Below are 143,258 nucleotides of genomic sequence, written 5' to 3'. Positions count from 1 at the left end.
GGGGTGTGTCCATCTATAAATGGGTGAGAATGGGGTGCGTCCATCGATAAATGGGTGAGAATGGGGTGTGTCCATCTATAAATGGGTGAGAATGGGGAGTGCCCATCTATAAATGGGTGAGAATGGGGAGTGTCCATCTATAAATGGGTGAGAATGGGGTGTGTCCATCTATAATTGGGTGAGAATGGGGTGTGTCCATCTATAAGTGGGTGAGAATGGGGAGTGTCCATCTATAAATGGGTGCGAATGGGGTGTGTCCATCTATAAATGGGTGAGAATGGGGTGTGTCCATCTATAAATGGGTGGGAATGGGGAGTGTCCATCTATAAATGGGTGAGAATGGGGTGTGTCCATCTATAAATGGGTGAGAATGGGTTGTGTCCATCTATAAATGGGTGAGAATGGGGAGTGTCCATCTGTAAATGGGTGAGAATGGGGAGTGTCCATCTATAAATGGGTGAGAATGGGGAGTGTCCATCTATAAATGGTGAGAATGGGGTGTGTCCATCTATAAATGGTGAGAATGGGGTGTGTCCATCTATAAATGGTGAGAATTGTGTGTGTCCATCTATAAATGGGTGAGAATGGGTAGTGTCCATCTATAAATGGCGAGAATGGGGTGTGTCCATCTATAAATGGGTGAGAATGGGGAGTGTCCATCTATAAATGGGTGAGAATGGGGTGTGTCCATCTATAAATGGGTGAGAATGGAGTGTGTCCATCTATAAATGGGTGAGAATGGGGTGTGTCCATCTATAAATGGTGAGAGTCGGGTGTGTCCATCTATAAATGGTGAGAATGAGTTGTGTCCATCTATAAATGGGTGAGAATGGGGTGTGTCCATCTATAAATGGTGAGAATCGGGTGTGTCCATCTATAAATGGGTGAGAATGGGGAGAGTCCATCTATAAATGGGTGAGAATGGGGTGTGCCCATCTATAAATGGGTGAGAATGGGGAGAGTCCATCTATAAATGGTTGAGAATGGGATGTGTCCATCTATAAATGGGTGAGAATGGGGAATGTCCATCCATAAATGGGTGAGAATGGGGTGTGTCCATTTTTAAATGGGTGAGAATGGGGAGTGTCCATCTATAAATGGGTGTGAATGGGGAGAGTCCATCTATAATTGGGTGAGAATGGGGTGTGTCCATCCGTAAATGGGTGAGAATGGAGTGTGTCCATCTATAAATAGGTGAGACTGGGGTGTGTCCACCTATAAATGGTGAGAATGGGGTGTGTCCATCTATAAATGGGTGAGAATGGGGTGTGTCCATCTATAAATGGGTGAGAATGGGGTGTGTCCATCTATAAATGGGTGAGAATGGGGAGTGTTTTTCTATAAATGGGTGAGAATGGGGTGTGTCCATCTATAAATGGGTGAGAATGGGGAGTGTCCATCTATAAATGGTGAGAATGGGGTGTGTCCATCTATAAATGGGTTAGAATGGGGTGTGTCCATCTGTAAATGGTTGAGAATGGGGTGTGTCCATCTATAAATTGGTGAGAATGGGGTGTGTCCATCTATAAATGGGTGAGAATGGGGAGTGTCCATCTATACATGGGTGAGAATGGAGTGTGTCCATCTATAAATGGGTGAGAATGGTGGGTGTCCATCTATAAATGGGTGAGAATGGGGTGTGTCCATCTATAAATGGGTGAGAATGGGGAGTGTCCATCTATAAATGGGTGAGAATGGGGAGTGTCCATCTATAAATGGGTGAGAATGGGGAGTGTCCATCTATAAATGGGTGAGAATGGGGAGTGTCCATCTATAAATGGGTGAGAATGGGGAGAGTCCATCTATAAATGGGTGAGAATGGTGTGTGCCCATCTATAAATGGGTGAGAATGGGGAGAGTCCATCTATAAATGGTTGAGAATGGGATGTGTCCATCTATAAATGGGTGAGAATGGGGAGTGTCCATCCATAAATGGGTGCGAATGGGGTGTGTCCATTTTTAAATGGGTGAGAATGGGGAGTGTCCATCTATAAATGGGTGTGAATGGGGTGAGTCCATCTATAATTGGGTGAGAATGGGGTGTGTCCATCTATAAATGGGTGAGAATGGGGTGTGTCCATCTATAAATGGGTGAGAATGGGGTGTGTCCATCTATAAATGGGTGAGAATGGGGAGTGCCATCTATAATTGGGTGAGAATGGGGTGTGTCCATCTATAAGTGGGTGAGAATGGGGAGTGTCCATCTATAAATGGGTGAGAATGGGGTGTGTCCATCTATAAATGGGTGAGAATGGGGTGTGTCCATCTATAAATGGGTGAGAATGGGGAGTGTCCATCTATAAATGGGTGAGAATGGGGTGTGTCCAGCTATAAATGGGTGAGAATGGGTTGTGTCCATCTATAAATGGGTGAGAATGGGGAGTGTCCATCTGTAAATGGGTGAGAATGGGGAGTGTCCATCTATAAATGGGTGAGAATGGGGAGTGTCCATCTATAAATGGTGAGAATTGGGTGTGTCCATCTATAAATGGTGAGAATGGGGTGTGTCCATCTATAAATGGTGAGAATTGGGTGTGTCCATCTATAAATGGGTGAGAATGGGTAGTGTCCATCTATAAATGGCGAGAATGGGGTGTGTCCATCTATAAATGGGTGAGAATGGGGAGTGTCCATCTATAAATGGGTGAGAATGGGGTGTGTCCATCTATAAATGGGTGAGAATGGGGTGTGTCCATCTATAAATGGGTGAGAATGGGGTGTGTCCATCTTTAAATGGTGAGAGTCGGGTGTGTCCATCTATAAATGGTGAGAATGAGTTGGGTCCATCTATAAATGGGTGAGAATGGGGTGTGTCCATCTATAAATGGTGAGAATCGGGTGTGTCCATCTATAAATGGGTGAGAATGGGTTGTGTCCATCTATAAATGGGTGAGAATGGGGAGAGTCCATCTATAAATGGGTGAGAATGGGGTGTGCCCATCTATAAATGGGTGAGAATGGGGAGCGTCCATCTATAAATGGTTGAGAATGGGATGTGTCCATCTATAAATGGGTGAGAATGGGGAGTGTCCATCTGTAAATGGGTGAGTATGGGGAGTTTCCATCTATAAATGGGTGAGAATGGGGTGTGTCCATCTATAAATGGGTGAGAATGGTTTGTGTCCATCTAGAAATGGGTGAGAATGGGTTGTGTCCATCTATAAATGGTGAGAATGGGGTGTGTCCATCTATAAATGGGTGAGAATGGGGTGTGTCCATCTATAAATGGGTGAGAATGGGGTGTGTCCATCTATAAATGGGTAAGAATGGGGAGTGTTTTTCTATAAATGGGTGAGAATGGGGTGTGTCCATCTATAAATGGGTGAGAATGGGGAGTGTCCATCTATAAATGGTGAGAATGGGGTGCGTCCATCTATAAATGGGTGAGAATGGGGTGTGTCCATCTATAAATGGGTTAGAATGGGGTGTGTCCATCTGTAAATGGGAGAGAATGGGGTGTGTCCATCTATAAATGGGTGAGAATGGGGTGTGTCCATCTATAAATGGGTGAGAATGGGGTGTGTCCATCTATAAATGGTGAGAATAGGGTGTGTCCATCTATAAATGGGTGAGAATGGGTTGTGTCCATCTATAAATGGGTGAGAATGGTTTGTGTCCATCTATAAATGGGTGAGAATGGATTGTGTCCATCTATAAATGGGTGAGAATGGGGTGTGTCCATCTATAAATGGTCAGAATAGGGTGTGTCCATCGATAAATGTGTGAGAATGGGGTGTGTCCATCTATAAATGGTGAGAATGGGGTGTGTCCATGTATAAATGGTGAGAATGGGGTATGTCCATCTATAAATGGGTGAGAATGGGGTGTATCCATCTATAAATGGGTGAGAATGGGGAGTGTCCATCTGTAAATGGGTGAGAATGGGAAGTGTCCATCTATAAATGGGTGAGAATGGAGAGTGTTCATCTATAAATGGGTGAGAATGGAGAGTGTCCATCTATAAATGGGTGATAATGGGGAGTGTCCATCTATAAATGGGTGAGAATGGGGTGTGTCCATCTATAAATGGGTGAGAATGGGGTGTGTCCATCTATAAATGGGTGAGAATGGGGTGTGTCCATCCATAAATGGGTGAGAATGGGGAGTGCCCATCTATAAATGGTGAGAATGGGGTGTGTCCATCTATAAATGGGTGAGAATGGGGAGTGTCCATCTATAAATGGTGAGAATGGGGTGTGTCCATCTATAAATGGGTGAGAATGGGATGTGTCCATCTATAAATGGGTGAGAATGGTGTGTGTCCATCTATAAATGGGTGAGAATGAGGAGTGCCCATCTATAAATGGTGAAAATGGGGAGTGTCCATCTATAAATGGGTGAGAATGTGGAGTGTCCATCTATAAATGGGTGAGAATGGGGTGTGTCCATCTATAATTGGGTGAGAATGGGGTGTGTCCATCTATAAATGGGTGAGAATGGGGTGTGTCCATCTATAAATGGGTGAGAATGGGGTGTGTCCATCTATAAATGGGTGAGAATGGGGAGTGCCCATCTATAAATGGGTGAGAATGGGAAGTGTCCATCTATAAATGGGTGAGAATGGGGTGTGTCCATCTATAATTGGGTGAGAATGGGGTGTGTCCATCTATAAGTGGGTGAGAATGGGGAATGTCCATCTATAAATGGGTGAGAATGGGGTGTGTCCATCTATAAATGGGTGAGAATGGGGTGTGTCCATCTATAAATGGGTGAGAATGGGGTGTGTCCATCTATAAATGGGTGAGAATGGGGAGTGCCCATCTATAAATGGGTGAGAATGGGGAGTGTCCATCTATAAATGGGTGAGAATGGGGTGTGTCCATCTATAATTGGGTGAGAATGGGGTGTGTCCATCTATAAGTGGGTGAGAATGGGGAGTGTCCATCTATAAATGGGTGAGAATGGGGTGTGTCCATCTATAAATGGGTGAGAATGGGGTGTGTCCATCTATAAATGGGTGGGAATGGGGAGTGTCCATCTATAAATGGGTGAGAATGGGGTGTGTCCATCTATAAATGGGTGAGAATGGGTTGTGTCCATCTATAAATGGGTGAGAATGGGGAGTGTCCATCTGTAAATGGGTGAGAATGGGGAGTGTCCATCTATAAATGGGTGAGAATGGGGAGTGTCCATCTATAAATGGCGAGAATGGGGTGTGTCCATCTATAAATGGGTGAGAATGGGGAGTGTCCATCTATAAATGGGTGAGAATGGGGTGTGTCCATCTATAAATGGGTGAGAATGGAGTGTGTCAATCTATAAATGGGTGAGAATGGGGTGTGTCCATCTATAAATTGTGAGAGTCGGGTGTGTCCATCTATAAATGGTGAGAATGAGTTGTGTCCATCTATAAATGGGTGAGAATGGGGTGTGTCCATCTATAAATGGTGAGAATCGGGTGTGTCCATCTATAAATGGGTGAGAATGGGGAGAGTCCATCTATAAATGGGTGAGAATGGGGTGTGCCCATCTATAAATGGGTGAGAATGGGGAGAGTCCATCTATAAATGGTTGAGAATGGGATGTGTCCATCTATAAATGGGTGAGAATGGGGAATGTCCATCCATAAATGGGTGAGAATGGGGTGTGTCCATTTTTAAATGGGTGAGAATGGGGAGTGTCCATCTATAAATGGGTGTGAATGGGGAGAGTCCATCTATAATTGGGTGAGAATGGGGTGTGTCCATCCGTAAATGGGTGAGAATGGAGTGTGTCCATCTATAAATAGGTGAGACTGGGGTGTGTCCACCTATTAATGGTGAGAATGGGGTGTGTCCATCTATAAATGGGTGAGAATGGGGTGTGTCCATCTATAAATGGGTGAGAATGGGGTGTGTCCATCTATAAATGGGTGAGAATGGGGAGTGTTTTTCTATAAATGGGTGAGAATGGGGTGTGTCCATCTATAAATGGGTGAGAATGGGGAGTGTCCATCTATAAATGGTGAGAATGGGGTGTGTCCATCTATAAATGGGTGAGAATGGGGTGTGTCCATCTATAAATGGGTTAGAATGGGGTGTGTCCATCTGTAAATGGTTGAGAATGGGGTGTGTCCATCTATAAATGGGTGAGAATGGGGTGTGTCCATCTATAAATGGGTGAGAATGGGGAGTGCCCATCTATAAATGGGTGAGAATGGGGAGTGTCCATCTATAAATGGGTGAGAATGGGGTGTGTCCATCTATAATTGGGTGAGAATGGGGTGTGTCCATCTATAAGTGGGTGAGAATGGGGAGTGTCCATCTATAAATGGGTGAGAATGGGGTGTGTCCATCTATAAATGGGTGAGAATGGGGTGTGTCCATCTATAAATGGGTGAGAATGGGGTGTGTCCATCTATAAATGGGTGAGAATGGGGAGTGCCCATCTATAAATGGGTGAGAATGGGGAGTGTCCATCTATAAATGGGTGAGAATGGGGTGTGTATATAAATGGGAGGCCAGTAACTGGTGAGTTTAAAAGCTCACCTTTCGCGGGCTTTTTCTTTCACAGCTGGTGCAGACGGGAGAGCAGGAGGCCAGTAACTCTTATATAGGTGGAGCTGTTGCTAAACCCGAAACACTACAATGTAGTGTCTCCCACCCTTCCACCTCCTCTAACCTTTTAGGGGTTAGGGGAAGTTGAAAAGGTAGGTTCAATTTATTTTATTTCAGGAGCCTAACCTAGGTGGAGAAGGTTCCAGGACAGGAGGCGGCAGTGAAAATACAACACCAGAAAACAGGTAGGTGACTGGTTGGTGAGTACTTTCACAAACTTATTCTAAGTAGAATTCAATAGTTAAGCTAAATCGTAGTAAATAAAAGGGTATTGTAAGGGTTAAGTCATGGAAGGGCAGCTCGGATCCGTGTCATGCTTCTCCTGTGCCATGTGGGAAATCAGGGACACTGTCCCTGACAACTATGTGTGCAGGAAGTGTGTCCAGCTGCAGCTCCTAGCAGACCGCATGGCGGCGCTGGAGCTGCGAATGGACTCACTCTGGAGCATACGCGATGCTGAGGATGTTGTGGATAGCACATTCAGTGAGTTGGTCACACCGCAGGTAAAGGCTAGCTCAGACAGTAAATGGGTGACCAAAAGGCAGGGTAAAGGCAGGAAGGTAGTGCAGGAGTCACCTGCGGTCATCTCCCTCCAAAACAGGTTTACCGTTTTGGGTACTGTTGGGGGAGATGACTTATCAGGGGAAGGCACCAGCAGCCAGGTTCAGGGCACCATGACTGGCTCTGCTGCACAGAAGGGTGGGAAAAAAGAGGGATAGGGCTATAGTGATAGGGGATTCAATTGTAAGGGGGATAGATAGGAGTTTCTGTGGCCAAGACCGAGACTCCAAGATGGTATGTTGCCTCCCTGGTGCAAGGGTCAAGGATGTCTCGGAGCGGGTGCAGAGCATTCTGAAGGGGGAGGGGGATCAGCCAGTTGTCGTGGTACATGTAGGTACCAACGATGTAGGTAAAAAGAGGGAGGAGGTCCTACAAGCTGAATTTAGGGAGTTAGGAGCTAAATTGAAAAGTAGGACCTCAAAGATAGTAATCTCTGGATTGCTACCAGTGCCACGAGCTAATAAGTTTAGAGAGAGTAAGATAGATAAGCTAAATACGTGGCTTGAGCAGTGGTGCAAGGGAGAGGGATTTAAATTCTTGAGGCATTGGAACCAGTTCTTGGGGAGGAGTGACCTGTACCAAGGGGACGGTCTACACCTGAACTGTGAGGGAGCCGATGTCCTCGGGGTAATATTTTCTAGGGTGGTTCGGGAGGATTTAAACTAATTTGGCAGGGGGATGGGAACCTAGATAGTGGAAAAGAGGGAAGTCATATGAAGTCAGAAATAGATGGTAGAAAGGTGAGAAGCAATAAGCAAAGGAGAGAAACACAAAGGGCCAAACTAATTCATAATGAGAGTGTGAAAAAAGCAAGCCTGAAGGCTTTGTATCTTAATGCTAGAAGCATTAGGAACAAGGTGGATGAATTAGTTGTGGAAATAGAGGTAAACAAGTATGATTTGATTGGGATTACAGAAACGTGGCTGCAGGGTGGGCAAGGCTGGGAACTTAACATCCAGGGATATACAATATTTAGGAAGGATCGGCAAAAAGGTAGGGGAGGTGGGGTAGCATTGCTGGTAAAGGAGGGGATTAATGCAATGGAAAGGAAGGATATTAACTCGGATGAAACGGAATCTGTATGGGTAGAAATGAGAAATAGCAAGGGGAGGAAAACGTTAGTGGGTGTGATATATAGGCCTCCAAATAGTAATATGGAGGTGAGGGAAGGCATAAAAAGGGAAATTAGAGAAGCGTGCGATAAGAGCACAGCTGTCATCATGGGTGACTTTAATTTACATATTGATTGGACTACCCAAATTAGTAAAAATTCTGAGGAGGAGGAATTCCTGGAATGTTTTCGGGACGGTTATCTGGACCAATATGTCGAGGAGCCGACTCGAGATCAGGCCATTTTAGACTGGGTATTGTGCAATGAGAAGGGACTTATCAACAATCTTCTTGTACGAGGCCCCTTGGGTCAGAGCGATCATAATATGATCGAGCTCTCAGTCGAGATGGAGAGTGAGGAAATTGAATCAGAGACTAAGGTCCAGAACTTAAATAAAGGGAATTACGAGGGTATGAGACGGGAATTGGGTAAGATTGATTGGGTGGTGTTTCTGGGGGGATTGACAGTGGATAGACAATGGCAAGCATTCAAAGATAGAATGGAAGAATTCCAGAACATGTTTATACCGGTTTGGCATAAAAATAAACCTAAAAAGGTGGCTCAACCGTGGATAACGAGGGAAATTAGGGACAGCATAAAATCAAAAAAAAGGGCATATCAACTGGCAAAAAAAAGCACCAGACCGGAAGATTGGGGGCAGTACAGGATACAGCAAAAGAGGACAAAGGGATTAATCAGGAAGGGGAAAATAGAATACGAAAGTAAACTTGCAGCAAACATAAAGACAGACTGCAAAAGCTTTTATCGGTATATCAGGAGGAAAAGACTGGTAAAATCCCAAGTCGGTCCCTTGCAGTCCGATTCGGGAGAATATATAATGGAGAATAAGGAAATGGCAGACCAATTAAACTCATACTTTGGTTCTGTATTCACAAAGGAGGACACAAATAACCTCCCAGGAATATCGGCAAACATAGGGACTAATGAGAGGGAGGAGCTGACAGAAATTAGTATCTCTAGGGATATGGTGTTGGGTAAGTTGAGGGGACTGAAGGCCGACAAATCCCCGGGGCCTGATAAACTACATCCTAGGGTACTTAAGGAGGTGGCCCTGGAGATAGCAGATGCTCTAAGGATCATCTTCCGGAACTCCATTGACTCGGGAACAGTACCCGTGGATTGGAGGGTAGCTAATGTTACCCCAATATTTAAAAAGGGGGGTAGAGAGAAAGCAGGGAATTATAGACCAGTAAGCCTTACATCGGTTGTGGGCAAAATGCTAGAGTCCATTATTAAGGATAAAATAGCGGAGCACTTGACAAATGGGGAAAGGATCGGACAGAGTCAACATGGATTTACAAAGGGTAAATCGTGTTTGACTAATCTGCTGGAATTTTTTGAGGAAGTAACTGGTAAAATAGATGGGGGAGAGCCAGTGGATGTGGTGTACCTTGACTTCCAGAAAGCCTTCGATAAGGTTCCACACAAAAGATTATCATGCAAAATTAAGGCTCATGGGATTGGGGGCAAAGTATTAACGTGGATAGAGAACTGGCTGGCGGATAGAAAACAGAGAGTTGGAATAAACGGCTCGTTTTCGGAGTGGCAGGCAGTGACCAGCGGGGTGCCGCAAGGATCTGTCCTGGGACCCCAGCTGTTCACAATATATATAAATGATCTGGATCAGGGAATTGGATGCAATATTTCCAAATTCGCTGATGACACTAAACTAGGAGGAGGGGTGGGCTCTGATGAGGATGTCAGGAGGCTACAGTGCGATTTGGACAGGTTGGGGGAATGGGCGGATACGTGGCAGATGCACTATAATGTGGATAAATGCGAGGTTATCCACTTTGGGGGTAAAAACAGGAGGGTAGATTATTATATAAATGGCAATAGATTGGGAGATGGGGAAGTGCAGAGGGACCTGGGTGTTCTTGTGCACCAGTCACTGAAGGAGAGCATGCAGGTGCAACAGGCGATTAAGAAGGCAAATGGTATGTTGGCCTTCATATCAAGGGGGTTCGAGTATAGGAATAGGGATACCTTACTACAGCTGTAGAAGGTGCTGGTGAGACCGCATCTGGAGTATTGTGTACAGTTTTGGTCGCCCCATCTGCGGAAGGATGTTCTTGCCATGGAAAGAGTGCAGCGGCGATTCACCAGGCTGATACCTGGAATGGCGGGAATGACCTACGAGGAGAGATTGAATAGTTTGGGCTTGTACTCACTGGAGTTTAGAAGATTGAGAGGGGATCTCATCGAAACATATAAAATTATGGCAGGCCTGGACAGGCTGAATTCAGAGAGAATGTTTCCAATAGCAGGGGAGCACAGAACCAGGGGCCACAGTCTAAAAATAGCGGGCAAATCATTTAAAACAGAGATGAGGAAGAATTTCTTCACTCAAAGAGTGGTGAGCCTGTGGAATTCCCTGCCACAGAGGGCTGTGAAGGCTAATTCAATAAATATTTTCAAGAGAGAATTGGATATATTTCTGAAGGCTAAGGGGATTAAGGGTTACGGAGAAAAGGCGGGGACGGGGTACTGAACTGGTAAGATCAGCTAAGATCTCAGATGAAGATCAGCCATGATCTCATTGAATGGCGGAGCAGGCTCGAAGGGCCGAATGGCCTACTCCTGTTCCTATCTCTATGTTTCTATGTTTCTAAATGGGTGAGAATGGGTAGTGTCCATCTATAAATGGCGAGAATGGGGTGTGTCCATCTATAAATGGGTGAGAATGGGGAGTGTCCATCTATAAATGGGTGAGAATGGGGTGTGTCCATCTATAAATGGGTGAGAATGGGGTGTGTCCATCTATAAATGGGTGGGAATGTGGTGTGTCCATCTGTAAATGGTGAGAATAGGTTGTGTCCATCTATAAATGGGTGAGAATGGGGAGTGTCCATCTATAAATGGGTGAGAATTGGGTGTGTCCATCTATAAATGGTGAGAATGGTGTGTGTCCATCTATAAATGGTGAGAATGAGGTGTGTCCATCTATAAATTGGTGAGAATGGGGAGTGTCCATCTATAAATGGGTGAGAATGGGGTGTGCCCATCTATAAATGGGTGAGAATGGGGAGAGTCCATCTATAAATGGGTGAGAATGGGATGTGTCCATCTATAAATGGGTGAGAATGGGGTGTGTCCATCCATAAATGGGTGAGAATGGGGTGTGTCCATTTTTAATTGGGTGAGAATGGGGAGTGTCCATCTATAAATGGGTGAGAATGGGGAAAGTCCATCTATAAATGGGTGAGAATGTGGTGTGTCCATCTATAAATGGGTGTGAATGGGGAGAGTCCATCTATAAATGGGTGAGAATGGGATGTGTCCATCTATAAATGGGTGAGAATGGGGTGTGTCCATCCATAAATGGGTGAGAATGGGGAGTGTCCATCTATAAATGGGTGAGAATGGGTTGTGTCCATCTATAAATGGGTGATAATGGGGAAAGTCCATCTATAAATGCGTGAGAATGTGGTGTGTCCATCTATAAATGGTGAGAATGGGGTGTGTCCATCTATAAATGGTGAGAATGGGGTGTGTCCATCTATAAATGGTGAGAATGGGGTGTGTCCATCTATAATTGGGTGAGAATGGGGTGTGTCCATCTATAAATGGGGGAGAATGGGGTGTGTCCATCTATAATTGGGTGAGAATGGGGTGTGTCCATCTATAAATGGGTGAGAATGGGGAGTGTCCATCTGTAAATGGGTGAGTATGGGGAGTGTCCTTCTATAAATGGGTGAGAATGGGGTGTGTCCATCTATAAATGGGTGAGAATGGTTTGTGTCCATCTATAAATGGGTGAGAATGGGTTGTGTCCATCTATAAATGGGTGAGAATGGTTTGTGTCCATCTATAAATGGGTGAGAATGGGTTGTGTCCATCTATAAATGGGTGAGAATGGGGTGTGTCCATCTATAAATGGTGAGAATAGGATGTGTCCATCGATAAATGTGTGAGAATGGGGTGTGTCCATCTATAAATGGTGAGAATGGGGTGTGTCCATCTATAAATGGTGAGAATGGGGTATGTCCATCTATAAATGGGTGAGAATGGGGTGTATCCATCTATAAATGGGTGAGAATGGGGAGTGTCCATCTGTAAATGGGTGAGAATGGGGAGTGTCCATCTATAAATGGGTGAGAATGGAGAGTGTCCATCTATAAATGTGTGAGAATGGAGAGTGTCCATCTATAAATGGGTGATAATGGGGAGTGTCCATCTATAAATGGGTGAGAATGGGGTGTGTCCATCTATAAATGGGTGAGAATGGGGTGTGTCCATCTATAAATGGGTGAGAATGGGGTGTGTCCATCTATAAATGGGTGAGAATGGGGAGTGCCCATCTATAAATGGTGAGAATGGGGTGTGTCCATCTATAAATGGGTGAGAATGGGGAGTGTCCATCTATAAATGGTGAGAATGGGGTGTGTCCATCTATAAATGGGTGAGAATGGGATGTGTCCATCTATAAATGGGTGAGAATGGGGTGTGTCCATCTATAAATGGGTGAGAATGGGGAGTGCCCATCTATAAATGGTGAGAATGGGGAGTGTCCATCTATAAATGGGTGAGAATGTGGTGTGTCCATCTATAAATGGGTGAGAATGGGGTGTGCCCATCTATAATTGGGCGAGAATGGTGTGTGTCCATCTATAAATGGGTGAGAATGGCGTGTGTCCATCTATAAATGGGTGAGAATGGGGTGTGTCCATCTATAAATGGGTGAGAATGGGGAGTGTCCATCTGCAAATGGGTGAGAATGGGGTGTGTCCATCTATAAATGGGTGAGAATGGGGAGTGTCCATCTATAAATGGGTGAGAATGGGGAGTGTCCATCTATAAATGGTGAGAATTGGGTGTGTCCATCTATAAATGGTGAGAATGGGGTGTGTCCATCTATAAATGGTGAGAATGGGGTGTGTCCATCTATAAATGGTGAGAATTGGGTGTGTCCATCTATAAATGGTGATAATGGGGTGTGTCCATCTATAAATGGGTGAGAATGGGGAGTGTCCATCTATAAATGGGTGAGAATGGGGTGTGTCCATCTATAAATGGGTGAGAATGGGGTGTGTCCATCTATAAATGGGTGAGAATGGGGTGTGTCCATCTATAAATGGGTGAGAAAGGGGAGTGTCCATCTATAAATGGGTGAGAATGGGGAGTGTCCATCTATAAATGGGTGAGAATGGGGAGTGTCCATCTATAAATGGGTGAGAATGGGGAGTGTCCATCTATAAATGGGTGAGAATGGGGTGTGTCCATCTATAAATGGGTGAGAATGGGGAGTGCCCATCTATAAATGGGGAGAATGGGGTGTGTCCATCTATAAATGGGTGGGAATGGGGAGTGTCCATCTATAAATGGTGAGAATGGGGTGTGTCCATCTATAAATGGGTGAGAATGGGGTGTGTCCATCTATAAATGGGTGAGAATGGGGTGTGTCCATCTATAAATGGGTGAGAATGGGGAGTGCCCATCTATAAATGGTGAGAATGGGGTGTGTCCATCTATAAATGGGTGAGAATGGGGAGTGTCCATCTATAAATGGTGAGAATGGGGTGTGTCCATCTATAAATGGGTGAGAATGGGGTGTGTCCATCTATAAATGGGTGAGAATGGGGTGTGTCCATCTATAAATGGGTGAGAATGGGGAGTGCCCATCTATAAATGGCGAGAATGGGGAGTGTCCATCTATAAATGGGTGAGAATGGGGAGTGCCCATCTATAAATGGGTGAGAATGGGGTGTGTCCATCTATAATTGGGTGAGAATGGGGTGTGTCCATCTATAAATGGGTGAGAATGGGGTGTGTCCATCTATAAATGGGTGAGAATGGGGTGTGTCCATCTATAAATGGGTGAGAATGGGGAGTGTCCATCTGCAAATGGGTGAGAATGGGGTGTGTCCATCTATAAATGAGTGAGAATGGGGAGTGTCCATCTATAAATGGTGAGAATTGGGTGTGTCCATCTATAAATGGTGAGAATGGGGTGTGTCCATCTATAAATGGTGAGAATGGGGTGTGTCCATCTATAAATGGTGAGCATTGGGTGTGTCCATCTATAAATGGCGAGAATGGGGTGTGTCCATCTATAAATGGGTGAGAATGGGGAGTGTCCATCTATAAATGGGTGAGAATGGGGTGTGTCCATCTATAAATGGGTGAGAATGGGGTGTGTCCATCTATAAATGGGTGAGAATGGGGTGTGTCCATCTATAAATGGGTGAGAATGAGGAGTGTCCATCTATAAATGGGTGAGAATGGGGAGTGTCCATCTATAAATGGGTGAGAATGTGGAGTGTCCATCTATAAATGGGTGAGAATGGGGTGTGTCCATGTATAAATGGGTGAGAATGGGGTGTGTCCATCTATAAATGGGTGAGAATGGGGTGTGTCCATCTATAAATGGGTGAGAATGGGGAGTGCCCATCTATAAACGGTGAGAATGGGGTGTGTCCATCTATAAATGGGTGAGAATGGGGAGTGTCCATCTATAAATGGTGAGAATGGGGTGTGTCCATCTATAAATGGGTGAGAATGGGATGTGTCCATCTATAAATGGGTGAGAATGGGGTGTGTCCATCTATAAATGGGTGAGAATGGGGAGTGCCCATCTATAAATGGTGAGAATGGGGAGTGTCCATCTATAAATGGGTGAGAATGTGGTGTGTCCATCTATAAATGGGTGAGAATGGGGTGTGCCCATCTATAATTGGGTGAGAATGGGGTGTGTCCATCTATAAATGGGTGAGAATGGCGTGTGTCCATCTATAAATGGGTGAGAATGGGGTGTGTCCATCTATAAATGGGTGAGAATGGGGAGTGTCCATCTGCAAATGGGTGAGAATGGGGTGTGTCCATCTATAAATGGGTGAGAATGGGGAGTGTCCATCTATAAATGGGTGAGAATGGGGAGTGTCCATCTATAAATGGTGAGAATTGGGTGTGTCCATCTATAAATGGTGAGAATGGGGTGTGTCCATCTATAAATGGTGAGAATGGGGTGTGTCCATCTATAAATGGCGAGAATGGGGTGTGTCCATCTATAAATGGGTGAGAATGGGGAGTGTCCATCTATAAATGGGTGAGAATGGGGTGTGTCCATCTATAAATGGGTGAGAATGGGGTGTGTCCATCTATAAATGGGTGAGAATGGGGTGTGTCCATCTATAAATGGGTGAGAAAGGGGAGTGTCCATCTATAAATGGGTGAGAATGGGGAGTGTCCATCTATAAATGGGTGAGAATGGGGAGTGTCCATCTATAAATGGGTGAGAATGGGGAGTGTCCATCTATAAATGGGTGAGAATGGGGTGTGTCCATCTATAAATGGGTGAGAATGGGGAGTGCCCATCTATAAATGGGGAGAATGGGGTGTGTCCATCTATAAATGGGTGGGAATGGGGAGTGTCCATCTATAAATGTGAGAATCCAAAAAAGAGCCACCAAATTTTGGAATCACCTACAAATGAGCAATCCCCAATGCTATCACTACGACGCCCTGAAATGCCAAGAGCTGACCATAAAGAAGAATACCCTCAGTCAACTAGTCCTGGGACTCAGTGAAGTAACTACTAACAATACTAACAATAACCAGCCCCAGGACAGTGACAGGGTAACACAAAGAATTCGACCCAACACAATCGTCGCTAAGCAAAAGGAAAAATATCTGACATATTGGGCAGAAACAACAAAAACCCAAAGCAAACTCAATTGCTACTTGGCCCTAAACAGACAATACAACATAGCTGATTACCTGACCATGGTAAAGGATAACAAACTGAGAAGAACCTTGACAAGGTACAGACTTAGCGAACATAGCCTAGCGATCGAAAAAGGCAGACACAGGCAGACCAGGCTGCCAAGAGAGGACAGGATATGCTCTCACTGCAGTCAGGGAGTGGTGGAGACAGAGATGCACTTCCTCACAGCTTGTGGAAAATATCAGGGCATCAGGGAGAATTTCTACCAAAAATTCTCACAAATATGCCCTGATTTCAGAAATCTGAATGACAACCAAAAACTCCCATTCCTACTGGGAGAGGAGAGAAACTGTATAACACTGGCGGCACACTATGTTACAGCTTGCCATGAACAGAGGGACAACCAGTAAACTAAGAAAAGAATATATATAAACAATGCGAATGTATATTTATACACTCAGGGATATACCTGTTTATACACTGTATGAATAGAACTGTGTTTATGTGCTAAACCATAAATGTATTTTGATGCTTTGGCAACATAAGATGTAACTTATCATGCCAATAAAGCGATTTGAATTGTGAATTGTGAATTGAGAATTGGGTGTGTCCATCTATAAATGGCGAGAATGGGGTGTGTCCATCTATAAATGGGTGAGAATGGGGAGTGTCCATCTATAAATGGGTGAGAATGGGGTGTGTCCATCTATAAATGGGTGAGAATGGGGTGTGTCCATCTATAAATGGGTGAGAATGGGGAGTGTCCATCTATAAATGGGTGAGAATGGGGAGTGTCCATCTATAAATGGGTGAGAATGTGGAGTGTCCATCTATAAATGGGTGAGAATGGGGAGTGTCCATCTATAAATGGGTGAGAATGGGGTGTGTCCATCTATAAATGGGTGAGAATGGGGTGTGTCCATCTATAAATGGGTGAGAATGGGGTGTGTCCATCTATAAATGGGTGAGAATGGGGAGTGCCCATCTATAAATGGTGAGAATGGGGTGTGTCCATCTATAAATGGGTGAGAATGGGGAGTGTCCATCTGTAAATGGTGAGAATGGGGTGTGTCCATCTATAAATGGGTGAGAATGTGGTGTGTCCATCTATAAATGGGTGAGAATGGGGTGTGTCCATCTATAAATGGGTGAGAATGGGGAGTGCCCATCTATAAATGGTGAGAATGGGGAGTGTCCATCTATAAATGGGTGAGAATGGGGAGTGTCCATCTATAAATGGGTGAGAATGGGGTGTGTCCATCTATAATTGGGTGAGAATGGGGTGTGTCCATCTATAAATGGGTGAGAATGGGGTGTGTCCATCTATAAATGGGTGAGAATGGGATGTGTCCATCTATAAATGGCTGAGAATGGGGAGTGTCTATCTGTAAATGGGTGAGAATGGGGTGTGTCCATCTATAAATGGGTGAGAATGGGGAGTGTCCATCTATAAATGGGTGAGAATGGGGAGTGTCCATCTATAAATGGTGAGAATTGGGTGTGTCCATCTATAAATGGTGAGAATGGGGTGTGTCCATCTATAAATGGTGAGAATGGGGTGTGTCCATCTATAAATGGTGAGAATTGGGTGTGTCCATCTATAAATGGCGAGAATGGGGTGTGTCCATCTATAAATGGGTGAGAATGGGGAGTGTCCATCTATAAATGGGTGAGAATGGGGTGTGTCCATCTATAAATGGGTGAGAATTGGGTGTGTCCATCTATAAATGGGTGAGAATGGGGTGTGTCCATCTATAAATGGGTGAGAATGGGGAGTGTCCATCTATAAATGGGTGAGAATGGGGAGTGTCCATCTATAAATGGGTGAGAATGGGGAGTGTCCATCTATAAATGGTGAGAATTGGGTGTGTCCATCTATAAATGGTGAGAATGGTGTGTGTCCATCTATAAATGGTGAGAATGGGGTGTGTCCATCTATAAATGGTGAGAATTGGGTGTGTCCATCTATAAATGTCGAGAATGGGGTGTGTCCACCTATAAATGTGTGAGAATGGGGAGTGTCCATCGATAAATGGGTGAGAATGGGGTGTGTCCATCTATAAATGGTGATAATGGTGTGTGTCCATCTATAAATGGGTGAGAATGGGGAGTGTCCATCTATAAATGGGTGAGAATGGGGTGTGTCCATCTATAAATGGGTGAGAATGGGGTGCGTCCATCTATAAATGGTGAGAATGGGGTGTGTCCATCTATAAATGGGTGAGAATGGGGAGTGTCCATCTATAAATGGGTGAGAATGGGGAGTGTCCATCTATAAATGGTGAGAATGGGGAGTGTCCATCTATAAATGGGTGAGAATGGGGAGTGTCCAGCTATAAATGGTGAGAATGGGGTGTGTCCATCTATAAATGGGTGAGAATGGGGAGTGTCCATCTATAAATGGGTGAGAATGGGGTGTGTCCATCTATAAATGGGTGAGAATGGGGAGTGTCCATCTATAAATGGGTGAGAATTGGGTATGTCCATCTATAAATGGTGAGAATGGGGTGTGTCCATCTATAAATGGTGAGAATGGGGTGTGTCCATCTATAAATGGTGAGAATGAGGTGTGTCCATCTATAAATGGTGGGAATGGGGAGTGTCCATCTATAAATAGTGAGAATGGGGAGTGTCCATCTATAAATGGGTGAGAATGGGGAGTGTCCATCTATAAATGGTGAGAATGGGGAGTGTCCATCTATAAATGGTGAGAATGGGGTGTGTCCATCAATAAATGGGTGAGAATGGGGTGTGTCCATCTATAAATAGTGAGAATGGGGTGTGTCCATCTATAAATGGGTGAGAATGGGGTGTGTCCATCTATAAATAGTGAGAATGGGATGTGTCCATCTATAAATAGTGAGAATGGGGTGTGTCCATCTATAAATGGGTGAGAATGGGGAGTGTCCATCTATAAATGGGTGAGAATGGGGACTGTCCATCTATAAATGGTGAGAATCGGGTGTGTCCATCTATAAATGGTGAGAATGGGGTGTGTCCATCTATAAATGGGTGAGAATGGGGAGTGTCCATCTATAAATGGGTGAGAATGCGGTGTGTCCATCTATAAATGGGTGAGAATGGAGTGTGTCCATCTATAAATGGGTGAGAATGGGGTGCGTCCATCTATAAATGGGTGAGAATGGGGTGTGTCCATCTATAAATGGGTGAGAATGGGGTGTGTCCATCTATAAATGGGTGAGAATGGGGAGTGTCCATCTATAAATAGTGGGAATGGTATGTGTCCATGTAGAAATGTCCAAGAAAAATTTGGGGCGATACAGCGAGAAAGATAATGTGAGAGATGCACAGCAAGAGAGAAACATTGAGAGCCAAACAGTGATTGAGAAACTGTGAATGAGAACCAGTGTGATAGAAACTGAGAGAGATACTGAGAGAGAAACTGAGAGAGAAATTGTGAAAGAGAGATGGAAATAATGAGATAACGTAGAGCAAGCCCGAACAGGAAATAAAGTGCTAAATGGAGAGAGAATACTTAAATATATCTGTGAGTGACAGCAAAGGAAAAAGACAATTGAAAGAGAGGGAAACGCAGAGAGAGAATAAAACAGACAATGGATCCTCAAGCTGAGGGGATCACTCGTTAAATCTTTTATCCGTCCATTTCTTGGGTCCTGTCGAGGCCATGATTTGAAGCTGTGCATTAATTCTCTGAATAAATTAAGTGGCGTGCAAAATATAATCGTGGGGTGAAATCGATGCCTTCCTTAATTGTTGTAAGACATTGGATTCACCGTTACTTACACGGGCTGACGCTCACCACACCCACTGAAACAGTTGGGGGCAATTTTATTGGGTGGGACACTGGTTTTGCACCCTGCTCCCCACCCAATATCGCTCTCTGTTAACTTCGACGGATATAAATTCAGGCGGGATGTAAAATTAGCATCGCACCTGATCCCCTTGGTTAAAATTCCTCATGGTGCTTGGGGCTCAGCTACTTGCAATCTAGTTTAATGACTTAGTTGAAGGGGCCTAGTGTACTCTTCTTTGTGGGGTGATTAAACATACAGGGAGAAAAATTCAGTATCGCCCTGTTTGGGGCGCGATTATCGGCTGGGCGCAACGTTTAACGCCTGGTGCTAATTATCGCCTCTGACTTCAAACTTGGCGTTTATCGCCCCTGGAGGTGATTGGAGCGCTAAATCAGGTGCTTCACACCTGTCTTAAGGCACAAAGGCCGAGGAGCGAGGCGCTACCTCCCAGTGCTGGTGAAGCTCATGTGATGCCAGTCAGCAATGGAACACAGGCACACTGGCGCCAGCCAATTCTTAAAGGGGAGGGTCGATCTTGCTCTCCATTCACATCCTGCTCATTGCAGTCTTGAATCTCGGCCTGGAGAGACCTGTATATCAAATCTGCTGGAAAGACAATGGAGAGACCCAGGGAAAGAGCTTAGAGTGCAGCCCCCACAGTCTCTTCTAAATCGATATAAGGAAGGGCAAATCAAAATGAACCTGCTCGGTACCAAAAACTCCTTCACACAGCGTTGATTCTCTCTAGAAGTCTCTCTCTCTCTCTCTCTCAGAATGCGTGGTGCAAAAATGTTACCAACAAAAAAAGGCAGGAAGCGGTCGCCTTTAAATAGCACTCCCCCAGTCCCTTCCTGACTGCAAAACGCTCCCCTCAACCTGTCGTTGCTAGCAGTAGGCGGTAAGGCAATGGGGCGCCACTCAATATCCGGTCTGGGGTGCTACCGGGGCATTGCACGCTCGACTGATGTCACGATCTGCCGGCGCAGGAGATTGTGGCGGTAGTGTTTAGCGCCGCCGCAAAATGTCTAGTTAATTTTGTGAGCGCCGCAAACATCGCCGCGCCTGGGCGCTAGTTGCTTTGCGCTCCATTTGTGCCCTCTTAAGGCGCTAACAGGTGGCGCAAACCAACTGAACTTTTCCCCCATAGACTTTAACTAAAATAACTTGAAATAAATCTTAACAAATTAAAATTGTGTTGGCTGGAGTGATGATGCACTCCAGTCCCCGTGGCACCCACCGGTCGCGGAAGGCCTCAAGCCTGCCGGTGGACACCGCGTGCTCCATCTCCAGTGCCACCCGGGCGCGAACATGGCCGCGGAAGAGAGGCAGGCAGTTGGGCCGAACGACCCCCTCGACCGCCCGCTGCCTGGGCCAGTTAATGGCCTTTTTGGCCAGGCCCAGGAGCAGTCCTACGAGGAGGTCTTCCGATCTGCCCGATCCCCTCCGCACCGGGTGACCAAAGATCAGGTGTAGGACTGAAGTGCAGCTAAAAATCGAGGAGCAGCCCCCTTCAAATAATGAAAGAGGGCCTGCAACCTCTCACATTCCATATAAATGTGGAACACGGACTCCTCCAGGCCACAGAAAAGGCAGGCGGCCTGGGAGTCCATGAACCGACTTAAAACCATATTGCACGGGACTGCTCCGTGCAATACCCTCCAGGCCAAGTTCCCAATAGAAAAAGGGAGGACTCCCATGTAGAGAGACCTCCATTGGGGACCTCCGCCTCCGCCGGATGGCAAGATGGCACCAAGGTGTGTCTGGACGGCAGACGAAGATGGCAAAGTGGAGAGAAACATAGAAACATAGAAACATAGAAACATAGAAACATAGAGATAGGAACAGGAGTAGGCCATTCGGCCCTTCGAGCCTGCTCCGCCATTCAATGAGATCATGGCTGATCTTCGTCTGAGATCTTAGCTGATCTTACCAGTTCAGTACCCCGTCCCCGCCTTTTCTCCGTAACCCTTAATCCCCTTAGCCTTCAGAAATATATCCAATTCTCTCTTGAAAATATTTATTGAATTAGCCTTCACAGCCCTCTGTGGCAGGGAATTCCACAGGCTCACCACTCTTTGAGTGAAGAAATTCTTCCTCATCTCTGTTTTAAATGATTTGCCCGCTATTTTTAGACTGTGGCCCCTGGTTCTGTGCTCCCCTGCCATTGGAAACATTCTCTCTGAATTCAGCCTGTCCAGGCCTGCCATAATTTTATATGTTTCGATGAGATCCCCTCTCAATCTTCTAAACTCCAGTGAGTACAAGCCCAAACTATTTAATCTCTCTTCGTAGGTCATTCCCGCCATTCCAGGTATCAGCCTGGTGAATCGCCGTTGCACTCTTTCCATGGCAAGAACATCCTTCCGCAGATGGGGCGACCAAAACTGTACACAATACTCCAGATGCGGTCTCACCAGTACCTTGTACAGCTGTAGTAAGGTATCCCTATTCCTATACTCGAACCCCCTTGATATGAAGGCCAACATACCATTTGCCTTCTTAATCGCCTGTTGCACCTGCATGCTCTCCTTCAGTGACTGGTGCACAAGAACACCCAGGTCCCTCTGCACTTCCCCATCTCCCAATCTATTGCCATTTAGATAATAATCTACCCTCCTGTTTTTACCCCCAAAGTGGATAACCTCGCATTTATCCACATTATAGTGCATCTGCCACGTATCCGCCCATTCCCCCAACCTGTCCAAATCGCACTGTAGCCTCCTGACATCCTCATCAGAGCCCACCCCTCCTCCTAGTTTAGTGTCGTCAGCGAATTTGGAAATATTGCATCCAATTCCCTGATCCAGATCATTTATATATATTGTGAACAGCTGGGGTCCCAGGACAGATCCTTGCGGCACCCCGCTGGTCACTGCCTGCCACTCCGAAAACGAGCCGTTTATTCCAACTCTCTGTTTTCTATCCGCCAGCCAGTTCTCTATCCACGTTAATACTTTGCCCCCAATCCCATGAGCCTTAATTTTGCATGATAATCTTTTGTGTGGAACCTTATCGAAGGCTTTCTGGAAGTCAAGGTACACCACATCCACTGGCTCTCCTCCATCTATTTTACCAGTTACTTCCTCAAAAAATTCCAGCAGATTAGTCAAACACGATTTACCCTTTGTAAATCCATGTTGACTCTGTCCGATCCTTTCCCCATTTGTCAAGTGCTCCGCTATTTTATCCTTAATAATGGACTCTAGCATTTTGCCCACAACCGATGTAAGGCTTACTGGTCTATAATTCCCTGCTTTCTCTCTACCCCCCTTTTTAAATATTGGGGTAACATTAGCTACCCTCCAATCCACGGGTACTGTTCCCGAGTCAATGGAGTTCCGGAAGATGATCCTTAGAGCATCTGCTATCTCCAGGGCCACCTCCTTAAGTACCCTAGGATGTAGTTTATCAGGCCCCGGGGATTTGTCGGCCTTCAGTCCCCTCAACTTACCCAACACCATATCCCTAGAGATACTAATTTCTGTCAGCTCCTCCCTCTCATTAGTCCCTATGTTTGCCGATATTCCTGGGAGGTTATTTGTGTCCTCCTTTGTGAATACAGAACCAAAGTATGAGTTTAATTGGTCTGCCATTTCCTTATTCTCCATTATATATTCTCCCGAATCGGACTGCAAGGGACCGACTTGGGATTTTACCAGTCTTTTCCTCCTGATATACCGATAAAAGCTTTTGCAGTCTGTCTTTATGTTTGCTGCAAGTTTACTTTCGTATTCTATTTTCCCCTTCCTGATTAATCCCTTTGTCCTCTTTTGCTGTATCCTGTACTGCCCCCAATCTTCCGGTCTGGTGCTTTTTTTTGCCAGTTGATATGCCCTTTTTTTTGATTTTATGCTGTCCCTAATTTCCCTCGTTATCCACGGTTGAGCCACCTTTTTAGGTTTATTTTTATGCCAAACCGGTATAAACATGTTCTGGAGTTCTTCCATTCTATCTTTGAATGCTTGCCATTGTCTATCCACTGTCAATCCCCCCAGAAACACCACCCAATCAATCTTACCCAATTCCCGTCTCATACCCTCGTAATTCCCTTTATTTAAGTTCTGGACCTTAGTCTCTGATTCAATTTCCTCACTCTCCATCTCGACTGAGAGCTCGATCATATTATGATCGCTCTGACCCAAGGGGCCTCGTACAAGAAGATTGTTGATAAGTCCCTTCTCATTGCACAATACCCAGTCTAAAATGGCCTGATCTCGAGTCGGCTCCTCGACATATTGGTCCAGATAACCGTCCCGAAAACATTCCAGGAATTCCTCCTCCTCAGAATTTTTACTAATTTGGGTAGTCCAATCAATATGTAAATTAAAGTCACCCATGATGACAGCTGTGCTCTTATCGCACGCTTCTCTAATTTCCCTTTTTATGCCTTCCCTCACCTCCATATTACTATTTGGAGGCCTATATATCACACCCACTAACGTTTTCCTCCCCTTGCTATTTCTCATTTCTACCCATACAGATTCCGTTTCATCCGAGTTAATATCCTTCCTTTCCATTGCATTAATCCCCTCCTTTACCAGCAATGCTACCCCACCTCCCCTACCTTTTTGCCGATCCTTCCTAAATATTGTATATCCCTGGATGTTAAGTTCCCAGCCTTGCCCACCCTGCAGCCACGTTTCTGTAATCCCAATCAAATCATACTTGTTTACCTCTATTTCCACAACTAATTCATCCACCTTGTTCCTAATGCTTCTAGCATTAAGATACAAAGCCTTCAGGCTTGCTTTTTTCACACTCTCATTATGAATTAGTTTGGCCCTTTGTGTTTCTCTCCTTTGCTTATTGCTTCTCACCTTTCTACCATTTATTTCTGACTTCATATGACTTCCCTCTTTTCCACTATCTAGGTTCCCATCCCCCTGCCAAATTAGTTTAAATCCTCCCGAACCGCCCTAGAAAATATTACCCCGAGGACATCGGCTCCCTCACAGTTCAGGTGTAGACCGTCCCCTTGGTACAGGTCACTCCTCCCCAAGAACTGGTTCCAATGCCTCAAGAATTTAAATCCCTCTCCCTTGCACCACTGCTCAAGCCACGTATTTAGCTTATCTATCTTACTCTCTCTAAACTTATTAGCTCGTGGCACTGGTAGCAATCCAGAGATTACTACCTTTGAGGTCCTACTTTTCAATTTAGCTCCTAACTCCCTAAATTCAACTTGTAGGACCTCCTCCCTCTTTTTACCTACATCGTTGGTACCTACATGTACCACGACAACTGGCTGATCCCCCTCCCCCTTCAGAATGCTCTGCACCCGCTCCGAGACATCCTTGACCCTTGCACCATGGAGGCAACATACCATCTTGGAGTCTCGGTCTCGGCCACAGAAACTCCTATCTATCCCCCTTACAATTGAATCCCCTATCACTATAGCCCTATCCCTCTTTTTCCCGCCCTTCTGTGCAGCAGAGCCAGTCATGGTGCCCTGAACCTGGCTGCTGGTGCCTTCCCCTGATAAGTCATCTCCCCCAACAGTACCCAAAACGGTAAACCTGTTTTGGAGGGAGATGAACGCAGGTGACTCCTGCACTACCTTCCTGCCTTTACCCTGCCTTTTGGTCACCCATTTACTGTCTGAGCTAGCCTTTACCTGCGGTGTGACCAACTCACTGAATGTGCTATCCACAACATCCTCAGCATCGCGTATGCTCCAGAGTGAGTCCATTCGCAGCTCCAGCGCCGCCATGCGGTCTGCTAGGAGCTGCAGCTGGACACACTTCCTGCACACATAGTTGTCAGGGACAGTGTCCCTGATTTCCCACATGGCACAGGAGAAGCATGACACGGGTCCGAGCTGCCCTTCCATGACTTAACCCTTACAATACCCTTTTATTTACTACGATTTAGCTTAATTATTGAATTCTACTTAGAATAAGTTTGTGAAAGTACTCACCAACCAGTCACCTACCTGTTTTCTGGTGTTGTATTTTCACTGCCGCCTCCTGTCCTGGAACCTTCTCCACCTAGGTTAGGCTCCTGAAATAAAATAAATTGAACCTACCTTTTCAACTTCCCCTAACCCCTAAAAGGTTAGAGGAGGTGGAAGGGTGGGAGACACTACACTGTAGTGTTTCGGGTTTAGCAACAGCTCCACCTATATAAGAATTACTGGCCTCCTGCTCTCCCGACTGCACCAGCTGTGAAAGAAAAAGCCCGCGAAAGGTGAGCTTTTAAACTCACCAGTTACTGGCCTCCTGCTCTCCCGACTGCCCCAGCTGTGGTCTCGGGCCTCGCCTCTCTCCGGTTTTTATACCAGCTCTGAATCACTGCTCCCGACTGGTCTCGGGCCTCGCCTCTCTCCGGTTTTTATACCGGCTCTGAATCACTGCTCCCGACTGGTCTCGGGCCTCGCTGGTCGCCGGGTTTTCTCCCGAGCTCCTCCTCGCTGCTCCCGCTGGTCCCGACTGGTCTCGGGCCTCGCCTCTCTCCGGTTTTTATACCGGCTCTGAATCACTGCTCCCGACTGGTCTCGGGCCTCGCCTCTCTCCGGTTTTTATACCGGCTCTGAATCACTGCTCCCGACTGGTCTCGGGCCTCGCTGGTCGCCGGGTTTTCTCCCGAGCTCCTCCTCGCTGCTCCCGCTGGTCCCGACTGGTCTCGGGCCTCGCCTCTCTCCGGTTTTTATACCGGCTCTGAATCACTGCTCCCGACTGGTCTCGGGCCTCGCCTCTCTCCGGTTTTTATACCGGCTCTGAATCACTGCTCCCGACTGGTCTCGGGCCTCGCTGGTCGCCGGGTTTTCTCCCGAGCTCCTCCTCGCTGCTCCCGCTGGTCCCGACTGGTCTCGGGCCTCGCCTCTCTCCGGTTTTTATACCGGCTCTGAATCACTGCTCCCGACTGGTCTCGGGCCTCGCCTCTCTCCGGTTTTTATACCGGCTCTGAATCACTGCTCCCGACTGGTCTCGGGCCTCGCTGTTCGCCGGGTTTTCTCCCGAGCTCCTCCTCGCTGCTCCCGCTGGTCCCGACTGGTCTCGGGCCTCGCCTCTCTCCGGTTTTTATACCGGCTCTGAATCACTGCTCCCGACTGGTGCAGGAGCAGCCCGTATAGGAAACCCCTCCGTGCAAAATGAAAAGGCACAGGGGGCATTTCCCTGAGATGGCTGAAGTTGTGAGGCGCCAGTTCCTGAGAGGGGTTTCGGGGCCGGGCGCCAATGAGGAATTCCATCCGAATGGGGGTCAGTCCAGACGGGATCGCCCCATGTGCTTGAGCCTCCTCGATACACCTAGTGGAGTCAGGGCCCAGTGCCACTTTCAGCGACTCGATGGCAGTGCCATGTAATGTAGCCAAGTTTTCTTATGATACAAAGCTAGGTGGGAAAATAAGCTGTGAGGAGAACACACAGATCCTGCAAAGGGATACATACAGGTTAAGTGAGTGGGCAACAAGGTGGCAGATGGAAAATACTGTAGGGAAATGTGAGGTTATTCACTTTGGTAGAAAAAATAGAAAAACAGAATACATTTTAAATGGTGAGAAACTACTAAATGTTGGTGTTCTGAAAGATTTTGGTGTCCTCATAAAAGAAACACAGAAAGTCAGCATGCAGGTACAGCAAGCAATGAGTGAGGCAAATGGCATGATGGCCTTTATTGCAAGGGGATTGGAGTACAAGAGTAAGGAAGTCTTACTACAATTGTACAGGGCCTTGGTGAGACCACACCTGGAGTACTGTGCACAGTTCTGGTCTCCTTATCTAAGGAAGGATATACGTGCCTTAGAGGCGGTGCAACAAAGGTTCACTAGATTGATTCCTGGGATGAGAGGGTTGTCCTATCCGGAGAGATTGAGGAGTTTGGGACTATAGTCTCTGGAGTTTAGAAGAACGAGAGGTGATCTCATTGAAACATATAAGATTCTGAGGGGGGTTGACAGGGTAGATGCTGAGAGGTTGTTTCCCCTGGCTGGAGAGTCTCGAACTAGGGGGCAGAGTCTCAAGATAAGGGGTCAGTCATTTAAGACTGAGATGAGGAGGAATTTTTTCACTCAGAGGGTTGTGAATCTTTGGAATTCTCTACCTGAAAGGACTGTGGATGATGTGTCCTTGAGTATATTCAAGGCTGAGATAGATAGATTTTTGGACTCTAGGGGAATCAAGGGACATGGGGATCGGCGGGAAAGTGGAGTTGATGTAAAAGATCAGCCATGATCTTATTGAATGGCGGAGCAGGCTCGTGGGGCCGTATGGCCGACTCCTGCTCCTGTTTCTTAAGCTCTTAAATCATTAAAAATGACTTATAACTGAACGGCTGAAATGGCTGTTAATTTCACGATCGACCGTTCAGTGCAGTCAGGCGACAGTCGCTGCACTCGAGTCTTTTAACCTGAACATCGCTTTTAAGACGGCGCATGAATGCAGTCTGAAGATGTTGAGGTTTTGCCCGTTTAATATCAGCAGCACTGGACAGAAGAAGTGGGCATGGCGAGCTAAGAGTTACATGGAGAGTGGGGCAGTCCAGATCTCCGAGGCGTTGTTTCCATTCCGCCGAAACCCGAAACCCCGGAAGGTTGAACACTTCCCTTTTCCTATTACATCACACGGTTATTCCAGGGCAACATGGTATATAAGAGTAGCCCTGTCGCTGGCAGAGACACAGACAACTCAGAGAGACGGTGGATAAGACAGACGGCTGGTCCCAACAAAGCTCCGACTGACACCTGAGACCATGAGTAGTGAGCAGAAGATGCTGGACATTGAGAATGGAGGAGTGGTTCTGGTCAGACAGTCAGACTCGAAGAGGAGCTGTTTCTGGCCGGTTCTCTGTGCGATGGCTATTCTGGGCTTGCTGGCTGTGTCTTCCTACCTCTTACTCTGTCAACTTGGAGTTCTACCTTCAAACCAGGTGCGTAGCTGTATTCAGAGCTTGGTATTATTCAGCTTTAGCCGAGCGAGTTAATTAACAGCAGTCGGTGCTCTGACAAACTCTTTATCCGCTGTCAACCCAGAGTCTGAGAATCAGCCCGAGTCTGGGCTGCCTCAGTGTCTCTGTAATGCACATAAGCTGCCTGTAGATCCGGGTTGGACCTTCTACAGATGGCCGGCCGTGTTGTGTTACGTGGACATTTGGGGTGAATTTCACATTTTAATCTCTTTCTTGTTTTCTGCAGGAAGTATCACTGAACTCAGAACCTGCCCGATCACAAGACTGGGGGAGCGATTCAGCTGTAACAACAGTTCCTGTTCACAGTGGTGAGTGCTCTCTCTCTCTCTCTCTATCAATCTATCTGTCTTTCAATCTCTATCAAACTATCACAAATACAATAGTAAAATACGGCGGATGCTGGAAACCTGAAACAACAACTACAGAAAATGCTGGAAACTCTCAGCAGGTCAGACAGCATCTGTGGAGAGAGAAACCGAGTTAACGTTTCAGCTCGAGTTCTGACGAAGGGTCATCGACCTGAAACGTTAACTCTGTTTCTCTCTCCACGGACCTACTGAGTGTTTCCAGTATTTTCTGTTGTTGTGTCTATCAAACAATCCCTCTCTCTTTGTCTTCCAATCTCTCACTATCAATCTCGCTCTCTCTCTCTCTCTCTCTCTCTGTCTCTCCCTCTATCAATCTTTATCTCTCTTCCTTTCTCTGTCTCTATCTCTTCCCCTCTCTATCGCTTTCTTACTCTAGCTCTCTCCATGTCTCTCTCTTTGTCTTTCTCTCATTCTCTCCCTCTCTCCCTCTCCATCTCTCTCATTCTCTCACTCTCTCCATCTCTCTCTATCCATCCATCTATCTATCTATCTATCTATCTCCCTCTCCCTGCATCTCTCTCTCGTTGTTAGTCAGTTTTTGTTCCATATGCACCACAATAGCGACTGAGTTCCCGACTTTTCTTTCCCAGGTCTGTCTGCTCTCATGAAAAAGGTGGGAAACGACCCGAGGGGGAAAATCGCAGCTCACCTGACAGGTACGAGACTATTATCTATGTTAACGCTTGTGCACCTTGTGTGGAATTGTCCACAGTGAGTGGGAAGAGGCAGGAGCATATTTTGAGAGATGTGCTTTTAAAAAAAGGAATTAGTTGGACACTGATGAAGTCTGGCTTTCTTGGTTCCTAAGAGGTTTGAGCCAATCAGGATAACAGGACATTGGTAACGAATATTTTGATTGGCTCCAATTTTTCTAGAACCAATCAGGATTGCAGTAAAATATTTTTTGATTTGGTTTTGAAAAAAATGTAAGCCATTTAGATAAGTGATTATTGGTGAAGTGTCTTTTATTGATTGCTAGGAGGTTTGAGCCAATCAGAGTAAGGGTATGGTGGCAAGGTGTTTTTTGAGGAAAGTGGAATAAATAGGAACCTGTGAAATTGACAGGCACAAAAAGACCAGCTGGTCCATCAAGCCTGCTCCACACCTCATGACTGGAGCATCATAACTGAACACTTCCTACCCTCCCCCGCAGCCATGTAATCTCCTGGGAGAGGCAAAAAACCCAGAGGAAAATAGCCAGGGCCAAAAAGGGAAGAAATACTCTGGGAAATTCCTCCCTCTCCTCTCCTCCCCCTCTCCCCTCAGGTGATCAAAACTAGTCCAGGCGATCACACGGACCACGTGTTAGCTGTAGAACCACTTACCTTCTATATGATGCGATCTTGGCCCCAGTCACAAACCAGTCCAGCACCCTCTTGAAGGCTACAGAGAGTCCGTACCCACCACACCACCTGGCAATGTATTCCAGAACTCACTACACTCTGGGAAATGGTTACTGATGAAGAGTTTTAGGTTGAGTACTCTTGATTTTGAGTATAAAATCGGTACCCATCTCACCATGTCGCTCTGGGATAGACTGAGGGCTAACACCTCCACACAGGAAGGGAGGGAATAATCATTTCCTAAGCAATTACTTCTGAACCTTGGGAGCAGGCCTTCAACCCAATTTCATCTCAACCCCCACCCACCCTCCTCCGCCTTTCAGGTTTATTCAGCAATTTAGATGCAAGGGGTGAGTAATCCAGTGGGACCAGATGGGAGGAGAAAATGGGTCCATGTGAGAAAGTAAACAGATTGTTAAGCGGAAAATAAAACTGGAGACAAGAAGGGAAGTGTGTTATCTGAAGCAATGTTAAAACTCAAACTTATTCCATCCTTATGATGTTCCCTCTCTCTCTCCCCTCAGCTTCTTCAACCCACAAAGGAAGGAAGGTGATTTGGCAGCATGATTCGGACTCAACCTTTGCCGAGGGTGTGGAGTTCAGGAACAACAGTTTCATCATCAAGACCCCTGGTCAGTACTTTGTCTACACCCAGGTGGTCTTCTACAGTGAAGGATGCCGGGACAAGAGCATCGTTCTGAGCCACGAACTTACCAAGCTCCCGCTTGACTATCCGGAGGAAGCCTTGCTACTGAAAGCCACCAAGTCGGCCTGCCACTACGGCCAACACGGAGACCCCTGGTACAAGACCTCCTACCAGGGAGCTGTATTTGAGTTTGATGCGGGAGATCAGATCTTCTCCAGGGTTAGTCAGAAGGCAGTGAAATATGTAGACTCCGCCCAAGGAAAGAGCTTCTTTGGAATATTTGCGTTGTGAGGAGCCCCAGTTTCTTCGAATGAATGGTGAGCAATGATGACTGATCGGGATCTTCAAATTGAAATACAATGGAAACTGTTCAGGGCACATTGTCCTATCCGGCACTAATTGGACAAAGACACTAATCTCTCTGCCATTTTATTTAAAGAATTGTAGAGACACAAAATATCAAATATGTTGAGGATGGAGGATTGGGTAGTGCGGTGGGTTCTCACACTGCCCTTTCACCTCTACCACACCAGGTTCATGCCCAGCACAGACCGTTGCTGATCAGAGGGATTCTGTGCATCTCCTCATTCACTCTCTGCTCCTTTTAAGTCAGTATTGAGAGCAACTGGTGCAGTTTGAATTACCCTGCGTCTCTCTTGGGCTTCGTTGACAGTTGTTCTTGGACCCAACAGGCTGGAGGGGCTGAATGGTCTACTCCTGTCGCTATGATGTTCCTGTTCTCTGACACACCTTTAACACTGGGAACAGGTGTAGGTGACTCAGGCTACACTGCTGTGTGGGATTCTTCATGTTAAAGGAGATGAATTGTGTTGTAAATGTGTAAAGGGGCAGTTGTACGATAGTCGTGGTCTAAATAAGCTGATTTTCCCATTTAAGGCAACACTATCAGCAACTGGTCCTTTAATTTAATTCATATTTAATTATATTTAATATTTATTTTTATTGATGTTATTTAAGCTGGTACTCCTCAGGGAGAGAGTAATTAGACAAACCCAAAAGTTAACAAGTGGGGAATCAGTTCTGATATTCAGACTGGTTAACCCGTGTGATCAGTTATTGGTCCTTGAAGAGTATGGGCTCTGCCTTGCCATCTATGTCTGTTCCAATATGTCTCTAGTATCTCCTTGGACCTTCAGTGATGACGTTGGTGGAAAGTTCCTGAGTTTTCTGTTTGGCGATGATGTTCAGCCAAGCTCCCAGCAGTAGGGCTTTCCACCCCTACAACCCGATTGGTCATCTTTTCACAGGATACTACTTTTCTAGAGCGTGATGGGTCGACACTTAACCAATTAAAAAGAAGAAAGGATATTCTACAAGCACTGCGAAAATCGCCCCCCAAAACTATATGGCAGTGAATAATTTGAAGAAAGTGTTACTGGTTTATTTCCGCTTTGAGAGTGGAATATGTGCTGCTCTTGTCTAAGAATCCTTGTTGGGATTGGTTCCTGAGAGGTTGCTATGGAGAGGTTACATTCTGATAGTGCCTTGCAATCTCCAAATCTCCAGTCACCGCTCTCCAGTCAGGATACAGACAGTGATCCCAGAGAGAAAATCTCATTGGTTCTATGCACCAAGGGACTTTCTATCTAGAATGTTTGACTGTTGAATTCTATCTAGAATGTTTGACTGTTGAATATTAATTGTGGCAGATTGGTAAAAATATTTGATTTATGTAAAAATATGACATCTGTTTTAAAGATGTCTTCAAGGCATAAATACTGTCAAGTTTAGGATGTTTCAGATGGATTTAAGTTATTATTTAAATATATTTATTAATTGTATTTATATTATTTATTTATAATTTGCTGCTGGATGGGAATTAATAAAATATTTTAATGACATGAAATGCTTCTTACTGATTATTGCACATTAGTTTCCATTCAGTGCTTTACATGGGAAATTATTCCAGATGAGGGAGGGAATTTTATGAGCTAACAGTCTGCAATTCAGACAGAGGATCAGTAGATTGGGAATCTGCGAGAGGATCATTAGATTGCGAATCTGAGAGAGGATCAGTAGATTGGGAATCTGCGAGAGGAATCAGTAGATTGGGAATCTGAGAGAGGAATCAGTAGATTGGGAATCTGCGAGAGGAATCAGTAGATTGGGAATCTGCGAGAGGATCAGTAGATTGGGAATCTGCGAGAGGAATCAGTAGATTGGGAATCTGCGAGAGGAATCAGTAGATTGGGAATCTGAGAGAGGAATCAGTAGATTGGGAATCTGCGAGAGGATCAGTAGATTGGGAATCTGCGAGAGGATCAGTAGATTGGGAATCTGAGAGAGGATCAGTAGATTGGGAATCTGCGAGAGGATCAGTAGATTGGGAATCTGCGAGAGGATCAGTAGATTGGGAATCTGCGAGAGGATCAGTAGATTGGGAATCAGAGAGAGGGTCAGTAGATTGGGAATCTGAGAGAGGAATCATTAGATTGGGAATCTGAGAGAGGAATCATTAGATTGGGAATCTGAGAGAGGAATCAGTAGATTGGGAATCTGAGAGAGGAATCAATAGGTTTGGAATCTGAGAGAGGGTCAGTAGATTGGGAATCTGCGAGAGGATCAGTAGATTGGGAATCTGAGAGAGGGTCAGTAGATTGGGAATCTGAGAGAGGAACCAATAGATTTGGAATCTGAGAGAGGGTCAGTAGATTGGGAATCTGTGAGAGGATCAGTAGATTGGGAATCTGTGAGAGGATCAGTAGATTGGGAATCTGAGAGAGGAATCAGTAGATTGGGAATCTGAGAGAGGAATCAGTAGATTGGGAATCTGAGAGAGGAATCAGTAGATTGGGAATCTGAGAGAGGGTCAGCAGATTGGGAATCTGAGACAGGGTCAGTAGATTTGGAATCTGAGAGAGGGTCAGTATATTGGGAATCTGAGAGAGGGTCAGTAGATTGGGAATCTGAGAGAGGGTCAGTAGATTGGGAATCTGTGAGAGGATCAGTAGATTGGGAATCTGAGAGAGGAATCAGTCGATTGGGAATCTGAGAGAGGGTCAGCAGATTTGGAATCTGAGAGAGGGTCAGTAGATTGGGAATCTGAGAGAGGGTCAGTAGATTGGGAATCTGAGAGAGGGTCAGTAGATTGGGAATCTGCGAGAGGATCAGTAGATTGGGAATCTGAGAGAGGAATCAATAGATTGGGAATCTGAGAGAGGGTCAGTAGATTGGGAATCTGAGAGAGGATCAGTAGATTGGGAATCTGAGAGAGGAATCAATAGATTGGGAATCTGAGAGAGGGTCAGCAGATTGGGAATCTGAGAGAGGAATCAGTAGATTGGGAATCTGAGAGAGGGTCAGCAGATTGGGAATCTGAGAGAGGGTCAGCAGATTTGGAATCTGAGAGAGGGTCAGTAGATTGGGAATCTGAGAGAGGAATCAATAGATTGGGAATCTGAGAGAGGGTCAGTAGATTGGGAATCTGAGAGAGGAATCAATAGATTGGGAATCTGAGAGAGGGTCAGCAGGTTGGGAATCTGAGAGAGGATCATTAGATTAGGAATCTGAGAGAGGGATCATTTGCTGGGAATTTTAGAGTGGTTCAGCCAATATTTATCCTTCAACCAACATCACTAAATAAACAGAATAGGCCAACATTTGCGATCAGTGGCTTCCTGCGGGCGGACGCCTCCAACCTGCAAAAATTCTACAAATGTATCTGGTGGCCCGGGAGATATGGAAACTTGCCATCCTTGGCCTCTCCGGGTCCGTGCAGGCAGAGGTCTACGTATCCCAATGGCGCAGGTGGTTCGTAAGCGCCCCTGGGATCATGTGGACCGGCCCAACCAATAAAAGGAGGGAATCCCCCCTTCATACGTATGTACGGAACTCCAATAAGTATGAATGGGGATCACTTAAAAAATACACCAACTCATGAAATGTTTTTTTAATTACGTAATTAAAATTAATTAAAATGCCATTTAATTAAATATTTTAAACAAAAATTAGATTTTTTGGAAATGTTTTTTAAATTGTTTTACGGGCTAAAAAATAAACTTATCTTATGGAAGAGTATTTTTAATTCATAAATGAGTGATAACATTTTATTTTTCTATTTTTTCCAACTCTTACCATGCGTTAGAATTTGACAGCCATTCAGCAGGCAGAAGTTGTGTAAATAGCGGAGCTCTCCACCCACGGCGGCCCATCTCCCGGGGATATGGAGGCTCTGCCAAGAGAATTCTTGACAGATCGCAAGTGCCGGGTTTTCACGCTAGCGCTTCGCTTGCCTAAACCCGGAAATTGCGTGGCCCCTACAGGCGCGGGCGCACGTCGTACGCACCCGTAGGGGCTGCAAAATACGGCTCATGATCTGATAATTTATCATATTGCTGCTTGTGAGAACTTGCTGTGTCCAATTTGTCTGTTTCCCTACATTACTACAACAGTAACAAGAGTTCAAAAGTATTTCATTGGCTGTGAACACTTTCTGACGTCCTGAGGGCATGGAAGGTGCTATATAAATGCAAGTTCTTTCTTTTCATCTGATTTGCATAGCACAATGTCACAGGTTGCTGTTGTAGTGTGTTGTATATGTACAGGAGCTGACTCGGAGATATAACAAGCTGAGTGGTACTTGGATTGAGTTAATGGTTCCCTGTTACTTGATGCGTAGTTTTTACAGGAGCTGATATTCATGAGTGGCTAGGTGGAGTGCTCCAATTTTAATTGAGAATTAAGATCTCCTCCCTTCAATCTCTGCACTGTACTCCGGACCCTCCATTCATCCCTACCTGGACCCTTTCTTCCAAATTCCTCCCTCCAATCCCTCCTCACCACACCCTCCCGACAATCCCTCCTCACCACACCCACCCTACAATCCCTCCTCACCACACCCTCCCCACAATCCCTCCTCACCACACCCTCCCCACAATCCCTCCTCACCACACCTCCCTACAATCCCTCCTCACCACACCTCCCTACAATCCCTCCTCACCACACCCTCCCTACAATCCCTCCTCACCACACCTCCCTCCAATCCCTCCTCACCACACCCTCCCTCCAATCCCTCCTCACCACACCCTCCCTACAATACCTTCTCACCACACCCTCCCTACAATCCCTCCTCACCACACCCTCCCTCCAATCCCTCCTCACCACACCCTCCCTCCAATCCCTCCTCACCACACCCTCCCTACAAACCCTCCTCACCACACCCTCCCTCCAATCCCTCCTCACCACACCCTCCCTCCAATCCCTCCTCACCACACCCTCCCTACAATCTCTCCTCACCACACCCTCCCGACAATCCCTCCTCACCACACCCTCCCTCCAATCCCTCCTCACCACACCCTCCCTCCAATCCCTCCTCACCACACCCTCCCTCCAATCACTCCTCACCACACCCTCCCTCCAATCCCTCCTCACCACACCCTCCCTACAATCCCTCCTCACCACAACTCCCTACAATACCTTCTCACCACACCCTCCCTACAATCCCTCCTCACCACACCCTCCCTACAATCCCTCCTCACCACACCTCCCTCCAATCCCTCCTCACCACACCCTCCCTACAATCCCTCCTCACCACACCCTCCCTACAATCCCTCCTCACCACACCCTCCCTACAATCCCTCCTCACCACACCTCCCTACAATCCCTCCTCACCACACCCTCCCTACAATCTCTCCTCACCACACCTCCCTCCAATCCCTCCTCACCACACCTCCCTCCAATCCCTCCTCACCACACCCTCCCTCCAATCCCTCCTCACCACACCCTCCCTACAATCCCTCCTCACCACACCCTCCCTACAATCCCTCCTCACCACACCTCCCTCCAATCCCTCCTCACCACACCCTCCCTACAATCCCTCCTCACCACACCTCCCTACAATCCCTCCTCACCACACCCTCCCAACAATCACTCCTCACCACACCCTCCCTACAATCCCTCCTCACCACACCCTCCCTACAATCACTCCTCACCACACCCTCCCTACAATCTCTCCTCACCACACCCTCCCTACAATCTCTCCTCACCAGACCTTCCCTCCAATCCCTCCTCACCACACCTCCCTACAATCCCTCCTCACCACACCCTCCCTACAATCCCTCCTCACCACACCCTCCCTACAATCCCTCCTCACCACACCCTCCCGATAATCCCTCCTCACCAGACCTTCCCTCCAATCCCTCCTCACCACACCCTCCCTACAATCCCTCCTCACCACACCTCCCTACAATCTCTCCTCACCACACCTCCCTACAATCTCTCCTCACCACACCTCCCTACAATCCCTCCTCACCACACCCTCCCTACAATCCCTGCTCACCACACCCTCCCTACAATCCCTCCTCACCACACCCTCCCTACAATCCCTCCTCACCACACCTCCCTACAATCCCTCCTCACCACACCCTCCCTACAATCCCTCCTCACCACACCTCCCTACAATCCCTCCTCACCACACCCTCCCTACAATCCCTCCTCACCACACCTCTCTACAATCCCTCCTCACCACACCTCCCTACAATCCCTCCTCACCACACCCTCCCTACAATCCCTCCTCACCACACCCTCCCTACAATCCCTCCTCACCACACCCTCCCTACAATCCCTCCTCACCACAACTCCCTACAATACCTCCTCACCACACCCTCCCTACAATCCCTCCTCACCACACCCTCCCTACAATCCCTCCTCACCACACCCTCCCTACAATCCCTCCTCACCACACCCTCCCTACAATCCCTCCTCACCACACCCTCCCTACAATCCCTCCTCACCACACCCTCCCTACAATCCCTCCTCACCACACCCTCCCTAAAATCCCTCCTCACCACACCCTCCCTACAATCCCTCCTCACCACACCCTCCCTACAATCCCTCCTCACCACACCCTCCCTACAATCCCTCCTCACCACACCCTCCCTACAATCCCTCCTCACCACAACTCCCTACAATCCCTCCTCACCACACCCTCCCTACAATCCCTCCTCACCACAACTCCCTACAATCCCTCCTCGCCACACCCTCCCTACAATCCCTCCTCACCACAACTCCCTACAATCCCTCCTCACCACACCCTCCCTAAAATCCCTCCTCACCACACCCTCCCTACAATCCCTCCTCACCACACCCTCCCTCCAATCCCTCCTCACCACACCCTCCCTACAATCCCTCCTCAGCACACCCTCCCTACAATCCCTCCTCACCACACCCTCCCTACAATCCCTCCTCACCACACCCTCCCTACAATCCCTCCTCGCCACACCCTCCCTACAATCCCTCCTCACCACACCCTCCCTACAATCCCTCCTCACCACAACTCCCTACAATCCCTCCTCACCACACCCTCCCTACAATCCCTCCTCAGCACACCCTCCCTACAATCCCTCCTCACCACACCCTCCCTACAATCCCTCCTCACCACACCCTCCCTACAATCCCTCCTCACCACACCCTCCCTACAATCCCTCCTCACCACACCCTCCCTACAATCCCTCCTCACCACACCTCCCTACAATCCCTCCTCACCACACCCTCCCTACAATCCCTCCTCACCACACCCTCCCTACAATCCCTCCTCACCACACCTCCCTACAATCCCTCCTCACCACACCCTCCCTACAATCCCTCCTCACCACACCCTCCCTACAATCCCTCCTCACCACACCCTCCCTACAATCCCTCCTCACCACACCCTCCCTACAATCCCTCCTCACCACACCCTCCCTACAATCCCTCCTCACCACACCCTCCCTACAATCCCTCCTCGCCACACCCTCCCTTCAATCCCTCCTCACCACACCCTCCCTACAATCCCTCCTCACCACACCTCCCTACAATCCCTTCTCACCACACCCTCCCTCCAATCCCTCCTCGCCACACCCTCCCTACAATCCCTCCTCACCACACCCTCCCTACAATCTCTCCTCACCAGACCTTCCCTCCAATCCCTCCTCACCACACCCTCCCTAAAATCCCTCCTCACCACACCCTCCCTACAATCCCTCCTCACCTCACCCTCCCTACAATCCCTCCTCACCACACCCTCCCTACAATCCCTCCTCACCACACCCTCCCTACAATCCCTCCTCACCACACCCTCCCTACAATCCCTCCTCAGCACACTCTCCCTACAATCCCTCCTCACCACACCCTCCCTACAATCCCTCCTCACCACAACTCCCTACAATCCCTCCTCACCACACCCTCCCTACAATCCCTCCTCACCACACCCTCCCTACAATCCCTCCTCACCGCACCCTCCCTACAATCCTTCCTCACCACACCCTCCCTACAATCCCTCCTCGCCACACCCTCCCTTCAATCCCTCCTCACCACACCCTCCCTAAAATCCCTCCTCACCACACCCTCCCTACAATCCCTCCTCACCACACCCTCCCTCCAATCCCTCCTCACCACACCCTCCCTACAATCCCTCCTCACCACACCCTCCCTCCAATCCCTCCTCACCACACCCTCCCTACAATCCCTCCTCACCACACCCTCCCTACAATCCCTCCTCACCACACCTCCCTACAATCCCTGCTCACCACACCCTCCCTACCATCCCTCCTCACCACACCCTCCCTACAATCCCTCCTCACCACACCCTCCCTACAATCCCTCCTCACCACACCCTCCCTCCAATCCCTACTCACCACACCCTCCCTACAATCCCTCCTCACCACACCCTCCCTACAACCCCTCCACACCAAACCCTCCCTACAATGCCTCCTCACCACACCCTCCGTAGAATCCCTCCTTGCCACACCCTCCGTACAATCCCTCCTCACCACACCCTCCCTACAATCCCTCCTCACCACACCCTCCCTACAATCCCTCCTCACCACACACTCCCTCCAATCCCTACTCACCACACCCTCCCTACAATCCCTCCTCACCACACCCTCCCTACAATCCCTCCACACCAAACCCTCCCTACAATCCCTCCTCACCACACCCTCCGTACAATCCCTCCTCGCCACACCCTCCGTACAATCCCTCCTCACCACACCCTCCCTACAATCCCTCCTCACCACACCCTCCCTACAATCCCTCCTCACCACACCCTCCCTACAATCCCTCCTCACCACACCCTCCCTACAATCCCTCCTCACCACACCCTCCCTACAATCCCTCCTCACCACACCCTCCCTACAATCCCTCCTCACCACACCCTCCCTACAATCCCTCCTCACCACACCCTCCCTACAATCCCTCCTCACCACACCCTCCCTCCAATCCCTACTCACCACACCCTCCCTACAATCCCTCCTCACCACACCCTCCCTACAATCCCTCCTCACCACACCCTCCCTACAATCCCTCCTCACCACACCCTCCCTACAATCCCTCCTCACCACACCCTCCCTACAATCCCTCCTCACCACACCTCCCTACAATCCCTCCTCACCACACCCTCCCTACAATCCCTCCTCACCACACCCTCCCTACAATCCCTCCTCACCACACCTCCCTACAATCCCTCCTCACCACACCCTCCCTACAATCCCTCCTCACCACACCCTCCCTACAATCCCTCCTCACCACACCCTCCCTACAATCCCTCCTCACCACACCCTCCCTACAATCCCTCCTCACCACACCCTCCCTATAATCCCTCCTCACCACACGCTCCCTAAAATCCCTCCTCACCACACCCTCCCTACAATCCCTCCTCACCACACCCTCCCTACAATCCCTCCTCACCACACCCTCCCTACAATCCCTCCTCACCACACCCTCCCTACAATCCCTCCTCACCACACCCTCCCTACAATCCCTCCTCACCACACCCTCCTTACAATCCCTCCTCACCACACCCTCCCTACAATCCCTCCTCACCACACCCTCCCTACAATCCCTCCTCACCACACCCTCCCTACAATCCCTCCTCACCACACCCTCCCTACAAACCCTCCTCACCACACCCTCCCTACAATCCCTCCTCACCACACCCTCCCTCCAATCCCTACTCACCACACCCTCCCTACAATCCCTCCTCACCACACCCTCCCTACAATCCCTCCTCACCACACCCTCCCTACAATCCCTCCTCACCACACCCTCCCTACAATCCCTCCTCACCACACCCTCCCTACAATCCCTCCTCACCACACCTCCCTACAATCCCTCCTCACCACACCCTCCCTACAATCCCTCCTCACCACACCCTCCCTACAATCCCTCCTCACCACACCTCCCTACAATCCCTCCTCACCACACCCTCCCTACAATCCCTCCTCACCACACCCTCCCTACAATCCCTCCTCACCACACCCTCCCTACAATCCCTCCTCACCACACCCTCCCTACAATCCCTCCTCACCACACCCTCCCTACCATCCCTCCTCACCACACGCTCCCTAAAATCCCTCCTCACCACACCCTCCCTACAATCCCTCCTCACCACACCCTCCCTACAATCCCTCCTCACCACACCCTCCCTACAATCCCTCCTCACCACACCCTCCCTACAATCCCTCCTCACCACAACTCCCTACAATCCCTCCTCACCACACCCTCCCTACAATCCCTCCTCACCACAACTCCCTACAATCCCTCCTCGCCACACCCTCCCTACAATCCCTCCTCACCACAACTCCCTACAATCCCTCCTCACCACACCCTCCCTAAAATCCCTCCTCACCACACCCTCCCTACAATCCCTCCTCACCACACCCTCCCTCCAATCCCTCCTCACCACACCCTCCCTACAATCCCTCCTCAGCACACCCTCCCTACAATCCCTCCTCACCACACCCTCCCTACAATCCCTCCTCACCACACCCTCCCTACAATCCCTCCTCGCCACACCCTCCCTACAATCCCTCCTCACCACACCCTCCCTACAATCCCTCCTCACCACAACTCCCTACAATCCCTCCTCACCACACCCTCCCTACAATCCCTCCTCAGCACACCCTCCCTACAATCCCTCCTCACCACACCCTCCCTACAATCCCTCCTCACCACACCCTCCCTACAATCCCTCCTCACCACACCCTCCCTACAATCCCTCCTCACCACACCCTCCCTACAATCCCTCCTCACCACACCTCCCTACAATCCCTCCTCACCACACCCTCCCTACAATCCCTCCTCACCACACCCTCCCTACAATCCCTCCTCACCACACCTCCCTACAATCCCTCCTCACCACACCCTCCCTACAATCCCTCCTCACCACACCCTCCCTACAATCCCTCCTCACCACACCCTCCCTACAATCCCTCCTCACCACACCCTCCCTACAATCCCTCCTCACCACACCCTCCCTACAATCCCTCCTCACCACACCCTCCCTACAATCCCTCCTCGCCACACCCTCCCTTCAATCCCTCCTCACCACACCCTCCCTACAATCCCTCCTCACCACACCTCCCTACAATCCCTCCTCACCACACCCTCCCTCCAATCCCTCCTCGCCACACCCTCCCTACAATCCCTCCTCACCACACCCTCCCTACAATCTCTCCTCACCAGACCTTCCCTCCAATCCCTCCTCACCACACCCTCCCTACAATCCCTCCTCACCACACCCTCCCTACAATCCCTCCTCACCTCACCCTCCCTACAATCCCTCCTCACCACACCCTCCCTACAATCCCTCCTCACCACACCCTCCCTACAATCCCTCCTCACCACACCCTCCCTACAATCCCTCCTCACCACACTCTCCCTACAATCCCTCCTCACCACACCCTCCCTACAATCCCTCCTCACCACAACTCCCTACAATCCCTCCTCACCACACCCTCCCTACAATCCCTCCTCACAACACCCTCCCTACAATCCCTCCTCACCGCACCCTCCCTACAATCCTTCCTCACCACACCCTCCCTACAATCCCTCCTCGCCACACCCTCCCTTCAATCCCTCCTCACCACACCCTCCCTAAAATCCCTCCTCACCACACCCTCCCTACAATCCCTCCTCACCACACCCTCCCTCCAATCCCTCCTCACCACACCCTCCCTACAATCCCTCCTCACCACACCCTCCCTCCAATCCCTCCTCACCACACCCTCCCTACAATCCCTCCTCACCACACCCTCCCTACAATCCCTCCTCACCACACCTCCCTACAATACCTGCTCACCACACCCTCCCTACCATCCCTCCTCACCACACCCTCCCTACAATCCCTCCTCACCACACCCTCCCTACAATCCCTCCTCACCACACCCTCCCTCCAATCCCTACTCACCACACCCTCCCTACAATCCCTCCTCACCACACCCTCCCTACAACCCCTCCACACCAAACCCTCCCTACAATCCCTCCTCACCACACCCTCCGTACAATCCCTCCTTGCCACACCCTCCGTACAATCCCTCCTCACCACACCCTCCCTACAATCCCTCCTCACCACACCCTCCCTACAATCCCTCCTCACCACACACTCCCTCCAATCCCTACTCACCACACCCTCCCTACAATCCCTCCTCACCACACCCTCCCTACAATCCCTCCACACCAAACCCTCCCTACAATCCCTCCTCACCACACCCTCCGTACAATCCCTCCTTGCCACACCCTCCGTACAATCCCTCCTCACCACACCCTCCCTACAATCCCTCCTCACCACACCCTCCCTACAATCCCTCCTCACCACACCCTCCCTACAATCCCTCCTCACCACACCCTCCCTACAATCCCTCCTCACCACACCCTCCCTACAATCCCTCCTCACCACACCCTCCCTACAATCCCTCCTCACCACACCCTCCCTACAATCCCTCCTCACCACACCCTCCCTACAATCCCTCCTCACCACACCCTCCCTCCAATCCCTACTCACCACACCCTCCCTACAATCCCTCCTCACCACACCCTCCCTACAATCACTCCTCACCACACCCTCCCTACAATCCCTCCTCACCACACCCTCCCTACAATCCCTCCTCACCACACCCTCCCTACAATCCCTCCTCACCACACCTCCCTACAATCCCTCCTCACCACACCCTCCCTACAATCCCTCCTCACCACACCCTCCCTACAATCCCTCCTCACCACACCTCCCTACAATCCCTCCTCACCACACCCTCCCTACAATCCCTCCTCACCACACCCACCCTACAATCCCTCCTCACCACACCCTCCCTACAATCCCTCCTCACCACACCCTCCCTACAATCCCTCCTCACCACACCCTCCCTACAATCCCTCCTCACCACACCCTCCCTACAATCCCTCCTCACCACACTCTCCCTACAATCCCTCCTCACCACACCCTCCCTACAATCCCTCCTCACCACAACTCCCTACAATCCCTCCTCACCACACCCTCCCTATAATCCCTCCTCACCACACCCTCCCTACAATCCCTCCTCACCGCACCCTCCCTACAATCCTTCCTCACCACACCCTCCCTACAATCCCTCCTCGCCACACCCTCCCTTCAATCCCTCCTCACCACACCCTCCCTAAAATCCCTCCTCACCACACCCTCCCTACAATCCCTCCTCACCACACCCTCCCTCCAATCCCTCCTCACCACACCCTCCCTACAATCCCTCCTCACCACACCCTCCCTCCAATCCCTCCTCACCACACCCTCCCTACAATCCCTCCTCACCACACCCTCCCTACAATCCCTCCTCACCACACCTCCCTATAATCCCTGCTCACCACACCCTCCCTACCATCCCTCCTCACCACACCCTCCCTACAATCCCTCCTCACCACACCCTCCCTGCAATCCCTCCTCACCACACCCTCCCTCCAATCCCTACTCACCACACCCTCCCTACAATCCCTCCTCACCACACCCTCCCTACAACCCCTCCACACCAAACCCTCCCTACAATCCCTCCTCACCACACCCTCCGTACAATCCCTCCTTGCCACACCCTCCGTACAATCCCTCCTCACCACACCCTCCCTACAATCCCTCCTCACCACACCCTCCCTACAATCCCTCCTCACCACACCCTCCCTCCAATCCCTACTCACCACACCCTCCCTACAATCCCTCCTCACCACACCCTCCCTACAATCCCTCCACACCAAACCCTCCCTACAATCCCTCCTCACCACACCCTCCATACAATCCCTCCTCGCCACACCCTCCGTACAATCCCTCCTCACCACACCCTCCCTACAATCCCTCCTCACCACACCCTCCCTACAATCCCTCCTCACCACACCCTCCCTACAATCCCTCCTCACCACACCCTCCCTACAATCCCTCCTCACCACACCCTCCCTACAATCCCTCCTCACCACACCCTCCCTACAATCCCTCCTCACCACACCCTCCCTACAATCCCTCCTCACCACACCCTCCCTACAATCCCTCCTCACCACACCCTCCCTCCAATCCCTACTCACCACACCCTCCCTACAATCCCTCCTCACCACACCCTCCCTACAATCCCTCCACACCAAACCCTCCCTACAATCCCTCCTCACCACACCCTCCGTACAATCCCTCCTCGCCACACCCTCCGTACAATCCCTCCTCACCACACCCTCCCTACAATCCCTCCTCACCACAACCTCCCTACAATCCCTCCTCACCACACCCTCCCTACAATCCCTCCTCACCACAACCTCCCTACAATCCCTCCTCACCACACCCTCCCTACAATCCCTCCTCACCACAACCTCCCTACAATCCCTCCTCACCACAACCTCCCTACAATCCCTCCTCACCACACCCTCCCTACAATCCCTCCTCACCACACCCTCCCTACAATCCCTCCTCACCACAACCTCCCTACAATCCCTCCTCACCATACCCTCCCTACAATCCCTCCTCACCACACCCTCCCTACAATCCCTCCTCACCACACCCTCCCTACAATCCCTCCTCACCACACCCTCCCTACAATCCCTCCTCACCACACCCTCCCTACAATCCTTCCTCACCACACCCTCCCTACAATCCCTCCTCACCACACCCTCCCTACAATCCCTCCTCACCACACCCTCCCTACAATCCCTCCTCACCACAACTCCCTACAATCCCTCCTCACCACACCCTCCCTACAATCCTTCCTCACCACACCCTCCCTACAATCCCTCCTCACCATACCCTCCCTACTATCCCTCCTCACCACACCCTCCCTACAATCCCTCCTCACCACACCCTCCCTACAATCCATCTGCTCCAAACCCTACAGTTAACCCTCTTTCATGACTGTCCCCTAATCCATCCCCCGCAATCCCGCTGCTCAAATTCTTCCTTTTCCAATCCGTCCCCTCCAATCCATCCCCTCCAATCCTTCCACACCAATCCCTCCCCTCCAATCCCTTCCCCTCCAATCCCTCCCCTCCAATCCCTCTCCTCCAATCCCTCCCCTCCAATCCCTTCCCTCCAATCTCTCCCCTCCAATCCATCCAGTCCAATCTCTCCCCTCCAATCCTTCCCCTCCAATCCCTTCCCCCCAACCCCTCCCCTCCAATCCCTCCCCTCCAATCCATCCCCTCCAATCCCACTCCTCAAATTCTTCCTCCTCCAATCCCTCCCCTCCAATGCCTTTCCTGCTATCCCTGACATGACACAAATACGCTGTGCATGCGGAGTGGCCAACCCGTCAGGGTGATTCCGCACACCTGCAACTCCCCTGCCACTGCACCGCAGGAAGGCCGTAAGTTTAAGAGAGCGCCGCTCAGAGGCCACTCTCTCTCCAGACTCACCCTGTGGAGCAAAAGGCCGGGGAAAGCGGATCGGAAAATCTGGGGCGGGTAGCGCTGGTTTAAAAAAAACCTGGATTACCTCATTTGGACCCACGTGGACTTCCTCCTCTTGTGACCTCAGGATATTTCAGGGACTTTTGTAAATGAAATCTGGAAACTGAAAATAGTACTAACTTAAAGGGATATGCTTTCAGGGCATTTATTTTTGGACCAACTTTGTTTTTGTGAGCAGAAACGCGTGATACTTTAATCACAGTGACACCCCGTGCAAAAAAGGGGATTTATATCATCAAATCCCAGAGCAGGCTCGAAGGGCTGCATGGCCTATTCCTGCTCCTATTTCTCAAATATAAAGGGGGTTTTGATAGAGTAAATAAGGAGAAACTGTTTCCACTGGCAGGAGGGGAGGGATCCCTTCCAATCCCTTCCCTCCGATTCCCCTCCTCTGATCCCACCATTCCGATCTCAGCTTGTCCATTGGCTGAGGGGAGACTTGATTGAAATGTATAATATTATGAGGGGCCTAGATAGAGTGGATAGGATAGGATTAGCAGAGAGGTCAATAACTTGGGGCATAAAATTTAAGTAATTGGTAGGAGGTTTAGAGGGGAGTCGAGGAGAACCTTTTTCACCCAGAGGCTGGTGGGCGTCTGGAACTCACTGCCTGAAAGGGTGGTAGAGGCAGAGACCCTCATCACATTTAAAAAGTGCTTGGATGTGCACTTGAAGTGCCGTAACCTACAGGGCTACGGACCAAGAGCTGGAAAGTGGGAATAGGTTGGATAGCTCTTTGTCGGCCAGCGCAGACACAATGGGCCGAATAGCCTCCTTCTGTGCCGTAAACTTCGATGATTGTATGTTAACAAAGCGCCTTGACCCTGATCAACAACAACTTGCACGGATCTCGCACCTTTGAGGTAGTGAAGCATTCCAAAGTGCATGACTAGGCGGGAGTGGGAGGGGAGTGGACCTCAATCACAAATTAGGAGACCTAAGGGAAGGCACCAGCAGTGACATCAAAAAGGACGTTTTAGAAGGTGGGGGGAAGGATCCAACCAGATGGAAGGGTTTACTCAGGGTCAATGTGATCTCCTGGACTAGCTGCCCTGGTTTTCTCCTCAGATTTTGTTACCTCTCCCGGGAGATTACGTGGCTCTGGATGGGTAGGGAGTGTCTGATACACAAGGCATCACAACTATATGGGACAGGCTGGATGGACCAAAGGGGCATTTCTCGTATGTCTCAGAGTGTGGGGACATGGTGGCTGAGCAGGTAGAATGCTACCAACAGGCCGTTTGGATTGGTGTGCTTCCCGTAAAAGCCATGTGAGCAAAATGTACAAGTGCGATCACAAACAGAATAGAACAGTTCCAGCATCAAAACCCTCCATGACATTTATTTAGTGCCTATTCATAGTTAAAACCTGTTTAAATACAAAGCCCAACATTTGGTCCTTCCAAAAAACACCACGTTTTAACATAAAACATACTGCCCTTCATTCAACACTGTAAACAATTATTGTTAAACAATACAATATGTGAAAAATCTCAAACATAAAACCCGTTTTGTCCGGACTATTCATAGGATCACAGAATGATACAGCACAGAAGGAGGCCATTCGGGCCATCGGAGCTGTGTTGGCTCTTTGACACCCATCGGCTCTCTGAAAGATAATCTCCCCAGTCTGTAGGTCATGTGCTGGACAATGATGGGCTCTATGCCTTGTGGGAGATGTCCTTCCACCATCGCAACCGCTGGGTGCAGGAGAAGAACCATCCCACAATGCACCAGGAGCCCCAATACGAGGCCAAATGTAAGCTCGATCACAGCATTAAGAAGATAGTCACTGCTTCACGCAAAGGATCGTGGAAATCTGGAACTCTCTCCCTCAGAAGGCTGTTGAGGCTGGTGGGGGATGGGGGGTTCAATTGAAAATGTTCAAAACTGAGATTGATAAGAGTTTTGTTAGACGAGGGTGTTAAGCATTACTGAACCAAGGGGTCCCCTCTAATAGGGACCGTTTGTGTTTACCCCTGCTATGTTTCCAGAGGAGAAAGTTCATTAAACTTCAAGCTCAATATGGAACATAGGAACAGGAGGAGGCCATTCAGCCCCTCGAGCCTGTACTGCCATTCAATGAGATCATGGCTGATCTGTATCTTAACTGCATCTACGTGCCTTGGTTCTGTAACCCTTAATACCCTTGCCTAACAACAATCTATTAGTCTCAGTTTTGACATGTCCAATTGAGCCCCCAGCCTCAATGACATTTTTGGGAGAGAGTTCCAGATTTCCACTACCCTTTGCAGTGCCTCCTGACATCACCCCTGATTGGCCTAGCTCTAATTTTAAGGTTCTACCCCCTTGTTCTGGACTCCCCCCACCAGAGGCAATAGTGCCTCTCTGTCTACCCTCTCAAATCCTTTAATTATCTTAAGCACCTCGATTAGTTCACCCTTGATCTTCTGTATTCAAGGGAATGTGGATGGATTAGCATATGTGGAAGCTTTAGGTTTCCCAGAACCTGTACTTGCAAGAGATGCCAGGAAAAAGAAGCTGAATAGGTACCAACAAATAAATAACAGATAAAACCATCCCAGATAAGAAATAATTTAAATACATAAATATAGTGATGCGAGACACAAGACCCTACGGGTGTAAACTAGTCAACAGGCTAACCAGTCTGAGAATCAGACCCGATATCTGTTAGCTTTCTGATTGGTCTCTTCCAGTTTAAATAACATCTGTCATAAATTAAATTGATGATAGGCTTTCCTTAAAGGAGAACAATCAGATTATGCAGAGTGGGATTATCATCCCCGAGCCCCTTAGCAACAACAGCAGGGACCAGACCTCTGTCTCATTCGGCATACGGACAGTGCTGGATCCCACTGCACCATCCCAATCAATTGTACATCTTCAATATATGTACAGCCTAGAAATTATTGTTTACAATAAGCGTGCGCGGACATTCAATATTGCCGCAGCATGTTACCCAACCTGATGCTACAGACCGCCTCAACCTATTTATTTTGAGCCGGTTGATGCTTGCATTAACAGAAAATAAAATAAAGAACTTGCATTTATATAGCGCCTTTCACGACCTGAGGATGCCCCAAAGCGCTTTACAGCCAATTAAGTACTTTTTGAAGTGTAGCTACTGTTGTAATGTAGGACACGGGCAGCCTAATGCGCACAGCAAGCTCCCACAAACAGCAACGTGATAATGGACAGATTATCTGTTTTTTAGTGATGTTGGTTGAGGGACAAATATTGGCCAGGACCCTTGGAGACCTTCCCTGCTCTTGTTCGAAATAGTGGTCATGGGATCTTTTACATCCACCCGAGAGGGCAGACGGGGGACATGGTTTAGCGTCTCACCCGAGAGACGGCACCTCCGACAGTGCATTAAGGCAGTGCACAGAGCGATATCATACACTTTCAGACACCAATATCACAAACAGCAATTTTTGGGCTGGGTAGCATTTAAATAACAAGGCAGGGCTAAATTGTCGGAGAGATTAGTTTCTGTCCCATTAGTGCCGGATAGGACAATGTGCCCTGAACACTTTCCACTCTATTTCAATTGGAAGTTCTCCATCAGTCATCATTGCTCGTCATTCGCAAGAAGAAACTCGAACTCCTCACAACGCAAATATTCCAAAGAAGCTCTTTCCTTGGGCGGAGTCTACATATCCCAGCGCCTCCTCACTAACCCTGGAGAAGATCTGATCTCCCGCATCAAACTCAAATACGGCTCCCTGGTAGGAGGTCTTGTACCAGGGCTCTCCGTGTTGGCCGTAGTGGCAGGCCGACTTGGTGGCTTTCAGCAGCAAGGTTTCCTCCGGATAGCTCGACGAGAGCTTGGCGAGTTCGTGGCTCAGAAAGATGCTCTTGTCCCGACATCCCTTGTTGTAGAAGACCACCTGGGTGTAGACAAAGTACTGACCAGGGGTGGTGATGACCAGACTGTTGTCCCTGAACTCCACCCCCTCGGCGAAGGTGGAGTCCGCATCATTCTGCCAAATCACCTTCTTTCCTTTCAAGGTCTTAGATGCTGAGAGGAGAGAGAGAGAGAGAGAGAGAGAGAGGGAACAATGTAAGAATGGAATAAGTCACATGGTTTGCAAATAGTCATTTTCTCAAACGATGTGCTGCCACTTTGGTATCTATTTTATATTAAGTTCGCTTTCGTGGCTCTTTCGAAGCTGTTCTGCCCCTACTGCGCAAATGCGAGTGTTTTCCATTTCCAACGCAAGCTATCTTGGATCGCCTCAAAACAAATCACAGAAACCCCACAGTGCAGATAGAGGCCATTTCGGCCCATCGAGCCTGCACCAACACATATCCCACCCGATTCCCCGTAACCCCACGTATTTAATCCCCGTAACACTAAGGGTCAATTTATCATAGCCAATCAACCTAACCCGCACATCAAATCTGGCAATTTGTGCTAAATGACGGGCTGTTTTCTGCCATGAACAATTGGATTAAGGCTGTGCAAACACATTTAACATTGGTTCCTTAAAGGCAGCTTAGAAAAGAAAAGACAGAAAGGTCTTGCATTTCTATAGCACCTTTCACCACCTCAGGACGTCCTAAAGCGCTTCACAGCCAACAAGTACTTTTGATGTCACTGTTGTAATGTAGGAAACGCGGCAGCCAATTTGCGCACAGCAAGCTCCCACAAACAGCAGTGTGATAACGACCAGACAGACAATCTGTTTTTTGAGTAATGTTGGTTGGGGGATAAATGTTGGCCAGGATTGCAGGGATACCCTGCTTCCAGTAATGCCATGGGATCTTTTACATCCACCTGAGAGGGCAGAGGGGACTTTGGTTTAACATCTCATCTGAAAGACAGCACCTCCGGCAGTGCGGCCCTCCCTCAGCACTGCACTTAAAGGAGAAAGCAGAGTTTCGCCCCAGTGGACCTGACACAACAGTGCTTACAACATTGGGCCATCCAGCACACCCAGGCTTTACAACGGCATTTTCCCGACCCTGACCTCCCTTTCAGTATACCTCATCCATGTGCCATCTGTGGCCTATATAGTAGGGCAGGTGGGAAAATAGTTTGGAGACTGACGGGTAGATTTCCCTGTGCCTGCATATGGGCCTATTGGATTGCCTGGGCACAGAAAATACAGGAGCCACACACACAGAACCGTAGAGGTTCATAGCACAGAAGGAGACCATTCGGCTTCCGTGTTGGCTCTTTGCTAGAGTAAACCAAAGCTAATTGCTCTGCCCTTGTTCTCTCCCCATAGCTTCTGCATCAAATCCATTTTTCAATTAAGAGATGCAATGACTCTGTTGCCTGTGGGAAATCATTCCATGCTCCAATAAACAACTGATTACAGAAGTTCTTCGAACGTCTCTCCCTGCTCTATCAGTGTCAATTTTATACTGAAGATCATTCATTTCTGACTTCCCATCCAGAGCAAATAGTCTTTCCCATTTCACCCTCTGAAACCCCTATAGAATGTAATGCTCTCCACACTCTACAATTAGGAGCTGACTTGTTGGGCGATGATTGTCCCTCTGATATGTCCGAGCCCACCACCCCCCCCCCCCCAGTGCAGTGAAGCTGGACCTCAACTTCCCATGTTCCCCAAAGTAACAAGACTGAGATAGGGAACTCAACCTATGGCTAGCGTTCCAATACACTACCTGACAAGCTGATGTTATCAATGAGAAAAATCTCCCTTCTATTCCGTCGTCAGATAATGACTTAAATAGGTATAGGAAGAGGCCATTCAGCCGCTCGAGCCTGTCCCTTCAATTGGCTCATGGCTGATCTGTATCTTAACTCCATCTACCCGCCTTGTTTCCATAACCCTTATTACTTTTGGCTAACAAAAATCTATCAGTCTCAGTTTTGACATTTTCAATTGACCCCCCAGCCTCAACAGCATTTTGGGGAGAGAGTTCCAGATTTCCACTACCCTTTGTGTGAAGAAGTGCTTCCTGACATCACTCGCTGATCGGCCTGGCTCTAATTTGAAGGTTCTACCCCCTTGTTCTGGACCCTCCCACCAGCGGAAATAGTTTCTCTCTATCTCCCCCATCTACTTCAGTTCAAATACTTTGACGATTATTGGCTGAAATGTACACATTAGCCAGCAAAATCAATCCTCCATTGATAACTTTTGAAAACCCATTAATATCAAGAATAGTCTCGTACCTGTCAGGTGAGCTGCGATTTTCCCCCTCGGGTCGTTCCCCAGCTGCTTCAGGAGAGGAGGCAGACCTGGAAAAGAAAGGCCGGACGCTCAGTCGCTATCGTGACACATAGGCACCGAAAACTGACTGATATCGAGATAGGGTGAGAGAGAGAGAGAGAGAAAGAGAGAGAGACATAGAGAGAGAAATAGTGAGAGAGAGACAGAAAGATAGATAGAGATAGAGAGGTGGAGTTAGAGAGAAAAAAAGAGAGAGATTGATTGACAGAGAGCTAGAGAGAATTAGAGAGCGATTGAGAACGGGGAGAGAGCGATTGATAGAGAGAAATAGAGAGACAGACAGACAGACAGACATAAAGATAGATAGAGACAGAGAGAGACATGGAGAGAGATAGAAAGAGGTAGAGATAGATAGATAGATAGATAGATAGATAGATAGATAGATAGATAGATTGATTGAGAAAGGGAGAGAGAGAGATTGATAGAGAGAGCACTCACCGTTGTGAACAGGAACTGTCACAGCTGAATGGTTCCTCAAGTCCTGTGATCGGGCAGGCTCTGAGTTCAATGATACTTCCTGCAGAAAACAAGAAAGAGATTAAAATGTGAAATGTGGACTAACTCGCTCGGCTAAAGCTGAACAATACCAAGCTCTGAATACAGCTACGCACCTGGTTTGAAGATAGAACTCCAAGTTGACAGAGTAAGAGGTAGGAAGACACAGCCAGCAAGCCCAGAACAGCCATCGCACAGAAAGCCGGCCAGAAACAGCTCCTCTTCGAGTCTGACTGCCTGACCAGAACCACTCCTCCCTTCTCAAGGTCCACCATCTTCTGCTCACTACTCATGGTCTCAGGTGTCAGTCGGAGCTTTGTTGGGACCAGCCGTCTGTCTTCTCCACCTACCCTCTGGCTCTCAGTTGTACACGGGTCTGTGTCTGTATATAGCATATCATTCTGGAAGAACCCATGAGTAGGTGTTCGTCAATCGGAATAGAAAATGCCAATCTACTTGGAAAGTTTCGGGCTCCCCCGCCCCCACATACAGGAGGTGAAATCTCGCCCTCAGATCCCACACTGTTCATTGACAAGGGCCCCCAAAATCTGCACCTTCTCGCTTTTATACGGCAGGGACACACAGACATTGCAGGCTCTAGGATAAACGAAACACTGTCGCTTTGGAAATGCTGCGCTTGCAGAAGGGATGGCGGGTGGGTGGGGGGGGGGGTAGAGGCAGAATGCAACAACAACAGAAAAAGGTGACGGATTGGTGCATGGTTGACTTGGTGTGACCGAATTGGGTGAGAGGACAACATGCCAGGCTTTGAGCGCGCTCCTGAAATGGTCACAGGTAGAGCACCCACGTGCACAGTGACCACTCACGCCCGTGGCACCGGCAATGGTGCAAGACTGGGAGAGCGATGAATTCATTCCATCAGAGCAAGAGTGACTAGGAGGCAGCCGAGACTGCAGTGTTTTCGGGAGAGAGCCAAGGGGCGTCAGGCTAGAAAGAGCTCTCAACGGTGGTCTTAGAGCAGCGCCGGGCGACGGGTGAAGAGGACAATGTTCAAATCCTCGCCCACTGTCGAGCCTTGAATCTACAACAGCAAAGTGCATTTATATAGCGCCGTTAATGTAGTAAAACAAGCCAAGCCAAGTAAAACAGGCGCAATAATCAAGCAAAATTGGGCACCGAGCCACATCAGGAGATATTGGGACAGGTGACCAAAAAGCTTTGGTCAAAGAGGTAGGTTTTAAGCAGCGCCTTGAAGGAGGAGAGAGAGGTAGAGAGGCGGAGAGGCTTAGGGAGGGAATTCCAGAGCTTAGGGCCTAGGCAGCTGAAAGCACGGCCACCAATGGTGGAGCGATGGAAATCGGGGATGCTCAAGAGGCCAGAAATGGAGGAGCTCAGTCGTTGAGTATATTCAAGACAGAGATCGATAGATTTTTGAATATTAAGGGATATCAAGAGATACGGGGATAGTTCAGGAAAGTGGAGGTGAGGTAGAAGATCAGCCATGATCTCATTAAATGCCGGAGCAGGCTCGAAGGCCAAATGGCCAACTCCTGCTCTATTTCTTATGTTCTTATGTTTCTTATCTCGGAGGCTTGAGGGCTGGAGGAAGCTACAGAGGCAGGGGAGGGGGCAAGGCCATGGAGGGATTTGAACAAAAGAATGGGATGTTCAAAACTGAGGCGGTGCCGGATCGGGAGCCAATGTAGGTCAGCGAGCACAGGGGTAATAGGTGAACAGGGCTTGGTGAGAGTTAGGAGACGGGCAGCAGAGTTTTGGAAGAGCTCAATATACGGAAGGTGCAAGGTGGGAATCGGGCCAGGAGCGCATGGGAATAATCAAGTCCAGAGGTAACAAAGGCATGGATGAGCTGAGACAGGGGCAGAGGCAGGCAATGTTATGGAGGTGGAAGTAGGCGGTTTTGGTGATGAAGTGGAAATGTGGTCGGAAGCACATCTCAGGGCCAAATGCGACACCAAGGTTGCGAACGGTCTGGTTCGGCCTCAGACAGTGGCCAGGGAGATGGATGGAGTCAATGGCTAGAGAATGCAGTTTGTTGAGGGGACCGAAGGCAATGGCTTTGGTTGTCTCAAAATTTCATTGGAGGAAAGTTCTGCTTTTTAAGGAGTATCTTAAAGGAGGAGAGATAGGTAGAGAGGCGGAAAGGTTAAGGGACAGAATTACAGAGCTGAGGTCCTAGGCAGCTGAAGGCACAGCTGCCAATGATGAAGGGATACTACTACTTCAGTATGATGGGAAAAGCTTATAATGGGATCGCTTCGATGGCCACCTGAAATGTCGAGTGGAGAAATGAGGTGGCTCCCGCAACAGATCTTAGTGGGCAGGTTGATGTGATGCATTCCATGGTGTGGAACTCATGGCCACGTTCGCACTTTAGGTTGTCCTTCATCTTCCACTTGTGGAGCAGGTAGCTGCATCGCCCATACCCTGTGCGGATTGGGTTGAGCGCTGTCCACTGTCTTCGAGGGAGGTCAAAGCCAGGGACCTCTGCTGTTGAGTCAGTGACGAGGTGTTGGCTCTTTATGTTGCAGGTGTCCCACGATTCCTTCCATCTGGACAGTGGATTGACACCAGCTGCATGAATGTTGGCTGTTGTTTCACAGAATGGCCAGTGTGATTTTAAGAGCTTTCATGGTGGATTTTTCAAGTCTTCATCAATGGGAAGGTCGATGTTGCTCGTGATTTTTGCCATCTCACGGACCAAGGTGGCATCACGGCGAATGGCAGGTGGGGCAATGTGGGACAGCACCAGGAGCCACTCAGTTGGAGTTTACTTAAGCATCAGTGACACCATCCTCTATGAGGCATTTAGCTGCACCTCCACCATCGTTGTGTGTTGGCTGTAGGAGCATGAGGCAGAGCAGTGTGCTGCAGCAGAGTAGACTAGGGCCAATGTTACGGTGCGAAGTATTCTGGCTGTGCTCCCCATGATGTTCCAACAAGCTTACAATGGAGGGATAAAAATCGGGGATGTGCAAGAGGCCAGAATTAGCAGAGTGGAGAGACCTCAGAGGGTTGTAGGGCTGGAAAAGGTTACAGAGATAGAAAGAGGTGTCTGCTAAAATTTGCAAAGATTCAATTACAGTTCACTGAATTAAAGTTATGAAAGTTATGACAGGATTGGATGTGGTAACTTTGTGTAAGATGTTTGAGACAGAGAGAAAATAGTGAACTGGAGAGCTTGCACACAAAACACACAGGCAAAACATCAGTTAGATATCCGAAAGTATCTCCTTTCTTACATGGGTTGTTACCCATGGAAACATGGTTATCAAAGGATGTTGTCAGTGTGGGTATGCTGCACTCCTTTAAGAAAGGATATGACATGTTCCTGAGCGAGGGGGACCATCGGGGGAGTTGGATTTGATACACCTGTCTAGTGCTTTGTAATGGGTAAACATGTATCTCCTGCATTTACCTTCATTGACTGATGGAGTCGGGGAGGAATTTCCTACCATTGGTTCTGCAATTAGAGGCATACCAGCACCTGTCAGCTCACACAGAGATAAACCAAGACAAGTCACCTCACACAGATTCCCAATCTACTCCTCAGCTCACACAGATTCCCAATTTCCTGAACCCATCTCTCAGACTCCCAATCTAATGATCCCTGTCTCAGACTCCCAATCTACTGATCCCTCTTTCAGATTTCCAATCGACCAATCCTCTCTCAGATTCCCAAACTACTGATCCCTCTTTCAGATTCCCAATCTACTGATCCTCTCTCAGATTCCCAATCTACTGATCCTCTCACAGATTCCCAATCTACTGACTCTCTCTCAGATTCCCAATCTACTGACCCTCTCTCAGATTCCCAATCTACTGACCATCTCTCAGATTCCCAATCTACTGCCCCTCTCTCAGATTCCCAATCTACTGATCCTCTCTCAGATTCCCAATCTACTGATCCTCTCTCAGATTCCCAATCTACTGACCCTCTCTCAGATTCCCAATCTACTGATCCTCTCTCAGATTCCCAATCTACTGATCCTCACTCGGATTCCCAATCTACTGATCCTCTCTCAGATTCCCAATCTACTGATCCTCTCTCAGATTCCCAAGCTACTGATCCTCTCTCAGATTCCCAATCTACTGATCCTCTCTCAGATTCCCAATCTATTGATTCCTCTCTCAGATTCCCAATCTACTGATCCTCTCTCAGATTCCCAATCTGCTGATCCTCTCTTAGATTCCCAATCTACTGGTCCACTCCCTCACACTCCCAATCTACTGATCCTCTCTCAGATTCCCAATCTACTGATCCTCTCTCAGATTCCCAATCTACTGATCCTCTCTCAGATTCCCAATCTACCAATCCTGTCTCAGATTCCCAATCTACTGATCCTCTCTCTCAAATTCACAACTACTGATCCTGTCTCAGATTCCCAATCTATTGTTCCCTCTTTCAGATTCCCAATCTACTGACCCTCTCTCAGATTCCCAATCTATTGATTCCTCTCTCAGATTCCCAATCTACTGATCCTCTCTCAGATTCCCAATCTACCAATCCTGTCTCAGATTCCCAATCTACTGATCCTCTCTCTCAAATTCACAACTACTGATCCTGTCTCAGATTCCCAATCTATTGTTCCCTCTTTCAGATTCCCAATCTACTGACCCTCTCTCAGATTCCCAATCTATTGATTCCTCTCTCAGATTCCCAATCTACTGATCCTCTCTCAGATTCCCAATCTACTGATCCTCTCTCAGATTCCCAATCTACGGACCCTCTTTCAGATTCCCAATCTATTGATTCCTCTCTCAGATTCCCAATCTGCTGATCCTCTCTTAGATTCCCAATCTACTGGTCCACTCCCTCACACGCCCAATCTACTGATCCTCTCTCAGATTCCCAATCTACTGATCCTCTCTCAGATTCCCAATCTAATGATCCTCTCTCAGATTCCCAATCTACTGATCCTCTCACAGATTCCCAATCTACTGATCCTCTCTCAGATTCCCAATCTAATGATCCTCTCTCAGATTCCCAATCTACTGATCCTCTCTCAGATTCCCAATCTACTGATCCTCTCTCAGATTCCCAATCTACTGATCCTCTCTCAGATTCCCAATCTACTGATCCTCTCTCTCAAATTCACAACTACTGATCCTGTCTCAGATTCCCAATCTACTGATCCCTCTTTCAGATTCCCAATCTACTGACCCTCTCTCAGATTCCCAATCTATTGATTCCTCTCTCAGATTCCCAATCTACTGATCCTCTCCCAGATTCCCAATCTACTGATCCTCTCTCAGATTCCCAATCTACTGATCCTCTGTCAGATTCCCAATCTACCGATCCTCTCTCAGATTCCCAATCTACTGATCCTCTCTCAGATTCCCAATCTACTGATCCTCTCTCAGATTCCCAATCTACTGATCCTCTCTCAGATTCCCAATCTACTGACCCTCTCTCAGATTCCCAATCTATTGATTCCTCTCTCAGATTCCCAATCTGCTGATCCTCTCTTAGATTCCCAATCTACTGATCCTCTCTCAGATTCCCAATCTGCTGATCCTCTCTTAGATTCCCAATCTACTGGTCCTCTCTCACACTCCCAATCTACTGATCCTCTCTCAGATTCCCAATCTACTGATCCTCTCTCATATTCCCAATCTACTGATCCCCTCTCAGATTCCCAATCTACTGATCTTCTCTCAGATTCCCAATCTACCGATCCTCTCTCAGATTCCCAATCTACTGATCCTGTCTCAGATTTCCAATCTACTGTTCCTCTCTCAGATTCCCAATCTACTGATCCTCTCTCAGATTCCCAATCTACTGATCCTCTCTCAGATTCCCAATCTACCAATCCTGTCTCAGATTCCCAATCTACTGATCCTCTCTCAGATTCCCAATCTACCAATCCTGTCTCAGATTCCCAATCTACTGATCCTGTCTCAGATTTCCAATCTACTGATCCTCTCTCATATTCCCAATCTACTGATCCTCTCTCAGATTCCCAATCTACTGATCTTCTCTCAGATTCCCAATCTACCGATCCTCTCTCAGATTCCCAATCTACTGATCCTCTCTCAGATTCCCAATCTACTGATCCTCTCTCAGATTCCCAATCTACTGATCCTGTCTCAGATTTCCAATCTACTGATCCTCTCTCATATTCCCAATCTACTGATCCTCTCTCAGATTCCCAATCTACTGATCTTCTCTCAGATTCCCAATCTACCGATCCTCTCTCAGATTCCCAATCTACTGATCCTGTCTCAGATTTCCAATCTACTGTTCCTCTCTCAGATTCCCAATCTACTGATCCTCTCTCAGATTCCCAATCTACTGATCCTCTCTCAGATTCCCAATCTACCAATCCTGTCTCAGATTCCCAATCTACTGATCCTCTCTCAGATTCCCAATCTACCAATCCTGTCTCAGATTCCCAATCTACTGATCCTGTCTCAGATTTCCAATCTACTGATCCTCTCTCATATTCCCAATCTACTGATCCTCTCTCAGATTCCCAATCTACTGATCTTCTCTCAGATTCCCAATCTACCGATCCTCTCTCAGATTCCCAATCTACTGATCCTCTCTCAGATTCCCAATCTACTGATCCTCTCTCAGATTCCCAATCTACTGATCCTGTCTCAGATTTCCAATCTACTGTTCCTCTCTCAGATTCCCAATCTACTGATCCTCTCTCAGATTCCCAATCTACTGATCCTCTCTCAGATTCCCAATCTACCGATCCTCTCTCAGATTCCCAATCTACTGATCCTCTCTCAGATTCCCAATCTACCAATCCTGTCTCAGATTCCCAATCTACTGATCCTCTCTCAGATTCCCTATCTACTGATCCTGTCTCAGATTCCCAATCTACTGATCCTCTCTCAGATTCCCAATCTACCAATCCTGTCTCAGATTCCCAATCTACTGATCCTCTCTCTCAAATTCACAACTACTGATCCTGTCTCAGATTCCCAATCTCCTGTTCCCTCTTTCAGATTCCCAATCTACTGACCCTCTCTCAGATTCCCAATCTATTGATTCCTCTCTCAGATTCCCAATCTACTGATCCTCTCTCAGATTCCTAATCTATTGATCCTCTCTCAGATTCCCAATCTACTGATCCTCTCTCAGATTCCCAATCTACTGATCCTCTCTCTCAGATTCCCAATCTACTGATCCTCTCTCAGATTCCCAATCTACTGGTCCTCTCTCAGATTCCCAATCTACTGATCCTCTCTCAGATTCCCAATCTACCAATCCTCTCTCAGATTCCCAATCTACTGATCCTCTCTCTCAAATTCACAACTACGGATCCTGTCTCAGATTCCCAATCTACTGTTCCCTCTTTCAGATTCCCAATCTACTGACCCTCTCTCAGATTCCCAATCTACTGATCCCTCTCTCAGTTTCACAATCTTCTGATCCATTCTCAGATTCCCAATCTACTGATCCCACTCTCAGATTCCCAATCTACTGATCCCACTCTCAGATTCCCAATCTACTGATCCCCCTCTCAGATTCTCAATCACCTGATCACTCTCTCAGATTCCCAATGTACTGATCACTCTCCCAGTTTCCCAATCACTGATCCTCTCTCAGATTGGCTGTTAAGCACTTTGGAATGTCCGGTGGTCATGAAAGGTGCTATGTAAATGCAAGTCTTTATTTTAATCCCAATCACTGATCCCACTTTCAGGTTCCCAATCTGCAGATCCCTTCTCAGATTTTCAATCGAATGATCCACAAAAATCTTTTCTGTACTCTCTCTAAGGCCTTCATATCCTTCCTAAAGTGCGGTGCCCAGAATTGGACACAATACTCCAGTTGAGGCCAAACCAGTGTTTTATAAAGGTTCATCATAATTTCCACACTTTTGTACTCTACCCCTCTATTTATGAAGCCCAGGATCCCGTCTGCTTTTTTTACCGCTTTCTCAACCTGCCCTGCCACATTCAATGATTTGTTCACATATACCCCCAGGTCTCTCTGTTCATCCTTTAGAATTGTACCCTTTAGTTTATCTTGCCTCTCCTCGTTCTTCCTACCTAAATGTATCACTTCGCAATTTTCTGCGTTAAATTTCATCTGCCATGTGTCCACCTATTTCACCAGCCTGTCTATGTCTTCTTGAAGTTTATCACTATCAGCCTCACTGTTCACTATATTTCCAAGTTTTGTGTCATCTGCAAATTTTGAAATTGTGCCCTGTACTCCCAAGTCCAAGTCACTAAGTCCAGATGGGTGGGACTGCACTCGCCTGGTTCCATTCTTATGTATCTAATCGTAACCACAGAATCCCCTGCAATGGCTTCTCTTCCCACTCCCACATCATTACCTCTGGTGTCCCCCAAGGATCTATCCTTGGCCCCCTCCTGTTTCCCATCTACATGTTGCCCTTTGGTGACATCATCCGAAAACACAGCATCAGTTTCCACATGTACTCTGATGACACCCAGCTCTAACTCACTACTTCTTCTCTCGACCCCTCCATGGTTTCTAAATTGTCAGACTGCTCCAGTTCTGGATGAGCAAAATTTTGCTCCAATTAAATATTGGGAACACCGAAGCCACTGTTTTTGGTCCCCGCCACAATCTCCATTGCCTATCCACTGAATCCATCCCTCTCGCTAACATCTGTCTGAGGCTGAACCACACTGTTCGCAACCTTGGAGTCGTATTTGACCCTGAAATGAGCTTCTGACCACATATCCGCAGCATAACAAAAACTGCCTATTTCCATCTCCGTAACATCACCCGTCTCCACCCTTGCCTCAGCTCATCCAGTGCTGAAATCCTCATCCATGCCTTTGTTACATCTAGACTTGACTATTCCAATGCACTCCTGGCCGGCCTCCCACATTCTACCCTACGTAAACTTGAGATCATCCAAAATTCGGCTGTATGTGTCCTAACTCGCACCAAGTCCCGTTCACTCATCACCCCAATGCTGGTTGACCTACATTGGCTCCCTGTTAAGCAGCGCCTCGATTTCAAAATTCTCATCCTTGTTTTCAAATCCCTCCATGGCCTCGCACCTTCCTATCTCTGTAATCTCCTTAAACCCCACAACCCCTTGAGATATCTGCGCTCCTCTAATTCTGCCTTCTTGAGGATCCCTGATTATAATCACTCAAACTTTGGTGGCCGTGCCTTCGGTTGCCTAGGCCCTAAGCTCTGGAATCCCCTGCCTAAACCTGTCTGCCTCATTATCTAAAAACCTCCTTAAAACATACCTTATGTAGATTGGTGTCAAATTTTTTGTCCTAAAATACTCCTGTGCAGCGCCTTGGGACATTTAAAGGCGCTATATAAATATAAGTTGTTGTTGTTGTTAGATATCAAGAAAAGCAGTGGTCCTAGCACTGACCCCTGGGGAACACCACTGTATATCTTCCTCCAGTCCGATAAACAACCATTCATCACTAATCTCTGTATCCTTCCTCTTAGCCAATTTTGTATCCATGCTGCCACTGTCCTTGTTATTCCATGGGCTTCAAGTTTGCTGGCGTGGCACTTTATCAAACGCCTTTTTGAAGTCCAAGTACACCATTTCAACCACATTGCCCTCATCAACCCTCTCTGTTATCTCAGCAAAAAACTCAATCAAGTTAGTTAAACATGAATTGCCTTTAACAAATCCATGCTGGCTTTCCTTAATTAATCCACTCTTGAGGAATTTCCTACAGTTGGTTCTTTAATTAGAGGCATAACAGGAACTGTCATCTCACACAGTGACAACCCATGACCTGCAAAATTACACAGACAAGGCCCCTAACCTGTCACCTCACACGGATTCCCAATCTACTGACCCTCTCTCAAATTCCCAATCTTCAAATACTCTCACAGATTCCCAATCTACTGATCCTCTCTCAGATTCCCAATCTACTGACCCTCTCTCAAGTTCCCAATCTTCTAATACTCTCTCAGATTCCCAAACTACTGATCCTCTCTCAGATTCCCAATCTATGAATCCCACTTCTCAGATTCACAATCTAGTGATCCTCTATCTAAATTGTAGGTTGTAAACTAATAAAATTCCATCCCTCATCTGCAATCATTCCCATGAAAAGCACTGAATGGAAACCAATGTGCAATAATCAGAAATAATCATTTCATGTCATTAAAATATTTTATTAAATCCCATCCATCAGCTCAGCAGTAAATAATATAAATAAATAATATAAATACATCAATTAATAAATATATTTAAATAATAACTTAAATCCAGCAGAAACATCCTAAACTTGACAGTATTTATGCCACTGAAAGACATCTTTAAAACAGATGTCAGATTTTTCCATAAAACATATATTTCTGGCAATCCGCCACAATTAATGTTCAACAGTTGAGCATCCTAGATTATATTTTGGGGGTCGATTTTCGTAGTGTTGTGGAATATTCTTTCTTCTTTTTAATTGGTTAAGTGTCGACCAATCACACTCTAGAAAAGTAGTATCCCGTGAAAAGATGACCAATCGGGTTGTAGAGGTGGAAAGCCAGTTGACTGCTGGGAGCTTGGCTGACCATCATCACCAAACAGAAAGCTCAGGGACTTTCCACCAGTATCATCACTGAAGGTCCACGGAGATACTATAGACATATTGGAACAGACATAGATGGCAAGGCAGAGCCCATACTCTTCAAGGAACAATAACTGATCACACGGGTTAACCAGTCTGAATATCAGAACTGATTCCCCACTTGTTAGCTCTTGGGTTTGTCTAATTACTCTCTCCCTGAGGAGTACCAGCTTAAATAACATCAATAACAATAAATATCAAGTAATTTAAGGAGATGCACAGAATCTCTCTGATCAATAACGGTCTGTGTTGGCCGTGACCCTGGAATGGCAGAGGTGAAAGGTCAGTCTGATAACCCACCGCACTACCCAATCCTCCAACCTCAACACATTTGATATATTCTCCCGCTACAAGTCTCTCAATAAAATAGCGGAGACATTAGTGTCTTTGTCCAATTAGTGCCGGATAGGACAATGTGCCCTGAACACTTTCCACTGTATTTCAATTGGAAGTTCTTGATCAGTCATCATTGCTCGTCATTCGCAAGAAGAAACTCGAACTCCTCACAACGCGAATATTCCAAAGAAGCTCTTTCCTTGGGCGGAGTCTACATATCCCAGCGCCTCCTCACTAACCCTGGAGAAGATCTGATCTCCCGCATCAAACTCAAATACAGCTCCCTGGTAGGAGGCCTTGTACCAGGGCTCTCCGTGTTGGCCGTAGTGGCAGGCCGACTTGGTGGCTTTCAGCAGCAAGGTTTCCTCCGGATAGCTCGACGAGAGCTTGGCGAGTTCGTGGCTCAGAAAGATGCTCTTGTCCCGGCATCCCTTGCTGTAGAAGACCACCTGGGTGTAGACAAAGTACTGACCAGGGGTGGTGATGACCAGACTGTTGTCCCTGAACTCCACCCCCTCGGCGAAGGTGGAGTCCGCATCATTCTGCCAAATCACCTTTCCTTTGTGGGTTGAAGAAGCTGAGGGGAGAGAGAGAGGGAACATCGTAAGGATGGAATAAAGAAAAAAGACAACTGGCAATTCTGTAGCGCCTTTCACATCTCAGAACATTCCTAAGCGCTTTACAGCCAATGAAGTACTTTTGAAGAGTAGTCACTGCTGTACTGTAGGAAACACGGCAGGCAATTTGTGCACAGCAAGCTCCCACAAACAGCAATATGATAGTGACCAGATACCCTGTTCTCGTGATGTTGATTGAGGGATAAATATTGACCAGGACTGATTGCTATCCAGTGAATTCTGTGCCATGTGAGAACAAGATTGGGTTTGGATCATAGGCTCACTGCAATGAAATAGCCCACTGCCACTCTCAGCTCACACATCAAGAATGCGCACTTTAGTGATGGGCTGAGACCTCCTGCCGCCCGGGGATTCAGAGAATGATGCAGCACACAGGAAGGCCATTTGACTTATCGTGCCCATGCCGGCTCATTGGTAGAGCTAGCCAATTAATCCCAATCCCTCTGCTTTTCCCCAGAGCCCTGCAAATTGTTCCTGTGGTACAGTGGGAGTGGCTACCTTCAGGACATGGAGTTATTAATAATGTTAAGAACAGCCTCCTACCTGTCAGGTGAGCTGCGATTTTCCCCCTCGGGTCGTTTCCCACCTGCTTCATGAGAGGAGGCAGACCTGGAAAAGAAAGGCCGGACAATCAGTCGCTATTGCGGTGCACTTGGAACAAAAACTGACTGACAACGAGAGAGAGAGAGAGAGATAGTGAGATTGATAGAGAGATGGAGAGACAGAGTGAGAGAGAGAGATGGAGAGAGGGAGAGATAGAGATAGAGAGAGAGATGGAGTGAGAGAGATGGAGAGATAGATAGTGAGATTGATAGATAGATGGAGAGAGAGATGGAGAGAGGGAGAGATAGAGAGAGATTGAGAGAGAGATGGAGGTAGAGAGAGATAGCGAGCGAGAAATATGGAAAAAGAGATAGTTAGTGAGATTGATATATTGATAGGTATTGATGGAGAGACCTAGAGATGGAGAGATAGAGAAACTGATAGATAGGGAGAGAGAGAGAGAGTGGGAGATTAATTGAGAGAGATTGATAGAGAGAGAGCGAGAGTTTGATAGAGTTAAAAAGATTGATAGTGAGAGAGATTGATCGTGAGAGAGAGATTGTTGGAGAGAGAGAGATTGTTGGAGAGGGCACTCACCACTGTTAATAGCGACGTTTGCCAGGGGCGAATGATTCCCTAAATCCTGGAATCGGGCAGTCTCAGACTTCCGTGTTACCACCTTCAGACAGAAAACAAGGAAAGCGATTAAAATGTGAAATTCACCGCAAATGTCCATGAAACACATGGCGACCTTCAGTACAAAGGTTCAAGCCGGATCTACAGGCAGCTTATGAGCATTACACAGAGACACTGGGGCCGTCCAGACTCGGGCTGACTCTCACACTCCACATTGACAGCAGAGAAAGAGTTTATCAGAGAACTGACTGAATAAAATGCAGGATTGAGGATTGAATCGCTGCATCTTGCCAATACAGAGCGCGCCCAGTTGTTGAGAGCAGCAAAAGTCAACACCTGGATTAACTGGTTGAACACAGATTATTGTTTCACAGCTGGAACAGCGGAGGCAAGCTCTGAAATAACTCCCCAGCTTTACACCACACTTAAAGCAGCCTCTCCGAGGACTGAAAGGAAACCGGGGAAAGGCAACACGGCGGAATTTGATCTCGCTTTTCCAAAGTACAGCTACGCACCTGGTTTGAAGGTAGAACTCCAAGTTGACAGAGTAAGAGGTAGGAAGACACAGCCAGCAAGCCCAGAACAGCCATCGCACAGAGAGCCGGCCAGAAACAGCTCCTCTTCGAGTCTGACTGTCTGACCAGAGCCACTCCTCCATTCTCAATGTCCAGCATCTTCTGCTCACTACTCATGGTCTCAGGTGTCAGTCGGAGCTTTGTTGGGACCAGCCGTCTGTCTCTCAGCTCTCTCAGTGCTTTGTGTCCCTGCAGCTACACACCAGCTCTATATAAAGATCAGGCCAACACCACCGGCAACCGTGATGCAATGGAGCAGGAAATACCCAGCTTAAGGCTGCGGCAATTGGAAAAAACACAACTTCTCCTGAGCTGAGTGTGCTCATGATGCGAGCCCGGATCAGCCTAACTTTCACTCAATGTACAAATAGCCAGTCAGTTTCGCAAAGTTCTCCTGAAACTTTAACAAAACCAAAAGTGGACACAAACTCTGCCCCATTTGCTAAATGTATTTACACGGTACCAATAACTGCGTCTTTAAAAATGAAAGAGCGAAAAAAGATAGAAGGTTATCAGGAGATTAAAATAAGTGAGATAAAAACGAAACAACTTTCATTTCTATAGTGCCTCGCACGACCTTTCAGTTTTGCAAAGCGCTTTACAGCCGATTAAATATTTTTTGAAGAGTTGTCACTGCTGTAATGTAGGAAACAGGAAAGGAGTTTGCGCACAGCAAGATCCCAGTAACATCAATGAGATAAATGAGTAGATCATCTGTTTTGATGATCTTGGTTGAAGGATAAATATTGGCCAGGATACAAGGTCAGGAAGGATATATCGGCATTGGAGGGATTGCGGCACAGATTCGCCAGAATTAGATCAGGGTTTACAGGGTTAAAGATAAGAACATAAGAAATAGGAGCAGGAGTCGGCCATTTGGCCCCTCGAGCCTGCTCTGCCATTTAATGAGATCATGGCTGATCTGATCTTGGGCTCAGCTCCATTTCCCTGCCCGCTGCCCACAACCCTTCACTGCCTTATTGTTCAAAAATCTCTCTATCTCCATTATAAGGACAGCTTGCATAAACTAGGCTTGTGTCACCTTGAGTATAAGAGATTGAGGGGTGATCTGATCGAGGTGTTTAAAATGTTAAAGGATCCGATGGAGTAGAAACAGAGAAACTATTTCTGCTGGTGGAGGATTCAAGAACAAGAGGACATTGTGGCGGTACCACCGGTTGTCCGTTACATTGAGATACATAATTCCCTTTAACTTACCTTACTGTATGTGTCTGTTACTATACTCAGGCTTCTCTGCTGTACTCTGACGTCATGACATCAGAGCTTGGAACCTTCCAACAGTAGAGCTCGGAACCTGCTGGCAGTTGAGCTGGGAAACTTCTAGTTAGTCCTCGTGGAGTCCCCGCTGGGACAAGACCTATACCACGCTGCTCCTACAGTCAGCCATCTTACCTGCCATCTTACCTGATGTAATAGTCTGTTCCTGTAAATAAACAACTTGTTAATAGTTCGTCGAAGTCAAACTCTCTTATTTAGTGGCGATCTACACGAACCGCTACATTGGTGACCCAACGATGTGAGTACGGGAGCTCTTCAATTCCTACACTACAATTGGTGACCCCGTATTCGTGAACGATTTTCACGGAAGCAACGCGCAGCCTGACCCTCATCTTCACAGAAGACGAGCGACGAACACCAACCGCTGCATTGGTGACCCAACGATGTGAGTACGGGAGATCATCAATTCCAACACTACAATTGGTGAACCCGTATCCGTGAATGATTTTCACGGTAGCAACGCGTGCCTGAACCTCGTCTTCTCACAAGACGACCAACGCGCAACCGACGAAGAACCACGGTACAGCAACCGCCTCACTCAGCCAAAGGCGACCCTGTCTTTGCGAACGTATTTGCAAGGTAAGCGCAGCCTGGAGCAGATCCCGTTTGACACGGACAAACCTCAAGCGGACCCCGTTCGTTTTTTTTGTGAGCAATTTTCACAACAGAAGCACGCCATGGAAGCACCAGCCATTTTGCTGTTGCTACCATAATCCAGGGATCCACAGTCTCCCTCGTGCTTTATACCGGTAGAAGCCCCGTTCGACGAGAACATCGATGCAGCGGCGACCACGCACTTGCTCATGGTCCCCGTACTCATCTATCCTACCGCCACACGGATCGTCCGCCTTTACGTCCATAGCGACAGCAAGTATAAATCTCTCCAAGTGTGGGGTACAGCATGTTCGGGCCCACAAAATTGGAGCGCGCCCTGCAGGGATACCACGAGGACTCACCCCCGCGAAACACGAGGACCCATCCCTCACGAACCACGACGACCCATCCCTTGTGAAAAATGAAGATTCCTTCTCCGCCGACGATGCACCAGCCCTTCAGCCTGCTGGTTGTTTTACCTACTACACGATTCGGCGTGAACAAAAGGCGTGTCGCCCTCCCAGCTGTTTTCTCCTAAATCTACAACTGTTACAAGTGTTGCCGCCCTCCAGGCAGAGTTAACCCCTCCTGAAAGCAATAACAACCCAGACCGTTATCGCCTTTCTCCAGTTTTCCCTTTAACAAAATCAAACATCTACTGAAGCTGCACACATCGAGGACGGGTCCAACGGGCATCCTGTGGCTGCGATCAACCACGTGAAAGTTGCTGGCCTCACCGATCACTGATCAACGCAGCAACTCTTCACCCTCCGTTGTGTTAACTTCGTAGCACTATCGCACCCACCGTTCTGCGTGTTCCAGCCTCCTGAAGGTTTCGCTCACCTGTCGGCGAGTTCACTCACCTCACCTGTCAAGTCCTTCTGGAACGTTCGTTTGGCATTCCTGCAGAGTTTGTTATAACAAGGACTTGTTCCAACATCAACAGAGTCATCACCCGCGTCCGCCCAACCTGCCCGTCACTCTGTCAAGGCCTGCTGTTTCGTACGTCTCCACGGTCCTTCGCCTGACGGATACACTTTATTCGCCACGACGTGTGTACGGATCCCCTCAGGAGCAGCATCTTCGGAACTCGCTCGCCAAGCCGAGACAGCACGACCGCCGAGACCACCAGCTCGTCAGACCATCTCATTCTTGGACTGTCGTTAAAGTGAATTCTGGGGGGGCCTATGTGGCAGTACCACCGGTTGTCCCTTACACTGAGATACATAATTCCCTTTAACTTACCTTACTGTATGTGTCTGTTACTATACTCAGGCTTCTCTCCTGTACTCTGATGTCATGACTTCAGAGCTCGGAACCTTCCAACAGCAGAGCTCGGAACCTGCTGGCAGTTGAGCTCGGAAACTTCTAGTTAGTCCTCGTGGAGTCCCCGCTGGGACAAGACCTATACCACGCTGCTCCTACAGTCAGCCATCTTACCTGCCATCTTACCTGATGTAATAGTCTGTTCCTGTAAATAAACAACTTGTTAATAGTTCGTCGAAGTCAAACTCTCTTATTTAGTGGCGATCTACACGAACCGCTACAACATAATCTTAAAATTAGAGTGAGGCCGCTCAGGGTGATGTGAGGGTGCACTTTTTACACAAAGGATAGTGGAAATCGAGAACTCTCTTCCCCAGAGGCTATGGATTCTGGTGGGCAATTGGAGCTCTCAAGACTGAGATTGACAGATGTTTGTTGGGTAAGGGTATCAAGGGATATGGAGCAAAGGTGGGTAAATGGAGTTGAGATATAGATCAGCCAGGATCTGACAGAATGGCAGAACTGGCCCAAGGAGCTGAATGGCCTCCTCCTGTTGCTGTGTTCCTATGTTCCAGGTGATCTTGACCAGGCAGTATTACTCTACATCTAGCCTGCGTTAACTCTTACCTGGGACAGTAATGACATTTTTTTATATGTTCGGGGATGTGGGCGTCGATGGCAAGGCCAGCATTTACTGCCAATCCCAAATTGCCCTGGAGAAGGTGGTGGTGAGCTGCCTTCTTGAACCGCTGCAATCCGTGTGGTGAAGGTGCTCCCACAGTGCTGTTAGTGAGGGAGTTCCAGGATTTTGACCCAGTGACGATGAAAGATCGGCGATATACTTCTAAGTCAGGATGGTGTGTGACTTGGAGGGGAACTTGGAGGTGCTGGTGTCCCCATGCACCTGCTGCCCTTGTCCTTCTAGGTGGTAGAGGTCGCGGGTTTGGGAGGTGCTGTCATAGAAGCCTTGGTGAGTTGCTGCACTGCATCTTCTAGATGGTATACACTGCAGCCATGGTGCGCTGGTGGTGGAGGGAGTGAATGTTTAAGGTGGTGGATGGGTGCCAATCAAGCGGGATGCTTTGTCCTGGAGTGTTGTTGGAGCTGCACTCATCCAGGCAAGTGGAGAGTATTCCATCATGCTTCTGACTTGTGTCTTGTAGATGGTGGAAATTCTTTGGGGAGTCAGGAGGTGAGATATTCGCCACAGAATAACAGCCTCTGACCTGGGCGTAATGGATTAGCATCAGAAGAACTTTATCTACCTTTAACCCTTACAGTACTTCCCAAGGATTTGGATAGACATTTCATCCCAACTATAGCCTGATTCACCTCAACTAATGTAAGTTTCCTTTCTCTGACTCTCCCTTCTCCAAAAACAATGTTCTTCAATCTGCTTTCTAGACATGGGGAAGTAAATTATTAATCAATATATATTTTTCATTTTACATGGTGAACAGTTAATTCCCAGAGCGCGAAGGAGTTAGTATGAAGCCTAACAGATCTTAGAGTTAATCCAACAGAGATACTATTTCCTCTTGGTGGGGAAGTGCAGAGCAAGGAGACATAATTTTAAATTAGTGGCTGGCCAATCAGGAGTGAAATCAGGAAACACATCTTCACACAAATGGTGGTGGAAATCTGAAACTTGCTCCCCAATTGGCTGTGGATTTTGAGTCAATTGAAATTTACAGGACTGAGGTTGATAGATTTTTGCTAGCTAAGGGTATCAAGGGATATGGAGCAAAGGCGGACAAATGATGTTAAGATACAGATCAGCCATTGAATGGCAGAACATTTTCAAGTGGCTGGATGGTCTTCCCCTTGTCCCATGCTCCTAAAGTCTGGAAATTAAATGGACAAAAAATCAAGCAATGCACTCCTGCAAGACAAAGTTCAGCCCCCATGTCTCTTTTAAAAAGAATGCCATGGGATTTTTCACATGCACCTGAACAAACCAAGCCTTTGGTTTAATGGCTCATCTGAAAGACGACACTTCCGACAGTGAAGCGCTTCCTCAGCACTGCACTGAAATGTCAGCCTAGATTATCATTCTTAAATTGGGATCTGGATTGAATGAGTGAAGAAAGAACTTGATTTATATAGCAGCATTCATGACCTCAGGACATCCCAAAGTGCTTTACAGCCAATTAAGTACTTTGAAGTGTCGTCACTGTTGTAAAGTAGGAAATGCAGCAACCAATTTGTGCACAGCAAGCTCCCACAAATACAATGAGATAATTACCAGATAATCTGTTTTGGTAATGTTGATTGAGGGATAAATATTGGCCAGGACACCCATAGCAGCACAGAAAGAGGCCTTTCATCCCATCAATCCCAAGCCGGCTCTCTGCAAGAGCACTTCAGCTAGTACCACTCCACCGCCATTTCGCCGCAGCCCTGCAATTTTTTTTCCTTTGTGTACTTATCCAATTCCATTTTGAAAACCACAATTGAATTTGCCTCCGCCACCCTTTCAGTCAGTGCATTCCAGATCCTAACCACTGGCTGCGTAAAAACGTTATTCCTCATGTCGCCATTGGTTTTTCTGCCAATCACTTTGAATCTGTGTCCTCTGATTCTCCACCCTTCCACCAATGGGAACAGTTTCTCTCTATCTACTCTGTTTAGACCCCTCATGATTTTGACCCCTCTGTCAAATCTCCTCTCAATCTTCTCTGCCCGAAGGAGAACAACCCCAGCTTCTCCAGTCTATCCACGTAACTAAAGTCCTTCATCCCTGGAATAATTCTCATATATCTTCTCTGTACTGTCTCTAAGGTCTTCACATCCTTCCTAAAGTGTGATGCCCAGAATTGGACACAATACTCCAGTTGAGGCCAAACCAGTGTTTTATTAAAGTTCACCATAATTTCCACAATTTTGTACTCTATACCTCTATTTATGAAGCACAGGATCACATATGCTTTTTCTAACCACTTCCTCAACCAGCCCTGCCACCTTCAATGATTTGTATACATATACCCCCAGGTCACTCTGTTCATCCTTTAGAATTATACCTTTCAGTTTATGTTGCCTCTCCTCGTTTTCCTACCAAAATGTATCACTTTGTAATTTTCTGCATTAAATTTCATCGGCCACATGTCCGCCCATTTCTCCAGCCTGTCAATTATTCTTGAAGCCAATCACTGTCCTCCTCACTGTTCACTATATTTCCAAGTATTGTGTCATCTGCAAATTTTGAAATTGTGCCCTGTACACCCACGTCCAAGTCATTAATATATAGCAAGAAAAGCAGTGGTCCTAGCACCGACACCTGGGAACACCAATGTATACCTTCCTCCAATCCAATAAACAACTGTTCACCACTACTCTCTATATCCCGTCTCTTGTCAATTTTTTATCCATGTTGCCACTGTCCCTGTTGTTCCATGGGCTTCAAATTTGCTGGCAAGCATATTATGCACCAATTTATCTAACACCTTTTGGAAGTCCATGTACACCATATTAGCCGTATTGCCCTCATCAACCCACTCTGTTACCTCAGCAAAAACCTCAATCAAGTCAGTTAAACATTACTTGCCTTTAACAAAACCATGCTGGCTTTCCTTAATTAATCCGCACTTGTCCAAGTGATTGTTAATTTTGTCCTGGATTATCATTTCTAAAAGCTTCCCCACTACTGGGAGAACTCCATTGCTCTTATTCAAAATAGTGCCGTGGAATCTTTTGTGTCGACCCGAGAGGGCAGACAGGGCTTTGTTTTAATGTCTCATCCAAAAGATGGCACCTCCAACAGTGCAGCACTCCCTCAGTACTGGCACTGGTGTGTCAGCCGGGATTGTGGCCACAAGTCTCTGGAGAGGGACTTGAACTCACGCCCTTCTGAGTCAGAGGCGAGAGGTGTGAACCATTGAGCCAAGGCTGAGGAGAGTAACCTGTCCAAGATACAGCAACGGGAAACTGGAAAGATAAGAATTGTGTAAATTCTGAAAGCAGCCTTAAATACTGAGCTATTTCTGTCCGGCCAGTGAGGTTTGGTGAAGTGAGCGGGGGAGCTGTGCTGGTGGAACAATCAGTGAGCCAGCTGGTTTGGCCAAGAGTAAAGCAACTTGTGAATGGTGACATTGTGATGACTATCAGTCCCCTCCTGTCGATGTTGAAGATCGTACCCACCTTTAAATTCCTTTAATTCAGCCCCCATTGCCCTCTCAGGCCCAAGTCAGCAGTTTGTACAACTTATTGACTAAACCCAACACAGCAGATCTCCTAACTCCAGTAAGCAATTATCTCCTGCATCTATCTTCATTGACTTATGGAGTCGGAGAGGAATTCCCTACAGTTGGTTCTTTAATTAGAGGCATACCCGGAACTGTCATCTCACACAGATTCCCAATCTCCTGATACTCTCTCAGATTACTAATTTGCTGATCCTCTCTCAGATGCCCAATCTACCGACCCTCTCTCAAGTTCCCAATCTCCTGATACTCTCTCAGATTTCTAATCTGCTGATCCTCTCTCAGGTTCCCAATCGACTGATCCCCTCTCTCATATTCCCAATCTTCTGATCCCCCCTCTCAGATTCCCAATCTACTGATCCCTCTCTCAGATTCCCAATCTACTGATCCTCTCTCATATTCCGAATCTACTGATCCTCTCTCATATTCCCAATCTACTGACCCTCTCTCAGATTTCTAATCTGCTGATCCTCTCTCATATTCCCAATCTACTGAACCCTCTCTCAGATTCCCAATATACTGATCCTCTCTCATATTCTGAATCTACTGATCCTCTCTCATATTCCCAATCTACTGAACCCTCTCTCAGATTCCCAATATACTGATCCTCTCTCATATTCTGAATCTACTGATCCTCTCTCATATTCCCAATCTACTGATCCCTCTCTCAGATTCCCAATATACTGATCCTCTCTCATATTCTAAATCTACTGATCCCTCTCTCAGATTCCCAATTTACCGATCCCTCTCTCAGAATCCCAATGACTAATCCTCTCTCAGATTCCCAATCTGCTGATCCTCTCTTAGATTCCCAATCTACTTGTCCACTCCCTCACACTCCCAATCTACTGATCCCTCTTGCAGATTCCCAATCTACTGATCCTCTCTCAGATTTCCAATCTAATGATCCTCTATCTGAATTGCAGGTTGTAAACGAATAAAATTCCTTCCCTCAACTGAAATCATTTTTCATGAAAAGCACTGAATGGAAACCAATGTGCAATAATTAGACAGAATCATTTCATGTCATTAAAATATTTTATTCAATCCCATCCAACAGCTCACCAGTAAATAATATAAATAATATAAATAAATAATATAAATAATTAATTAATAAATATATTTAAATAATAACTTAAATCCGTCAGAAACATCCTAAACTTGACAGTATTTATGCCACTGAAAGACATCTTTAAAACAGATGTCACATTTTTCCACAAAACATATATTTCTGGCAATCCGCCACAATTAATATTCAACAGTTGAACATTCCAGATTATATTTTGGGGGACAATTTTCGTAGTGTTGTAGAATACTCTTTTTTCTTTTTAATTGGTTAAGTGTCGACCCATCACACTCTAGAAAAGTAGTAGCCCGTGTAAAGATGACCAATCGGTTTGTAGAGGTGGAAAGCCAGTTGACTGCTGGGAGCTTGGCTGGCCATCATCGCGAAACAGAAAACTCAGGGACTTTCCACCAATATCATCACTGAAGGTCCACGGAGATAGTATAGACATATTGGAACAGACATAGATGGCAAGGCAGAGCCCATACACTTCAAGGACCAATAACTGATCACACGGGTTAACCAGTCTGAATATCAGAACTGATTCCCCACTTGTTACCTCTTGGGTTTGTCTAATTACTCTCTCCCTGAGGAGTACCAGCTTAAATAACATTAATAACAATAAATATCAAGTAAATTAAGGAGATGCACAGAATCTCTCTGCTCAATAACGGTCTGTGTTGGCCGTGACCCTGGAATGGCAGAGGTGAAAGGTCAGTGTGATCACCCACCGCACTACCCAATCCTCCAACCTCAACACATTTGATATTTTCTCCCGCAACAAGTCTCTCAATAAAATAGCGGAGACATTAGTCTCTTTGTCCCATTAGTGCCGGATAGGACAATGTGCCCGAAACACTTTCCACTGTATTTCAATTGGAAGTTCTCGATCAGTCATCATTGCTCGTCATTCGCAAGAAGAAACTCGAACTCCTCACAACGCGAATATTCCAAAGAAGCTCTTTCCTTGGGCGGAGTCTACATATCCCAGCGCCTCCTCACTAACCCTGGAGAAGATCTGATCTCCCGCATCAAACTCAAATACAGCTCCCTGGTAGGAGGTCTTGTACCAGGGCTCTCCGTGTTGGCCGTAGTGGCAGGCCGACTTGGTGGCTTTCAGCAGCAAGGTTTCCTCCGGATAGCTGGACGAGAGCTTGGCGAGTTCGTGGCTCAGAAAGATGCTCTTGTCCCGGCATCCCTTGCTGTAGAAGACCACCTGGGTGTAGACAAAGTACTGACCAGGGGTGGTGATGACCAGACTGTTGTCCCTGAACTCCACCCCCTCGGCGAAGGTGGAGTCCGCATCATTCTGCCAAATCACCTTTCCTTTGTGGGTTGAAGAAGCTGAGGGGAGAGAGAGAGGGAACATCGTAAGGATGGAGTAAAGAAAAAAGACAACTGGCATTTCTATAGCGCCTTTCACATCTCAGAACGTTCCTAAGCGCTTTACAGACAATGAAATAGTTTTGAAGAGTAGTCACTGCTGTACTGTAGGAAACACGGCAGGCAATTTGCGCACAGCAAGCTCCCACAAACAGCAATGAGATAGTGACCAGATACCCTGTTCTGGTGATGTTGATTGAGCGATAAATATTGGCCAGGACTGATTGCTATCCAGTGAATTCTGTGCCATGTGAGAACAAGATTGGGTTTGGATCATAGGCTCACTGCAATGAAATAGCCCACTGCCACTTTCAGCGCACACATCAAGAATGAGCACTTTAGTGATGGGCTGAGACCTCCTGCCACCCGGGGATCCAGAGAATGATGCAGCACACAAGGAGGCCATTTGACTTATCGTGCCCATGCCGGCTCATTGGTAGAGCTAGCCAATTAATCCCAATCCCTCTGCTTTTTCCCCAGAGCCCTGCAAATTGTTCCTGTGCTACAGTGGGAGTGGCTATCTTCAGGACACGGAGTTAATAATAACGTTAAGAATAGCCTCGTACCTGTCAGGTGAGCTGCGATTTTTCCCCTCGGGTCGTTCCCCACCTGCTTCATGAGAAGAGGCAGACCTGGAAAAGAAAGGCCGGACACTCAGTCGCTATCATGATGTACATGTAACAAAAACTGACTGACAACGAGAGATAGAGAGAGAGAGAGAGAAATAATGAAATTGATAGAGAGATGGAGAGACAGAGTGATAGAGAGAGAGGGAGAGATAGAGATAGAGAGAGAGATGGAGTGAGAGAGATGGAGAGATAGGTAGTGAGATTAATAGATAGATGGAGAGAGAGATTGATAGAGAGAGAGATGGAGAGAGGGAGATATAGAGAGATGGAGAGAGAGATCGAGGTAGAGAGAGACAGCGAGCGAGAAATAGAGGAAGAGAGATAGATAGTGAGATTGATATATTGATAGGTATTGATAGAGAGACCTAGAGATGGAGAGATAGGGAAATTGAAAGAGAGGGGGAGATAGAGAGACAAAGAGAGAGAGAGAGATTGATAGGGAGAGATTGATAGAGAGAGAGGGGGAGAGTTTGATATAGCTAAAAAGATTGATGGTGAGAGAGAGATTGTTGGAGAGAGAGCGATTGTTGGAGAGAGAGCGATTGTTGGAGAGGGCACTCACCACTGTTAATAGCGACGTTTGCCAGGGACGAATGATTCCCTAAATCCTGGAATCGGGCAGTCTCAGACTTCCGTGTTACCACCTTCAGACAATAAACAAGGAAAGCGATTAAAATGTGAAATTCACCGGAGGCAAGCTCTGAAATAACTCCCCAGCTTTACACCACACTTAAAGCAGCCTCTCCGAGGACTGAAAGGATACTCGGGAAAGGCAACACGGCGGAATTTGATCTCGCTTTTCCAAAGTAGAGCTACGCACCTGGTTTGAAGGTAGAACTCCAAGTTGACAGAGTAAGAGGTAGGAAGACACAGCCAGCAAGCCCAGAACAGCCATCGCACAGAGAGCCGGCCAGAAACAGCTCCTCTTCGAGTCTGACGGTCTGACCAGAACCACTCCTCCATTCTCAATGTCCAGCATCTTCTGCTCACTACTCATGGTCTCAGGTGTCAGTCGGAGCTTTGTTGGGACCAGCCGTCTGTCTCTCAGCTCTCTCAGTGCTTTGTGTCCCTGCAGCTACACACCAGCTCTATATAAAGATCAGGCCAACACCACCTGCAACCGTGATGCAATGGAGCGGGAAATACCCAGCTTAAGGCTGCGGCAATTGGAAAAAACACAACTTCTCCTGAGCTGAGTGTACTCATGATGCGAGCCCGGATCAGCCTAACTTTCACTCAATGTACAAGTAGCCAGTCAGTTTCGCAAAGTTCTCCTGAAACTTTAACAAAACCAAAAGTGGACACAAATTCTGCCCCATTTGCTAAATGTATTTACACTGTACCAATGACTGCGTCATTAAAAATGAAAGAGAGAAAGAAGATAGAAGGTTATCAGGAGATTAAATTAAGTAAGATAATAACGAAACAACTTTCAGTTCTATAATGCCTCGCACGACCTTTCAGTTTTCCAAAGCGCTTTACAGCCAATTAAATATTTTTTAAAGAGTTGTCACTGCTGTAATGTAGGAAACAGGAAAGGAGTTTGCGCACAGCAAGATCCCAGAAACAGCAATGAGATGAATGAGTAGATCATCTGTTTTGGTGATTTTGGTTGAAGGATAAATATTGGCCAGGATACAAGGTCAGGAAGGATATATCGGCATTGGAGGGATTGCGGCACAGATTCGCCAGAATTAGATCAGGGTTTACAGGGTTAAAGATAAGAACATAAGAAATAGGAGCAGGAGTCGGCCATTTGGCCCCTCGAGCCTGCTCCGCCATTTAATGAGATCATGGCTGATCTGATCTTGGGCTCAGCTCCATTTCCCTGCCCGCTGCCCACAACCCTTCACTGCCTTATTGTTCAAAAATCTCTCTATCTCCATTATAAGGACAGCTTGCATAAACTAGGCTTGTGTTACCTTGAGTATAAGAGATTGAGGGGTGATCTGATCGAGGTGTTTAAAATGTTAAAGGATCCGATGGAGCAGAAACAGAGAAACTATTTCTGCTGGTGGAGGATTCAAGAACAAGAGGACATTGTGGCGGTACCACCGGTTGTCCGTTACATTGAGATACATAATTCCCTTTAACTTACCTTACTGTATGTGTCTGTTACTATACTCAGGCTTCTCTCCTGTACTCTGACGTCATGACATCAGAGCTCGGAACCTTCCAACAGTAGAGCTCGGAACCTGCTGGCAGTTGAGCTCGGAAACTTCTAGTTAGTCCTCGTGGAGTCCCCGCTGGGACAAGACCTATACCACGCTGCTCCTACAGTCAGCCATCTTACCTGCCATCTTACCTGATGTAATAGTCTGTTCCTGTAAATAAACAACTTGTTAATAGTTCGTCGAAGTCAAACTCTCTTATTTAGTGGCGATCTACACAAACCGCTTCATTGGTGACCCAACGATGTGAGTACGGGAGCTCATCAATTCCTACACTACAATTGGTGACCCCGTATCCGTGAACGATTTTCACGGAAGCAACGCGCAGCCTGACCCTCATCTTCACAGAAGACGACTGACGAACACCAACCGCTACATTGGTGACCGAACGACGTGAGTACGGGAGCTCATCAATTCCAACACTACAATTGGTGAACCCGTATCCATGAACGATTTTCACGGCAGCAACGCGTGGCTGAACCTTGTCTTCCCACAAGATGACCAACGCACAACCGACGAACAACCACGGTACAGCAACCGCCTCACTCCGCCAAAGGCGACCCCATCTTTGTGAACGTATTTGCAAGGTAAGCGCAGCCTGGAGCAGATCCCGTTTGACACGGACAAACCTCAAGCGGACCCCGTTCGTTTATTTTGTGAGCAATTTTCACAACAGAAGCACGCCATGGAAGCACCAGCCGTTTTGCTGTCGCTACCGCAATCCAGGGAGCCACATTGTCCCTCGTGCTTTATACCGGTAGAAGCCCCGTTCGACAAGAACATCGATGCAGCGGCGACCACTCACTTGCTCATGGTCCCCATACTCGTCTATCCTACCGCCACATGGATCGTCCGCCTTTACGTCCACAGTGACAGCAAGTATAAATCTCTCCAAGCGTGGGGTACAGCATGTTCGGGCCCACCAAATCGGAGCACGTCCTGCGGGGATGCCACGAGGACTCACCCCCGCGAAACATGAGGACCCATCACTTGCGAACCACGAGGACCCATCCTTCGTGAAAAATGAAGACTCCTTCTCTGCCGACGATGCACCAGCCCTTCAGCCTGCTGGTTGTTTTACCTACTACATGATTCAGCGTGAACAAAAGGCGTGTCGCCCTCCCGGCTGTTTTCTCCTAAATCTACAACTGTTACAAGTGTTGCCGCCCTCCAGGCAGAGTTAACCCCTCCTGAAAGCAATAACAACCCGGACCATTGCCGCCCTTTCTCCAGTTTTCCCTTTAACAAATGCAAACATCTACTGAAGCTGCATACATCGAGGACGGGTCCAACGGGCATCCTGCAGCCGTGATCAACCACGTGAAAGTTGCTGGCCTCATCGATCACTGATCAATGCAGCAACTCTTCACCCTCCATTGTGTTAACGTCGTAGCACTATCGCACACACCGTTCTGCGTGTTCCAGCCTCCTGAAGGTTTCGCTCAGCTGTCGGCGAGTTCACTCACCTCGCCTGTCAAGCCCTTCTGGAACGTTCATTTGGCATTCCTGCAGAGTTCGTTATAACAAGGACTTGTTCCAACATCAACAGAGTCATCGCCCGCGTCCGCCCAACCTGCCCGTCACTCTGACAAGGCCTGTTGTTTCGCACGTCTCCATGGTCCTTCGCCTGACGGATACACTTTATTCACCATGACGCATGTATGGATCCCCTCAGGAGCAGCATCTTCGGAACTCGCTCGCCAAGCCGAGACAGCACGACCGCCGAAACCACCAGCTCGTCAGACCATCTCATCCTTGGACTTTCGTTAAAGTGAATTCTGGGGGGGCCTATGTGGCGGTACCACCAGATTGTCCCTTACATTGAGATATATAATTCCCTTTAACTTACCTTACTGTATGTGTCTGATACTATACTCAGGCTTCTCTCCTGTACTCTGACGTCATGACATCAGAGCTCGGAACCTTCCAACAGTAGAGCTCAGAACCTGCTGGCAGTTGAGCTCAGAAACTTCTAGTTAGTCCTCGTGGAGTCCCCACTGGGACAAGACCTATACCACGCTGCTCCTACAGTCAGCCATCTTAACTGCCATCTTACCTGATGTAATAGTCTGTTCCTGTAAATAAACAACTTGTTAATAGTTCGTCAATGTCAAACTCTCTTATTGAGTGGCGATCTACACGAACCGCTACAACATCATCTTAAAATTAGAGTGAGGCCATTCAGGGTGATGTGAGGGTGCACTTTTTACACAAAGGATAGTCGAAATTGGGAAATCTGTTCCCCAGAAGCTATGGATTCTGGGCAGCAATTGGAGCTCTCAAGACTGAGATCGACAAATGTTTGTTGGGTAAGGATATGGAGCAAAGGTGGGTAAATGGAGTTGAGATATAGATCAGCCAGGATCTGACTGAATGGCAGAACTGGCCCAAGGAGCTGAATGGCCTCCTCCTGTTGCTGTGTTCCTATGTTCCAGGTGATCTGGACCATGCAGTATTACTCTACATCTAGCCTGCGTTAACTCTTACCTGGGACAGTAATGACATTTTTTTTTATGTTCGGAGATGTGGGCGTCGCTGGCAAGGCCAGCATTTACTGCCCATCCCAAATTGCCCTGGAGAAGGTGGTGGTGAGCTGCCTTCTTGAACCGCTGCAATCCATGTGGTGAAGGTGCTCCCACAGTGCTGTTAGTGAGGGAGTTCCAGGATTATGACCCAGCGACGATGAAGGATCGGTGATATACTTGTAAGTCAGGATGGTGTGTGACGTGGAGGGGAACTTGGAGGTGCTGGTGTCCCCATGCACCTGCTGCCCTTGTCCTTCTAGGTGGCAGAGGTCGCGGGTTTGGGAGGTGCTGTCATAGAAGCCTTGGTGAGTTGCTGCACTGCATCTTCTAGATGGTATACACTGCAGCCATGGTGCGCTGGTGGTGGAGGGAGTGAATGTTTAAGGTGGTGGATGGGTGCCAATCAAGCGGGATGCTTTGTCCTGGAGTGTTGTTGGAGCTGCACTCATCCAGGCGAGTGGAGAGTATTCCATCATGCTTCTGACTTGTGTCTTGTAGATGGTGGAAATTCTTTGGGGAGTCAGGAGGTGAGATATTCGCCACAGAACAACAGCCTCTGACCTGGGCGTAATGGATTAGCATCAGAAGGACTTTATCTACCTTTAACCCTTACAGTACTTCCCTAGGATTTGGAACGACATTTCATCCCAACTATAGCCTGATTCACCTCAACTAATGTAAGTTTCCTTTCTCTGACTCTCCCTTCTCCAAAAACAATGTTCTTCAATCTGCTTTCTAGAAATGGGGAAGTAAATTATTAATCAATGTATTTTTTTCATTTTACATGGTGAACAGTTAATTCCCAGAGAGCGAAGGAGTAAGTATGAAGCCTAACAGATCTTAGAGTTAATCCAACAGAGATACTATTTCCTCTTGGTGGGGGAGTGCAGAGCAAGGAGACATAATTTTAAATTAGTGGCTGGCCAATCAGGAGTCAAATCAGGAAACACTTCTTCACGCAAATGGTGGTGGAAATCTGAAACTTGCTCCCCAATTGGCTGTGGATTTTGGGTCAATTGAAATTTACAGGCCTGAGGTTGATAGATTTTTGCTAGCTAAGGGTATCAAGGGATATGGAGCAAAGGCGGATAAATTATGTTAAGATACAGATCAGCCATTGAATGGCAGAATAATTTCAAGTGGCTGGATGGTCTTCTCCTTTTCCCATGCTCCTAATGTCTGGAAATTAAATGGACAAAAAATCAAGCAATGCACTCCTGCAAGACAAACTCTTTTAAAAAGAGTGCCATGGGATTTTTCACATGCACCTGAACAAACCAAGCCTTTGGTTTAATGGCTCATCTGAAAGATGACACTTCCGACAGTGCAGCACTCCCTCAGCATTGCACTGAAATGTCAGCCTGGATTATCATTCTTAAATTGGGATCTGGATTGAATGAGTGAAGAAAGAACTTGCTTTATATAGCAGCATTCATGATCTCAGGACATCCCAAAGTGCTTTACAGCTAATTAAGTACTTTGAAGTGTCGTCACTGTTGTAAAGTAGGAAATGCAGCAACCAATTTGTGCACAGCAAGCTCCCACAAATACAATGAGATAATTACCAGATATTCTGTTTTGGTGATGTTGATTGAGGGATAAATATTGGCCAGGACACCCATATAATCATAGAATCATAGAATGGTTACAGCACAGAAAGAGGCCTTTCATCCCGTCAATCCCGAGCCGGCTCTCTGCAAGAGCACTTCAGCTAGTCCCACTCCACCGCCATTTCCCCGCAGCCCTGCAATTTTTTTTCCTTTGTTTACTTATCCAATTCCATATTGAAAACCACAATTGACTTTGCCTCCGCCATCCTTTCAGTCAGTGCATTCCAGATCCTAACCACTCGCTGCGTAAAAACGTTATTCCTCATGTCGCCATTGGTTTTTCTGCCAATCACTTTGAATCTGTGTCCTCTGATTCTCCACCCTTCCACCAATGGGAACAGTTTCTCTCTATCTACTCTGTTTAGACCCCTCATGATTTTGAACCCCTCTGTCAAATCTCCTCTCAATCTTCTCTGCTCTAAGGAGAACAACCCCAGCTTCTCCAGTCTATCCACGTAACTAAAGTCCTTCATCCCTGGAATAATTCTCATATATCTTCTCTGTACTGTCTCTAAGGTCTTCATATCCTTCCTAAAGTGCAATGCCCAGAATTAGACACAGTATTCCAGTTGAGGCAAAACCAGTGTTTTATTAAAGTTCACCATAATTTCCACAATTTTGCACTCTTTACCTCTATTTATGAAGCACAGGATCACATATGCTTTTATTCACCACTTCCTCAACCAGCCCTGCCACCTTCAATGATTTGTATACATATACCCCCAGGTCACTCTGTTCATCCTTTAGAATTATACCTTTCAGTTTATGTTGCCTCTCCTCGTTTTCCTACCAAAATGTATCACTTCGCAATTTTCTGCGTTAGATTTCATCGGCCACATGTCCACCCATTTCACCAGCCTGTCAATGATTCTTGAAGCCTATCACTGTCCTCCTCACTGTTCACTATATTTCCATGTATTGTTTCATCTGCAAATTTTGAAATTGTGCCCTGTACACCCACGTCCAAGTCATTAATATATAGCAAGAAAAGCAGTGGTCCTAGCACCGACACCTGGGAACACCAATGTATACCTTCCTCCAATCCAATAAACAACTGTTCACCACTCTCTGTACCCTGTCTCTTGTCAATTTTGTAGCCATGCTGCCACTGTCCCTGTTGTTCCATGGGCTTCAAATTTGCTGGCAAGCATATTATGCGGCAATTTATCTAACACCTTTTGGAAGTCCATGTACACCATATCAACCGCATTGCCCTCATCAAACCAGTCTGTTACCTCAGCAAAAAACTCAATCAAGTTAGTTAAACATGACCTGCCTTTAACAAATCCATGCTGGCTTTCCTTAATTAATCCACACTTGTCCAAGTGATTGTTAATTTTGTCCCGGATTATCATTTCTAAAAGCTTCCCCACTACTGGGAGAACTCCATTGCTCTTATTCAAAATAGTGCCGTGGAATCTTTTGTGTCCACCCGAGAGGGCAGACAGGGCTTTGTTTTAATGTCTTTTCCAAAAGATGGCACCTCCAACAGTGCAGCACTCCCTCAGTACTGGCACTGGTGTGTCAGCCGGGATTGTGGGCTCATGTCTCTGGAGAGGGACTTGAACTCACGCCCTTCTGAGTCAGAGGCGAGAGGTGTGACCCATTGAGACACGGCTGAGGAGAGTTACCTGTCCAAGATACAGCAACGGGAAACTGGAAAGATAAAAAGTGTGTAAATTCTGAAAGCAGCCTTAAATACTGAGCTATTTCTGTCCGGCCAGTGAGGTTTGGTGAAGTGAGCGGGGGAGCTGTGCTGGTGGAACAATCAGTGAGCCAGCTGGTTTGGCCAAGAGTAAAGCAACTTGTGAATGGTGACATTGTGATGACTATCAGTCCCCTCCTGTCGATGTTGAAGATCGTACCCACCTTCAAATTCCTTTAATTCAGCCCCCATTGCCCTCTCAGGCCCAAGTCAGCAGTTTGTACAACTTATTGACTAAACCCTACACAGCAGATCTCCTAAGCTCCAGTAAGCAATCATCTCCTGCATCTATCTTCATTGAATTATGGAGTCGGGGAGGAATTTCCTATAGTTGGTTCTTTAATTAGAGGCATATCCAGAACTGTCATCTCACACAGCGATAACCCATGACCTGTAAAGTTACACAGTGAAGGCCCCTAACCTGTCACCTCACACAGATTCCCAATCTACTGACCCTCTCTCAAATTCCCAATCTCCTGATACTCTCTCAGATTACTAATTTGCTGATCCTCTCTCAGATTCCCAATCTACGGACCCTCTCTCAAGTTCCCAATCTGCTGATACTCTCTCAGATTTCTAATCTTCTGATCCCCCCTCTCAGATTCCTAATCTACTGATCCCTCTCTCAGATTCCCAATCTACTGATCCCTCTCTCAGATTCCCAATCTACTGATCCTCTCTCATAGTCCGAATCTACTGATCCTCTCTCAGATTCCCAATCTACTGATCCCTCTCTCAGATTCCCAATCTACTGATCCTCTCTCATAGTCCGAATCTACTGATCCTCTCTCATATTCCCAATCTACTGATCCCTCTCTCAGATTCCCAATATACTGATCCTTTCTCATATTCTGAATCTACTGATCCTCTCTCAGATACCCAATTTACTGATCCCTCTCTCAGAATCCCAATGACTTATCCTGTCTCAGATTCCCAATCTGCTGATCCTCTCTTAGATTCCCAATCTACTTGTCCACTCCCTCACACTCCCAATCTACTGATCCCTCTCGCAGATTCCCAATCTACTGATCCTCTCTCAGATTTCCAATCTAATGATCCTCTATCTGAATTGTAGGTTGTAAACTAATAAAATTCCTTCCCTCAACTGAAATCATTTTTCATGAAAAGCACTGAATGGAAACCAATGTGCAATAATTAGAAAGAATCATTTCATGTCATTAAAATATTTTATTCAATCCCATCCAACAGCTCACCAGTAAATAATATAAATAATATAAATAAATAATATAAATAAATCAATTAATAAATATATTTAAATAATAACTTAAATCCGTCAGAAACATCCTAAACTTGACAGTATTTATGCCACTGAAAGACATCTTTAAAACAGATGTCATATTTTTCCATAAAACATATATTTCTGGCAATCCGCCACATTTAATATTCAACAGTTGAACATTCCAGATTATATTTTGGGGGACGATTTTCGTAGTGTTGTAGAATACTCTTTTTTCTTTTTAATTGGTTAAGTGTCGACCCATCACACTCTAGCAAAGTACTAGCCCGTGTAAAGATGACCAATCGGGTTGTAGAGGTGGAAAGCCAGTTGACTGCTGGGAGCCTAGAGTCATAGAGTTTTACAGCACTGGCTGACCATCATCGCCAAACAGAAAACTCAGGGACTTTCCACCAATATCATCACTGAAGGTCCACGGAGATAGTATAGACATATTGGAACAGACATAGATGTCAAGGCAGAGCCCATACTCTTCAAGGACCAATAACTGATCACACGGGCTAACCAGTCTGAATATCAGAACTGATTCCCCACTTGTTAGCTCTTGGGTTTGTCTAATTACTCTCTCCCTGAGGAGTACCAGCTTAAATAACATTAATAACAATAAATATCAAGTAATTTAAGGAGATGCACAGAATCTCTCTGACCAATAACGGTCTGTGTTGGCCGTGACCCTGGAATGGCAGAGGTGAAAGGTCAGTGTGATCACCCACCGCACTACCCAATCCTCCAACCTCAACACATTTGATATTTTCTCCCGCAACAAGTCTCTCAATAAAATAGCGGAGACATTAGTGTCTTTGTCCATAAGTGCCGGATAGGACAATGTGCCCTGAACACTTTCACTGTATTTCAATTGGAAGTTCTCGATCAGTCATCATTGCTCGTCATTCGCAAGAAGAAACTCGAACTCCTCACAACGCGAATATTCCAAAGAAGCTCTTTCCTTGGGCGGAGTCTACATATCCCAGTGCCTCCTCACTAACCCTGGAGAAGATCTGATCTCCCGCATCAAACTCAAATACGGCTCCCTGGTAGGAGCTCTTGTACCAGGGGTCTCCGTGTTGGCCGTAGTGGCAGGCCGACTTGGTGGCTTTCAGCAGCAAGGTTTCCTCCGGATAGCTCGACGAGAGCTTGGCGAGTTCGTGGCTCAGAAAGATGCTCTTGTCCCGGCATCCCTTGCTGTAGAAGACCACCTGGGTGTAGACAAAGTACTGACCAGGGGTGGTGATGACCAGACTGTTGTCCCTGAACTCCACCCCCTCGGCGAAGGTGGAGTCCGCATCATTCTGCCAAATCACCTTTCCTTTGTGGGTTGAAGAAGCTGAGGGGAGAGAGAGAGGGAACATCGTAAGGATGGAATAAAGAAAAAAGACAGCTGGCATTTCTATAGCGCCTTTCACATCTCAGAACGTTCCTAAGCGCTTTACAGCCAATGAAATAGTTTTGAAGAGTAGTCACTGCTGTACTGTAGGAAACACGGCAGGCAATTTGCGCACAGCAAGCTCCCACAAACAGCAATGTGATAGTGACCAGATACCCTGTTCTGGTGATGTTGATTGAGCGATAAATATTGACCAGGACTGATTGCTATCCAGTGAATTCTGTGCCATGTGAGAACAAGATTGGGTTTGGATCATAGGCTCACTGCAATGAAATAGCCCACTGCCACTTTCAGCGCACACATCAAGAATGAGCACTTTAGTGATGGGCTGAGACCTCCTGCCACCCGGGAATTCAGAGAATGATGCAGCACACAAGGAGGCCATTTGACTTATCGTGCCCATGCCGGCTCATTGGTAGAGCTAGCCAATTAATCCCACTCCCCTGTTTTTCCCCCAGAGCCCTGCAAGTTGTTCCTGTGCTACAGTGGGAGTGGCTACCTTCAAGACACGGAGTTATTAATAACGTTAAGAATAGCCTCGTACCTGTCAGGTGAGCTGCGATTTTTCCCCTCGGGTCGTTCCCCACCTGCTTCATGAGAGGAGGCAGACCTGGAAAAGAAAGGCTGGACACTCAGTCGCTATCATGATGTACATGTAACAAAAACTGACTGACAACGAGAGAGAGAGAGATAGAGAGAGAGAGAGAGAGAGATAATGAGATTGATAGAGAGATGGAGAGACAGAGTGATAGAGAGAGAGGGAGAGATAGAGATAGAGAGATGGAGTGAGAGAAATGGAGAGATAGAGAGTGAGATTAATAGATAGATGGAGAGAGAGATTGATAGAGAGAGAGATGGAGAGAGGGAGATATAGAGAGATGGAGAGAGAGATCGAGGTAGAGAGAGATAGCGAGCGAGAAATCGAGAAAGAGATAGATAGTGAGATTGATATATTGATAGGTATTGATGGAGAGACCTAGAGATGGAGAGATAGGGAAATTGAAAGAGAGGGGGAGATAGAGAGACAAAGAGAGAGAGAGAGATTGATAGGGAGAGATTGATAAAGAGAGAGGGGGAGAGTTTGATATAGTTAAAAAGATTGATGGTGAGAGAGAGATTGTTGGAGAGAGAGCGATTGTTGGAGAGGGCACTCACCACTGTTAATAGCGACGTTTGCCAGGGGCGAATGATTCCCTAAATCCTGGAATCGGGCAGTCTCAGACTTCCGTGTTACCACCTTCAGACAAAAAACAAGGAAAGCGATTAAAATGTGAAATTCACCCCAAATATCCATGAAACACATGGCGACCTTCAGTACAAAGGTTCAAGCCGGATCTACAGGCAGCTTATGAGCATTACACAGAGACACTGGGGCTGTCCAGACTCGGGCTGACTCTCACACTCCACAATAACAGCAGAGAAAGAGTTTCTCAGAGCACTGACTGCTGCTCACTAAATCGCTCGGCTAAAGCGGAATGAAATGCAGGATTGAGGATTGAATCGCTGCAACTTGCCAATACAGAGCGCGCCCAGGTGTTGAGAGCAGCAAAAGTCAACACCTGGATTAACTGGTTGAACACAGATTATTGTTTCACAGCTGGAACAGCGGAGGCAAGCTCTGAAATAACTCCCCAGCTTTACACCACACTTAAAGCAGCCTCTCCGAGGACTGAAAGGAAACCGGGGAAAGGCAACACGGCGGAATTTGATCTCGCTTTTCCAAAGTAAAGCTACGCACCTGGTTTGAAGGTAGAACTCCAAGTTGACAGAGTAAGAGGTAGGAAGACACAGCCAGCAAGCCCAGAACAGCCATCGCACAGAGAGCCGACCAGAAACAGCTCCTCTTCGAGTCTGACTGTCTGACCAGAACCACTCCTCCACTCTCAATGTCCAGCATCTTCTGCTCACTACTCATGGTCTCAGGTGTCAGTCGGAGCTTTGTTGGGACCAGCCGTCTGTCTCTCAGCTCTCTCAGTGCTTTGTGTCCCTGCAGCTACACACCAGCTCTATATAAAGATCAGGCCAACACCACCGGCAACCGTGATGCAATGGAGCAGGAAATACCCAGCTTAAGGCTGCGGCAATTGGAAAAAACACAACTTCTCCTGAGCTGAGTGTGCTCATGATGCGAGCCCGGATCAGCCTAACTTTCACTCAATGTACAAATAGCCAGTCAGTTTCGCAAAATTCTCCTGAAACTTTAACAAAACCAAAAGTGGACACTAATCTCTGCCCCATTTTCTAAATGTATTTACACGGTACCAATGCGTCATTAAAAATGAAAGAGAATTAGATCAGGGTTTACAGGGTTAAACATAAGAACATAAGAAATTGGAGCAGGAGTCGGCCATTTGGCCCCTCGAGCCTGCTCCGCCATTTAATGAGACCATGGCTGATCAGATCTTGGGCTCAGCTCCATTTCCCTGCCCCCTCCCCATAACCCTTCACATCTTATTGTTCAAAAATCTCTCTATCTCCATTACAAGGACAGCTTGCATAAACTAGGCTTGTGTTACTTTGAGTATAAGAGATTGAGGGGTGATCTGATCGAGGTGTTTAACATGTAAAAGGATCCGATGGAGCAGAAACAGAGAAACTATTTCTGCTGGTGGAGGATTCAAGAACAAGAGGACATCATCTTAAAATTAGAGTGAGGCTGTTCAGGGGTGATGTGAGGATGCACTTTTTACACAAAGGATAGTGGAAATCGAGAACTCTCTTCCCCAGAGGCTATGGATTCTGAGGGGCAATTGGAGCTCTCAAGACTGAGATTGACAGATGCTTGTTGGGTAAGGGTATCAAGGGATATGGAGCAAAGGTGGGTAAATGGAGTTGAGATATAGATCAGCCAGGATCTGACTGAATGGCAGAACTGGCCCAAGGAGCTGAATGGCCTCCTCCTGTTGCTGTGTTCCTATGTTCCAGGTGATCTGGACCATGCAGTATTACTCTACATCTAACCCGTGTTAACTCTTACCTGGGACAGTAATGACATTTTTTTATTTGTTTGGGGATGTGGGCGTCGCTGGCAAGGCCAGCATTTACTGCCCATCTCAAATTGCCCTGGAGAAGGTGGTGGTGAGCTGCCTTCTTGAACCGCTGCAATCCGTGTGGTGAAGGTACTCCCATAGTGCTGTTAGTGAGGGAGTTCCAAGATTTTGACCCAGCGACGATGCAAGATCAGTGATATAATTCTAAGTCAGGATGGTGTGTGACTTGGAGGGGTACTTGGAGGTGATGGTGTCCCCATGCACCTGCTGCCCTTGTCCTTCTAGGTGGTAGAGGTCGCGGGTTTGGGAGGTGCTGTCATAGAAGCCTTGGTGAGTTGCTGCACTGCATCTTGTAGATGGTATACACTGCAGCCACGGTGCGCTGGTGGTGGAGGGAGTGAATGTTTAAGGTGGTGGATGGGTGCCAATCAAGCGGTATGCTTTGTCCTGGAGTGTTGTTGGAGCTGCACTCATCCAGGCAAGTGGAGAGTATTCCATCACACTTCTGACTTGTGTCTTTTAGATGGTGGAAATTCTTTGGGGAGTCTGGAGGTGAGATATTCGCCACAGAATAACAGCCTCTGACCTGGGTGTAATGGATTAGCATCAGAAGGACTTTATCTACCTTTAACCCTTACAGTACTTCCCTAGGATTTGGAAAGACATTTCATCCCAACTATAGCCTGATTCACCTCAACTCATGTAAGTTTCCTTTCTCTGACTCTCCCTTCTCCAAAAACAATGTTCTTCAATCTGCTTTCTAGAAATGGGGAAGTAAATTATTAATCAATGTATTTTTCACCTTTTACATGGTGAACAGTTAATTCCCAGAGAGCGAAGGAGTTAGTATGAAGCCTAACAGATCTTAGAGTTACTCCAACAGAGATACTATTTCCTCTTGGTGGGGGAGTGCAGAGCAAGGAGACATAATTTTAAATTAGTGGCTGGCCATTCAGGAGTGAAATCAGGAAACACTTCTTCACACAAAGTCGTGGTAGAAATCTGAAACTTGCTCCCCAATTGGCTGTGGATTTTGGGTCAATTGAAATTTACAGGACTGAGGTTGATAGATTTTTGCTAGCTAAGGGTATCAAGGGATATGGAGCAAAGGCGGATAAATGATGTTAAGATACAGATCAGCCATTGAATGGCAGAATAGTTTCAAGTGGCTGGATGGTCTTCTCCTTTTCCCATGCTCCTAATGTCTGGAAATTAAATGGACAAAAAATCAAGCAATGCACTCCTGCAAGACAAAGTTCAGCCCCCATGTCTCTTTTAAAAAGAGTGCCATGGGATTTTTCAAATGCACCTGAACAAACCAAGGCTTTGTTTAATAACTCATCTGCAATACGATACCTCCGACAGTGCAGCGCTCCCTCAGCCTAGATTATCATTCTTAAATTGGGATCTGGATTGAATGAGTGAAGAAAGAACTTGCTTTATATAGCAGCATTCATGACCTCAGGAAATCCCAAAGTGTTTTACAGCCAATTAAGTACTTTGAAGTGTCGTCACTGTTGTCAAGTAGGAAATGCAGCAGCCACTTGGTGCACAGCAAGCTGCCACAAACAACAATGAGATAATTACCAGATAATCTGTTTTGGTGATGTTGATTGAGGGATAAATATTGGCCAGGACACCCATATAATCATAGAATCATAGATTGGTTACAGCACAGAAAGAGACCTTTCATCCCGTCAATCCCGAGCCGGCTTTCTGCAAGAGCACTTCAGCTAATCCCACTCCACCGCCATTTCCCCGCAGCCCTGCAATTTTTTTTCCTTTGTGTACTTATCCAATTCCATTTTGAAAGCCACAATTGACTTTGCCTCCGCCACCCTTTGAGTCAGTGCATTCCAGATCCTAACCACTCGCTGTGTAAAAAAGTTATTCCTCATGTTGCCTTTGGTTTTTCTGCCAATCACTTTGAATCTGTGTCCTCTGATTCTCCACCCTTCCACCAATGGGAAAAGTTTCTCTCTATCTACTCTGTTTAGACCCCTCATGATTTTGAACCCCTCTGTGAAATCTCCTCTCAATCTTCTCTGCCCTAAGGAGAACAACTGCAGCTTCTCCAGTCTATCCACGTAACTAAAGTCCTTCATCCCTGGAATAATTCTCATATATCTTCTCTGTACTGTCTCTAAGGCCTTCACATCCTTCCTAAAGTGCGATGCCCAGAATTGGACACAATACTCCAGTTGAGGCCAAACCAGTGTTTTATTAAAGTTCACCATAATTTCCACAATTTTGTGCTCTATACCTCTATTTATGAAGCACAGGGTCATATATGCTTTTTTTAACCACTTCCTCAACCAGCCCTGCCACCTTCAATGATTTGTGTACATATACCCCCAGGTCACTCTGTTCATCCTTTAGAATTATACCTTTCAGTTTATGTTGCCTCTCCTCACTTTCCTACCAAAATGTATCACTTCGCACTTTTATGCATTAAATTTCATCGGCCACATGTCCGCCCATTTCACCAGCCTGTCAATGATTCTTGAAGCCTATCACTGTCCTCCTCACTGTTCACTATATTTCCATGTATTGTTTCATCTGCAAATTTTGAAATTGTGCCCTGTTCACCCACGTCCAAGTCATTAATATATAGCAAGAAAAGCAGTGGTCCTAGCACCGACACCTGGGAACACCAATGTATACCTTCCTCCAATCCAATAAACAACTGTTCGCCACTACTCTCTGTATCCTGTCTCTTGTCAATTTTGTATCCATGTTGCCACTGTCCCTGTTGTTCCATGGGCTTCAAATTTGCTGGCAAGCATATTATGCGGCAATTTATCTAACACCTTTTGGAAGTCCATGTACACCGTATCAACCGCATTGCCCTCATCATCCCACTCTGTTACCTCAGCAAAAAACTCAATCAAGTTAGTTAAACATGACTTGCCTTTAACAAATCCATGCTGGCTTTCCTTAATTAATCCACACTTGTCCAAGTGATTGTTAATTTTGTCCTAGATTATCATTTCTAAAAGCTTCCCCACGACTGGGAGAACTCCATTGCTCTTATTCAAAATAGTGCCGTGGAATCTTTTGCGTCCACCCGAGAGGGCAGACAGGGCTTTGGTTTAACATCTTATCCAAAAGATGGCTCCTCCAACAGTGCAGCACTCCCTCAGTACTGGCACTGGTGTGTCAGCCGGGATTGTGGACTCATGTCTCTGGAGAGGGACTTGAACTCACGCCCTTCTGAGTCAGAGGCGAGAGGTGTGAACCATTGAGCCAAGGCTGAGGAGAGTAACCTGTCCAAGATACAGCAACGGGAAACTGGAAAGATAAGAATTGTGTAAATTCTGAAAGCAGCCTTAAATACTGAGCTATTTCTGTCCGGCCAGTGAGGTTTGGTGAAGTGAGCGGGGGAGCTGTGCTGGTGGAACAATCAGTGAGCCAGCTGGTTTGGCCAAGAGAAAAGCAACTTGTGAATGGTGACATTGTGATGACTATCAGTCCCCTCCTGTCGATGTTGAAGATCGTACCCACCTTTAAATTCCTTTAATTCAGCCCCCATTGCCCTCTCAGGCCCAAGTCAGCAGTTTGTACAACTTATTGACTAAACCCAACACAGCAGATCTCCTAAGCTCCAGTAAGCAATTATCTCCTGCATCTATCTTCATTGACTTATGGAGTCGGGGAGGAATTTCCTACAGTTGGTTCTTTAATTAGAGGCATATCCAGAACTGTCATCTCACACAGCGACAACCCATGACCTGTAAAATTACACAGAGAAGGCTCCTAACCTGTCACCTCACACAGATTCACAATATACTGATACTCTCTCAGATTACTAATTTGCTGATCCTCTCTCAGATTCCCAATCTACGGACCCTCTCTCAAGTTCCCAATCTCCTGATACTCTCTCAGATTTCTAATCTGCTGATCCTCTCTCAGGTTCCCAATCGACTGATCCCCTCCCTCATATTCTCAATCTTTTGATCCCCCCTCTCAGATTCCCAATCTACTGATCCTCTCTCATATTCCGAATCTACTGATCCTCTCTCATATTCCCAATCTACTGACCCTCTCTCAGATTTCTAATCTGCTGATCCTCTCTCATATTCCCAATCTACTGATCCCTCTCTCAGATTCCCAATATACTGATCCTCTCTCATATTCTGAATCTACTGATCCTCTCTCATATTCCCAATCTACTGATCCCTCTCTCAGATTCCCAATCTACTGACCATCTCTCATATTCTGAATCTACTGATCCTCTCTCATATTCCCAATCTACTGATCCCTCTCTCAGATTCCCAATATACTGATCCTCTCTCATATTCTGAATCTACTGATCCTCTCTCATATTCCCAATCTACTGATCCCTCTCTCAGATTCCCAATATACTGATCCTCTCTCATATTCTGAATCTACTGATCCCTCTCTCAGATTCCCAATCTACTTATCCTCTCTCAGATACCTAATTTACTGATCCCTCTCTCAGAATCCCAATGACTAATCCTCTCTCAGATTCCCAATCTGCTGATCCTCTCTTAGATTCCCAATCTACTGGTCCACTCCCTCACACTGCCAATCTACTGATCCGTCTCGCAGATTCCCAATCTACTGATCCTCTCTCAGATTTCCAATCTAATGATCCTCTATCTGAATTGCAGGTTGTAAACTAATAAAATTCCTTCCCTCAACTGAAATCATTTTTCATGAAAAGCGCTGAATGGAAAACAATGTGCAATAATTAGACAGAATCATTTCATGTCATTAAAATATTTTATTCAATCCCATCCAACAGCTCACCAGTAAATAATATAAATAATATAAATAAATAATATAAATAATTAATTAATAAATATATTTAAATAATAACTTAAATCCGTCAGAAACATCCTAAACTTGACAGTATTTATGCCACTGAAAGACATCTTTAAAACAGATGTCACATTTTTCCACAAAACATATATTTCTGGCAATCCGCCACAATTAATATTCAACAGTTGAACATTCCAGATTATATTTTGGGGGACGATTTTCGTAGTGTTGTAGAATACTCTTTTTTCTTTTTAATTGGTTAAGTGTCGACCCATCACACTCTAGAAAAGTAGTATCCCGTGTAAAGATGACCAATCGGTTTGTAGAGGTGGAAAGCCAGTTGACTGCTGGGAGCTTGGCTGACCATCATCGCCAAACAGAAAACTCAGGGACTTTCGACCAATATCATCACTGAAGGTCCACGGAGATAGTATAGACATATTGGAACAGACATAGATGGCAAGGCAGAGCCCATACACTTCAAGGACCAATAACTGATCACACGGGTTAACCAGTCTGAATATCAGAACTGATTCCCCACTTGTTAGCTCTTGGGTTTGTCTAATTACTCTCTCCCTGAGGAGTACCAGCTTAAATAACATTAATAACAATAAATAGCAAGTAAATTAAGGAGATGCACAGAATCTCTCTGCTCAATAATGGTCTGTGTTGGCCGTGACCCTGGAATGGCAGAAGTGAAAGGTCAGTGTGATCACCCAGCACACTACCCAATCCTCCAACCTCAACACATTTGATATTTTCTCCCGCAACAAGTCTCTCAATAAAATAGCGGAGACATTAGTCTCTTTGTCCCATTAGTGCCGGATAGGACAATGTGCCCTGAACACTTTCCAATGTATTTCAATTGGAAGTTCTCGATCAGTCATCATTGCTCGTCATTCGCAAGAAGAAACACGGGCTCCTCACAACGCGAATATTCCAAAGAAGCTCTTTCCTTGGGCGGAGTCTACATATCCCAGCGCCTCCTCACTAACCCTGGAGAAGATCTGATCTCCCGCATCAAACTCAAATACAGCTCCCTGGTAGGAGGTCTTGTACCAGGGCTCTCCGTGTTGGCCGTAGTGGCAGGCCGACTTGGTGGCTTTCAGCAGCAAGGTTTCCTCCGGATAGCTCGACGAGAGCTTGGCGAGTTCGTGGCTCAGAAAGATGCTCTTGTCCCGACATCCCTTGCTGTAGAAGACCACCTGGGTGTAGACAAAGTACTGACCAGGGGTGGTGATGACCAGACTGTTGTTCCTGAACTCCACCCCCTCGGCGAAGGTGGAGTCCGCATCATTCTGCCAAATCACCTTTCCTTTGTGGGTTGAAGAAGCTGAGGGAAGAGAGAAAGGGAACATCGTAAGGATGGAATAAAGAAAAAAGACAGCTGGCATTTCTATCGCGCCTTTCACATCTCAGAACGTTCCTAAGCGCTTTACAGCCAATGAAATAGTTTTGAACAGTAGTCACTGCTGTACTGTAGGAAACACGTCAGGCAATTTGCACACAGCAAGCTCCCACAAACAGCAATGTGATAGTGACCAGATACCCTGTTCTGGTGCTGTTGATTGAGGGATAAATATTGACCAGGACTGATTGCTATCCAGTGAAATCTGTGCCATGTGAGAACAAGATTGGGTTTGGATCATAGGCTCACTGCAATGAAATAGCCCACTGCCACTCTCAGCTCACACATCAAGAATGAGCACTTTAGTGATGGGCTGAGACCTCCTGCCACCCGGGGATTCAGAGAATGATGCAGCACACAAGGAGACCATTTGACTTATCGTGCCCATGCCAGCTCATTGGTAGAGCTAGCCAATTAATCCCAATCCCTCTGCTTTTTCCCCAGAGCCCTGCAAATTGTTCCTCTGCTACAGTGGGAGTGGCTACCTTCAGGACACGGAGTTAATAATAACGTTAAGAATAGCCTCCTACCTGTCAGGTGAGCTGCGATTTTTCCCCTCGGGTCGTTCCCCACCTGCTTCATGAGAGGAGGCAGACCTGGAGAAGAAAGGCTGGACACTCAGTCGCTATCATGATGTACATGCAACAAAAACTGACTGACAACGAGAGAGAGAGAGATAGAGAGAGAGAGAGATAATGAGATTGATAGAGAGATGGAGAGACAGAGTGATAGAGAGAGATGGAGAGAGGGAGAGATAGAGATAGAGAGAGAGATGGAGTGAGAGAGATGGAGAGATAGATAGTGAGCTTGTAGAAAATATCAGTGCATAAGGGAGAATTTCTACCCAAAATTCACAAAAATATGCCCTGAATTCAGAAGTTTGAATGACGACCAAAAACTCCCATACAGACTAGGGGAACAGATTAATTGTGTAACCTTAGCGGCACACTATGTTACAGCTTGCCATAAACAGAGGGACAACCATTAAATCTAAGAAAAGAGTATATACCAATTATATGAATGTATATTTATACACTCAGGGATATATCTGTTTATACACTGTATGGATAGACCTGCGTTTATGTGTTCAACCATAAATGTTTTTCGATGCTTTGGCAACATAAGATGTACCTTGTCATGCCAATAAAGCGATTTGAATTGAATTGAATTGAATTGGAGAGAGAGATTGATAGAGAGAGAGATGGAGAGAGGGAGATATAGAGAGATGGAGAGAGCGATCGAGGTAGAGAGAGATAGCGAGCGAGAAATCGAGAAAGAGAGATAGATAGTGAGATTGATATATTGATAGGTATTGATGGAGAGACCTAGAGATGGAGAGATAGGGACATTGAAAGAGAGGGGGAAATAGAGAGACAAAGAGAGAGAGAGAGATTGATAGGGAGAGATTGATAGAGAGAGAGGGGGAGAGTTTGATATAGCTAAAAAGATTGATGGTGAGAGAGAGATTGTTGGAGAGAGAGCGATTGTTGGAGAGGGCACTCACCACTGTTAATAGCGACGTTTGCCAGGGGCGAATGATTCCCTAAATCCTGGAATCGGGCAGTCTCAGACTTCCGTGTTACCACCTTCAGACAGAAAACAAGGAAAGCGATTAAAATGTGAAGTTCACCCCAAATGTCCATGAAACACATGGCGACCTTCAGTACAAAGGTTCAAGCCGGATCTACAGGCAGCTTATGAGCATTACACAGAGACACTGGGGCTGTCCAGACTCGGGCTGACTCTCACACTCCACATTGACAGCAGAGAAAGAGTTTCTCAGAGCACTGACTGCTGCTCACGAAATCGCTCGGCTAAAGCGGAATGAAATGCAGGATTGAGGATTGAATCGCTGCATCTTGCCAATACAGAGCGCGCCCAGGTGTTGAGAGCAGCAAAAGTCAACACCTGGATCAACTGGTTAAACACAGATTATTGTTTCACAGCTGGAACAGCGGAGGCAAGCTCTGAAATAACTCCCCAGCTTTACACCACACTTAAAGCAGCCTCTCCGAGGACTGAAAGGAAACCGGGGAAAGGCAACACGGCGGAATTTGATCTCGCTTTACCAAGGTAGAGCTACGCACCTGGTTTGAAGGTAGAACTCCAAGTTGACAGAGTAAGAGGTAGGAAGACACAGCCAGCAAGCCCAGAACAGCCATCGCACAGAGAGCTGGCCAGAAACAGCTCCTCTTCGAGTCTGACTGTCTGACCAGAACCACTCCTCCATTCTCAATGTCCAGCATCTTCTGCTCACTACTCATGGTCTCAGGTGTCAGTCGGAGCTTTGTTGGGACCAGCCGTCTGTCTCTCAGCTCTCTCAGTGCTTTATGTCCCTGCAGCTACACACCAGCTCTATATAAAGATCAGGCCAACACCACCGGCAACCGTGATGCAATGGAGCAGGAAATACCCAGCTTAATGCTGCGGCAATTGGAAAAAACACAACTTCTCCTGAGCTGAGTGTGCTCATGATGCGAGCCCGGATCAGCCTAACTTTCACTCAATGTACAAATAGCCGGTCAGTTTCGCAAAGTTCTCCTGAAACTTTAACAAAACCAAAAGTGGACACAAACTCTGCCCCATTTGCTAAATGTATTTACACTGTACCAATAACTGCGTCTTTAATAATGAAAGAGCGAAAAAAGATAGAAGGTTATCAGGAGATTAAAATAAGTGAGATAAAAACGAAACAACTTTCATTTCTATAGTGCCTCGCACGACCTTTCAGTTTTGCAAAGCGCTTTACAGCCAATTAAATATTTTTTGAAGAGTTGTCACTGCTGTAATGTAGGAAACAGGAAAGGAGTTTGCGCACAGCAAGATCCCAGTAACATCAATGAGATAAATGAGTAGATCATCTGTTTTGATGATCTTGGTTGAAGGATAAATATTGGCCAGGATACAAGGTCAGGAAGGATATATCGGCATTGGAGGGATTGCGGCACAGATTCGCCAGAATTAGATCAGGGTTTACAGGGTTAAACATAAGAACATAAGAAATAGGAGCAGGAGTCGGCCATTTGGCCCCTCGAGCCTGCTCTGCCATTTAATGAGATCATGGCTGATCTGATCTTGGGCTCAGCTCCATTTCCCTGCCCGCTGCCCACAACCCTTCACTGCCTTATTGTTCAAAAATCTCTCTATCTCCATTATAAGGACAGCTTGCATAAACTAGGCTTGTGTTACCTTGAGTATAAGAGATTGAGGGGTGATCTGATCGAGGTGTTTAAAATGTTAAAGGATCCGATGGAGTAGAAACAGAGAAACTATTTCTGCTGGTGGAGGATTCAAGAACAAGAGGACATTGTGGCAGTACCACCGGTTGTCCGTTACATTGAGATACATAATTCCCTTTAACTTACCTTACTGTATGTGTCTGTTACTATACTCAGGCTTCTCTCCTGTACTCTGACGTCATGACATCAGAGCTCGGAACCTTCCAACAGTAGAGCTCGGAACCTGCTGGCAGTTGAGCTCGGAAACTTCTAGTTAGTCCTCGTGGAGTCCCCGCTGGGACAAGACCTATACCACGCTGCTCCTACAGTCAGCCATCTTACCTGCCATCTTACCTGATGTAATAGTCTGTTCCTGTAAATAAACAACTTGTTAATAGTTCGTCGAAGTCAAACTCTCTTATTTAGTGGCGATCTACACAAACCGCTTCATTGGTGACCCAACGATGTGAGTACGGGAGCTCATCAATTCCTACACTACAATTGGTGACCCCGTATCCGTGAACGATTTTCACGGAAGCAACGCGCAGCCTGACCCTCATCTTCACAGAAGACGACTGACGAACACCAACCGCTACATTGGTGACCCAACGACGTGAGTACGGGAGCTCATCAATTCCAACACTACAATTGGTGAACCCGTATCCATGAACGATTTTCACGGCAGCAACGCGTGGCTGAACCTCGTCTTCCCACAAGATGACCAACGCACAACCGACGAACAACCATGGTACAGCAACCGCCTCACTCCGCCAAAGGCGACCCCATCTTTGCGAACGTATTTGCAAGGTAAGCGCAGCCTGGAGCAGATCCCGTTTGACACGGACAAACCTCAAGCGGACCCCGTTTGTTCATTTTGTGAGCAATTTTCACAAAAGAAGCACGCCATGGAAGCACCAGCCGTTTTGCTGTCGCTACCGCAATCCAGGGAGCCACATTCTCCCTCGTGCTTTATACCGGTAGAAGCCCCGTTCGACAAGAACATCGATGCAGCGGCGACCACGCACTTGCTCATGGTCCCCATACTCGTCTATCCTACCGCCACACGGATCGTCCGCCTTTACGTCCACAGCGACAGCAAGCATAAATCTCTCCAAGCGTGGGGTACAGCATGTTCGGGCCCACCAAATCGGAGCACGCCCTGCGGGGATACCACGAGGACTCACCCCCGCAAAACATGAGGACCCATCCCTTGCGAACCACGAGGACCCATCCCTCGTGAAAAATGAAGACTCCTTCTCTGCCGACGATGCACCAGCCCTTCAGCCTGCTGGTTGTTTTACCTACTACATGATTCAGCGTGAACAAAAGGCGTGTCGCCCTCCCGGCTGTTTTCTCCTAAATCTACAACTGTTACAAGTGTTGCCGCCCTCCAGGCAGAGTTAACCCCTCCTGAAAGCAATAACAACCCGGACCATTGCCGCCCTTTCTCCAGTTTTCCCTTTAACAAACGCAAACATCTACTGAAGCTGCACACATCGAGGACGGGTCCAACGGGCATCCTGCAGCCGTGATCAACCACGTGAAAGTTGCTGGCCTCATCGATCACTGATCAATGCAGCAACTCTTCACCCTCCATTGTGTTAACGTCGTAGCACTATCGCACACACCGTTCTGCGTGTTCCAGCCTCCTGAACGTTTCGCTCAGCTGTCGGCGAGTTCACTCACCTCGCCTGTCAAGCCCTTCTGGAACGTTCATTTGGCGTTCCTGCAGAGTTCGTTATAACAAGGACTTGTTCCAACATCAACAGAGTCATCGCCCGCGTCCGCCCAACCTGCCCGTCACTCTGACAAGGCCTGTTGTTTTGCACGTCTCCATGGTCCTTCGCCTGACGGATAGACTTTATTCGCCATGACGCGTGTACGGATCCCCTCAGGAGCAGCATCTTCGGAACTCGCTCGCCAAGCCGAGACAGCACGACCGCCGAAACCACCAGCTCGTCAGACCATCTCATCCTTGGACTTTCATTAAAGTGAATTCTGGGGGGGCCTATGTGGCGGTACCACCGGATTGTCCCTTACATTGACATATATAATTCCCTTTAACTTACCTTACTGTATGTGTCTGATACTATATTCAGGCTTCTCTCCTGTACTCTGACGTCATGACATCAGAGCTTGGAACCTTCCAACAGTAGAGCTCGGAACCTGCTGGCAGTTGAGCTCAGAAACTTCTAGTTAGTCCTCGTGGAGTCCCCACTGGGACAAGACCTATACCACGCTGCTCCTACAGTCAGCCATCTTACCTGCCATCTTACCTGATGTAATAGTATGTTCCTGTAAATAAACAACTTGTTAATAGTTCGTCAAAGTCAAACACTCTTATTGAGTGGCGATCTACACGAACCGCTACAACATCATCTTAAAATTAGAGTGAGGCCATTCAGGGTGATGTGAGGGTGCACTTTTTACACAAAGGATAGTCGAAATTGGGAAATCTGTTCCCCAGAAGCTATGGATTCTGGGCGGCAATTGGAGCTCTCAAGACTGAGATCGACAAATGTTTGTTGGGTAAGGATATGGAGCAAAGGTGGGTAAATGGAGTTGAGATATAGATCAGCCAGGATCTGACTGAATGGCAGAACTGGCCCAAGGAGCTGAATGGTCTCCTCCTGTTGCTGTGTTCCTATGTTCCAGGTGATCTTGACCATGCAGTATTACTCTACATCTAGCCTGCGTTAACTCTTACCTGGGACAGTAATGACATTTCTTTATTTGTTCGGTGATGTGGGCATCGCTGGCAAGGCCAGCATTTACTGCCCATCCCAAATTGCCCTGGAGAAGGTGGTGGTGAGCTGCCTTCTTGAACCGCTGCAATCCATGTGGTGAAGGTGCTCCCACAGTGCTGTTAGTGAGGGAGTTCCAGGATTATGACCCAGCGACGATGAAAGATCGGCGATATACTTCTAAGTCAGGATGGTGTGTGACTTGGAGGGGAACTTGGAGGTGCTGGTGTCCCCATGCACCTGCTGCCCTTGTCCTTCTAGGTGGCAGAGGTCGCGGGTTTGGGAGGTGCTGTCATAGAAGCCTTGGTGAGTTGCTGCACTGCATCTTCTAGATGGTATACACTGCAGCCATGGTGCGCTGGTGGTGGAGGGAGTGAATGTTTAAGGTGGTGGATGGGTGCCAATCAAGCGGGATGCTTTGTCCTGGAGTGTTGTTGGAGCTGCACTCATCCAGGCGAGTGGAGAGTATTCCATCATGCTTCTGACTTGTGTCTTGTAGATGGTGGAAATTCTTTGGGGAGTCAGGAGGTGAGATATTCGCCACAGAATAACAGCCTCTGACCTGGGCGTAATGGATTAGCATCAGAAGGACTTTATCTACCTTTAACCCTTACAGTACTTCCCTAGGATTTGGAACGACATTTCATCCCAACTATAGCCTGATTCACCTCAACTAATGTAAGTTTCCTTTCTCTGACTCTCCCTTCTCCAAAAACAATGTTCTTCAATCTGCTTTCTAGAAATGGGGAAGTAAATTATTAATCAATGTATTTTTTTCATTTTACATGGTGAACAGTTAATTCCCAGAGAGCGAAGGAGTAAGTATGAAGCCTAACAGATCTTAGAGTTAATCCAACAGAGATACTATTTCCTCTTGGTGGGGGAGTGCAGAGCAAGGAGACATCATTTTAAATTAGTGGCTGGCCAATCAGGAGTGAAATCAGGAAACACTTCTTCACGCAAATGGTGGTGGAAATCTGAAACTTGCTCCCCAATTGGCTGTGGATTTTGGGTCAATTGAAATTTACAGGCCTGAGGTTGATAGATTTTTGCTAGCTAAGGGTATCAAGGGATATGGAGCAAAGGCGGATAAATTATGTTAAGATACAGATCAGCCATTGAATGGCAGAATAATTTCAAGTGGCTGGATGGTCTTCTCCTTTTCCCATGCTCCTAATGTCTGGAAATTAAATGGACAAAAAATCAAGCAATGCACTCCTGCAAGACAAACTCTTTTAAAAAGAGTGCCATGGGATTTTTCACATGCACCTGAACAAACCAAGCCTTTGGTTTAATGGCTCATCTGAAAGATGACACTTCCGACAGTGCAGCACTCCCTCAGCATTGCACTGAAATGTCAGCCTGGATTATCATTCTTAAATTGGGATCTGGATTGAATGAGTGAAGAAAGAACTTGCTTTATATAGCAGCATTCATGATCTCAGGACATCCCAAAGTGCTTTACAGCTAATTAAGTACTTTGAAGTGTCATCACTGTTGTAAAGTAGGAAATGCAGCAACCAATTTGTGCACAGCAAGCTCCCACAAATACAATGAGATAATTACCAGATATTCTGTTTTGGTGATGTTGATTGAGGGATAAATATTGGCCAGGACACCCATATAATCATAGAATCATAGAATGGTTACAGCACAGAAAGAGGCCTTTCATCCCGTCAATCCCGAGCCGGCTCTCTGCAAGAGCACTTCAGCTAGTCCCACTCCACCGCCATTTCCCCGCAGCCCTGCAATTTTTTTTCCTTTGTGTACTTATCCAATTCCATTTTGAAAACCACAATTGACTTTGCCTCCGCCACCCTTTCAGTCAGTGCATTCCAGATCCTAAACACTCGCTGCGTAAAAACGTTATTCCTCATGTCGCCATTGGTTTTTCTGCCAATCACTTTGAATCTGTGTCCTCTGATTCTCCACCCTTCCACCAATGGGAACAGTTTCTCTCTATCTACTCTGTTTAGACCCCTCATGATTTTGAACCCCTCTGTCAAATCTCCTCTCAATCTTCTCTGCTCTAAGGAGAACAATCCCAGCTTCTCCAGTCTATCCACGTAACTAAAGTCCTTCATCCCTGGAATAATTCTCATATATCTTCTCTGTACTGTCTCTAAGGTCTTCATATCCTTCCTAAAGTGCGATGCCCAGAATTGGACACAATACTCCAGTTGAGGCGAAACCAGTGTTTTATTAAAGTTCACCATAATTGCCACAATTTTGTACTCTTTACCTCTATTTATGAAGCACAGGATCACATATGCTTTTTTTCACCACTTCCTCAACCAGCCCTGCCACCTTCAATGATTTGTATACATATACCCCCAGGTCACTCTGTTCATCCTTTAGAATTATACCTTTCAGTTTATGTTGCCTCTCCTCGTTTCCTACCAAAATGTATCACTTCGCAATTTTCTGCGTTAGATTTCATCGGCCACATGTCCACCCATTTCACCAGCCTGTCAATGATTCTTGAAGCCTATCACTGTCCTCCTCACTGTTCACTATATTTCCAAGTATTGTGTCATCTGCAAAAATTGAAATTGTGCCCTGTACACCCACGTCCAAGTCATTAATATATAGCAAGAAAAGCAGTGGTCCTTGCACCGACATCTGGGAACACCAATGTATACCTTCCTCCAATCCAATAAACAACTGTTCACCACTCTCTGTATCCTGTCTCTTGTCAATTTTGTAGCCATGCTACCACTGTCCCTGTTGTTCCATGGGCTTCAAATTTGCTGGCAAGCATATTATGCGGCAATTTATCTAACACCTTTTGGAAGTCCATGTACACCATATCAACCGCATTGCCCTCATCAAACCAGTCTGTTACCTCAGCAAAAAACTCAATCAAGTTAGTTAAACATGACCTGCCTTTAACAAATCCATGCTGGCTTTCCTTAATTAATCCACACTTGTCCAAGTGATTGTTAATTTTGTCCCGGATTATCATTTCTAAAAGCTTCCCCACTACTGGGAGAACTCCATTGCTCTTATTCAAAATAGTGCCGTGGAATCTTTTGTGCCCAACCGAGAGGGCAGACAGGGCTTTGTTTTAATGTCTTTTCCAAAAGATGGCACCTCCAACAGTGCAGCACTCCCTCAGTACTGGCACTGGTGTGTCAGCCGGGATTGTGGGCTCATGTCTCTGGAGAGGGACTTGAACTCACGCCCTTCTGAGTCAGAGGCGAGAGGTGTGACCCATTGAGCCAAGGCTGAGGAGAGTAACCTGTCCAAGATACAGCAACGGGAAACTGGAAAGATAAAAAGTGTGTAAATTCTGAAAGCAGCCTTAAATACTGAGCTATTTCTGTCCGGCCAGTGAGGTTTGGTGAAGTGAGCGGGGGAGCTGTGCTGGTGGAACAATCAGTGGGCCAGCTGGTTTGGCCAAGAGTAAAGCAACTTGTGAATGGTGACATTGTGATGACTATCAGTCCCCTCCTGTCGATGTTGAAGATCGTACCCACCTTCAAATTCCTTTAATTCAGCCCCCATTGCCCTCTCAGGCCCAAGTCAGCAGTTTGTACAACTTATTGACTAAACCCAACACAGCAGATCTCCTAAGCTCCAGTAAGCAATCATCTGCTGCATCTATCTTCATTGACTTATGGAGTCGGGGAGGAATTTCCTACAGTTGGTTCTTTAATTAGAGGCATATCCAGAACTGTCATCTCACACAGCGACAACCCATGACCTGTAAAATTACACAGTGAAGGCCCCTAACCTGTCACCTCACACAGATTCCCAATCTACCGACCCTCTCTCAAATTCCCAATCTCCTGATACTCTCTCAGATTACTAATTTGCTGATCCTCTCTCAGATTCCCAATCTACGGACCCTCTCTCAAGTTCCCAATCAGCTGATACTCTCTCAGATTTCTAATCTTCTGATCCCCCCTCTCAGATTCCTAATCTACTGATCCTCTCTCAGATTCCCAATCTACTGATCCCTCTCTCAGATTCCCAATCTACTGATCCCTCTCTCATATTCTGAATCTACTGATCCTCTCTCAGATACCCAATTTACTGATCCCTCTCTCAGAATCCCAATGACTAATCCTGTCTCAGATTCCCAATCTGCTGATCCTCTCTTAGATTCCCAATCTACTTGTCCACTCCCTCACACTCCCAATCTACTGATCCCTCTCGCAGATTCCCAATCTACTGATCCTCTCTCAGATTTCCAATCTAATGATCCTCTATCTGAATTGTAGGTTGTAAACTAATAAAATTCCTTCCCTCAACTGAAATCATTTTTCATGAAAAGCACTCAATGGAAACCAATGTGCAATAATTAGAAAGAATCATTTCATGTCATTAAAATATTTTATTCAATCCCATCCAACAGCTCACCAGTAAATAATATAAATAATATAAATAAATAATATAAATAAATCAATTAATAAATATATTTAAATAATAACTTAAATCCGTCAGAAACATCCTAAACTTGACAGTATTTATGCCACTGAAAGACATCTTTAAAACAGATGTCATATTTTTCCATAAAACATATATTTCTGGCAATCCGCCACAATTAATATTCAACAGTTGAACATTCCAGATTATATTTTGGGGGACGATTTTCGTAGTGTTGTAAAATACTCTTTTTTCTTTTTAATTGGTTAAGTGTCGACCCATCACACTCTAGCAAAGTAGTAGCCCGTGTAAAGATGACCAATCGGGTTGTAGAGGTGGAAAGCCAGTTGACTGCTGGGAGCCTAGAGTCATAGAGTCACAGAGTTTTACAGCACTGGCTGACCATCATCGCCAAACAGAAAACTCAGGGACTTTCCACCAATATCATCACTGAAGGTCCACGGAGATAGTATAGACATATTGGAACAGACATAGATGTCAAGGCAGAGCCCATACACTTCAAGGACCAATAACTGATCACACGGGCTAACCAGTCTGAATATCAGAACTGATTCCCCACTTGTTAGCTCTTGGGTTTGTCTAATTACTCTCTCCCTGAGGAGTACCAGCTTAAATAACATTAATAACAATAAATATCAAGTAATTTAAGGAGGTGCACAGAATCTCTCTGACCAATAACGGTCTGTGTTGGCCGTGACCCTGGAATGGCAGAGGTGAAAGGTCAGTGTGATCACCCACCGCACTACCCAATCCTCCAACCTCAACACATTTGATATTTTCTCCCGCAACAAGTCTCTCAATAAAATAGCGGAGACATTAGTGTCTTTGTCCATAAGTGCCGGATAGGACAATGTGCCCTGAACACTTTCACTGTATTTCAATTGGAAGTTCTCGATCAGTCATCATTGCTCGTCATTCGCAAGAAGAAACTCGAACTCCTCACAACGCGAATATTCCAAAGAAGCTCTTTCCTTGGGCGGAGTCTACACATCCCAGTGCCTCCTCACTAACCCTGGAGAAGATCTGATCTCCCGCATCAAACTCAAATACGGCTCCCTGGTAGGAGGTCTTGTACCAGGGGTCTCCGTGTTGGCCGTAGTGGCAGGCCGACTTGGTGGCTTTCAGCAGCAAGGTTTCCTCCGGATAGCTCGACGAGAGCTTGGCGAGTTCGTGGCTCAGAAAGATGCTCTTGTCCCGGCATCCCTTGCTGTAGAAGACCACCTGGGCGTAGACAAAGTACTGACCAGGGGTGGTGATGACCAGACTGTTGTCCCTGAACTCCACCCCCTCGGCGAAGGTGGAGTCCGCATCATTCTGCCAAATCACCTTTCCTTTGTGGGTTGAAGAAGCTGAGGGGAGAGAGAGAGGGAACATCGTAAGGATGGAATAAAGAAAAAAGACAGCTGGCATTTCTATAGCGCCTTTCACATCTCAGAACGTTCCTAAGCGCTTTACAGCCAATGAAATAGTTTTGAACAGTAGTCACTGCTGTACTGTAGGAAACACGGCAGGCAATTTGCGCACAGCAAGCTCCCACAAACAGCAATGTGATAGTGACCAGATACCCTGTTCTGGTGATGTTGATTGAGGGATAAATATTGACCAGGACTGATTGCTATCCAGTGAATTCTGTGCCATGTGAGAACAAGATTGGGTTTGGATCATAGGCTCACTGCAATGAAATAGCCCACTGCCACTCTCAGCTCACACATCAAGAATGAGCACTTTAGTGATGGGCTGAGACCTCCTGCCACCCGGGAATTCAGAGAATGATGCAGCACACAAGGAGGCCATTTGACTTATCGTGCCCATGCCGGCTCATTGGTAGAGCTAGCCAATTAATCCCACTCCCCCTGTTTTTCCCCCAGAGCCCTGCAAATTGTTCCTGTGCTACAGTGGGAGTGGCTACCTTCAAGACACGGAGTTATTAATAACGTTAAGAATAGCCTCGTACCTGTCAGGTGAGCTGCGATTTTTCCCCTCGGGTCGTTTCCCACCTGCTTCATGAGAGGAGGCAGACCTGGAAAAGAAAGGCTGGACACTCAGTCGCTATCATGATGTCCATGTAACAAAAACTGACTGACAACGAGAGAGAGAGAGATAGAGCGAGAGAGAGATAATGAGATTGATAGAGAGATGGAGAGACAGAGTGATAGAGAGAGAGGGAGAGAGGGAGAGATAGAGATAGAGAGATGGAGTGAGAGAAATGGAGAGATAGAGAGTGAGATTAATAGATAGATGGAGAGAGAGATTGATAGAGAGAGAGATGGAGAGAGGGAGATATAGAGAGATGGAGAGAGAGATCGAGGTAGAGAGAGATAGCGAGCGAGAAATAGAGAAAGAGAGATAGATAGTGAGATTGATATATTGATAGGTATTGATGGAGAGACCTAGAGATGGAGAGATAGGGAAATTGAAAGAGAGGGGGAGATAGAGAGACAAAGAGAGAGAGAGAGATTGATAGAGAGAGAGAGGGAGAGTTTGATATAGCTAAAAAGATTGATGGTGAGAGAGAGATTGTTGGAGAGAGAGCGATTGTTGGAGAGGGCACTCACCACTGTTAATAGCGACGTTTGCCAGGGGCGAATGATTCCCTAAATCCTGGAATCGGGCAGTCTCAGACTTCCGTGTTACCACCTTCAGACAAAAAACAAGGAAAGCGATTAAAATGTGAAATTCACCCCAAATATCCATGAAACACTTGGCGACCTTCAGTACAAAGGTTCAAGCCGGATCTACAGGCAGCTTATGAGCATTACACAGAGACACTGGGGCTGCCCAGACTCGGGCTGACTCTCACACTCCACAATGACAGCAGAGAAAGAGTTTCTCAGAGCACTGACTGCTGCTCACGAAATCGCTCGGCTAAAGCGGAATGAAATGCAGGATTGAGGATTGAATCGCTGCAACTTGCCAATACAGAGCGCGCCCAGTTGTTGAGAGCAGCAAAAGTCAACACCTGGATCAACTGGTTAAACACAGATTATTGTTTCACAGCTGGAACAGCGGAGGCAAGCTCTGAAATAACTCCCCAGCTTTACACCACACTTAAAGCAGCCTCTCCGAGGATTGAAAGGATACTGGGGAAAGGCAACACGGCGGAATTTGATCTCGCTTTTCCAAAGTAAAGCTACGCACCTGGTTTGAAGGTAGAACTCCAAGTTGACAGAGTAAGAGGTAGGAAGACACAGCCAGCAAGCCCAGAACAGCCATCGCACAGAGAGCCGGCCAGAAACAGCTCCTCTTCGAGTCTGACTGTCTGACCAGAACCACTCCTCCATTCTCAATGTCCAGCATCTTCTGCTCACTACTCATGGTCTCTGGTGTCAGTCGGAGCTTTGTTGGGACCAGCCGTCTGTCTCTCAGCTCTCTCAGTGCTTTGTGTCCCTGCAGCTACACACCAGCTCTATATAAAGATCAGGCCAACACCACCGGCAACCGTGATGCAATGGAGCAGGAAATACCCAGCTTAATGCTGCGGCAATTGGAAAAAACACAACTTCTCCTGAGCTGAGTGTGCTCATGATGCGAGCCCGGATCAGCCTAACTTTCACTCAATGTACAAATAGCCAGTCAGTTTCGCAAAGTTCTCCTGAAACTTTAACAAAACCAAAAGTGGACACAAATCTCTGCCCCAAATACCAATGCGTCATTAAAAATGAAAGAGAGAAAAAAGATAGAAGGTTATCAGGAGATTTAAAAAATTAAGATAAAAACGAAAGAACTTCCATTTCTATAGCGCCTCTCACGAACTTTCAGTGTCCCAACGCGCTTTACAGCCGATTAAATATTTTTTGAAGAGTTGTCACTGTTGTAATGTAGGAGACAAGAAAGCAATTTGCGCACAGCAAGATCCCAGAAACAGCAATGAGATAAATGAGTAGATCATCTGTTTTGGTGATTTTGGTTGAAGGATAAATATTGGCCAGGATACAAGGTCAGGAAGGATATACCGGCATTGGAGGGATTGCGGCACAGATTCGCCAGAATTAGATCAGGGTTTACAGGGTTAAACATAAGAACATAAGAAATATGAGCAGGAGTCGGCCATTTGGCCCCTCGAGCCTGCTCCGCCATTTAATGAGATCCTGGCTGATCAGATCTTGGGCTCAGCTCCATTTCCCTGCCCGCTCCCCGTAACCCTTCACTCCCTCATTGTTCAAAAATCTCTCTATCTCCATTAGGAGGACAGCTTGCATAAACTAGGCTTGTGTTACCTTGAGTATAAGAGATTGAGGGGTGATCTGATCGAGGTGTTTAAAATGTAAAAGGATCCGATGGAGTAGAAACAGAGAAACTATTTCTGCTGGTGGAGGATTCAAGAACAAGAGGACATCATCTTAAAATTAGAGTGAGGCTGTTCAGGGGTGATGTGAGGATGCACTTTTTACACAAAGGATAGTGGAAATCGGGAACTCTCTTCCCCAGAGGCTATGGATTCTGGGGGGCAATTGTAGCTCTCAGGACTGAGATTGACAGATGTTTGTTGGGTAAGGGTATCAAGGGATATGGAGCAAAGGTGGGTAAATGGAGTTGAGATATAGATCAGCCAGGATCTGACTGAATGGCAGAACTGGCCCAAGGAGCTGAATGGTCTCCTCCTGTTGCTGTGTTCCTATGTTCCAGGTGATCTTGACCATGCAGTATTACTCTACATCTAACCGTGTTAACTCTTACCTGGGACAGTAATGATATTTTTTTATTTGTTTGGGGATGTGGGCATCGCTGGCAAGGCCAGCATTTACTGCCCATCTCAAATTGCCCTGGAGAATGTGGTGGTGTGCTTCCTTCTTGAAGCGCTGCAGTCCATGTGGTGAAGGTGCTCCCACAGTGCTGTTAGTGAGGGATTTCCTGGATTTTGACCCAGTGACGATGAAGGATCGGTGATATTCTTCTAAGTCAGGATTGTTTGTGACTTGGAGGGGAACTTGGAGGTGGTGGTGTTCCCATGCACCTGCTGCCCTTGTCCTTCTAGGTGGTAGAGGTCGCGGGTTTGGGAGGTGCTGACATGGAAGCCTTGGTGAGTTGCTGCACTGCAACTTGTAGATGGTATACACTGCAGGCACGGTGCGCTGGTGGTGGAGGGAGTGAATGTTTAAGGTGGTGGATGGGTGCCAATCAAGCAGGATGCTTTGTCCTGGAGTGTTGTTGGAGCTGCACTCATGCAGGCGAGTGGAGAGTATTGCATCACGCTCCTGACTTGTGTCTTGTAGATGGTGGAAATGCTTTGCGGAGTCAGGAGGTGAGACACTCACTGCAGAATAATCAGCCTCTGACCTGGGCATAATGGATTAGCATCAGAAGGACTTTATCTACATTTAACCCTTACAGTACTTCCCTAGGATTTAGAAAGAAAGTTCATCCCAACTATAGCCTGATTCACCTCAAATAATGTAAGTGTCCTTTCTCTGACTCTCTCTTGTCCAAAAACAATGTTCTTCAATCTGCTTTCTAGAAATGGGGAAGTAAATTATTAATCAATGTTTTTTTTCATTTTACACAGTGAACAGTTAATTCCCAGAAAGCGAAGGAGTTAGTATGAAGCCTAACAGATCTTAGAGTTAATCCAACAGAGGTACTATTTCCTCTTGGTGGGGGTGTCCAAAGCAAGGAGACATAATTTTAATTTAGAGGCTGGCCAATCAGGAGTGAAATCAGGAAACACTTCTTCACACAAAGGGTAGTGGAAATCTGAAACTTTATCCCCAAATAGCTATGGATTATTGGTCAATTGAAACTTCAAAAACTGAGGTCGATAGAGTTTTGCTAGCTAAGGGTATCAAGGGATATGAAGCAAACGTGGATAAATGATGTTAAGATACAGATCAGACATTGAATGGCAGAATAGTTTCAAGTGGCTGATTGGTCTTCTCCTCTTCCCATGCTCCTAATGTCTGGGAATTAAATGGACAGAAAATCAAGCAATGCACTGTTGCAAGACAAAGTTCAGCCCCCATGTCTCTTTTTCAAAGAGTGTCATGGGATTTTTCACATGCACCTGAACCATCTAGGGCTTTGGTTTAATGGCTCATCTGAAATACGACAACTCTGACAGTGCAGCGCTCCCTCAGCACTGCACTGAAATGTCAGCCTAGATTATCATTCTTACATTGGGATCTGGATTGGATGAGTGAAGAAAGAACATGCTTTATATAGCAACATTAATGACCTCAGGAAATCCCAAAGTGCTTTACAGCCAATTAAGTACTTTGAAGTGTCGTCACTGTTGTAAAGTAGGAAATGCAGCAGCCACTTGGTGCACAGCAAGCTCCCACAAACAACAATGAGATAATTACCAGATAATCTGTTTTGGTGATGTTGATTGAGGGATAAATATTGCCCAGGATACCCACATAATCATAGAATCATAGAAAGGCTACAGCACAGCAAGAGGCCATAAATCCCATCAAGCCTATGCCGGCTCACTGCAAGAGCATCAGCTAGTCCCACTCCACCGCCCTTTCCCCGCAGCCCTGCAAATTATATTCCTTCAGGAACTTAGCCAATTCCATTTGAAAGCCACGATTGAATTTGCCTCCACCATCCTTTCAATCAGAGAATTCCTGATCATAAGCACTTGCTGTGCAAAAAAGATTTTCCTCATGTCGCCTTTGCTTTTTTCTGCCAATCTCCTTGAATATGTGTCCTCTGGTTCTCCAGCCTTCCACCAATGGGAAAAGTTTCTCTCTATCTGCGCTGTTTAGACCCCTCATGATTTTGAACCCCTCTGTCAAATCTCCTCTCAATCTTCTCTGCCCTAAGGAGAACAAACCCACCTTCTCCAGTCTATCCACGTAACTAAAGTCCCACATCCCTGGAATAATTCTCATAAATCTTCTCTGTACTGTCTCTAAGGCCTTCACATCATTCCTAAAGTGTGATGACCAGAATTGGACACAATACTCCAGTTGAGGCCAAACCAGTGTTTTATTAAGGTTCAGCATAATTTCCACAATTTTGTACTCTATACCTCTATTTATGAAGCACAGGATCACATATGCTTTTTTTAACCACTTCCTCAACCAGCCCGGCCACCTTCAATGATTTGTGTACATATACCCCCAGGTCACTCTGCACATCCTTTAGAATTGTACCTTTCAGTTTATGTTGCCTCTCCTCGTTTTCCTACCAAAATGTATCACTTCGCAATTTTCTGTGTTAAGTTTCATCTGCCACATGTCCGCCCACTTCACCAGCCTGACAATGATTCTTGAAGCCTATCACTGTCCTCCTCACTGTTCACTATATTTCCAAGTATTGTGTCATCTGCAAATTTTGAAATTGTGCCCTGTACACCCACGTCCAAGTCATTAATATATAGCAAGAAAAGCAGTGGTCCTAGCACCGACCCCTGGGAACACCACTGTATACCTTCCTCCAATCCAATAAACAACTGTTCACCACTAATCTCTGTATCCTGTCTCTTGCCAATGTTGTATCTATGCTGCCACTGTCGCTGTTGTTCCACGGACTTCAAATTTGCTGGCAAGCATATTATGCGGCAATTTATCTAACGCCTTTTGGAAATCCATGTACATCATATCAACCGCATTGCCCTCATCAACCCACTCTGTTACCTCAGCGAAAAACTCAATCAAGTTAGTTAAACATGACTTGCCTTTAACAAATCCATGCTGGCTTTCCTTAATTAATCCACACTTGTCCAAGTGATTGTTAATTTTGTCCCGGATTATCATTTCTAAAAGCTTCCCCACTACTGGGAGAACCCCATTGCTCTTATTCAAAAGAGTGCCGTGGAATCTTTTGTGTCCACCCGAGAGGGCAGACAGGGCTTTGGTTTAACATCTTATCCAAAAGACGGCACCTCCAACAGTGCAGTGCTCCATCTGTACTGGCACTGGTGTGTCAGGAGGGATTGCGGGCTCAAGTCTCTGGAGAGGGACTTGAACTCACACCCTTCTGACTCAGAGGCGAGAGGTGTGACCCATTGAGACAATGCTGAGGAGAGTAAGCTGTCCAAGACACAGCAACAGGAAATTGGAAAGATAAAAAGTGTGTAAATTCTGAAAGCAGTCTTAAATGCTGAGCTATTTCTGTCCGGCCATTGAGGGTTGGAGAATTGAGCGGGGGAGCTGTGCTGGTGGAACAATCAGTGAGCCAGCTGGTTTGGCTATGAGTAAAGCAAGTTGTGAATGGTGACATTGTGATGACTATCAGTCCCCTCCTGTTCGATATTGAAGATCGTACCCACCTTTAAATTCCTTTAATTCAGCCCCCATTGCCCTCTCAGGCCCAAGTCAGCAGTTTGTACAACTTATTGACCAAACCCAACACAGCAGATCTCCTAAATCCAGTAAGCAATTATCTCCTGCATCTATCTTCATTGACTTATGGAGTCGGGGAGGAAGTTCCTACAGTTGGTTCTTTAATTAGAGGCATACCCGGAACTGTCATCTCACACAGCGAAAACCCATGACCTGCAAAATTACACAGTGAAGGCCCCTAACCTGTCACCTCACACAGATTCCCAATCTACTGACCCTCTCTCAAATTCCCAATCTCCTGATACTCTCTCAGATTTCTAATCTGCTGATCCTCTCTCAGGTTCCCAATCGACTGATCCCCTCTCTCATATTCCCAACCTTCTGATCCCCCCCTTTCAGATTCCCAATATACTGATCCTCTCCTAACTCCAGTAAGCAATTATCTCTTGCATCTATCTTCATTGACTTATGGAGTCGGGGAGGAATTTCCTACAGTTGGTTCTTTAATTAGAGGCATACCAGGAACTGTCACCTCACACAGAGAAGGCCCCTAACCTGTCACTTCACACGGATTCCCAATCTACTGACCCTCTCTCAAGTTCCCAATCTCCTGATACTCTCTCAGATTTCTAATCTGCTGATCCTCTCTCAGGTTCCCAATTGACTGATCCCCTCTCTCATATTCCCAACCTTCTGATCCCCCCCTCTCAGATTCCCAATCTACTGATCCTCTCTCAGATTCCCAATCTACTGATCCTCTCTCATATTCCCAATCTACTGATCCCTCTCTCAGATTCCCAATATACTGATCCTCTCTCATATTCTGAATCTACTGATCCCTCTCGCAGATTCCCAATCTACTGATCCTCTCTCAGATTTCCAATCTAATGATCCTCTATCTGAATTGCAGGTTGTAAACTAATAAAATTCCTTCCCTCAACTGAAATCATTTTTCATGAAAAGCACTGAATGGAAAACAACGTGCAATAATTAGACAGAATCATTTCATGTCATTAAAATATTTTATTCAATCCCATCCAACAGCTCACCAGTAAATAATATAAATAATATAAATAAATAATATAAATAATTAATTAATAAATATATTTAAATAATAACTTAAATCCGTCAGAAACATCCTAAACTTGACAGTATTTATGCCACTGAAAGACATCTTTAAAACAGATGTCACATTTTTCCACAAAACATATATTTCTGGCAATCCGCCACAATTAATATTCAACAGTTGAACATTCCAGATTATATTCTGGGGGACGATTTTCGTAGTGTTGTAGAATACTCTTTTTTCTTTTTAATTGGTTAAGTGTCGACCCATCACACTCTAGAAAAGTAGTATCCCGTGTAAAGATGACCAATCGGGTTGTAGAGGTGGAAAGCCAGTTGACTGCTGGGAGCTTGGCTGACCATCATCGCCAAACAGAAAACTCAGGGACTTTCGACCAATATCATCACTGAAGGTCCACGGAGATAGTATAGACATATTGGAACAGACATAGATGGCAAGGCAGAGCCCATACACTTCAAGGACCAATAACTGATCACACGGGTTAACCAGTCTGAATATCAGAACTGATTCCCCACTTGTTAGCTCTTGGGTTTGTCTAATTACTCTCTCCCTGAGGAGTACCAGCTTAAATAACATTAATAACAATAAATATCAAGTAATTTAAGGAGATTCACAGAATCTCTCTGATCAATAACGGTCTGTGTTGGCCATGACCCTGGAATGGCAGAGGTGAAAGGTCAGTGTGATCACCCACCGCACTACCCAATCCTCCAACCTCAACACATTTGATATTTTCTCCCACAACAAGTCTCTCAATAAAATAGCGCAGACATTAGTCTCTTTGTCCCATTAGTGCCGGATAGGACAATGTGCCCTGAACACTTTCCACTGTATTTCAATTGGAAGTTCTCGATCAGTCATCATTGCTCGTCATTCGCAAGAAGAAACTCGAACTCCTCACAACGCGAATATTCCAAAGAAGCTCTTTCCTTGGGCGGAGTCTACATATCCCAGTGCCTCCTCACTAACCCTGGAGAAGATCTGATCTCCCGCATCAAACTCAAATACAGCTCCCTGGTAGGAGGTCTTGTACCAGGGCTCTCCATGTTGGCCGTAGTGGCAGGCCGACTTGGTGGCTTTCAGCAGCAAGGTTTCCTCCGGATAGCTCGACGAGAGCTTGGCGAGTTCGTGGCTCAGAAAGATGCTCTTGTCCCGGCATCCCTTGCTGTAGAAGACCACCTGGGTGTAGACAAAGTACTGACCAGGGGTGGTGATGACCAGACTGTTGTCCCTGAACTCCACCCCCTCGGCGAAGGTGGAGTCCGCATCATTCTGCCAAATCACCTTTCCTTTGTGGGTTGAAGAAGCTGAGGGGAGAGAGAGAGGGAACATCGTAAGGATGGAATAAAGAAAAAAGACAGCTGGCATTTCTATAGCGCCTTTCATATCTCAGAACGTTGCTAAGCGCTTTACAGCCAATGAAATAGTTTTGAAGAGTAGTCACTGTTGTACTGTAGGAAACACGGCAGGCAATTTGCGCACAGCAAGCACCCACAAACAGCAATGTGATAGTGACCAGATACCCTGTTCTGGTGATGTTGATTGAGGGATAAATATTGACCAGGACTGATTGCTATCCAGTGAATTCTGTGCCATGTGAGAACAAGATTGGGTTTGGATCATAGGCTCACTGCAATGAAATAGCCCACTGCCACTCTCAGCTCACACATCAAGAATGAGCACTTTAGTGATGGGCTGAGACCTCCTGCCACCCGGGGATTCAGAGAATGATGCAGCACACAGGAAGGCCATTTGACTTATCGTGCCCATGCCAGCTCATTGGTAGAGTTAGCCAATTAATCCCAATCCCTCTGCTTTTTCCCCAGAGCACTGCAAATTGTTCCTCTGCTACAGTGGGAGTGGCTACCTTCAGGACACGGAGTTAATAATAACGTTAAGAATAGCCTCATACCTGTCAGGTGAGCTGCGATTTTTCCCCTCGGGTCGTTCCCCACCTGCTTCATGAGAGGAGGCAAACCTGGAGAAGAAAGGCTGGACACTCAGTCGCTATCATGATGTACATGCAACAAAAACTGACTGACAACGAGAGAGAGAGAGATAGAGAGAGAGAGAGATAATGAGATTGATAGAGAGATGGAGAGACAGAGTGATAGAGAGAGATGGAGAGAGGGAGAGATAGAGATAGAGAGAGAGATGGAGTGAGAGAGATGGAGAGATAGATAGTGAGCTTGTAGAAAATATCAGTGCATAAGGGAGAATTTCTACCCAAAATTCACAAAAATATGCCCTGAATTCAGAAGTTTGAATGACGACCAAAAACTCCCATACAGACTAGGGGAACAGATTAATTGTGTAACCTTAGCGGCACACTATGTTACAGCTTGCCATAAACAGAGGGACAACCATTAAATCTAAGAAAAGAGTATATACCAATTATATGAATGTATATTTATACACTCAGGGATATATCTGTTTATACACTGTATGGATAGACCTGCGTTTATGTGTTCAACCATAAATGTTTTTCGATGCTTTGGCAACATAAGATGTACCTTGTCATGCCAATAAAGCGATTTGAATTGAATTGAATTGAATTGGAGAGAGAGATTGATAGAGAGAGAGATGGAGAGAGGGAGATATAGAGAGATGGAGAGAGCGATCGAGGTAGAGAGAGATAGCGAGCGAGAAATCGAGAAAGAGAGATAGATAGTGAGATTGATATATTGATAGGTATTGATGGAGAGACCTAGAGATGGAGAGATAGGGAAATTGAAAGAGAGGGGGAAATAGAGAGACAAAGAGAGAGAGAGAGATTGATAGGGAGAGATTGATAGAGAGAGAGGGGGAGAGTTTGATATAGCTAAAAAGATTGATGGTGAGAGAGAGATTGTTGGAGAGAGAGCGATTGTTGGAGAGGGCACTCACCACTGTTAATAGCGACGTTTGCCAGGGGCGAATGATTCCCTAAATCCTGGAATCGGGCAGTCTCAGACTTCCGTGTTACCACCTTCAGACAGAAAACAAGGAAAGCGATTAAAATGTGAAGTTCACCCCAAATGTCCATGAAACACATGGCGACCTTCAGTACAAAGGTTCAAGCCGGATCTACAGGCAGCTTATGAGCATTACACAGAGACACTGGGGCTGTCCAGACTCGGGCTGACTCTCACACTCCACATTGACAGCAGAGAAAGAGTTTCTCAGAGCACTGACTGCTGCTCACTAAATCGCTCGGCTAAAGCGGAATGAAATGCAGGATTGAGGATTGAATCGCTGCATCTTGCCAATACAGAGCGCGCCCAGGTGTTGAGAGCAGCAAAAGTCAACACCTGGATCAACTGGTTAAACACAGATTATTGTTTCACAGCTGGAACAGCGGAGGCAAGCTCTGAAATAACTCCCCAGCTTTACACCACACTTAAAGCAGCCTCTCCGAGGACTGAAAGGAAACCGGGGAAAGGCAACACGGCGGAATTTGATCTCGCTTTTCCAAGGTAGAGCTACGCACCTGGTTTGAAGGTAGAACTCCAAGTTGACAGAGTAAGAGGTAGGAAGACACAGCCAGCAAGCCCAGAACAGCCATCGCACAGAGAGCTGGCCAGAAACAGCTCCTCTTCGAGTCTGACGGTCTGACCAGAACCACTCCTCCACTCTCAATGTCCAGCATCTTCTGCTCACTACTCATGGTCTCTGGTGTCAGTCGGAGCTTTGTTGGGACCAGCCGTCTGTCTCTCAGCTCTCTCAGTGCTTTGTGTCCCTGCAGCTACACACCAGCTCTATATAAAGATCAGGCCAACACCACCGGCAACCGTGATGCAATGGAGCAGGAAATACCCAGCTTAATGCTGCGGCAATTGGAAAAAACACAACTTCTCCTGAGCTGAGTGTGCTCATGATGCGAGCCCGGATCAGCCTAACTTTCACTCAATGTACAAATAGCCAGTCAGTTTCGCAAAGTTCTCCTGAAACTTTAACAAAACCAAAAGTGGACACAAATCTCTGCCCCATTTTCTAAATGTATTTACACGGTACCAATGCGTCATTAAAAATGAAGGAGAGAAAAAAGATAGAAGGTTATCAGGAGATTAAACAAATTAAGATAAAAACGAAAGAACTTTCATTTCTCTCGCGCCTCTCACGAACTTTCAGTGTCCCAACGCGCTTTACAGCCGATTAAATACTTTTTGAAGAGTTGTCACTGTTGTAATGTAGGAGACAAGAAAGCAGTTTGCGCACAGCAAGATCCCAGAAACAGCAATGAGATAAATGAGTAGATCATCTGTTTTGGTGATTTTGGTTGAAGGATAAATATTGGCCAGGATACAAGGTCAGGAAGGATATACCGGCATTGGAGGGATTGCGGCACAGATTCGCCAGAATTAGATCAGGGTTTACAGGGTTAAACATAAGAACATAAGAAATATGAGCAGGAGTCGGCCATTTGGCCCCTCGAGCCTGCTCCGCCATTTAATGAGATCCTGGCTGATCAGATCTTGGGCTCAGCTCCATTTCCCTGCCCGCTCCCCATAACCCTTCACTCCCTCATTGTTCAAAAATCTCTCTATCTCCATTAGGAGGACAGCTTGCATAAACTAGGCTTGTGTTACCTTGAGTATAAGAGATTGAGGGGTGATCTGATCGAGGTGTTTAACATGTAAAAGGATCCGATGGGGCAGAAACAGAGAAACTATTTCTGCTGGTGGAGGATTCAAGAACAAGAGGACATCATCTTAAAATTAGAGTGAGGCTGTTCAGGGGTGATGTGAGGATGCACTTTTCACACAAAGGATAGTGGAAATCGGGAACTCTCTTCCCCAGAGGCTATGGATTCTGGGGGGCAATTGGAGCTCTCAAGACTGAGATTGACAGATGTTTGTTGGGTAAGGGTATCAAGGGATATGGAGCAAAGGTGGGTAAATGGAGTTGAGATATAGATCAGCCAGGATCTGACTGAATGGCAGAACTGGCCCAAGGAGCTGAATGGCCTCCTCCTGTTCCTGTGTTCCTATGTTCCAGGTGATCTTGACCAGGCAGTATTACTCTACATCTAGCCTGCGTTAACTCTTACCTGGGACAGTAATGATATTTTTTTCATTCATTCTGGGATGTGGGCATCGCTGGCAAGGCCAGCATTTACTGCCCATCTCAAATTGCCCTGGAGAATGTGGTGGTGAGCTTCCTTCTTGAAGCGCTGCAGTCCATGTGGTGAAGGTGCTCCCACAGTGCTGTTAGTGAGGGATTTCCTGGATTTTGACCCAGTGACGATGAAGGATCGGTGATATTCTTCTAAGTCAGGATTGTTTGTGACTTGGAGGGGAACTTGGAGGTGGTGGTGTTCCCATGCACCTGCTGCCCTTGTCCTTCTAGGTGGTAGAGGTCGCGGGTTTGGGAGGTGCTGACATGGAAGCCTTGGTGAGTTGCTGCACTGCAACTTGTAGATGGTATACACTGCAGGCACGGTGCGCTGGTGGTGGAGGGAGTGAATGTTTAAGGTGGTGGATGGGTGCTAATCAAGCAGGATGCTTTGTCCTGGAGTGTTGTTGGAGCTGCACTCATGCAGGCGAGTGGAGAGTATTGCATCACGCTCGTGACTTGTGTCTTGTAGATGGTGGAAATGCTTTGCGGAGTCAGGAGGTGAGACACTCACTGCAGAATAATCAGCCTCTGACCTGGGCATAATGGATTAGCAGCAGAAGGACTTTATCTACATTTAACCCTTACAGTACTTCCCTAGGATTTAGAAAGAAAGTTCATCCCAACTATAGCCTGATTCACCTCAAATAATATAAGTGTCCTTTCTCTGACTCTCTCTTGTCCAAAAACAATGTTCTTCAATCTGCTTTCTAGAAATGGGGAAGTAAATTATTAATCAATGTTTTTTTTCATTTTACACAGTGAACAGTTAATTCCCAGAAAGCGAAGGAGTTAGTATGAAGCCTAACAGATCTTAGAGTTAATCCAACAGAGGTACTATTTCCTCTTGGTGGGGGTGTCCAAAGCAAGGAGACATAATTTTAATTTAGAGGCTGGCCAATCAGGAGTGAAATCAGGAAACACTTCTTCACACAAAGGGTTGTGGAAATCTGAAACTTTATCCCCAAATGGCTGTGGATTATTGGTCAATTGAAACTTCAAAAACTGAGGTCGATAGAGTTTTGCTAGCTAAGGGTATCAAGGGATATGAAGCAAACGTGGATAAATGATGTTAAGATACAGATCAGACATTGAATGGCAGAATAGTTTCAAGTGGCTGATTGGTCTTCTCCTCTTCCCATGCTCCTAATGTCTGGGAATTAAATGGACAGAAAATCAAGCAATGCACTGTTGCAAGACAAAGTTCAGCCCCCATGTCTCTTTTTCAAAGAGTGTCATGGGATTTTTCACATGCACCTGAACCAACTAGGGCTTTGGTTTAATGGCTCATCTGAAATACGACAACTCTGACAGTGCAGCGCTCCCTCAGCACTGCACTGAAATGTCAGCCTAGATTATCATTCTTACATTGGGATCTGGATTGGATGAGTGAAGAAAGAACATGCTTTATATAGCAACATTAATGACCTCAGGAAATCCCAAAGTGCTTTACAGCCAATTAAGTACTTTGAAGTGTCGTCACTGTTGTAAAGTAGGAAATGCAGCAGCCACTTGGTGCACAGCAAGCTCCCACAAACAACAATGAGATAATTACCAGATAATCTGTTTTGGTGATGTTGATTGAGGGATAAATATTGCCCAGGACACCCACATAATCATAGAATCATAGAAAGGCTACAGCACAGCAAGAGGCCATAAATCCCATCAAGCCTATGCCGGCTCACTGCAAGAGCATCAGCTAGTCCCACTCCACTGCCCTTTCCCCGCAGCCCTGCAAATTATATTCCTTCAGGAACTTATCGAATTCCATTTTGAAAGCCACGATTGAATTTGCATCCACCAGCCTTTCAATCAGAGAATTCCAGATCATAAGCATTCGCTGTGCAAAAAAGTTTTTCCTCACGCCGCCTTTGGTTTTTCTGCCAATCAGCTTGAATCTGTGTCCTCTGGTTCTCCAGCCTTCCACCAATGGGAAAAGTTTCTCTCTCTCTACGCTGTTTAGACCCCTCATGATTTTGAACCCCTCTGTCAAATCTCCTCTCAATCTTCTCCGCTCCAAGGAGAACAAACCCACCTTCTCCAGTCTATCCACGTAACTAAAGTCCCACATCCCTGGAATAATTCTCATAAATCTTCTCTGTACTGTCTCTAAGGCCTTCACATCCTTCCTAAAGTGCGATGCCCAGAATTGGACACAATACTCCAGTTGAGGCCAAACCAGTGTTTTATTAAGGTTCACCATAATTTCCACAATTTTGTACTCTATACCTCTATTTATGAAGCACAGGATCACATCTGCTTTTTTTTAACCGCTTCCTCAACCAGCCCTGCCACCTTCAATGATTTGTATACATATACCCCCAGGTCACTCTGCACATCCTTTAGAATTGTACCTTTCAGTTAATGTTGCCTCTCCTCCTTTTCCTACCAAAATGTATCACTTTGCAATATTCTGTGTTAAATTTCATCTGCCACATGTCCGCCCACTTTACCAGCCTGTCTGTAATTCTTGAAGCCTATCACTGTCCTCCTCACTGTTCACTATATTTCCAAGTATTGTGTCATCAGCAAATTTTGAAATTGTGCCCTATACAACCACGTCCAAGTCATTAATATATAGCAAGAAAAGCAGTGGTCCTAGCACCGACCCCTGGGGAACACCACTGTAAACCTTCCTCCAATCCGATAAACAACTGTTCACCACTACTCTCTGTATCCTGTCTCTTGCCAATGTTGTATCCATGCTGCCACTGTCGCTGTTGTTCCACGGGCTTCAAATTTGCTGGCAAGCATATTATGCGGCAATTTATCTAACGCCTTTTGGAAGTCCATGTACATCATATCAACTGCATTGCCCTCATCAAGCCACTCTGTTACCTCAACGAAAAACTCAATCAAGTTAGTTAAACATGACTTGCCGTTAACAAATCCATGCTTTCTTTCCTTAATTAATCCACACTTGTCCAAGTGATTGTTAATTTTGAATTATCATTTCTAAAAGCTTCCCCACTACTGGGAGAATCACATTGCTCTTATTCAAAATAGTGCCGTGGAATCATTTGCGTCCACCCGAGAGGGCAGACAGGGCTTTGGTTTAACATCTTATCCAAAAGACGGCACCTCCAACAGTGCAGCACTCCCTCAGTACTGGCACTGGTGTGTCAGGAAGGATTGTGGGCTCAAGTCTCTGGAGAGGGACTTGAACTCTCGCCCTTCTGACTCAGAGGCGAGAGGTATGACCCATTGAGACAATGCTGAGGAGAGTAACCTGTCCCAGACACAGCAACAGCAAATTGGAAAGATAAAAAGTGTGTAAATTCTGAAAGCAGCCTTAAATGCTGAGCTATTTCTGTCTGGCCAGTGAGGGTTGGAGAAGTGAGCGGGGGTGCTGTGCTAGAGGAACAATCAGTGAGCCAGCTGGTTTGGCCATGAGTAAAGCAAGTTGTGAATGGTGACATTGTGATGACTATCAGTCCCCTCCTGTTCGATGTTGAAGATCGTACCCACCTTTAAATTCCTTTAATTCAGCCCCCGTTGCCCTCTCAGGCCCAAGTCAGCAGTTTGTACAATTTAATGACTAAACCCAATACAGCAGATCTCCTAACTCCAGTAAGCAATTATATCCTGCACCTATCTTCATTGACTTATGGAGTTGGGGAGGAATTTCCTACAGTTGGTTCTTTAATTAGAGGCATACCAGGAACTGTCATCTCACACAGAGAAGGCCCCTAACCTGTCACTTCACACGGATTCCCAATCTACTGACCCTCTCTCAAATTCTCAATCTCCTGATATTCTCTCAGATTACTAATCTGCTGATCCTCTCTCAGATGCCCAATCTACTGACCCTCTCTCAAGTTCCGAATCTACTGATACTCTCTCAGATTTCTAATCTGCTGATCATCTCTCAGCTTCCCAATCGACTGATCCCCTCTCTCATATTCCCAACCTTCTGTTCCCCCCCTCTCAGATTCCCAATCTACTGATCCTCTCTCAGATTCCCAATCTACTGATCCCTCTCTCAGATTCCCAATCTACTGATCCTCTCTCATATTCCGAATCTAGTGATCCTCTCTCATATTCCCAATCTACTGATCCCTCTCTCATATTCTGAATCTACTGATCCTCTCTCATATTCTGAATCTACTGATCCCTCTCGCAGATTCCCAATCTACTGATCCTCTCTCAGATTTCCAATCTAATGATCCTCTATCTGAATTGCAGGTTGTAAACTAATAAAATTCCTTCCCTCAACTGAAATCATTTTTCATGAAAAGCACTGAATGGAAACCAACGTGCAATAATTAGACAGAATCATTTCATGTCATTAAAATATTTTATTCAATCCCATCCAACAGCTCACCAGTAAATAATATAAATAATATAAATAAATCAATTAATAAATATATTTAAATAATAACTTAAATCCATCAGAAACATCCTAAACTTGACAGTATTTATGCCACTGAAAGACATCTTTAAAACAGATGTCACATTTTTCCATAAAACATATATTTCTGGCAATCCGCCACAATTAATATTCAACAGTTGAACATTCCAGATTATATTTTGGGGGGCAATTTTCGTAGTGTTGTAGAATACTCTTTTTTCTTTTTAATTGGTTAAGTGTCGACCCATCACACTCTAGAAAAGTAGTATCCCGTGTAAAGGTGACCAATCGGGTTGTAGAGGCGGAAAGTCAGTTGATTGCTGGGAGCTTGGCTGACCATCATCGCCAAACAGAAAACTCAGGGACTTTCCACCAATACCATCACTGAAGGCCCACGGAGATAGTATAGATATATTGGAACAGACATAGATGGCAAGGCAGAGCCCATACTCTTCAAGGACCAATAACTGATCACACGGGTTAACCAGTCTGAATATCAGAACTGATTCCCCACTTGTTAGCTCTTGGGTTTGTCTAATTACTCTCTCCCTGAGGAGTACCAGCTTAAATAACATTAATAACAATAAATATCAAGTAAATTAAGGAGTTGCACAGAATCGCTCTGCTCAATAACGGTCTGTGTTGGCCGTGACCCTGGAATGGCAGAGGTGAAAGGTCAGTGTGATCACCCACCGCACTACCCAATCCTCCAACCTCAACACATTTGATATTTTCTCCCGCAACAAGTCTCTCAATAAAATAGCGGAGACATTAGTCTCTTTGTCCCATTAGTGCCGGATAGGACAATGTGCCCTGAACACTTTCCACTGTATTTCAATTGGAAGTTCTCGATCAGTCATCATTGCTCATCATTCGCAAGAAGAAACTCGAACTCCTCACAACGCGAATATTCCAAAGAAGCTCTTTCCTTGGGCGGAGTCTACATATCCCAGTGCCTCCTCACTAACCCTGGAGAAGATCTGATCTCCCGCATCAAACTCAAATACGGCTCCCTGGTAGGAGGTCTTGTACCAGGGCTCTCCGTGTTGGCCGTAGTGGCAGGCCGACTTGGTGGCTTTCAGCAGCAGGGTTTCCTCCGGATAGCTCGACGAGAGCTTGGCGAGTTCGTGGCTCAGAAAGATGCTCTTGTCCCGGCATCCCTTGCTGTAGAAGACCACCTGGGTGTAGACAAAGTACTGACCAGGGGTGGTGATGACCAGACTGTTGTCCCTGAACTCCACCCCCTTGGTGAAGGTGGAGTCCGCATCATTCTGCCAAATCACCTTTCCTTTGTGGGTTGAAGAAGCTGAGGGGAGAGAGAGAGGGAACATCGTAAGGATGGAGTAAAGAAAAAAGACAACTGGCATTTCTGTAGCGCCTTTCACATCTCAGAACGTTCCTAAGCGCTTTACAGCCAATGAAATACTTTTGAAGAGTAGTCACTGTTGTACTGTAAGAAACACGGCTGGCAATTTGCGCACAGCGAGCTCCCACAAACAGCAATGTGATAGTGACCAGATACCCTGTTCTGGTGATGTTGATTGAGGGATAAATATTGACCAGGACTGATTGCAATCCAGTGAATTCTGTGCCATGTGAGAACAAGATTGGGTTTGGATCATAGGCTCACTGCAATGAAATAGCCCACTGCCACTTTCAGCGCACACATCAAGAATGCGCACTTTAGTGATGGGCTGAGACCTCCTGCCACCCGGGGATTCAGAGAATGATGCAGCACACAAGGAGACCATTTGACTTATCGTGCCCATGCCGGCTCATTGGTAGAGCTAGCCAATTAATCCCAATCCCTCTGCTTTTCCCCAGAGCCCTGCAAATTGTTCCTGTGGTACAGTGGGAGTGGCTACCTTCAGGACATGGAGTTATTAATAACGTTAAGAACAGCCTCCTACCTGTCAGGTGAGCTGCGATTTTCCCCCTCGGGTCGTTTCCCAATTGCTTCATGAGAGGAGGCAGACCTGGAAAAGAAAGGCCGGACACTCAGTCGCTATCATGATGTACATGCAACAAAAACTGACTGACAACGAGAGAGAGAGAGAGAGATAGTGAGATTGATAGAGAGATGGAGAGACAGAGTGAGAGAGCGAGATGGAGAGAGGGAGAGATAGAGATAGAGAGAGAGATGGAGTGAGAGAGATGGAGAGATAGATAGTGAGATTGATAGATAGATGGAGAAAGAGATGGAGAGAGGGAGAGATAGTGAGATTGATAGAGAGATGGAGAGACAGAGTGAGAGAGATAGATGGAGAGAGGGAGAGATAGAGATAGAGAGAGAGATGGAGTGAGAGAGATGGAGAGATAGATAGTGAGATTGATAGATAGATGGAGAAAGAGATGGAGAGAGGGAGAGATAGAGAGAGATTGAGAGAGAGATGGAGGTAGAGAGAGATCGCGAGCGAGAAATATGGAAAAAGAGATAGTTAGTGAGATTGATATATTGATAGGTATTGATGGAGAGACCTAGAGATGGAGAGATAGAGAATTTGATAGATAGGGAGAGAGAGAGAGAGAGAGATTAATTGAGAGAGATTGATAGAGAGAGAGGGAGAGTTTGATAGAGTTAAAAAGATTGATAGCGAGAGAGATATTGTTGTAGAGGGAGAGATTGTTGGAGAGAGAGAGATTGTTGGAGAGGGCACTCACCACTGTTAATAGCGACGTTTGCCAGGGGCGAATGATTCCCTAAATCCTGGAATCGGGCAGTCTCAGACTTCCGTGTTACCACCTTCAGACAGAAAACAAGGAAAGCGATTAAAATGTGAAATTCACCGCAAATGTCCATGAAACACATGGCGACCTTCAGTACAAAGGTTCAAGCCGGATCTACAGGCAGCTTATGAGCATTACACAGAGACACTGGGGCTGTCCAGACTCGGGCTGACTCTCACACTCCACATTGACAGCAGAGAAAGAGTTTATCAGAGCACTGACTGAATAAAATGCAGGATTGAGGATTGAATCGCTGCAACTTCCCAATACAGAGCGCGCCCAGGTGTGCAGAGCAGCAAAAGTCAACACCTGGATCAACTGGTTGAACAGATTATTGTTTCACAGCTGGAACAGCGGAGGCAAGCTCTGAAATAACTCCCCAGCTTTACACCACACTTAAAGCAGCCTCTCCGAGGACTGAAAGGAAACCGGGGAAAGGCAACACGGCGGAATTTGATCTCGCTTTTCCAAAGTACAGCTACGCACCTGGTTTGAAGGTAGAACTCCAAGTTGACAGAGTAAGAGGTAGGAAGACACAGCCAGCAAGCCCAGAACAGCCATCGCACAGAGAGCCGGCCAGAAACAGCTCCTCTTCGAGTCTGACGGTCTGACCAGAACCACTCCTCCATTCTCAATGTCCAGCATCTTCTGCTCACTACTCATGGTCTCAGGTGTCAGTCGGAGCTTTGTTGGGACCAGCCGTCTGTCTCTCAGCTCTCTCAGTGCTTTGTGTCCCTGCAGCTACACACCAGCTCTATATAAAGATCAGGCCAACACCACCGGCAACCGTGATGCAATGGAGCAGGAAATACCCAGCTTAAGGCTGCGGCAATTGGAAAAAACACAACTTCTCCTGAGCTGAGTGTACTCATGATGCGAGCCCGGATCAGCCTAACTTTCACTCAATGTACAAATAGCCAGTCAGTTTCGCAAAGTTCTCCTGAAACTTTAACAAAACCAAAAGTGGACACAAACTCTGCCCCATTTGCTAAATGTATTTACACGGTACCAATAACTGCGTCTTTAAAAATGAAAGAGCGAAAAAAGATAGAAGGTTATCAGGAGATTAAAATAAGTGAGATAAAAACGAAACAACTTTCATTTCTATAGTGCCTCGCACGACCTTTCAGTTTTGCAAAGCGCTTTACAGCCGATTAAATATTTTTTGAAGAGTTGTCACTGCTGTAATGTAGGAAACAGGAAAGGAGTTTGCGCACAGCAAGATCCCAGTAACATCAATGAGATAAATGAGTAGATCATCTGTTTTGATGATCTTGGTTGAAGGATAAATATTGGCCAGGATACAAGGTCAGGAAGGATATATCGGCATTGGAGGGATTGCGGCACAGATTCGCCAGAATTAGATCAGGGTTTACAGGGTTAAAGATAAGAACATAAGAAATAGGAGCAGGAGTCGGCCATTTGGCCCCTCGAGCCTGCTCTGCCATTTAATGAGATCCTGGCTGATCAGATCTTGGGCTCAGCTCCATTTCCCTGCCCGCTCCCCATAACCCTTCACTCCCTCATTGTTCAAAAATCTCTCTATCTCCATTACAAGGACAGCTTGCATAAACTAGGCTTGTGTTACCTTGAGTATAAGAGATTGAGGGGTGATCTGATCGAGGTGTTTAAAATGTAAAAGGATCCGATGGAGTAGAAACAGAGAAACTATTTCTGCTTGTGGAGGATTCAAGAACAAGAGGACATTGTGGCAGTACTGCCGGTTGTCCCTTACATTGAGATACATAATTCCCTTTAACTTACCTTACTGTATGTGTCTGTTACTATACTCAGGCTTCCCTCCTGTACTCTGACGTCATGACATCAGAGCTTGGAACCTTCCAACAGTAGAGCTCGGAACCTGCTGGCAGTTGAGCTGGGAAACTTCTAGCTAGTCCTCGTGGAGTCCCCGCTGGGACAAGACCTATACCACGCTGCTCCTACAGTCAGCCATCTTACCTGCCATCTTACCTGATGTAATAGTCTGTTCCTGTAAATAAACAACTTGTTAATAGTTCGTCGAAATCAAACTCTCTTATTTAGTGGCGATCTACACGAACCGCTACATTGGTGAACCAACGACGTGAGTACGGGAGCTCTTCAATTCCTACACTACAATTGGTGACCCCGTATTCGTGAACGATTTTCACGGTAGCAACGCGCAGCCTGACCCTCATCTTCACAGAAGACGACTGACGAACACCAACCGATGCATTGGTGACCCAACGATGTGAGTACGGGAGATCATCAATTCCAACACTACAATTGGTGAACCCGTATCCGTGAATGATTTTCACGGTAGCAACGCGTGCCTGAACCTCGTCTTCTCACAAGACGACCAACGCGCAACCAACGAACAACCACGGAACAGCAACCGCCTCACTCAGCCAAAGGCGACCCTGTCTTTGCGAACGTATTTGCAAGGTAAGCGCAGCCTGGAGCAGATCCCGTTTGACACGGACAAACCTCAAGCGGACCCCGTTCGTTTATTTTGTGAGCAATTTTCACAAAAGAAGCACGCCATGGAAGCACCAGCCGTTTTGCTGTCGCTACCGCAATCCAGGGAGCCACATTCTCCCTCGTGCTTTATACCGGTAGAAGCCCCGTTCGACAAGAACATCGATGCAGCGGCGCCCACGCACTTGCTCATGGTCCCCATACACGTCTATCCTACCGCCACACGGATCGTCCGCCTTTACGTCCACAGCGACAGCAAGTATAAATCTCTCCAAGCGTGGGGTACAGCATGTTCGGGCCCACCAAATCGGAGCACGCCCTGCGGGGATACCACGAGGACTCACCCCCGCGAAACATGAGGACCCATCACTTGCGAACCACGAGGACCCATCCCTCGTGAAAAATGAAGACTCCTTCTCTGCCGACGATGCACCAGCCCTTCAGCCTGCTGGTTGTTTTACCTACTACATGATTCAGCGTGAACAAAAGGCGTGTCGCCCTCCCGGCTGTTTTCTCCTAAATCTACAACTGTTACAAGTGTTGCCGCCCTCCAGGCAGAGTTAACCCCTCCTGAAAGCAATAACAACCCGGACCATTGCCGCCCTTTCTCCAGTTTTCCCTTTAACAAATGCAAACATCTACTGAAGCTGCATACATCGAGGACAGGTCCAACGGGCATCCTGCAGCCGTGATCAACCACGTGAAAGTTGCTGGCCTCATCGATCACTGATCAATGCAGCAACTCTTCACCCTCCATTGTGTTAACGTCGTAGCACTATCGCACACACCGTTCTGCGTGTTCCAGCCTCCTGAAGGTTTCGCTCAGCTGTCGGCGAGTTCACTCACCTCACCTGTCAAGCCCTTCTGGAACGTTCATTTGGCATTCCTGCAGAGTTCGTTATAACAAGGACTTGTTCCAACATCAACAGAGTCATCGCCTGCGTCCGCCCAACCTGCCCGTCACTCTGACAAGGCCTGTTGTTTCGCACGTCTCCATGGTCCTTCGCCTGACGGATACACTTTATTCGCCATGACGCATGTACGGATCCCCTCAGGAGCAGCATCTTCGGAACTCGCTCGCCAAGCCGAGACAGCACGACCGCCGAAACCACCAGCTCGTCAGACCATCTCATCCTTGGACTTTCGTTAAAGTGAATTCTGGGGGGGCCTATGTGGCGGTACCTCCGGATTGTCCCTTACATTGAGATATATAATTCCCTTTAACTTACCTTACTGTATGTGTCTGATACTATACTCAGGCTTCTCTCCTGTACTCTGACGTCATGACATCAGAGCTCGGAACCTTCCAACAGTAGAGCTCGGAACCTGCTGGCAGTTGAGCTCAGAAACTTCTAGTTAGTCCTCGTGGAGTCCCCACTGGGACAAGACCTATACCACGCTGCTCCTACAGTCAGCCATCTTAACTGCCATCTTACCTGATGTAATAGTCTGTTCCTGTAAATAAACAACTTGTTAATAGTTCGTCAAAGGCAAACTCTCTTATTGAGTGGCGATCTACACGAACCGCTACAACATCATCTTAAAATTAGAGTGAGGCCATTCAGGGTGATGTGAGGGTGCACTTTTTACACAAAGGATAGTCGAAATTGGGAAATCTGTTCCCCAGAAGCTATGGATTCTGGGCGGCAATTGGAGCTCTCAAGACTGAGATCGACAAATGTTTGTTGGGTAAGGATATGGAGCAAAGGTGGGTAAATGGAGTTGAGATATCGATCAGCCAGGATCTGACTGAATGGCAGAACTGGCCCAAGGAGCTGAATGGCCTCCTCCTGTTGCTGTGTTCCTATGTTCCAGGTGATCTTGACCAGGCAGTATTACTCTACACCTAGCCTGCGTTAACTCTTACCTGGGACAGTAATGACATTTTTTTATTTGTTCGGAGATGTGGGCGTCGCTGGCAAGGCCAGCATTTACTGCCCATCCCAAATTGCCCTGGAGAAGGTGGTGGTGAGCTGCCTTCTTGAACCGCTGCAATCCATGTGGTGAAGGTGCTCCCACAGTGCTGTTAGTGAGGGAGTTCCAGGATTATGACCCAGCGACGATGAAAGATCGGCGATATACTTGTAAGTCAGGATGGTGTGTGACGTGGAGGGGAACTTGGAGGTGCTGGTGTCCCCATGCACCTGCTGCCCTTGTCCTTCTAGGTGGCAGAGGTCGCGGGTTTGGGAGGTGCTGTCATAGAAGCCTTGGTGAGTTGCTGCACTGCATCTTGTAGATGGTATACACTGCAGCCATGGTGCGCTGGTGGTGGAGGGAGTGAATGTTTAAGGTGGTGGATGGGTGCCAATCAAGCGGGATGCTTTGTCCTGGAGTGTTGTTGGAGCTGCACTCATCCAGGCGAGTGGAGAGTATTCCATCATGCTTCTGACTTGTGTCTTGTAGATGGTGGAAATTCTTTGGGGAGTCAGGAGGTGAGATATTCGCCACAGAATAACAGCCTCTGACCTGGGCGTAATGGATTAGCATCAGAAGGACTTTATCTACCTTTAACCCTTACAGTACTTCCCTAGGATTTGGAACGACATTTCATCCCAACTATAGCCTGATTCACCTCAACTAATGTAAGTTTCCTTTCTCTGACTCTCCCTTCTCCAAAAACAATGTTCTTCAATCTGCTTTCTAGAAATGGGGAAGTAAATTATTAATCAATGTATTTTTTTCATTTTACATGGTGAACAGTTAATTCCCAGAGAGCGAAGGAGTAAGTATGAAGCCTAACAGATCTTAGAGTTAATCCAACAGAGATACTATTTCCTCTTGGTGGGGGAGTGCAGAGCAAGGAGACATCATTTTAAATTAGTGGCTGGCCAATCAGGAGTGAAATCAGGAAACACTTCTTCACGCAAATGGTGGTGGAAATCTGAAACTTGCTCCCCAATTGGCTGTGGATTTTGGGTCAATTGAAATTTACAGGCCTGAGGTTGATAGATGTTTGCTAGCTAAGGGCATCAAGGGATATGGAGCAAAGGCGGATAAATTATGTTAAGATACAGATCAGCCATTGAATGGCAGAATAATTTCAAGTGGCTGGATGGTCTTCTCCTTTTCCCATGCTCCTAATGTCTGGAAATTAAATGGACAAAAAATCAAGCAATGCACTCCTGCAAGACAAACTCTTTTAAAAAGAGTGCCATGGGATTTTTCACATGCACCTGAACAAACCAAGCCTTTGGTTTAATGGCTCATCTGAAAGATGACACTTCCGACAGTGCAGCACTCCCTCAGCATTGCACTGAAATGTCAGCCTGGATTATCATTCTTAAATTGGGATCTGGATTGAATGAGTGAAGAAAGAACTTGCTTTATATAGCAGCATTCATGATCTCAGGACATCCCAAAGTGCTTTACAGCTAATTAAGTACTTTGAAGTGTCATCACTGTTGTAAAGTAGGAAATGCAGCAACCAATTTGTGCACAGCAAGCTCCCACAAATACAATGAGATAATTACCAGATATTCTGTTTTGGTGATGTTGATTGAGGGATAAATATTGGCCAGGACACCCATATAATCATAGAATCATAGAATGGTTACAGCACAGAAAGAGGCCTTTCATCCCGTCAATCCCGAGCCGGCTCTCTGCAAGAGCACTTCAGCTAGTCCCACTCCACCGCCATTTCCCCGCAGCCCTGCAATTTTTTTTCCTTTGTGTACTTATCCAATTCCATATTGAAAACCACAATTGACTTTGCCTCCGCCACCCTTTCAGTCAGTGCATTCCAGATCCTAAACACTCGCTGCGTAAAAACGTTATTCCTCATGTCGCCATTGGTTTTTCTGCCAATCACTTTGAATCTCTGTCCTCTGATTCTCCACCCTTCCACCAATGGGAACAGTTTCTCTCTATCTACTCTGTTTAGACCCCTCATGATTTTGAACCCCTCTGTCAAATCTCCTCTCAATCTTCTCTGCTCTAAGGAGAACAATCCCAGCTTCTCCAGTCTATCCACGTAACTAAAGTCCTTCATCCCTGGAATAATTCTCATATATCTTCTCTGTACTGTCTCTAAGGTCTTCATATCCTTCCTAAAGTGCGATGCCCAGAATTGGACACAATACTCCAGTTGAGGCGAAACCAGTGTTTTATTAAAGTTCACCATAATTGCCACAATTTTGTACTCTTTACCTCTATTTATGAAGCACAGGATCACATATGCTTTTTTTCACCACTTCCTCAACCAGCCCTGCCACCTTCAATGATTTGTATACATATACCCCCAGGTCACTCTGTTCATCCTTTAGAATGATACCTTTCAGTTTATGTTGCCTCTCCTCGTTTCCTACCAAAATGTATCACTTCGCAATTTTCTGCGTTAGATTTCATCGGCCACATGTCCACCCATTTCACCAGCCTGTCAATGATTCTTGAAGCCTATCACTGTCCTCCTCACTGTTCACTATATTTCCAAGTATTGTGTCATCTGCAAAAATTGAAATTGTGCCCTGTACACCCACGTCCAAGTCATTAATATATAGCAAGAAAAGCAGTGGTCCTTGCACCGACACCTGGGAACACCAATGTATACCTTCCTCCAATCCAATAAACAACTGTTCACCACTCTCTGTATCCTGTCTCTTGTCAATTTTGTAGCCATGCTGCCACTGTCCCTGTTGTTCCATGGGCTTCAAATTTGCTGGCAAGCATATTATGCGGCAATTTATCTAACACCTTTTGGAAGTCCATGTACACCATATCAACCGCATTGCCCTCATCAAACCAGTCTGTTACCTCAGCAAAAAACTCAATCAAGTTAGTTAAACATGACCTGCCTTTAACAAATCCATGCTGGCTTTCCTTAATTAATCCACACTTGTCCAAGTGATTGTTAATTTTGTCCCAGATTATCATTTCTAAAAGCTTCCCCACTACTGGGAGAACTCCATTGCTCTTATTCAAAATAGTGCCGTGGAATCTTTTGTGCCCAACCGAGAGGGCAGACAGGGCTTTGTTTTAATGTCTTTTCCAAAAGATGGCACCTCCAACAGTGCAGCACTCCCTCAGTACTGGCACTGGTGTGTCAGCCGGGATTGTGGGCTCATGTCTCTGGAGAGGGACTTGAACTCACGCCCTTCTGAGTCAGAGGCGAGAGGTGTGACCCATTGAGCCAAGGCTGAGGAGAGTAACCTGTCCAAGATACAGCAACGGGAAACTGGAAAGATAAAAAGTGTGTAAATTCTGAAAGCAGCCTTAAATACTGAGCTATTTCTGTCCGGCCAGTGAGGTTTGGTGAAGTGAGCGGGGGAGCTGTGCTGGTGGAACAATCAGTGGGCCAGCTGGTTTGGCCAAGAGTAAAGCAACTTGTGAATGGTGACATTGTGATGACTATCAGTCCCCTCCTGTCGATGTTGAAGATCGTACCCACCTTCAAATTCCTTTAATTCAGCCCCCATTGCCCTCTCAGGCCCAAGTCAGCAGTTTGTACAACTTATTGACTAAACCCAACACAGCAGATCTCCTAAGCTCCAGTAAGCAATCATCTCCTGCATCTATCTTCATTGACTTATGGAGTCGGGGAGGAATTTCCTACAGTTGGTTCTTTAATTAGAGGCATATCCAGAACTGTCATCTCACACAGCGACAACCCATGACCTGTAAAATTACACAGTGAAGGCCCCTAACCTGTCACCTCACACAGATTCCCAATCTACCGACCCTCTCTCAAATTCCCAATCTCCTGATACTCTCTCAGATTACTAATTTGCTGATCCTCTCTCAGATTCCCAATCTACGGACCCTCTCTCAAGTTCCCAATCTGCTGATACTCTCTCAGATTTCTAATCTTCTGATCCCCCCTCTCAGATTCCTAATCTACTGATCCTCTCTCAGATTCCCAATCTACTGATCCCTCTCTCAGATTCCCAATCTACTGATCCTCTCTCATAGTCCGAATCTACTGATCCTCTCTCATATTCCCAATCTACTGATCCCTCTCTCAGATTCCCAATCTACTGATCCCTCTCTCATATTCTGAATCTACTGATCCTCTCTCAGACACCCAATTTACTGATCCCTCTCTCAGAATCCCAATGACTAATCCTGTCTCAGATTCCCAATCTGCTGATCCTCTCTTAGATTCCCAATCTACTTGTCCACTCCCTCACACTCCCAATCTACTGATCCCTCTCGCAGATTCCCAATCTACTGATCCTCTCTCAGATTTCCAATCTAATGATCCTCTATCTGAATTGTAGGTTGTAAACTAATAAAATTCCTTCCCTCAACTGAAATCGTTTTTCATGAAAAGCACTGAATGGAAACCAATGTGCAATAATTAGAAAGAATCATTTCATGTCATTAAAATATTTTATTCAATCCCATCCAACAGCTCACCAGTAAATAATATAAATAATATAAATAAATAATATAAATAAATCAATTAATAAATATATTTAAATAATAACTTAAATCCGTCAGAAACATCCTAAACTTGACAGTATTTATGCCACTGAAAGACATCTTTAAAACAGATGTCATATTTTTCCATAAAACATATATTTCTGGCAATCCGCCACAATTAATATTCAACAGTTGAACATTCCAGATTATATTTTGGGGGATGATTTTCGTAGTGTTGTAAAATACTCTTTTTTCTTTTTAACTGGTTAAGTGTCGACCCATCACACTCTAGCAAAGTAGTAGCCCGTGTAAAGATGACCAATCGGGTTGTAGAGGTGGAAAGCCAGTTGACTGCTGGGAGCCTAGAGTCATAGAGTCATAGAGTTTTACAGCACTGGCTGACCATCATCGCCAAACAGAAAACTCAGGGACTTTCCACCAATATCATCACTGAAGGTCCACGGAGATAGTATAGACATATTGGAACAGACATAGATGTCAAGGCAGAGCCCATACACTTCAAGGACCAATAACTGATCACACGGGCTAACCAGTCTGAATATCAGAACTGATTCCCCACTTGTTAGCTCTTGGGTTTGTCTAATTACTCTCTCCCTGAGGAGTACCAGCTTAAATAACATTAATAACAATAAATATCAAGTAATTTAAGGAGATGCACAGAATCTCTCTGACCAATAACGGTCTGTGTTGGCCGTGACCCTGGAATGGCAGAGGTGAAAGGTCAGTGTGATCACCCACCGCACTACCCAATCCTCCAACCTCAACACATTTGATATTTTCTCCCGCAACAAGTCTCTCAATAAAATAGCGGAGACATTAGTGTCTTTGTCCATAAGTGCCGGATAGGACAATGTGCCCTGAACACTTTCACTGTATTTCAATTGGAAGTTCTCGATCAGTCATCATTGCTCGTCATTCGCAAGAAGAAACTCGAACTCCTCACAACGCGAATATTCCAAAGAAGCTCTTTCCTTGGGCGGAGTCTACACATCCCAGTGCCTCCTCACTAACCCTGGAGAAGATCTGATCTCCCGCATCAAACTCAAATACGGCTCCCTGGTAGGAGGTCTTGTACCAGGGGTTTCCGTGTTGGCCGTAGTGGCAGGCCGACTTGGTGGCTTTCAGCAGCAAGGTTTCCTCTGGATAGCTCGACGAGAGCTTGGCGAGTTCGTGGCTCAGAAAGATGCTCTTGTCCCGGCATCCCTTGCTGTAGAAGACCACCTGGGCGTAGACAAAGTACTGACCAGGGGTGGTGATGACCAGACTGTTGTCCCTGAACTCCACCCCCTCGGCGAAGGTGGAGTCCGCATCATTCTGCCAAATCACCTTTCCTTTGTGGGTTGAAGAAGCTGAGGGGAGAGAGAGAGGGAACATCGTAAGGATGGAATAAAGAAAAAAGACAGCTGGCATTTCTATAGCGCCTTTCACATCTCAGAACGTTCCTAAGCGCTTTACAACCAATGAAATAGTTTTGAACAGTAGTCACTGCTGTACTGTAGGAAACACGGCAGGCAATTTGCGCACAGCAAGCTCCCACAAACAGCAATGTGATAGTGACCAGATACCCTGTTCTGGTGATGTTGATTGAGGGATAAATATTGACCAGGACTGATTGCTATCCAGTGAATTCTGTGCCATGTGAGAACAAGATTGGGTTTGGATCATAGGCTCACTGCAATGAAATAGCCCACTGCCACTCTCAGCTCACACATCAAGAATGAGCACTTTAGTGATGGGCTGAGACCTCCTGCCACCCGGGGATCCAGAGAATGATGCAGCACACAAGGAGGCCATTTGACTTATCGTGCCCATGCCGGCTCATTGGTAGAGCTAGCCAATTAATCCCACTCCCCCTGTTTTTCCCCCAGAGCCCTGCAAGTTGTTCCTGTGCTACAGTGGGAGTGGCTACCTTCAAGACACGGAGTTATTAATAACGTTAAGAATAGCCTCGTACCTGTCAGGTGAGCTGCGATTTTTCCCCTCGGGTCGTTTCCCACCTGCTTCATGAGAGGAGGCAGACCTGGAAAAGAAAGGCTGGACACTCAGTCGCTATCATGATGTCCATGTAACAAAAACTGACTGACAACGAGAGAGAGAGAGATAGAGCGAGAGAGAGATAATGAGATTGATAGAGAGATGGAGAGACAGAGTGATAGAGAGAGAGGGAGAGAGGGAGAGATAGAGATAGAGAGATGGAGTGAGAGAAATGGAGAGATAGAGAGTGAGATTAATAGATAGATGGAGAGAGAGATTGATAGAGAGAGAGATGGAGAGAGGGAGATATAGAGAGATGGAGAGAGAGATCGAGGTAGAGAGAGATAGCGAGCGAGAAATAGAGAAAGAGAGATAGATAGTGAGATTGATATATTGATAGGTATTGATGGAGAGACCTAGAGATGGAGAGATAGGGAAATTGAAAGAGAGGGGGAGATAGAGAGACAAAGAGAGAGAGAGAGATTGATAGAGAGAGAGAGGGAGAGTTTGATATAGCTAAAAAGATTGATGGTGAGAGAGAGATTGTTGGAGAGAGAGCGATTGTTGGAGAGGGCACTCACCACTGTTAATAGCGACGTTTGCCAGGGGCGAATGACTCCCTAAATCCTGGAATCGGGCAGTCTCAGACTTCCGTGTTACCACCTTCAGACAAAAAACAAGGAAAGCGATTAAAATGTGAAATTCACCCCAAATATCCATGAAACACATGGCGACCTTCAGTACAAAGGTTCAAGCCGGATCTACAGGCAGCTTATGAGCATTACACAGAGACACTGGGGCTGCCCAGACTCGGGCTGACTCTCACACTCCACAATGACAGCAGAGAAAGAGTTTCTCAGAGCACTGACTGCTGCTCACGAAATCGCTCGGCTAAAGCGGAATGAAATGCAGGATTGAGGATTGAATCGCTGCAACTTGCCAATACAGAGCGCGCCCAGTTGTTGAGAGCAGCAAAAGTCAACACCTGGATCAACTGGTTAAACACAGATTATTGTTTCACAGCTGGAACAGCGGAGGCAAGCTCTGAAATAACTCCCCAGCTTTACACCACACTTAAAGCAGCCTCTCCGAGGATTGAAAGGATACTGGGGAAAGGCAACACGGCGGAATTTGATCTCGCTTTTCCAAAGTAAAGCTACGCACCTGGTTTGAAGGTAGAACTCCAAGTTGACAGAGTAAGAGGTAGGAAGACACAGCCAGCAAGCCCAGAACAGCCATCGCACAGAGAGCCGGCCAGAAACAGCTCCTCTTTGAGTCTGACTGTCTGACCAGAACCACTCCTCCATTCTCAATGTCCAGCATCTTCTGCTCACTACTCATGGTCTCTGGTGTCAGTCGGAGCTTTGTTGGGACCAGCCGTCTGTCTCTCAGCTCTCTCAGTGCTTTGTGTCCCTGCAGCTACACACCAGCTCTATATAAAGATCAGGCCAACACCACCGGCAACCGTGATGCAATGGAGCAGGAAATACCCAGCTTAATGCTGCGGCAATTGGAAAAAACACAACTTCTCCTGAGCTGAGTGTGCTCATGATGCGAGCCCGGATCAGCCTAACTTTCACTCAATGTACAAATAGCCAGTCAGTTTCGCAAAGTTCTCCTGAAACTTTAACAAAACCAAAAGTGGACACAAATCTCTGCCCCATTTTCGAAATGTATTTACACGGTACCAATGCGCCATTAAAAATGAAAGAGAGAAAAAAGATAGAAGGTTATCAGGAGATTTAAAAAATGAAGATAAAAACGAAAGAACTTTCATTTCTATAGCGCCTCTCACGAACTTTCAGTGTCCCAACGCGCTTTACAGCCGATTAAATATTTTTTGAAGAGTTGTCACTGTTGTAATGTAGGAGACAAGAAAGCAATTTGCGCACAGCAAGATCCCAGAAACAGCAATGAGATAAATGAGTAGATCATCTGTTTTGGTGATTTTGGTTGAAGGATAAATATTGGCCAGGATACAAGGTCAGGAAGGATATACCGGCATTGGAGGGATTGCGGCACAGATTCGCCAGAATTAGATCAGGGTTTACAGGGTTAAACATAAGAACATAAGAAATTGGAGCAGGAGTCGGCCATTTGGCCCCTCGAGCCTGCTCCGCCATTTAATGAGATCATGGCTGATCAGATCTTGGGCTCAGCTACATTTCCCTGCCCGCTCCCCATAACCCTTCACTCCCTCATTGTTCAAAAATCTCTCTATCTCCATTAGGAGGACAGCTTGCATAAACTAGGCTTGTGTTACCTTGAGTATAAGAGATTGAGGGGTGATCTGATCGAGGTGTTTAAAATGTAAAAGGATCCGATGGAGCAGAAACAGAGAAACTATTTCTGCTGGTGGAGGATTCAAGAACAAGAGGACATCATCTTAAAATTAGAGTGAGGCTGTTCAGGGGTGACGTGAGGGTGCACTTTTTACACAAAGGATAGTGGAAATCGGGAACTCTCTTCCCCAGAGGCTATGGATTCTGGGGGGCAATTGGAGCTCTCAAGACTGAGATTGACAGGTGTTTGTTGGGTAAGGGTATCAAGGGATATGGAGCAAAGGTGGGTAAATGGAGTTGAGATATAGATCAGCCAGGATCTGACTGAATGGCAGAACTGGCCCAAGGAGCTGAATGGTCTCCTCCTGTTGCTGTGTTCCTATGTCCCAGGTGATCTTGACCAGGCAGTATTACTCTACATCTAGCCTGTGTTAACTCTTACCTGGGACAGTAATGACATTTTCTTTATTTGTTCAGGGATGTGGGCATCGCTGGCAAGGCCTGCATTTACTGCCCATCCCAAATTGCCCTGGAGAAGGTGGTGGTGAGCTGCCTTCTTGAACCGCTGCAATCCGTGTGGTGAAGGTGCTCCCACAGTGCTGTTAGTGAGGGATTTCCTGGATTTTGACCCAGTGATGATGAAGGATCGGTGATATTCTTCTAAGTCAGGATTGTTTGTGACTTGGAGGGGAACTTGGAGGTGGTGGTGTTCCCATGCACCTGCTGCCCTTGTCCTTCTAGGTGTTAGAGGTCGCGGGTTTGGGAGGTGCTGACATGGAAGCCTTGGTGAGTTGCTGCACTGCAACTTGTAGGTGGTATACACTGCAGCCATGGTGCGCTGGTGGTGGAGGGAGTGAATGTTTAAGGTGGTGGATGGGTGCTAATCAAGCAGGATGCTTTGTCCTGGAGTGTTGTTGGAGCTGCACTCATGCAGGCGAGTGGAGGCTATTGCATCACGCTCCTGACTTATGTCTTGTAGATGGTAGAAATGCTTTGCGGAGTCAGGAGGTGAGACACTCACTGCAGAATAATCAGCCTCTGACCTGGGCGTAATGGATTAGCAGCAGAAGGACTTTATCTACATTTAACCCTTACAGTACTTCCCTAGGATTTGGAAAGAAAGTTCATCCCAACTATAGCCTGATTCACCTCAAATAATGTAAGTGTCCTTTCTCTGACTCTCTCTTGTCCAAAAACAATGTTCCTCAATCTGCTTTCTGGAAATGGGGAAGTAAATTATTAATCAACGTTTTTTCATTTTACACAGTGAACAGTTAATTCCCAGAAAGCGAAGGAGTTAGTATGAAGCCTAACAGATCTTAGAGTTAATCCAACAGAGGTACGATTTCCTCTTGGTGGGGGTGTCCAAAGCAAGGAGACATAATTTTAATTTAGAGGCTGGCCAATCAGGAGTGAAATCAGGAAACATTTCTTCACACAAAGGGTGGTGGAAATCTGAAACTTTATCCCCAAATGGCTGTGGATTTTTGGTCAATTGAAACTTCAAAAACT

The 143,258-nt window shown here is 46.5% G+C and overlaps 10 protein-coding genes across 10 annotated transcripts; 1 reads left to right on the top strand and 9 right to left on the bottom strand.

The window, feature by feature from the left end:
* Positions 1–28,356: 28,356 nt before the first annotated feature.
* Positions 28,357–31,220, top strand: LOC147096220 (tumor necrosis factor-like). The gene is made up of 3 exons (XM_085973795.1): positions 28,357–28,533; positions 28,799–28,880; positions 30,808–31,220. Exons 1-3 carry the CDS (start codon positions 28,357–28,359, stop codon positions 31,218–31,220), a joined length of 672 nt encoding a protein of 223 aa, XP_085829921.1.
* Positions 31,221–49,476: 18,256 nt separating this feature from the next.
* Positions 49,477–53,586, bottom strand: LOC147096219 (tumor necrosis factor-like). The gene is made up of 4 exons (XM_085974125.1): positions 53,410–53,586; positions 53,237–53,279; positions 52,741–52,806; positions 49,477–50,610 (listed from the first exon to the last, which is right to left on the bottom strand). Exons 1-4 carry the CDS (start codon positions 53,584–53,586, stop codon positions 50,198–50,200), a joined length of 699 nt encoding a protein of 232 aa, XP_085830251.1. The 3' UTR covers positions 49,477–50,197.
* A 10,734-nt stretch (positions 53,587–64,320) lies between these two features.
* LOC147096218 (tumor necrosis factor-like) lies at positions 64,321–66,560 on the bottom strand. The gene is made up of 3 exons (XM_085974124.1): positions 66,476–66,560; positions 65,335–65,442; positions 64,321–64,730 (listed from the first exon to the last, which is right to left on the bottom strand). The coding sequence occupies exons 2-3, from the start codon at positions 65,384–65,386 to the stop codon at positions 64,321–64,323; spliced, it is 462 nt and encodes a 153-aa protein (XP_085830250.1). The 5' UTR covers positions 65,387–65,442; positions 66,476–66,560.
* Positions 66,561–75,576: 9,016 nt separating this feature from the next.
* LOC147096217 (tumor necrosis factor-like) lies at positions 75,577–78,055 on the bottom strand. Its single transcript, XM_085974123.1, has 5 exons — positions 77,802–78,055; positions 77,544–77,589; positions 76,919–76,984; positions 76,777–76,794; positions 75,577–76,298 (listed from the first exon to the last, which is right to left on the bottom strand). The coding sequence occupies exons 1-5, from the start codon at positions 77,976–77,978 to the stop codon at positions 75,904–75,906; spliced, it is 702 nt and encodes a 233-aa protein (XP_085830249.1). The 5' UTR covers positions 77,979–78,055; the 3' UTR covers positions 75,577–75,903.
* A 9,109-nt stretch (positions 78,056–87,164) lies between these two features.
* Positions 87,165–88,239, bottom strand: LOC147096216 (tumor necrosis factor-like). Its single transcript, XM_085974122.1, has 2 exons — positions 88,179–88,239; positions 87,165–87,574 (listed from the first exon to the last, which is right to left on the bottom strand). Exons 1-2 carry the CDS (start codon positions 88,228–88,230, stop codon positions 87,165–87,167), a joined length of 462 nt encoding a protein of 153 aa, XP_085830248.1. The 5' UTR covers positions 88,231–88,239.
* A 7,928-nt stretch (positions 88,240–96,167) lies between these two features.
* On the bottom strand, positions 96,168–97,417 carry LOC147096215 (tumor necrosis factor-like). Its single transcript, XM_085974120.1, has 2 exons — positions 97,348–97,417; positions 96,168–96,742 (listed from the first exon to the last, which is right to left on the bottom strand). Exons 1-2 carry the CDS (start codon positions 97,397–97,399, stop codon positions 96,333–96,335), a joined length of 462 nt encoding a protein of 153 aa, XP_085830246.1. The 5' UTR covers positions 97,400–97,417; the 3' UTR covers positions 96,168–96,332.
* A 10,693-nt stretch (positions 97,418–108,110) lies between these two features.
* LOC147096214 (tumor necrosis factor-like) lies at positions 108,111–109,186 on the bottom strand. The gene is made up of 2 exons (XM_085974119.1): positions 109,126–109,186; positions 108,111–108,520 (listed from the first exon to the last, which is right to left on the bottom strand). The coding sequence occupies exons 1-2, from the start codon at positions 109,175–109,177 to the stop codon at positions 108,111–108,113; spliced, it is 462 nt and encodes a 153-aa protein (XP_085830245.1). The 5' UTR covers positions 109,178–109,186.
* An 8,194-nt stretch (positions 109,187–117,380) lies between these two features.
* Positions 117,381–120,129, bottom strand: LOC147096213 (tumor necrosis factor-like). The gene is made up of 3 exons (XM_085974118.1): positions 119,912–120,129; positions 118,396–118,475; positions 117,381–117,790 (listed from the first exon to the last, which is right to left on the bottom strand). Exons 1-3 carry the CDS (start codon positions 120,127–120,129, stop codon positions 117,381–117,383), a joined length of 708 nt encoding a protein of 235 aa, XP_085830244.1.
* Positions 120,130–126,824: 6,695 nt separating this feature from the next.
* Positions 126,825–127,899, bottom strand: LOC147096212 (tumor necrosis factor-like). Its single transcript, XM_085974117.1, has 2 exons — positions 127,839–127,899; positions 126,825–127,234 (listed from the first exon to the last, which is right to left on the bottom strand). Exons 1-2 carry the CDS (start codon positions 127,888–127,890, stop codon positions 126,825–126,827), a joined length of 462 nt encoding a protein of 153 aa, XP_085830243.1. The 5' UTR covers positions 127,891–127,899.
* Positions 127,900–138,429: 10,530 nt separating this feature from the next.
* LOC147096211 (tumor necrosis factor-like) lies at positions 138,430–139,505 on the bottom strand. Its single transcript, XM_085974116.1, has 2 exons — positions 139,445–139,505; positions 138,430–138,839 (listed from the first exon to the last, which is right to left on the bottom strand). Exons 1-2 carry the CDS (start codon positions 139,494–139,496, stop codon positions 138,430–138,432), a joined length of 462 nt encoding a protein of 153 aa, XP_085830242.1. The 5' UTR covers positions 139,497–139,505.
* Between the last annotated feature and the right edge of the window lie 3,753 nt (positions 139,506–143,258).

Source organism: Somniosus microcephalus, unplaced genomic scaffold (assembly GCF_052327205.1).
Source record: "Somniosus microcephalus isolate GS21.2 unplaced genomic scaffold, FLI_Smic_1.0 unresolved_chr1, whole genome shotgun sequence".
NCBI lineage: Eukaryota > Metazoa > Chordata > Chondrichthyes > Squaliformes > Somniosidae > Somniosus > Somniosus microcephalus.
Note: the sequence above shows the minus strand (reverse complement) of the source record. Positions and strands in the feature narration are given on the sequence as shown.

Coding starts and splice junctions, on each gene's coding strand:
- LOC147096218 (XM_085974124.1), bottom strand. CDS start 65,386: ATGAAGCAGGTGGGAAACGACCCGAGGGGGAAAATCGCAGCTCACCTG. Junction 64,731..65,334: donor AATCGCAGCTCACCTGACAG/GTAGGAGGCTGT, acceptor CTCTCCCCTCAG/CTTCTTCAACCCACAAAGGA.
- LOC147096217 (XM_085974123.1), bottom strand. CDS start 77,978: ATGAGTAGTGAGCAGAAGATGCTGGACATTGAGAATGGAGGAGTGGTT. Junction 77,590..77,801: donor GAGTTCTACCTTCAAACCAG/GTGCGTAGCTCT, acceptor GCCCGATTCCAG/GATTTAGGGAATCATTCGTC. Junction 76,985..77,543: donor AAACGTCGCTATTAACAGTG/GTGAGTGCCCTC, acceptor TTTCTTTTCCAG/GTCTGCCTCTTCTCATGAAG.
- LOC147096213 (XM_085974118.1), bottom strand. CDS start 120,129: ATGAGTAGTGAGCAGAAGATGCTGGACATTGAGAGTGGAGGAGTGGTT. Junction 118,476..119,911: donor AAGCGAGATCAAATTCCGCC/GTGTTGCCTTTC, acceptor CTGAGTGTCCAG/CCTTTCTTCTCCAGGTTTGC. Junction 117,791..118,395: donor AATCGCAGCTCACCTGACAG/GTATGAGGCTAT, acceptor CTCTCCCCTCAG/CTTCTTCAACCCACAAAGGA.
- LOC147096215 (XM_085974120.1), bottom strand. CDS start 97,399: ATGAAGCAGGTGGGGAACGACCCGAGGGGAAAAATCGCAGCTCACCTG. Junction 96,743..97,347: donor AATCGCAGCTCACCTGACAG/GTAGGAGGCTAT, acceptor CTCTTCCCTCAG/CTTCTTCAACCCACAAAGGA.
- LOC147096220 (XM_085973795.1), top strand. CDS start 28,357: ATGAGTAGTGAGCAGAAGATGCTGGACATTGAGAATGGAGGAGTGGTT. Junction 28,534..28,798: donor GAGTTCTACCTTCAAACCAG/GTGCGTAGCTGT, acceptor TGTTTTCTGCAG/GAAGTATCACTGAACTCAGA. Junction 28,881..30,807: donor AACAGTTCCTGTTCACAGTG/GTGAGTGCTCTC, acceptor CTCTCCCCTCAG/CTTCTTCAACCCACAAAGGA.
- LOC147096211 (XM_085974116.1), bottom strand. CDS start 139,496: ATGAAGCAGGTGGGAAACGACCCGAGGGGAAAAATCGCAGCTCACCTG. Junction 138,840..139,444: donor AATCGCAGCTCACCTGACAG/GTACGAGGCTAT, acceptor CTCTCCCCTCAG/CTTCTTCAACCCACAAAGGA.
- LOC147096216 (XM_085974122.1), bottom strand. CDS start 88,230: ATGAAGCAGGTGGGGAACGACCCGAGGGGAAAAATCGCAGCTCACCTG. Junction 87,575..88,178: donor AATCGCAGCTCACCTGACAG/GTACGAGGCTAT, acceptor CTCTCCCCTCAG/CTTCTTCAACCCACAAAGGA.
- LOC147096214 (XM_085974119.1), bottom strand. CDS start 109,177: ATGAAGCAGGTGGGAAACGACCCGAGGGGAAAAATCGCAGCTCACCTG. Junction 108,521..109,125: donor AATCGCAGCTCACCTGACAG/GTACGAGGCTAT, acceptor CTCTCCCCTCAG/CTTCTTCAACCCACAAAGGA.
- LOC147096212 (XM_085974117.1), bottom strand. CDS start 127,890: ATGAAGCAATTGGGAAACGACCCGAGGGGGAAAATCGCAGCTCACCTG. Junction 127,235..127,838: donor AATCGCAGCTCACCTGACAG/GTAGGAGGCTGT, acceptor CTCTCCCCTCAG/CTTCTTCAACCCACAAAGGA.
- LOC147096219 (XM_085974125.1), bottom strand. CDS start 53,586: ATGAGTAGTGAGCAGAAGATGGTGGACCTTGAGAAGGGAGGAGTGGTT. Junction 52,807..53,236: donor GACAGTTCCTGTTCACAACG/GTGAGTGCTCTC, acceptor TTTCTTTTCCAG/GTCTGCCTCCTCTCCTGAAG. Junction 50,611..52,740: donor AATCGCAGCTCACCTGACAG/GTACGAGACTAT, acceptor CTCTCCTCTCAG/CATCTAAGACCTTGAAAGGA.